This window comes from Gymnoscopelus braueri (genome assembly GCF_963280865.1).
Source record: "Gymnoscopelus braueri genome assembly, chromosome: 10".
Classification (NCBI taxonomy): domain Eukaryota; kingdom Metazoa; phylum Chordata; class Actinopteri; order Myctophiformes; family Myctophidae; genus Gymnoscopelus; species Gymnoscopelus braueri.
This window is the reverse complement of record NC_137611.1, coordinates 50,571,051-50,715,229: the sequence shown is the minus strand read 5'-3', so window position 1 is coordinate 50,715,229 and position 144,179 is coordinate 50,571,051. Positions and strand designations below refer to the sequence as shown.

At 44.9% G+C, this 144,179-nt stretch overlaps 5 protein-coding genes across 5 annotated transcripts; 3 read left to right on the top strand and 2 right to left on the bottom strand.

The window, feature by feature from the left end:
* Positions 1-39,908: 39,908 nt before the first annotated feature.
* LOC308093668 (uncharacterized protein) lies at positions 39,909-82,017 on the bottom strand (the record flags this gene model as incomplete). Its single annotated transcript, XM_080439996.1, has 7 exons — positions 81,918-82,017; positions 78,885-79,016; positions 72,311-72,499; positions 70,616-70,759; positions 51,750-51,803; positions 51,222-51,374; positions 39,909-40,006 (listed from the first exon to the last, which is right to left on the bottom strand). The coding sequence occupies exons 1-7, from the start codon at positions 81,925-81,927 to the stop codon at positions 39,909-39,911; spliced, it is 780 nt and encodes a 259-aa protein (XP_080296122.1). The 5' UTR covers positions 81,928-82,017.
* Positions 82,018-86,265: 4,248 nt separating this feature from the next.
* On the bottom strand, positions 86,266-101,373 carry LOC308093054 (uncharacterized protein). Its single transcript, XM_080439263.1, has 3 exons — positions 101,084-101,373; positions 93,331-93,510; positions 86,266-89,000 (listed from the first exon to the last, which is right to left on the bottom strand). Exons 1-3 carry the CDS (start codon positions 101,367-101,369, stop codon positions 86,698-86,700), a joined length of 2,769 nt encoding a protein of 922 aa, XP_080295389.1. The 5' UTR covers positions 101,370-101,373; the 3' UTR covers positions 86,266-86,697.
* Positions 101,374-110,390: 9,017 nt separating this feature from the next.
* Positions 110,391-112,970, top strand: LOC308093212 (DNA topoisomerase 3-beta-1-like; the record flags this gene model as incomplete). Its single annotated transcript, XM_080439468.1, has 1 exon — positions 110,391-112,970. The coding sequence occupies one exon, from the start codon at positions 110,391-110,393 to the stop codon at positions 112,968-112,970; it is 2,580 nt and encodes an 859-aa protein (XP_080295594.1).
* A 4,417-nt stretch (positions 112,971-117,387) lies between these two features.
* On the top strand, positions 117,388-123,088 carry LOC308093940 (uncharacterized protein; the record flags this gene model as incomplete). The annotated part of the gene is made up of 3 exons (XM_080440347.1): positions 117,388-117,594; positions 119,330-119,512; positions 122,088-123,088. The coding sequence occupies exons 1-3, from the start codon at positions 117,435-117,437 to the stop codon at positions 123,086-123,088; spliced, it is 1,344 nt and encodes a 447-aa protein (XP_080296473.1). The 5' UTR covers positions 117,388-117,434.
* A 4,108-nt stretch (positions 123,089-127,196) lies between these two features.
* On the top strand, positions 127,197-137,711 carry LOC308093667 (extracellular calcium-sensing receptor-like; the record flags this gene model as incomplete). The annotated part of the gene is made up of 8 exons (XM_080439995.1): positions 127,197-127,306; positions 128,320-128,377; positions 129,944-130,030; positions 131,471-131,743; positions 135,781-135,999; positions 136,268-136,495; positions 136,584-136,707; positions 136,798-137,711. The coding sequence occupies 8 exons, from the start codon at positions 127,197-127,199 to the stop codon at positions 137,709-137,711; spliced, it is 2,013 nt and encodes a 670-aa protein (XP_080296121.1).
* Between the last annotated feature and the right edge of the window lie 6,468 nt (positions 137,712-144,179).

Genomic DNA, 144,179 nt, shown 5'->3' with positions numbered 1-144,179 from the left:
AATTGGACACTGGACAGGAGACGGTGCTTGGCGCCGGAACTTCGGAGGTACGCACGCGTTCGGGGAGAGCCCCTCTACACCGCCACACTCTCCGCTAAGCGGGAGAGCTGTATTTGGAAAAGTGGCGGGCCGTCCAGTGTATACAATAGTGTATACAAATTGGACACTGGACACTGGACAGGAGACGGTGCTTGGCGCCGGAACTTCGGAGGTACGCACGCGTTCGGGGAGAGCCCCTCTACACCGCCACACTCTCCGCTAAGCGGGAGAGCTGTATTTGGAAAAGTGGCGGGCCGTCCAGTGAGGTCAGGGGTCAGAAAAGGTCCCTTTTCAGACAATAGTGTATACAAATTGGACACTGGAAACTGGACAGGAGACGGTGCTTGGCGCCGGAACTTCGGAGGTACGCACGCGTTCGGGGAGAGCCCCTCTACACCGCCACACTCTCCGCTAAGCGGGAGAGCTGTATTTGGAAAAGTGGCGGGCCGTCCAGTGTATACAATAGTGTATACAAATTGGACACTGGACACTGGACAGGAGACGGTGCTTGGCGCCGGAACTTCGGAGGTACGCACGCGTTGGGGGAGAGCCCCTCTACACCGCCACACTCTCCGCTAAGCGGGAGAGCTGTATTTGGAAAAGTGGCGGGCCGTCCAGTGAGGTCAGGGGTCAGAAAAGGTCCGTTTTCAGACAATAGTGTATACAAATTGGACACTGGACACTGGACAGGAGACAGTGCTTGGCGCCGGAACTTCGGAGGTACGCACGCGTTCGGGGAGAGCCCCTCTACACTGCCACACTCTCCGCTAAGCGGGAGAGCTGTATTTGGAAAAGTGGCGGGCCGTCCAGTGAGGTCAGGGGTCAGAAAAGGTCCGTTTTCAGACAATAGTGTATACAAATTGGACACTGGACACTGGACAGGAGACGGTGCTTGGCGCCGGAACTTCGGAGGTACGCACGCGTTCGGGGAGAGCCCCTCTACACTGCCACACTCTCCCCTAAGCGGGAGAGCTGTATTTGGAAAAGTGGCGGGCCGTCCAGTGAGGTCAGGGGTCAGAAAAGGTCCCTTTTCAGACAATAGTGTATACAAATTGGACACTGGACACTGGACAGGAGACGGTGCTTGACTCCGGAACTTCGGAGGTACGCACGCGTTCGGGGAGAGCCCCTCTACACCGCCACACTCTCCGCTAAGCGGGAGAGCTGTATTTGGAAAAGTGGCGGGCCGTCCAGTGTATACAATAGTGTATACAAATTGGACACTGGACACTGGACAGGAGACGGTGCTTGGCGCCGGAACTTCGGAGGTACGCACGCGTTCGGGGAGAGCCCCTCTACACCGCCACACTCTCCGCTAAGCGGGAGAGCTGTATTTGGAAAAGTGGCGGGCCGTCCAGTGAGGTCAGGGGTCAGAAAAGGTCCCTTTTCAGACAATAGTGTATACAAATTGGACACTGGACACTGGACAGGAGACGGTGCTTGACTCCGGAACTTCGGAGGTACGCACGCGTTCGGGGAGAGCCCCTCTACACCGCCACACTCTCCGCTAAGCGGGAGAGCTGTATTTGGAAAAGTGGCGGGCCGTCCAGTGTATACAATAGTGTATACAAATTGGACACTGGACACTGGACAGGAGACGGTGCTTGGCGCCGGAACTTCGGAGGTACGCACGCGTTCGGGGAGAGCCCCTCTACACCGCCACACTCTCCGCTAAGCGGGAGAGCTGTATTTGGAAAAGTGGCGGGCCGTCCAGTGAGGTCAGGGGTCAGAAAAGGTCCCTTTTCAGACAATAGTGTATACAAATTGGACACTGGACACTGGACAGGAGACTGTGCTTGGCGCCGGAACTTCGGAGGTACGCACGCGTTCGGGGAGAGCCCCTCTACACTGCCACACTCTCCGCTAAGCGGGAGAGCTGTATTTGGTAAAGTGGCGGGCCGTCCAGTGAGGTCAGGGGTCAGAAAAGGTCAGTTTTCAGACAATAGTGTATACAAATTGGACACTGGACACTGGACAGGAGACGGTGCTTGGCGCCGGAACTTCGGAGGTACGCACGCGTTCGGGGAGAGCCCCTCTACACCGCCACACTCTCCGCTAAGCGGGAGAGCTGTATTTGGAAAAGTGGCGGGCCGTCCAGTGAGGTCAGGGGTCAGAAAAGGTCTGTTTTCAGACAATAGTGTATACAAATTGGACACTGCAGGAGACGGTGCTTGGCGCCGGAACTTCGGAGGTACGCACGCGTTCGGGGAGAGCCCCTCTACACCGCCACACTCTCCGCTAAGCGGGAGAGCTGTATTTGGAAAAGTGGCGGGCCGTCCAGTGAGGTCAGGGGTCAGAAAAGGTCTGTTTTCAGACAATAGTGTATACAAATTGGACACTGGACAGGAGACGGTGCTTGGCGCCGGAACTTCGGAGGTACGCACGCGTTCGGGGAGAGCCCCTCTACACCGCCACACTCTCCGCTAAGCGGGAGAGCTGTATTTGGAAAAGTGGCGGGCCGTCCAGTGTATACAATAGTGTATACAAATTGGACACTGGACACTGGACAGGAGACGGTGCTTGGCGCCGGAACTTCGGAGGTACGCACGCGTTCGGGGAGAGCCCCTCTACACCGCCACACTCTTCGCTAAGCGAGAGAGCTGTATTTGGAAAAGTGGCGGGCCGTCCAGTGAGGTCAGGGGTCAGAAAAGGTCCCTTTTCAGACAATAGTGTATACAAATTGGACACTGGACACTGGACAGGAGACGGTGCTTGGCGCCGGAACTTCGGAGGTATGCACGCGTTCGGGGAGAGCCCCTCTACACCGCCACACTCTCCGCTAAGCGGGAGAGCTGTATTTGGAAAAGTGGCGGGCCGTCCAGTGAGGTCAGGGGTCAGAAAAGGTCTGTTTTCAGACAATAGTGTATACAAATTGGACACTGGACAGGAGACGGTGCTTGGCGCCGGAACTTCGGAGGTACGCACGCGTTCGGGGAGAGCCCCTCTACACCGCCACACTCTCCGCTAAGCGGGAGAGCTGTATTTGGAAAAGTGGCGGGCCGTCCAGTGAGGTCAGGGGTCAGAAAAGGTCCCTTTTCAGACAATAGTGTATACAAATTGGACACTGGACACTGGACAGGAGACGGTTCTTGGCGCCGGAACTTCGGAGGTACGCACGCGTTCGGGGAGAGCCCCTCTACACTGCCACACTCTCCGCTAAGCGGGAGAGCTGTATTTGGAAAAGTGGCGGGCCGTCCAGTGAGGTCAGGGGTCAGAAAAGGTCCGTTTTCAGACAATAGTGTATACAAATTGGACACTGGACAGGAGACGGTGCTTGGCGCCGGAACTTCGGAGGTACGCACGCGTTCGGGGAGAGCCCCTCTACACCGCCACACTCTCCTCTAAGCGGGAGAGCTGTATTTGGAAAAGTGGCGGGCCGTCCAGTGAGGTCAGGGGTCAGAAAAGGTCCGTTTTCAGACAATAGTGTATACAAATTGGACACTGGACACTGGACAGGAGACGGTGCTTGGCGCCGGAACTTCGGAGGTACGCACGCGTTCGGGGAGAGCCCCTCTACACTGCCACACTCTCCGCTAAGCGGGAGAGCTGTATTTGGAAAAGTGGCGGGCCGTCCAGTGAGGTCAGGGGTCAGAAAAGGTCCCTTTTCAGACAATAGTGTATACAAATTGGACACTGGACACTGGACAGGAGACGGTGCTTGACTCCGGAACTTCGGAGGTACGCACGCGTTCGGGGAGAGCCCCTCTACACCGCCACACTCTCCGCTAAGCGGGAGAGCTGTATTTGGAAAAGTGGCGGGCCGTCCAGTGTATACAATAGTGTATACAAATTGGACACTGGACACTGGACAGGAGACGGTGCTTGGCGCCGGAACTTCGGAGGTACGCACGCGTTCGGGGAGAGCCCCTCTACACCGCCACACTCTCCGCTAAGCGGGAGAGCTGTATTTGGAAAAGTGGCGGGCCGTCCAGTGAGGTCAGGGGTCAGAAAAGGTCCCTTTTCAGACAATAGTGTATACAAATTGGACACTGGACACTGGACAGGAGACTGTGCTTGGCGCCGGAACTTCGGAGGTACGCACGCGTTCGGGGAGAGCCCCTCTACACTGCCACACTCTCCGCTAAGCGGGAGAGCTGTATTTGGTAAAGTGGCGGGCCGTCCAGTGAGGTCAGGGGTCAGAAAAGGTCAGTTTTCAGACAATAGTGTATACAAATTGGACACTGGACACTGGACAGGAGACGGTGCTTGGCGCCGGAACTTCGGAGGTACGCACGCGTTCGGGGAGAGCCCCTCTACACCGCCACACTCTCCGCTAAGCGGGAGAGCTGTATTTGGAAAAGTGGCGGGCCGTCCAGTGAGGTCAGGGGTCAGAAAAGGTCTGTTTTCAGACAATAGTGTATACAAATTGGACACTGCAGGAGACGGTGCTTGGCGCCGGAACTTCGGAGGTACGCACGCGTTCGGGGAGAGCCCCTCTACACCGCCACACTCTCCGCTAAGCGGGTGAGCTGTATTTGGAAAAGTGGCGGGCCGTCCAGTGAGGTCAGGGGTCAGAAAAGGTCTGTTTTCAGACAATAGTGTATACAAATTGGACACTGGACAGGAGACGGTGCTTGGCGCCGGAACTTCGGAGGTACGCACGCGTTCGGGGAGAGCCCCTCTACACCGCCACACTCTCCGCTAAGCGGGAGAGCTGTATTTGGAAAAGTGGCGGGCCGTCCAGTGTATACAATAGTGTATACAAATTGGACACTGGACACTGGACAGGAGACGGTGCTTGGCGCCGGAACTTCGGAGGTACGCACGCGTTCGGGGAGAGCCCCTCTACACCGCCACACTCTTCGCTAAGCGGGAGAGCTGTATTTGGAAAAGTGGCGGGCCGTCCAGTGAGGTCAGGGGTCAGAAAAGGTCCCTTTTCAGACAATAGTGTATACAAATTGGACACTGGACACTGGACAGGAGACGGTGCTTGGCGCCGGAACTTCGGAGGTATGCACGCGTTCGGGGAGAGCCCCTCTACACCGCCACACTCTCCGCTAAGCGGGAGAGCTGTATTTGGAAAAGTGGCGGGCCGTCCAGTGAGGTCAGGGGTCAGAAAAGGTCTGTTTTCAGACAATAGTGTATACAAATTGGACACTGGACAGGAGACGGTGCTTGGCGCCGGAACTTCGGAGGTACGCACGCGTTCGGGGAGAGCCCCTCTACACCGCCACACTCTCCGCTAAGCGGGAGAGCTGTATTTGGAAAAGTGGCGGGCCGTCCAGTGAGGTCAGGGGTCAGAAAAGGTCCCTTTTCAGACAATAGTGTATACAAATTGGACACTGGACACTGGACAGGAGACGGTGCTTGGCGCCGGAACTTCGGAGGTACGCACGCGTTCGGGGAGAGCCCCTCTACACTGCCACACTCTCCGCTAAGCGGGAGAGCTGTATTTGGAAAAGTGGCGGGCCGTCCAGTGAGGTCAGGGGTCAGAAAAGGTCCGTTTTCAGACAATAGTGTATACAAATTGGACACTGGACAGGAGACGGTGCTTGGCGCCGGAACTTCGGAGGTACGCACGCGTTCGGGGAGAGCCCCTCTACACCGCCACACTCTCCTCTAAGCGGGAGAGCTGTATTTGGAAAAGTGGCGGGCCGTCCAGTGAGGTCAGGGGTCAGAAAAGGTCCGTTTTCAGACAATAGTGTATACAAATTGGACACTGGACACTGGACAGGAGACGGTGCTTGGCGCCGGAACTTCGGAGGTACGCACGCGTTCGGGGAGAGCCCCTCTACACTGCCACACTCTCCGCTAAGCGGGAGAGCTGTATTTGGAAAAGTGGCGGGCCGTCCAGTGAGGTCAGGGGTCAGAAAAGGTCCCTTTTCAGACAATAGTGTATACAAATTGGACACTGGACACTGGACAGGAGACGGTGCTTGGCGCCGGAACTTCGGAGGTACGCACGCGTTCGGGGAGAGCCCCTCTACACTGCCACACTCTCCGCTAAGCGGGAGAGCTGTATTTGGAAAAGTGGCGGGCCGTCCAGTGAGGTCAGGGGTCAGAAAAGGTCCCTTTTCAGACAATAGTGTATACAAATTGGACACTGGACACTGGACAGGAGACGGTGCTTGACTCCGGAACTTCGGAGGTACGCACGCGTTCGGGGAGAGCCCCTCTACACCGCCACACTCTCCGCTAAGCGGGAGAGCTGTATTTGGAAAAGTGGCGGGCCGTCCAGTGTATACAATAGTGTATACAAATTGGACACTGGACACTGGACAGGAGACGGTGCTTGGCGCCGGAACTTCGGAGGTACGCACGCGTTCGGGGAGAGCCCCTCTACACCGCCACACTCTCCGCTAAGCGGGAGAGCTGTATTTGGAAAAGTGGCGGGCCGTCCAGTGAGGTCAGGGGTCAGAAAAGGTCCCTTTTCAGACAATAGTGTATACAAATTGGACACTGGACACTGGACAGGAGACTGTGCTTGGCGCCGGAACTTCGGAGGTACGCACGCGTTCGGGGAGAGCCCCTCTACACTGCCACACTCTCCGCTAAGCGGGAGAGCTGTATTTGGTAAAGTGGCGGGCCGTCCAGTGAGGTCAGGGGTCAGAAAAGGTCAGTTTTCAGACAATAGTGTATACAAATTGGACACTGGACACTGGACAGGAGACGGTGCTTGGCGCCGGAACTTCGGAGGTACGCACGCGTTCGGGGAGAGCCCCTCTACACCGCCACACTCTCCGCTAAGCGGGAGAGCTGTATTTGGAAAAGTGGCGGGCCGTCCAGTGAGGTCAGGGGTCAGAAAAGGTCTGTTTTCAGACAATAGTGTATACAAATTGGACACTGCAGGAGACGGTGCTTGGCGCCGGAACTTCGGAGGTACGCACGCGTTCGGGGAGAGCCCCTCTACACCGCCACACTCTCCGCTAAGCGGGTGAGCTGTATTTGGAAAAGTGGCGGGCCGTCCAGTGAGGTCAGGGGTCAGAAAAGGTCTGTTTTCAGACAATAGTGTATACAAATTGGACACTGGACAGGAGACGGTGCTTGGCGCCGGAACTTCGGAGGTACGCACGCGTTCGGGGAGAGCCCCTCTACACCGCCACACTCTCCGCTAAGCGGGAGAGCTGTATTTGGAAAAGTGGCGGGCCGTCCAGTGTATACAATAGTGTATACAAATTGGACACTGGACACTGGACAGGAGACGGTGCTTGGCGCCGGAACTTCGGAGGTACGCACGCGTTCGGGGAGAGCCCCTCTACACCGCCACACTCTTCGCTAAGCGGGAGAGCTGTATTTGGAAAAGTGGCGGGCCGTCCAGTGAGGTCAGGGGTCAGAAAAGGTCCCTTTTCAGACAATAGTGTATACAAATTGGACACTGGACACTGGACAGGAGACGGTGCTTGGCGCCGGAACTTCGGAGGTATGCACGCGTTCGGGGAGAGCCCCTCTACACCGCCACACTCTCCGCTAAGCGGGAGAGCTGTATTTGGAAAAGTGGCGGGCCGTCCAGTGAGGTCAGGGGTCAGAAAAGGTCCCTTTTCAGACAATAGTGTATACAAATTGGACACTGGACACTGGACAGGAGACGGTGCTTGACTCCGGAACTTCGGAGGTACGCACGCGTTCGGGGAGAGCCCCTCTACACCGCCACACTCTCCGCTAAGCGGGAGAGCTGTATTTGGAAAAGTGGCGGGCCGTCCAGTGTATACAATAGTGTATACAAATTGGACACTGGACACTGGACAGGAGACGGTGCTTGGCGCCGGAACTTCGGAGGTACGCACGCGTTCGGGGAGAGCCCCTCTACACCGCCACACTCTCCGCTAAGCGGGAGAGCTGTATTTGGAAAAGTGGCGGGCCGTCCAGTGAGGTCAGGGGTCAGAAAAGGTCCCTTTTCAGACAATAGTGTATACAAATTGGACACTGGACACTGGACAGGAGACTGTGCTTGGCGCCGGAACTTCGGAGGTACGCACGCGTTCGGGGAGAGCCCCTCTACACTGCCACACTCTCCGCTAAGCGGGAGAGCTGTATTTGGTAAAGTGGCGGGCCGTCCAGTGAGGTCAGGGGTCAGAAAAGGTCAGTTTTCAGACAATAGTGTATACAAATTGGACACTGGACACTGCAGGAGACGGTGCTTGGCGCCGGAACTTCGGAGGTACGCACGCGTTCGGGGAGAGCCCCTCTACACCGCCACACTCTCCGCTAAGCGGGAGAGCTGTATTTGGAAAAGTGGCGGGCCGTCCAGTGAGGTCAGGGGTCAGAAAAGGTCTGTTTTCAGACAATAGTGTATACAAATTGGACACTGGACAGGAGACGGTGCTTGGCGCCGGAACTTCGGAGGTACGCACGCGTTCGGGGAGAGCCCCTCTACACCGCCACACTCTCCGCTAAGCGGGAGAGCTGTATTTGGAAAAGTGGCGGGCCGTCCAGTGTATACAATAGTGTATACAAATTGGACACTGGACACTGGACAGGAGACGGTGCTTGGCGCCGGAACTTCGGAGGTACGCACGCGTTCGGGGAGAGCCCCTCTACACCGCCACACTCTTCGCTAAGCGGGAGAGCTGTATTTGGAAAAGTGGCGGGCCGTCCAGTGAGGTCAGGGGTCAGAAAAGGTCCCTTTTCAGACAATAGTGTATACAAATTGGACACTGGACACTGGACAGGAGACGGTGCTTGGCGCCGGAACTTCGGAGGTATGCACGCGTTCGGGGAGAGCCCCTCTACACCGCCACACTCTCCGCTAAGCGGGAGAGCTGTATTTGGAAAAGTGGCGGGCCGTCCAGTGAGGTCAGGGGTCAGAAAAGGTCTGTTTTCAGACAATAGTGTATACAAATTGGACACTGGACAGGAGACGGTGCTTGGTGCCGGAACTTCGGAGGTACGCACGCGTTCGGGGAGAGCCCCTCTACACCGCCACACTCTCCGCTAAGCGGGAGAGCTGTATTTGGAAAAGTGGCGGGCCGTCCAGTGAGGTCAGGGGTCAGAAAAGGTCCCTTTTCAGACAATAGTGTATACAAATTGGACACTGGACACTGGACAGGAGACGGTGCTTGGCGCCGGAACTTCGGAGGTACGCACGCGTTCGGGGAGAGCCCCTCTACACTGCCACACTCTCCGCTAAGCGGGAGAGCTGTATTTGGAAAAGTGGCGGGCCGTCCAGTGAGGTCAGGGGTCAGAAAAGGTCCGTTTTCAGACAATAGTGTATACAAATTGGACACTGGACAGGAGACGGTGCTTGGCGCCGGAACTTCGGAGGTACGCACGCGTTCGGGGAGAGCCCCTCTACACCGCCACACTCTCCTCTAAGCGGGAGAGCTGTATTTGGAAAAGTGGCGGGCCGTCCAGTGAGGTCAGGGGTCAGAAAAGGTCCGTTTTCAGACAATAGTGTATACAAATTGGACACTGGACACTGGACAGGAGACGGTGCTTGGCGCCGGAACTTCGGAGGTACGCACGCGTTCGGGGAGAGCCCCTCTACACTGCCACACTCTCCGCTAAGCGGGAGAGCTGTATTTGGAAAAGTGGCGGGCCGTCCAGTGAGGTCAGGGGTCAGAAAAGGTCTGTTTTCAGACAATAGTGTATACAAATTGGACACTGCAGGAGACGGTGCTTGGCGCCGGAACTTCGGAGGTACGCACGCGTTCGGGGAGAGCCCCTCTACACCGCCACACTCTCCGCTAAGCGGGAGAGCTGTATTTGGAAAAGTGGCGGGCCGTCCAGTGAGGTCAGGGGTCAGAAAAGGTCTGTTTTCAGACAATAGTGTATACAAATTGGACACTGGACAGGAGACGGTGCTTGGCGCCGGAACTTCGGAGGTACGCACGCGTTCGGGGAGAGCCCCTCTACACCGCCACACTCTCCGCTAAGCGGGAGAGCTGTATTTGGAAAAGTGGCGGGCCGTCCAGTGTATACAATAGTGTATACAAATTGGACACTGGACACTGGACAGGAGACGGTGCTTGGCGCCGGAACTTCGGAGGTACGCACGCGTTCGGGGAGAGCCCCTCTACACCGCCACACTCTTCGCTAAGCGGGAGAGCTGTATTTGGAAAAGTGGCGGGCCGTCCAGTGAGGTCAGGGGTCAGAAAAGGTCCCTTTTCAGACAATAGTGTATACAAATTGGACACTGGAAACTGGACAGGAGACGGTGCTTGGCGCCGGAACTTCGGAGGTACGCACGCGTTCGGGGAGAGCCCCTCTACACCGCCACACTCTCCGCTAAGCGGGAGAGCTGTATTTGGAAAAGTGGCGGGCCGTCCAGTGTATACAATAGTGTATACAAATTGGACACTGGACACTGGACAGGAGACGGTGCTTGGCGCCGGAACTTCGGAGGTACGCACGCGTTCGGGGAGAGCCCCTCTACACCGCCACACTCTCCGCTAAGCGGGAGAGCTGTATTTGGAAAAGTGGCGGGCCGTCCAGTGAGGTCAGGGGTCAGAAAAGGTCCCTTTTCAGACAATAGTGTATACAAATTGGACACTGGACACTGGACAGGAGACGGTGCTTGGCGCCGGAACTTCGGAGGTATGCACGCGTTCGGGGAGAGCCCCTCTACACCGCCACACTCTCCGCTAAGCGGGAGAGCTGTATTTGGAAAAGTGGCGGGCCGTCCAGTGAGGTCAGGGGTCAGAAAAGGTCTGTTTTCAGACAATAGTGTATACAAATTGGACACTGGACAGGAGACGGTGCTTGGTGCCGGAACTTCGGAGGTACGCACGCGTTCGGGGAGAGCCCCTCTACACCGCCACACTCTCCGCTAAGCGGGAGAGCTGTATTTGGAAAAGTGGCGGGCCGTCCAGTGAGGTCAGGGGTCAGAAAAGGTCCCTTTTCAGACAATAGTGTATACAAATTGGACACTGGACACTGGACAGGAGACGGTGCTTGGCGCCGGAACTTCGGAGGTACGCACGCGTTCGGGGAGAGCCCCTCTACACTGCCACACTCTCCGCTAAGCGGGAGAGCTGTATTTGGAAAAGTGGCGGGCCGTCCAGTGAGGTCAGGGGTCAGAAAAGGTCCGTTTTCAGACAATAGTGTATACAAATTGGACACTGGACAGGAGACGGTGCTTGGCGCCGGAACTTCGGAGGTACGCACGCGTTCGGGGAGAGCCCCTCTACACCGCCACACTCTCCTCTAAGCGGGAGAGCTGTATTTGGAAAAGTGGCGGGCCGTCCAGTGAGGTCAGGGGTCAGAAAAGGTCCGTTTTCAGACAATAGTGTATACAAATTGGACACTGGACACTGGACAGGAGACGGTGCTTGGCGCCGGAACTTCGGAGGTACGCACGCGTTCGGGGAGAGCCCCTCTACACTGCCACACTCTCCGCTAAGCGGGAGAGCTGTATTTGGAAAAGTGGCGGGCCGTCCAGTGAGGTCAGGGGTCAGAAAAGGTCTGTTTTCAGACAATAGTGTATACAAATTGGACACTGCAGGAGACGGTGCTTGGCGCCGGAACTTCGGAGGTACGCACGCGTTCGGGGAGAGCCCCTCTACACCGCCACACTCTCCGCTAAGCGGGAGAGCTGTATTTGGAAAAGTGGCGGGCCGTCCAGTGAGGTCAGGGGTCAGAAAAGGTCTGTTTTCAGACAATAGTGTATACAAATTGGACACTGGACAGGAGACGGTGCTTGGCGCCGGAACTTCGGAGGTACGCACGCGTTCGGGGAGAGCCCCTCTACACCGCCACACTCTCCGCTAAGCGGGAGAGCTGTATTTGGAAAAGTGGCGGGCCGTCCAGTGTATACAATAGTGTATACAAATTGGACACTGGACACTGGACAGGAGACGGTGCTTGGCGCCGGAACTTCGGAGGTACGCACGCGTTCGGGGAGAGCCCCTCTACACCGCCACACTCTTCGCTAAGCGGGAGAGCTGTATTTGGAAAAGTGGCGGGCCGTCCAGTGAGGTCAGGGGTCAGAAAAGGTCCCTTTTCAGACAATAGTGTATACAAATTGGACACTGGAAACTGGACAGGAGACGGTGCTTGGCGCCGGAACTTCGGAGGTACGCACGCGTTCGGGGAGAGCCCCTCTACACCGCCACACTCTCCGCTAAGCGGGAGAGCTGTATTTGGAAAAGTGGCGGGCCGTCCAGTGTATACAATAGTGTATACAAATTGGACACTGGACACTGGACAGGAGACGGTGCTTGGCGCCGGAACTTCGGAGGTACGCACGCGTTCGGGGAGAGCCCCTCTACACCGCCACACTCTCCGCTAAGCGGGAGAGCTGTATTTGGAAAAGTGGCGGGCCGTCCAGTGAGGTCAGGGGTCAGAAAAGGTCCGTTTTCAGACAATAGTGTATACAAATTGGACACTGGACACTGGACAGGAGACGGTGCTTGGCGCCGGAACTTCGGAGGTACGCACGCGTTCGGGGAGAGCCCCTCTACACTGCCACACTCTCCGCTAAGCGGGAGAGCTGTATTTGGAAAAGTGGCGGGCCGTCCAGTGAGGTCAGGGGTCAGAAAAGGTCCCTTTTCAGACAATAGTGTATACAAATTGGACACTGGACACTGGACAGGAGACGGTGCTTGACTCCGGAACTTCGGAGGTACGCACGCGTTCGGGGAGAGCCCCTCTACACCGCCACACTCTCCGCTAAGCGGGAGAGCTGTATTTGGAAAAGTGGCGGGCCGTCCAGTGTATACAATAGTGTATACAAATTGGACACTGGACACTGGACAGGAGACGGTGCTTGGCGCCGGAACTTCGGAGGTACGCACGCGTTCGGGGAGAGCCCCTCTACACCGCCACACTCTCCGCTAAGCGGGAGAGCTGTATTTGGAAAAGTGGCGGGCCGTCCAGTGAGGTCAGGGGTCAGAAAAGGTCCCTTTTCAGACAATAGTGTATACAAATTGGACACTGGACACTGGACAGGAGACTGTGCTTGGCGCCGGAACTTCGGAGGTACGCACGCGTTCGGGGAGAGCCCCTCTACACTGCCACACTCTCCGCTAAGCGGGAGAGCTGTATTTGGTAAAGTGGCGGGCCGTCCAGTGAGGTCAGGGGTCAGAAAAGGTCAGTTTTCAGACAATAGTGTATACAAATTGGACACTGCAGGAGACGGTGCTTGGCGCCGGAACTTCGGAGGTACGCACGCGTTCGGGGAGAGCCCCTCTACACCGCCACACTCTCCGCTAAGCGGGAGAGCTGTATTTGGAAAAGTGGCGGGCCGTCCAGTGAGGTCAGGGGTCAGAAAAGGTCTGTTTTCAGACAATAGTGTATACAAATTGGACACTGGACAGGAGACGGTGCTTGGCGCCGGAACTTCGGAGGTACGCACGCGTTCGGGGAGAGCCCCTCTACACCGCCACACTCTCCGCTAAGCGGGAGAGCTGTATTTGGAAAAGTGGCGGGCCGTCCAGTGTATACAATAGTGTATACAAATTGGACACTGGACACTGGACAGGAGACGGTGCTTGGCGCCGGAACTTCGGAGGTACGCACGCGTTCGGGGAGAGCCCCTCTACACCGCCACACTCTCCGCTAAGCGGGAGAGCTGTATTTGGAAAAGTGGCGGGCCGTCCAGTGAGGTCAGGGGTCAGAAAAGGTCCCTTTTCAGACAATAGTGTATACAAATTGGACACTGGACACTGGACAGGAGACTGTGCTTGGCGCCGGAACTTCGGAGGTACGCACGCGTTCGGGGAGAGCCCCTCTACACTGCCACACTCTCCGCTAAGCGGGAGAGCTGTATTTGGTAAAGTGGCGGGCCGTCCAGTGAGGTCAGGGGTCAGAAAAGGTCAGTTTTCAGACAATAGTGTATACAAATTGGACACTGGACACTGGACAGGAGACGGTGCTTGGCGCCGGAACTTCGGAGGTACGCACGCGTTCGGGGAGAGCCCCTCTACACCGCCACACTCTCCGCTAAGCGGGAGAGCTGTATTTGGAAAAGTGGCGGGCCGTCCAGTGAGGTCAGGGGTCAGAAAAGGTCTGTTTTCAGACAATAGTGTATACAAATTGGACACTGCAGGAGACGGTGCTTGGCGCCGGAACTTCGGAGGTACGCACGCGTTCGGGGAGAGCCCCTCTACACCGCCACACTCTCCGCTAAGCGGGAGAGCTGTATTTGGAAAAGTGGCGGGCCGTCCAGTGAGGTCAGGGGTCAGAAAAGGTCTGTTTTCAGACAATAGTGTATACAAATTGGACACTGGACAGGAGACGGTGCTTGGCGCCGGAACTTCGGAGGTACGCACGCGTTCGGGGAGAGCCCCTCTACACCACCACACTCTCCGCTAAGCGGGAGAGCTGTATTTGGAAAAGTGGCGGGCCGTCCAGTGTATACAATAGTGTATACAAATTGGACACTGGACACTGGACAGGAGACGGTGCTTGGCGCCGGAACTTCGGAGGTACGCACGCGTTCGGGGAGAGCCCCTCTACACCGCCACACTCTTCGCTAAGCGGGAGAGCTGTATTTGGAAAAGTGGCGGGCCGTCCAGTGAGGTCAGGGGTCAGACAAGGTCCCTTTTCAGACAATAGTGTATACAAATTGGACACTGGACACTGGACAGGAGACGGTGCTTGGCGCCGGAACTTCGGAGGTATGCACGCGTTCGGGGAGAGCCCCTCTACACCGCCACACTCTCCGCTAAGCGGGAGAGCTGTATTTGGAAAAGTGGCGGGCCGTCCAGTGAGGTCAGGGGTCAGAAAAGGTCTGTTTTCAGACAATAGTGTATACAAATTGGACACTGGACAGGAGACGGTGCTTGGCGCCGGAACTTCGGAGGTACGCACGCGTTCGGGGAGAGCCCCTCTACACCGCCACACTCTCCGCTAAGCGGGAGAGCTGTATTTGGAAAAGTGGCGGGCCGTCCAGTGAGGTCAGGGGTCAGAAAAGGTCCCTTTTCAGACAATAGTGTATACAAATTGGACACTGGACACTGGACAGGAGACGGTGCTTGGCGCCGGAACTTCGGAGGTACGCACGCGTTCGGGGAGAGCCCCTCTACACTGCCACACTCTCCGCTAAGCGGGAGAGCTGTATTTGGAAAAGTGGCGGGCCGTCCAGTGAGGTCAGGGGTCAGAAAAGGTCCGTTTTCAGACAATAGTGTATACAAATTGGACACTGGACAGGAGACGGTGCTTGGCGCCGGAACTTCGGAGGTACGCACGCGTTCGGGGAGAGCCCCTCTACACCGCCACACTCTCCGCTAAGCGGGAGAGCTGTATTTGGAAAAGTGGCGGGCCGTCCAGTGAGGTCAGGGGTCAGAAAAGGTCCGTTTTCAGACAATAGTGTATACAAATTGGACACTGGACACTGGACAGGAGACGGTGCTTGGCGCCGGAACTTCGGAGGTACGCACGCGTTCGGGGAGAGCCCCTCTACACTGCCACACTCTCCGCTAAGCGGGAGAGCTGTATTTGGAAAAGTGGCGGGCCGTCCAGTGAGGTCAGGGGTCAGAAAAGGTCTGTTTTCAGACAATAGTGTATACAAATTGGACACTGGACAGGAGACGGTGCTTGGCGCCGGAACTTCGGAGGTACGCACGCGTTCGGGGAGAGCCCCTCTACACCGCCACACTCTCCGCTAAGCGGGAGAGCTGTATTTGGAAAAGTGGCGGGCCGTCCAGTGAGGTCAGGGGTCAGAAAAGGTCCCTTTTCAGACAATAGTGTATACAAATTGGACACTGGACAGGAGACGGTGCTTGGCGCCGGAACTTCGGAGGTACGCACGTGTTCGGGGAGAGCCCCTCTACACCGCCACACTCTCCGCTAAGCGGGAGAGCTGTATTTGGAAAAGTGGCGGGCCGTCCAGTGAGGTCAGGGGTCAGAAAAGGTCTGTTTTCAGACAATAGTGTATACAAATTGGACACTGGACAGGAGACGGTGCTTGGCGCCGGAACTTCGGAGGTACGCACGCGTTCGGGGAGAGTCCCTCTACACCGCCACACTCTCCGCTAAGCGGGAGAGCTGTATTTGGAAAAGTGGCGGGCCGTCCAGTGAGGTCAGGGGTCAGAAAAGGTCCCTTTTCAGACAATAGTGTATACAAATTGGACACTGGACAGGAGACGGTGCTTGGCGCCGGAACTTCGGAGGTACGCACGCGTTCGGGGAGAGCCCCTCTACACCGCCACACTCTCCGCTAAGCGGGAGAGCTGTATTTGGAAAAGTGGCGGGCCGTCCAGTGAGGTCAGGGGTCAGAAAAGGTCCCTTTTCAGACAATAGTGTATACAAATTGGACACTGGACACTGGACAGGAGACGGTGCTTGACTCCGGAACTTCGGAGGTACGCACGCGTTCGGGGAGAGCCCCTCTACACCGCCACACTCTCCGCTAAGCGGGAGAGCTGTATTTGGAAAAGTGGCGGGCCGTCCAGTGTATACAATAGTGTATACAAATTGGACACTGGACACTGGACAGGAGACGGTGCTTGGCGCCGGAACTTCGGAGGTACGCACGCGTTCGGGGAGAGCCCCTCTACACCGCCACACTCTCCGCTAAGCGGGAGAGCTGTATTTGGAAAAGTGGCGGGCCGTCCAGTGAGGTCAGGGGTCAGAAAAGGTCCCTTTTCAGACAATAGTGTATACAAATTGGACACTGGACAGGAGACGGTGCTTGGCGCCGGAACTTCGGAGGTACGCACGCGTTCGGGGAGAGCCCCTCTACACCGCCACACTCTCCGCTAAGCGGGAGAGCTGTATTTGGAAAAGTGGCGGGCCGTCCAGTGAGGTCAGGGGTCAGAAAAGGTCCCTTTTCAGACAATAGTGTATACAAATTGGACACTGGACACTGGACAGGAGACGGTGCTTGACTCCGGAACTTCGGAGGTACGCACGCGTTCGGGGAGAGCCCCTCTACACCGCCACACTCTCCGCTAAGCGGGAGAGCTGTATTTGGAAAAGTGGCGGGCCGTCCAGTGTATACAATAGTGTATACAAATTGGACACTGGACACTGGACAGGAGACGGTGCTTGGCGCCGGAACTTCGGAGGTACGCACGCGTTCGGGGAGAGCCCCTCTACACCGCCACACTCTCCTCTAAGCGGGAGAGCTGTATTTGGAAAAGTGGCGGGCCGTCCAGTGAGGTCAGGGGTCAGAAAAGGTCCGTTTTCAGACAATAGTGTATACAAATTGGACACTGGACACTGGACAGGAGACGGTGCTTGGCGCCGGAACTTCGGAGGTACGCACGCGTTCGGGGAGAGCCCCTCTACACTGCCACACTCTCCGCTAAGCGGGAGAGCTGTATTTGGAAAAGTGGCGGGCCGTCCAGTGAGGTCAGGGGTCAGAAAAGGTCCCTTTTCAGACAATAGTGTATACAAATTGGACACTGGACACTGGACAGGAGACGGTGCTTGACTCCGGAACTTCGGAGGTACGCACGCGTTCGGGGAGAGCCCCTCTACACCGCCACACTCTCCGCTAAGCGGGAGAGCTGTATTTGGAAAAGTGGCGGGCCGTCCAGTGTATACAATAGTGTATACAAATTGGACACTGGACACTGGACAGGAGACGGTGCTTGGCGCCGGAACTTCGGAGGTACGCACGCGTTCGGGGAGAGCCCCTCTACACCGCCACACTCTCCGCTAAGCGGGAGAGCTGTATTTGGAAAAGTGGCGGGCCGTCCAGTGAGGTCAGGGGTCAGAAAAGGTCCCTTTTCAGACAATAGTGTATACAAATTGGACACTGGACACTGGACAGGAGACTGTGCTTGGCGCCGGAACTTCGGAGGTACGCACGCGTTCGGGGAGAGCCCCTCTACACTGCCACACTCTCCGCTAAGCGGGAGAGCTGTATTTGGTAAAGTGGCGGGCCGTCCAGTGAGGTCAGGGGTCAGAAAAGGTCAGTTTTCAGACAATAGTGTATACAAATTGGACACTGGACACTGCAGGAGACGGTGCTTGGCGCCGGAACTTCGGAGGTACGCACGCGTTCGGGGAGAGCCCCTCTACACCGCCACACTCTCCGCTAAGCGGGAGAGCTGTATTTGGAAAAGTGGCGGGCCGTCCAGTGAGGTCAGGGGTCAGAAAAGGTCTGTTTTCAGACAATAGTGTATACAAATTGGACACTGGACAGGAGACGGTGCTTGGCGCCGGAACTTCGGAGGTACGCACGCGTTCGGGGAGAGCCCCTCTACACCGCCACACTCTCCGCTAAGCGGGAGAGCTGTATTTGGAAAAGTGGCGGGCCGTCCAGTGTATACAATAGTGTATACAAATTGGACACTGGACACTGGACAGGAGACGGTGCTTGGCGCCGGAACTTCGGAGGTACGCACGCGTTCGGGGAGAGCCCCTCTACACCGCCACACTCTTCGCTAAGCGGGAGAGCTGTATTTGGAAAAGTGGCGGGCCGTCCAGTGAGGTCAGGGGTCAGAAAAGGTCCCTTTTCAGACAATAGTGTATACAAATTGGACACTGGACACTGGACAGGAGACGGTGCTTGGCGCCGGAACTTCGGAGGTATGCACGCGTTCGGGGAGAGCCCCTCTACACCGCCACACTCTCCGCTAAGCGGGAGAGCTGTATTTGGAAAAGTGGCGGGCCGTCCAGTGAGGTCAGGGGTCAGAAAAGGTCTGTTTTCAGACAATAGTGTATACAAATTGGACACTGGACAGGAGACGGTGCTTGGTGCCGGAACTTCGGAGGTACGCACGCGTTCGGGGAGAGCCCCTCTACACCGCCACACTCTCCGCTAAGCGGGAGAGCTGTATTTGGAAAAGTGGCGGGCCGTCCAGTGAGGTCAGGGGTCAGAAAAGGTCCCTTTTCAGACAATAGTGTATACAAATTGGACACTGGACACTGGACAGGAGACGGTGCTTGGCGCCGGAACTTCGGAGGTACGCACGCGTTCGGGGAGAGCCCCTCTACACTGCCACACTCTCCGCTAAGCGGGAGAGCTGTATTTGGAAAAGTGGCGGGCCGTCCAGTGAGGTCAGGGGTCAGAAAAGGTCCGTTTTCAGACAATAGTGTATACAAATTGGACACTGGACAGGAGACGGTGCTTGGCGCCGGAACTTCGGAGGTACGCACGCGTTCGGGGAGAGCCCCTCTACACCGCCACACTCTCCTCTAAGCGGGAGAGCTGTATTTGGAAAAGTGGCGGGCCGTCCAGTGAGGTCAGGGGTCAGAAAAGGTCCGTTTTCAGACAATAGTGTATACAAATTGGACACTGGACACTGGACAGGAGACGGTGCTTGGCGCCGGAACTTCGGAGGTACGCACGCGTTCGGGGAGAGCCCCTCTACACTGCCACACTCTCCGCTAAGCGGGAGAGCTGTATTTGGAAAAGTGGCGGGCCGTCCAGTGAGGTCAGGGGTCAGAAAAGGTCTGTTTTCAGACAATAGTGTATACAAATTGGACACTGCAGGAGACGGTGCTTGGCGCCGGAACTTCGGAGGTACGCACGCGTTCGGGGAGAGCCCCTCTACACCGCCACACTCTCCGCTAAGCGGGAGAGCTGTATTTGGAAAAGTGGCGGGCCGTCCAGTGAGGTCAGGGGTCAGAAAAGGTCTGTTTTCAGACAATAGTGTATACAAATTGGACACTGGACAGGAGACGGTGCTTGGCGCCGGAACTTCGGAGGTACGCACGCGTTCGGGGAGAGCCCCTCTACACCGCCACACTCTCCGCTAAGCGGGAGAGCTGTATTTGGAAAAGTGGCGGGCCGTCCAGTGTATACAATAGTGTATACAAATTGGACACTGGACACTGGACAGGAGACGGTGCTTGGCGCCGGAACTTCGGAGGTACGCACGCGTTCGGGGAGAGCCCCTCTACACCGCCACACTCTTCGCTAAGCGGGAGAGCTGTATTTGGAAAAGTGGCGGGCCGTCCAGTGAGGTCAGGGGTCAGAAAAGGTCCCTTTTCAGACAATAGTGTATACAAATTGGACACTGGAAACTGGACAGGAGACGGTGCTTGGCGCCGGAACTTCGGAGGTACGCACGCGTTCGGGGAGAGCCCCTCTACACCGCCACACTCTCCGCTAAGCGGGAGAGCTGTATTTGGAAAAGTGGCGGGCCGTCCAGTGTATACAATAGTGTATACAAATTGGACACTGGACACTGGACAGGAGACGGTGCTTGGCGCCGGAACTTCGGAGGTACGCACGCGTTCGGGGAGAGCCCCTCTACACCGCCACACTCTCCGCTAAGCGGGAGAGCTGTATTTGGAAAAGTGGCGGGCCGTCCAGTGAGGTCAGGGGTCAGAAAAGGTCCGTTTTCAGACAATAGTGTATACAAATTGGACACTGGACACTGGACAGGAGACGGTGCTTGGCGCCGGAACTTCGGAGGTACGCACGCGTTCGGGGAGAGCCCCTCTACACTGCCACACTCTCCGCTAAGCGGGAGAGCTGTATTTGGAAAAGTGGCGGGCCGTCCAGTGAGGTCAGGGGTCAGAAAAGGTCCCTTTTCAGACAATAGTGTATACAAATTGGACACTGGACACTGGACAGGAGACGGTGCTTGACTCCGGAACTTCGGAGGTACGCACGCGTTCGGGGAGAGCCCCTCTACACCGCCACACTCTCCGCTAAGCGGGAGAGCTGTATTTGGAAAAGTGGCGGGCCGTCCAGTGTATACAATAGTGTATACAAATTGGACACTGGACACTGGACAGGAGACGGTGCTTGGCGCCGGAACTTCGGAGGTACGCACGCGTTCGGGGAGAGCCCCTCTACACCGCCACACTCTCCGCTAAGCGGGAGAGCTGTATTTGGAAAAGTGGCGGGCCGTCCAGTGAGGTCAGGGGTCAGAAAAGGTCCCTTTTCAGACAATAGTGTATACAAATTGGACACTGGACACTGGACAGGAGACTGTGCTTGGCGCCGGAACTTCGGAGGTACGCACGCGTTCGGGGAGAGCCCCTCTACACTGCCACACTCTCCGCTAAGCGGGAGAGCTGTATTTGGTAAAGTGGCGGGCCGTCCAGTGAGGTCAGGGGTCAGAAAAGGTCAGTTTTCAGACAATAGTGTATACAAATTGGACACTGCAGGAGACGGTGCTTGGCGCCGGAACTTCGGAGGTACGCACGCGTTCGGGGAGAGCCCCTCTACACCGCCACACTCTCCGCTAAGCGGGAGAGCTGTATTTGGAAAAGTGGCGGGCCGTCCAGTGAGGTCAGGGGTCAGAAAAGGTCTGTTTTCAGACAATAGTGTATACAAATTGGACACTGGACAGGAGACGGTGCTTGGCGCCGGAACTTCGGAGGTACGCACGCGTTCGGGGAGAGCCCCTCTACACCGCCACACTCTCCGCTAAGCGGGAGAGCTGTATTTGGAAAAGTGGCGGGCCGTCCAGTGTATACAATAGTGTATACAAATTGGACACTGGACACTGGACAGGAGACGGTGCTTGGCGCCGGAACTTCGGAGGTACGCACGCGTTCGGGGAGAGCCCCTCTACACCGCCACACTCTCCGCTAAGCGGGAGAGCTGTATTTGGAAAAGTGGCGGGCCGTCCAGTGAGGTCAGGGGTCAGAAAAGGTCCCTTTTCAGACAATAGTGTATACAAATTGGACACTGGACACTGGACAGGAGACTGTGCTTGGCGCCGGAACTTCGGAGGTACGCACGCGTTCGGGGAGAGCCCCTCTACACTGCCACACTCTCCGCTAAGCGGGAGAGCTGTATTTGGTAAAGTGGCGGGCCGTCCAGTGAGGTCAGGGGTCAGAAAAGGTCAGTTTTCAGACAATAGTGTATACAAATTGGACACTGGACACTGGACAGGAGACGGTGCTTGGCGCCGGAACTTCGGAGGTACGCACGCGTTCGGGGAGAGCCCCTCTACACCGCCACACTCTCCGCTAAGCGGGAGAGCTGTATTTGGAAAAGTGGCGGGCCGTCCAGTGAGGTCAGGGGTCAGAAAAGGTCTGTTTTCAGACAATAGTGTATACAAATTGGACACTGCAGGAGACGGTGCTTGGCGCCGGAACTTCGGAGGTACGCACGCGTTCGGGGAGAGCCCCTCTACACCGCCACACTCTCCGCTAAGCGGGAGAGCTGTATTTGGAAAAGTGGCGGGCCGTCCAGTGAGGTCAGGGGTCAGAAAAGGTCTGTTTTCAGACAATAGTGTATACAAATTGGACACTGGACAGGAGACGGTGCTTGGCGCCGGAACTTCGGAGGTACGCACGCGTTCGGGGAGAGCCCCTCTACACCGCCACACTCTCCGCTAAGCGGGAGAGCTGTATTTGGAAAAGTGGCGGGCCGTCCAGTGTATACAATAGTGTATACAAATTGGACACTGGACACTGGACAGGAGACGGTGCTTGGCGCCGGAACTTCGGAGGTACGCACGCGTTCGGGGAGAGCCCCTCTACACCGCCACACTCTTCGCTAAGCGGGAGAGCTGTATTTGGAAAAGTGGCGGGCCGTCCAGTGAGGTCAGGGGTCAGACAAGGTCCCTTTTCAGACAATAGTGTATACAAATTGGACACTGGACACTGGACAGGAGACGGTGCTTGGCGCCGGAACTTCGGAGGTATGCACGCGTTCGGGGAGAGCCCCTCTACACCGCCACACTCTCCGCTAAGCGGGAGAGCTGTATTTGGAAAAGTGGCGGGCCGTCCAGTGAGGTCAGGGGTCAGAAAAGGTCTGTTTTCAGACAATAGTGTATACAAATTGGACACTGGACAGGAGACGGTGCTTGGCGCCGGAACTTCGGAGGTACGCACGCGTTCGGGGAGAGCCCCTCTACACCGCCACACTCTCCGCTAAGCGGGAGAGCTGTATTTGGAAAAGTGGCGGGCCGTCCAGTGAGGTCAGGGGTCAGAAAAGGTCCCTTTTCAGACAATAGTGTATACAAATTGGACACTGGACACTGGACAGGAGACGGTGCTTGGCGCCGGAACTTCGGAGGTACGCACGCGTTCGGGGAGAGCCCCTCTACACTGCCACACTCTCCGCTAAGCGGGAGAGCTGTATTTGGAAAAGTGGCGGGCCGTCCAGTGAGGTCAGGGGTCAGAAAAGGTCCGTTTTCAGACAATAGTGTATACAAATTGGACACTGGACAGGAGACGGTGCTTGGCGCCGGAACTTCGGAGGTACGCACGCGTTCGGGGAGAGCCCCTCTACACCGCCACACTCTCCGCTAAGCGGGAGAGCTGTATTTGGAAAAGTGGCGGGCCGTCCAGTGAGGTCAGGGGTCAGAAAAGGTCCGTTTTCAGACAATAGTGTATACAAATTGGACACTGGACACTGGACAGGAGACGGTGCTTGGCGCCGGAACTTCGGAGGTACGCACGCGTTCGGGGAGAGCCCCTCTACACTGCCACACTCTCCGCTAAGCGGGAGAGCTGTATTTGGAAAAGTGGCGGGCCGTCCAGTGAGGTCAGGGGTCAGAAAAGGTCTGTTTTCAGACAATAGTGTATACAAATTGGACACTGGACAGGAGACGGTGCTTGGCGCCGGAACTTCGGAGGTACGCACGCGTTCGGGGAGAGCCCCTCTACACCGCCACACTCTCCGCTAAGCGGGAGAGCTGTATTTGGAAAAGTGGCGGGCCGTCCAGTGAGGTCAGGGGTCAGAAAAGGTCCCTTTTCAGACAATAGTGTATACAAATTGGACACTGGACAGGAGACGGTGCTTGGCGCCGGAACTTCGGAGGTACGCACGTGTTCGGGGAGAGCCCCTCTACACCGCCACACTCTCCGCTAAGCGGGAGAGCTGTATTTGGAAAAGTGGCGGGCCGTCCAGTGAGGTCAGGGGTCAGAAAAGGTCTGTTTTCAGACAATAGTGTATACAAATTGGACACTGGACAGGAGACGGTGCTTGGCGCCGGAACTTCGGAGGTACGCACGCGTTCGGGGAGAGTCCCTCTACACCGCCACACTCTCCGCTAAGCGGGAGAGCTGTATTTGGAAAAGTGGCGGGCCGTCCAGTGAGGTCAGGGGTCAGAAAAGGTCCCTTTTCAGACAATAGTGTATACAAATTGGACACTGGACAGGAGACGGTGCTTGGCGCCGGAACTTCGGAGGTACGCACGCGTTCGGGGAGAGCCCCTCTACACCGCCACACTCTCCGCTAAGCGGGAGAGCTGTATTTGGAAAAGTGGCGGGCCGTCCAGTGAGGTCAGGGGTCAGAAAAGGTCCCTTTTCAGACAATAGTGTATACAAATTGGACACTGGACACTGGACAGGAGACGGTGCTTGACTCCGGAACTTCGGAGGTACGCACGCGTTCGGGGAGAGCCCCTCTACACCGCCACACTCTCCGCTAAGCGGGAGAGCTGTATTTGGAAAAGTGGCGGGCCGTCCAGTGTATACAATAGTGTATACAAATTGGACACTGGACACTGGACAGGAGACGGTGCTTGGCGCCGGAACTTCGGAGGTACGCACGCGTTCGGGGAGAGCCCCTCTACACCGCCACACTCTCCGCTAAGCGGGAGAGCTGTATTTGGAAAAGTGGCGGGCCGTCCAGTGAGGTCAGGGGTCAGAAAAGGTCCCTTTTCAGACAATAGTGTATACAAATTGGACACTGGACACTGGACAGGAGACTGTGCTTGGCGCCGGAACTTCGGAGGTACGCACGCGTTCGGGGAGAGCCCCTCTACACTGCCACACTCTCCGCTAAGCGGGAGAGCTGTATTTGGTAAAGTGGCGGGCCGTCCAGTGAGGTCAGGGGTCAGAAAAGGTCAGTTTTCAGACAATAGTGTATACAAATTGGACACTGGACACTGCAGGAGACGGTGCTTGGCGCCGGAACTTCGGAGGTACGCACGCGTTCGGGGAGAGCCCCTCTACACCGCCACACTCTCCGCTAAGCGGGAGAGCTGTATTTGGAAAAGTGGCGGGCCGTCCAGTGAGGTCAGGGGTCAGAAAAGGTCCCTTTTCAGACAATAGTGTATACAAATTGGACACTGGACACTGGACAGGAGACGGTGCTTGACTCCGGAACTTCGGAGGTACGCACGCGTTCGGGGAGAGCCCCTCTACACCGCCACACTCTCCGCTAAGCGGGAGAGCTGTATTTGGAAAAGTGGCGGGCCGTCCAGTGTATACAATAGTGTATACAAATTGGACACTGGACACTGGACAGGAGACGGTGCTTGGCGCCGGAACTTCGGAGGTACGCACGCGTTCGGGGAGAGCCCCTCTACACCGCCACACTCTCCGCTAAGCGGGAGAGCTGTATTTGGAAAAGTGGCGGGCCGTCCAGTGAGGTCAGGGGTCAGAAAAGGTCCCTTTTCAGACAATAGTGTATACAAATTGGACACTGGACACTGGACAGGAGACTGTGCTTGGCGCCGGAACTTCGGAGGTACGCACGCGTTCGGGGAGAGCCCCTCTACACTGCCACACTCTCCGCTAAGCGGGAGAGCTGTATTTGGTAAAGTGGCGGGCCGTCCAGTGAGGTCAGGGGTCAGAAAAGGTCAGTTTTCAGACAATAGTGTATACAAATTGGACACTGGACACTGCAGGAGACGGTGCTTGGCGCCGGAACTTCGGAGGTACGCACGCGTTCGGGGAGAGCCCCTCTACACCGCCACACTCTCCGCTAAGCGGGAGAGCTGTATTTGGAAAAGTGGCGGGCCGTCCAGTGAGGTCAGGGGTCAGAAAAGGTCTGTTTTCAGACAATAGTGTATACAAATTGGACACTGGACAGGAGACGGTGCTTGGCGCCGGAACTTCGGAGGTACGCACGCGTTCGGGGAGAGCCCCTCTACACCGCCACACTCTCCGCTAAGCGGGAGAGCTGTATTTGGAAAAGTGGCGGGCCGTCCAGTGTATACAATAGTGTATACAAATTGGACACTGGACACTGGACAGGAGACGGTGCTTGGCGCCGGAACTTCGGAGGTACGCACGCGTTCGGGGAGAGCCCCTCTACACCGCCACACTCTTCGCTAAGCGGGAGAGCTGTATTTGGAAAAGTGGCGGGCCGTCCAGTGAGGTCAGGGGTCAGAAAAGGTCCCTTTTCAGACAATAGTGTATACAAATTGGACACTGGACACTGGACAGGAGACGGTGCTTGGCGCCGGAACTTCGGAGGTATGCACGCGTTCGGGGAGAGCCCCTCTACACCGCCACACTCTCCGCTAAGCGGGAGAGCTGTATTTGGAAAAGTGGCGGGCCGTCCAGTGAGGTCAGGGGTCAGAAAAGGTCTGTTTTCAGACAATAGTGTATACAAATTGGACACTGGACAGGAGACGGTGCTTGGCGCCGGAACTTCGGAGGTACGCACGCGTTCGGGGAGAGCCCCTCTACACCGCCACACTCTCCGCTAAGCGGGAGAGCTGTATTTGGAAAAGTGGCGGGCCGTCCAGTGAGGTCAGGGGTCAGAAAAGGTCCCTTTTCAGACAATAGTGTATACAAATTGGACACTGGACACTGGACAGGAGACGGTGCTTGGCGCCGGAACTTCGGAGGTACGCACGCGTTCGGGGAGAGCCCCTCTACACTGCCACACTCTCCGCTAAGCGGGAGAGCTGTATTTGGAAAAGTGGCGGGCCGTCCAGTGAGGTCAGGGGTCAGAAAAGGTCCGTTTTCAGACAATAGTGTATACAAATTGGACACTGGACAGGAGACGGTGCTTGGCGCCGGAACTTCGGAGGTACGCACGCGTTCGGGGAGAGCCCCTCTACACCGCCACACTCTCCTCTAAGCGGGAGAGCTGTATTTGGAAAAGTGGCGGGCCGTCCAGTGAGGTCAGGGGTCAGAAAAGGTCCGTTTTCAGACAATAGTGTATACAAATTGGACACTGGACACTGGACAGGAGACGGTGCTTGGCGCCGGAACTTCGGAGGTACGCACGCGTTCGGGGAGAGCCCCTCTACACTGCCACACTCTCCGCTAAGCGGGAGAGCTGTATTTGGAAAAGTGGCGGGCCGTCCAGTGAGGTCAGGGGTCAGAAAAGGTCTGTTTTCAGACAATAGTGTATACAAATTGGACACTGCAGGAGACGGTGCTTGGCGCCGGAACTTCGGAGGTACGCACGCGTTCGGGGAGAGCCCCTCTACACCGCCACACTCTCCGCTAAGCGGGAGAGCTGTATTTGGAAAAGTGGCGGGCCGTCCAGTGTATACAATAGTGTATACAAATTGGACACTGGACACTGGACAGGAGACGGTGCTTGGCGCCGGAACTTCGGAGGTACGCACGCGTTCGGGGAGAGCCCCTCTACACCGCCACACTCTTCGCTAAGCGGGAGAGCTGTATTTGGAAAAGTGGCGGGCCGTCCAGTGAGGTCAGGGGTCAGAAAAGGTCCCTTTTCAGACAATAGTGTATACAAATTGGACACTGGAAACTGGACAGGAGACGGTGCTTGGCGCCGGAACTTCGGAGGTACGCACGCGTTCGGGGAGAGCCCCTCTACACCGCCACACTCTCCGCTAAGCGGGAGAGCTGTATTTGGAAAAGTGGCGGGCCGTCCAGTGTATACAATAGTGTATACAAATTGGACACTGGACACTGGACAGGAGACGGTGCTTGGCGCCGGAACTTCGGAGGTACGCACGCGTTCGGGGAGAGCCCCTCTACACCGCCACACTCTCCGCTAAGCGGGAGAGCTGTATTTGGAAAAGTGGCGGGCCGTCCAGTGAGGTCAGGGGTCAGAAAAGGTCCGTTTTCAGACAATAGTGTATACAAATTGGACACTGGACACTGGACAGGAGACGGTGCTTGGCGCCGGAACTTCGGAGGTACGCACGCGTTCGGGGAGAGCCCCTCTACACTGCCACACTCTCCGCTAAGCGGGAGAGCTGTATTTGGAAAAGTGGCGGGCCGTCCAGTGAGGTCAGGGGTCAGAAAAGGTCCCTTTTCAGACAATAGTGTATACAAATTGGACACTGGACACTGGACAGGAGACGGTGCTTGACTCCGGAACTTCGGAGGTACGCACGCGTTCGGGGAGAGCCCCTCTACACCGCCACACTCTCCGCTAAGCGGGAGAGCTGTATTTGGAAAAGTGGCGGGCCGTCCAGTGTATACAATAGTGTATACAAATTGGACACTGGACACTGGACAGGAGACGGTGCTTGGCGCCGGAACTTCGGAGGTACGCACGCGTTCGGGGAGAGCCCCTCTACACCGCCACACTCTCCGCTAAGCGGGAGAGCTGTATTTGGAAAAGTGGCGGGCCGTCCAGTGAGGTCAGGGGTCAGAAAAGGTCCCTTTTCAGACAATAGTGTATACAAATTGGACACTGGACACTGGACAGGAGACTGTGCTTGGCGCCGGAACTTCGGAGGTACGCACGCGTTCGGGGAGAGCCCCTCTACACTGCCACACTCTCCGCTAAGCGGGAGAGCTGTATTTGGTAAAGTGGCGGGCCGTCCAGTGAGGTCAGGGGTCAGAAAAGGTCAGTTTTCAGACAATAGTGTATACAAATTGGACACTGCAGGAGACGGTGCTTGGCGCCGGAACTTCGGAGGTACGCACGCGTTCGGGGAGAGCCCCTCTACACCGCCACACTCTCCGCTAAGCGGGAGAGCTGTATTTGGAAAAGTGGCGGGCCGTCCAGTGAGGTCAGGGGTCAGAAAAGGTCTGTTTTCAGACAATAGTGTATACAAATTGGACACTGGACAGGAGACGGTGCTTGGCGCCGGAACTTCGGAGGTACGCACGCGTTCGGGGAGAGCCCCTCTACACCGCCACACTCTCCGCTAAGCGGGAGAGCTGTATTTGGAAAAGTGGCGGGCCGTCCAGTGTATACAATAGTGTATACAAATTGGACACTGGACACTGGACAGGAGACGGTGCTTGGCGCCGGAACTTCGGAGGTACGCACGCGTTCGGGGAGAGCCCCTCTACACCGCCACACTCTCCGCTAAGCGGGAGAGCTGTATTTGGAAAAGTGGCGGGCCGTCCAGTGAGGTCAGGGGTCAGAAAAGGTCCCTTTTCAGACAATAGTGTATACAAATTGGACACTGGACACTGGACAGGAGACTGTGCTTGGCGCCGGAACTTCGGAGGTACGCACGCGTTCGGGGAGAGCCCCTCTACACTGCCACACTCTCCGCTAAGCGGGAGAGCTGTATTTGGTAAAGTGGCGGGCCGTCCAGTGAGGTCAGGGGTCAGAAAAGGTCAGTTTTCAGACAATAGTGTATACAAATTGGACACTGGACACTGGACAGGAGACGGTGCTTGGCGCCGGAACTTCGGAGGTACGCACGCGTTCGGGGAGAGCCCCTCTACACCGCCACACTCTCCGCTAAGCGGGAGAGCTGTATTTGGAAAAGTGGCGGGCCGTCCAGTGAGGTCAGGGGTCAGAAAAGGTCTGTTTTCAGACAATAGTGTATACAAATTGGACACTGCAGGAGACGGTGCTTGGCGCCGGAACTTCGGAGGTACGCACGCGTTCGGGGAGAGCCCCTCTACACCGCCACACTCTCCGCTAAGCGGGAGAGCTGTATTTGGAAAAGTGGCGGGCCGTCCAGTGAGGTCAGGGGTCAGAAAAGGTCTGTTTTCAGACAATAGTGTATACAAATTGGACACTGGACAGGAGACGGTGCTTGGCGCCGGAACTTCGGAGGTACGCACGCGTTCGGGGAGAGCCCCTCTACACCGCCACACTCTCCGCTAAGCGGGAGAGCTGTATTTGGAAAAGTGGCGGGCCGTCCAGTGTATACAATAGTGTATACAAATTGGACACTGGACACTGGACAGGAGACGGTGCTTGGCGCCGGAACTTCGGAGGTACGCACGCGTTCGGGGAGAGCCCCTCTACACCGCCACACTCTTCGCTAAGCGGGAGAGCTGTATTTGGAAAAGTGGCGGGCCGTCCAGTGAGGTCAGGGGTCAGACAAGGTCCCTTTTCAGACAATAGTGTATACAAATTGGACACTGGACACTGGACAGGAGACGGTGCTTGGCGCCGGAACTTCGGAGGTATGCACGCGTTCGGGGAGAGCCCCTCTACACCGCCACACTCTCCGCTAAGCGGGAGAGCTGTATTTGGAAAAGTGGCGGGCCGTCCAGTGAGGTCAGGGGTCAGAAAAGGTCTGTTTTCAGACAATAGTGTATACAAATTGGACACTGGACAGGAGACGGTGCTTGGCGCCGGAACTTCGGAGGTACGCACGCGTTCGGGGAGAGCCCCTCTACACCGCCACACTCTCCGCTAAGCGGGAGAGCTGTATTTGGAAAAGTGGCGGGCCGTCCAGTGAGGTCAGGGGTCAGAAAAGGTCCCTTTTCAGACAATAGTGTATACAAATTGGACACTGGACACTGGACAGGAGACGGTGCTTGGCGCCGGAACTTCGGAGGTACGCACGCGTTCGGGGAGAGCCCCTCTACACTGCCACACTCTCCGCTAAGCGGGAGAGCTGTATTTGGAAAAGTGGCGGGCCGTCCAGTGAGGTCAGGGGTCAGAAAAGGTCCGTTTTCAGACAATAGTGTATACAAATTGGACACTGGACAGGAGACGGTGCTTGGCGCCGGAACTTCGGAGGTACGCACGCGTTCGGGGAGAGCCCCTCTACACCGCCACACTCTCCGCTAAGCGGGAGAGCTGTATTTGGAAAAGTGGCGGGCCGTCCAGTGAGGTCAGGGGTCAGAAAAGGTCCGTTTTCAGACAATAGTGTATACAAATTGGACACTGGACACTGGACAGGAGACGGTGCTTGGCGCCGGAACTTCGGAGGTACGCACGCGTTCGGGGAGAGCCCCTCTACACTGCCACACTCTCCGCTAAGCGGGAGAGCTGTATTTGGAAAAGTGGCGGGCCGTCCAGTGAGGTCAGGGGTCAGAAAAGGTCTGTTTTCAGACAATAGTGTATACAAATTGGACACTGGACAGGAGACGGTGCTTGGCGCCGGAACTTCGGAGGTACGCACGCGTTCGGGGAGAGCCCCTCTACACCGCCACACTCTCCGCTAAGCGGGAGAGCTGTATTTGGAAAAGTGGCGGGCCGTCCAGTGAGGTCAGGGGTCAGAAAAGGTCCCTTTTCAGACAATAGTGTATACAAATTGGACACTGGACAGGAGACGGTGCTTGGCGCCGGAACTTCGGAGGTACGCACGTGTTCGGGGAGAGCCCCTCTACACCGCCACACTCTCCGCTAAGCGGGAGAGCTGTATTTGGAAAAGTGGCGGGCCGTCCAGTGAGGTCAGGGGTCAGAAAAGGTCTGTTTTCAGACAATAGTGTATACAAATTGGACACTGGACAGGAGACGGTGCTTGGCGCCGGAACTTCGGAGGTACGCACGCGTTCGGGGAGAGCCCCTCTACACCGCCACACTCTCCGCTAAGCGGGAGAGCTGTATTTGGAAAAGTGGCGGGCCGTCCAGTGAGGTCAGGGGTCAGAAAAGGTCCCTTTTCAGACAATAGTGTATACAAATTGGACACTGGACAGGAGACGGTGCTTGGCGCCGGAACTTCGGAGGTACGCACGCGTTCGGGGAGAGCCCCTCTACACCGCCACACTCTCCGCTAAGCGGGAGAGCTGTATTTGGAAAAGTGGAGGGCCGTCCAGTGAGGTCAGGGGTCAGAAAAGGTCCTTTTTCAGACAATAGTGTATACAAATTGGACACTGGACAGGAGACGGTGCTTGGCGCCGGAACTTCGGAGGTACGCACGTGTTCGGGGAGAGCCCCTCTACACCGCCACACTCTCCGCTAAGCGGGAGAGCTGTATTTGGAAAAGTGGCGGGCCGTCCAGTGAGGTCAGGGGTCAGAAAAGGTCTGTTTTCAGACAATAGTGTATACAAATTGGACACTGGACAGGAGACGGTGCTTGGCGCCGGAACTTCGGAGGTACGCACGCGTTCGGGGAGAGCCCCTCTACACCGCCACACTCTCCGCTAAGCGGGAGAGCTGTATCTGGAAAAGTGGCGGGCCGTCCAGTGAGGTCAGGGGTCAGAAAAGGTCCCTTTTCAGACAATAGTGTATACAAATTGGACACTGGACACTGGACAGGAGACGGTGCTTGGCGCCGGAACTTCGGAGGTACGCACGCGTTCGGGGAGAGCCCCTCTACACTGCCACACTCTCCGCTAAGCGGGAGAGCTGTATTTGGAAAAGTGGCGGGCCGTCCAGTGAGGTCAGGGGTCAGAAAAGGTCTGTTTTCAGACAATAGTGTATACAAATTGGACACTGGACAGGAGACGGTGCTTGGCGCCGGAACTTCGGAGGTACGCACGCGTTCGGGGAGAGCCCCTCTCCACCGCCACACTCTCCGCTAAGCGGGAGAGCTGTATTTGGAAAAGTGGCGGGCCGTCCAGTGAGGTCAGGGGTCAGAAAAGGTCTGTTTTCAGACAATAGTGTATACAAATTGGACACTGGACAGGAGACGGTGCTTGGCGCCGGAACTTCGGAGGTACGCACGCGTTCGGGGAGAGCCCCTCTCCACCGCCACACTCTCCGCTAAGCGGGAGAGCTGTATTTGGAAAAGTGGCGGGCCGTCCAGTGAGGTCAGGGGTCAGAAAAGGTCCCATTTCAGACAATAGTGTATACAAATTGGACACTGGACACTGGACAGGAGACGGTGCTTGGCGCCGGAACTTCGGAGGTACGCACGCGTTCGGGGAGAGCCCCTCTACACTGCCACACTCTCCGCTAAGCGGGAGAGCTGTATTTGGAAAAGTGGCGGGCCGTCCAGTGAGGTCAGGGGTCAGAAAAGGTCTGTTTTCAGACAATAGTGTATACAAATTGGACACTGGACAGGAGACGGTGCTTGGCGCCGGAACTTCGGAGGTACGCACGCGTTCGGGGAGAGCCCCTCTACACCGCCACACTCTCCGCTAAGCGGGAGAGCTGTATTTGGAAAAGTGGCGGGCCGTCCAGTGAGGTCAGGGGTCAGAAAAGGTCCCTTTTCAGACAATAGTGTATACAAATTGGACACTGGACACTGGACAGGAGACGGTGCTTGGCGCCGGAACTTCGGAGGTACGCACGCGTTCGGGGAGAGCCCCTCTACACTGCCACACTCTCCGCTAAGCGGGAGAGCTGTATTTGGAAAAGTGGCGGGCCGTCCAGTGAGGTCAGGGGTCAGAAAAGGTCTGTTTTCAGACAATAGTGTATACAAATTGGACACTGGACAGGAGACGGTGCTTGGCGCCGGAACTTCGGAGGTACGCACGCGTTCGGGGAGAGCCCCTCTCCACCGCCACACTCTCCGCTAAGCGGGAGAGCTGTATTTGGAAAAGTGGCGGGCCGTCCAGTGAGGTCAGGGGTCAGAAAAGGTCCCATTTCAGACAATAGTGTATACAAATTGGACACTGGACACTGGACAGGAGACGGTGCTTGGCGCCGGAACTTCGGAGGTACGCACGCGTTCGGGGAGAGCCCCTCTACACTGCCACACTCTCCGCTAAGCGGGAGAGCTGTATTTGGAAAAGTGGCGGGCCGTCCAGTGAGGTCAGGGGTCAGAAAAGGTCTGTTTTCAGACAATAGTGTATACAAATTGGACACTGGACAGGAGACGGTGCTTGGCGCCGGAACTTCGGAGGTACGCACGCGTTCGGGGAGAGCCCCTCTACACCGCCACACTCTCCGCTAAGCGGGAGAGCTGTATTTGGAAAAGTGGCGGGCCGTCCAGTGAGGTCAGGGGTCAGAAAAGGTCCCTTTTCAGACAATAGTGTATACAAATTGGACACTGGACACTGGACAGGAGACGGTGCTTGGCGCCGGAACTTCGGAGGTACGCACGCGTTCGGGGAGAGCCCCTCTACACTGCCACACTCTCCGCTAAGCGGGAGAGCTGTATTTGGAAAAGTGGCGGGCCGTCCAGTGAGGTCAGGGGTCAGAAAAGGTCTCTTTTCAGACAATAGTGTATACAAATTGGACACTGGACACTGGACAGGAGACGGTGCTTGGCGCCGGAACTTCGGAGGTATGCACGCGTTCGGGGAGAGCCCCTCTACACCGCCACACTCTCCGCTAAGCGGGAGAGCTGTATTTGGAAAAGTGGCGGGCCGTCCAGTGAGGTCAGGGGTCAGAAAAGGTCTGTTTTCAGACAATAGTGTATACAAATTGGACACTGGACAGGAGACGGTGCTTGGCGCCGGAACTTCGGAGGTACGCACGCGTTCGGGGAGAGCCCCTCTACACCGCCACACTCTCTGCTAAGCGGGAGAGCTGTATTTGGAAAAGTGGCGGGCCGTCCAGTGAGGTCAGGGGTCAGAAAAGGTCCCTTTTCAGACAATAGTGTATACAAATTGGACACTGGACACTGGACATGAGACGGTGCTTGGCGCCAGAACTTCGGAGGTACGCACGCGTTCGGGGAGAGCCCCTCTACACTGCCACACTCTCCGCTAAGCGGGAGAGCTGTATTTGGAAAAGTGGCGGGCCGTCCAGTGAGGTCAGGGGTCAGAAAAGGTCCGTTTTCAGACAATAGTGTATACAAATTGGACACTGGACAGGAGACGGTGCTTGGCGCCGGAACTTCGGAGGTACGCACGCGTTCGGGGAGAGCCCCTCTACACCGCCACACTCTCCGCTAAGCGGGAGAGCTGTATTTGGAAAAGTGGCGGGCCGTCCAGTGAGGTCAGGGGTCAGAAAAGGTCCGTTTTCAGACAATAGTGTATACAAATTGGACACTGGACACTGGACAGGAGACGGTGCTTGGCGCCGGAACTACGGAGGTACGCACGCGTTCGGGGAGAGCCCCTCTACACTGCCACACTCTCCGCTAAGCGGGAGAGCTGTATTTGGAAAAGTGGCGGGCCGTCCAGTGAGGTCAGGGGTCAGAAAAGGTCCCTTTTCAGACAATAGTGTATACAAATTGGACACTGGACAGGAGACGGTGCTTGGCGCCGGAACTTCGGAGGTACGCACGCGTTCGGGGAGAGCCCCTCTACACCGCCACACTCTCCGCTAATTAAATGCCATGCTCTTACTTTGAAGGCAACCGGAAACCTTATATTTGCTAGCTCAAAAACCGGATGTGTTATATTTGCTACCGGAACGGAGCTGTGTAGCTAAACAAAGCCATGTACTTTCCGGTCGAGGGTCAACGTGCATGACGCATGCGCACTAAACGACCCAGGCACCGTTCTCTTAAAGGGATAGTTCACCCCCAAAATGAGTTTTCTTTCCATCGATTAGTCACCCCATGGAGACTAGAATTCATGGATATTCTTTAGTTTTTGTCACATTCCTAAGCCAATAATATGATGACCGGCAGCGGTTCCGGGAGGAGACACAAATAGTCTCCATAGTGTCTCCTGCCGCCAGTAGAAGACACACCTCAAGTAAAAGTCTGTAATTCAAAATGTACTTGCGTAAAAAGTACAAAAGTAATGGTATCAAAATGTACTTAGAGTACTAGAAGTAAAAGTACTCATTATGCAGAATGTCCCATTTCACAAGTTTTCAAATTTATACAAATCTTTTGAAAATAGCAGATCTATAAGCTCACAGCGTGGATCGGCTACTTCAAATGCAGAAATGAATATAGGGAAGTGGTTATATGTTTTGTAATAATAATCAAAATCTACAAATTAACTAGTAACTAAAGTTTTATAATAATTGTAGTGGAGTAAAAGTACAATATTTGCCTTCAAAATGTAGTGGAGTAGTAGTAAAAATATTGGAAATTGGAAATACAAAGTACAAATACCTCAACATTGTACTTAAGTACAGTACTTGAATAAATGTACTTAGTTACTTTACAACACTGGACATCAGTCGGTTCAATACAAAACCTTTCATGGCTGGTTTTACATTACCTGAATTCAGAGTTGTAAGAAAAGGTGCTTAGTTTTTTTTTTTTATCTCTTGTTTTCTTTTGGATGTGGTCACAGTCTAAAAGGTCACAACATACATGTTTGTCTGCTTAATACTTGTGGATGTCCATAGAGAGCAGAAGCCAGATGTGGAAGTCAAGAAAGCAATCCATGCAAGTTTAAAGTCAGCAAACTAGATTGTGGGTTTCTGTTACTACAGGATAATATTGCTCTTTTCTTTATCTCAGTATAAAAAAGTAAAGACAACGCATGTCGTAGTTATAGGCTACTCTTTCTTTACCATCTAAAACAGACAAACTCAGCTCATGTGACATATTTTTTTATTAAATTAAAGTTTGATTTCCCAGTAGGCATACCTGCACCATCGATCTTGTAAAAAAATTAAAATGGGACCACCAAATATTCTAAACTTTCCACGATTCTGCCAATAAACACATTATTTCAGACACATCCAAGTTTTTGCCGGGTCAAACAAGGAATCACGTGAAGTTGATCCCCTTCCCCTATTCGCCCATACTAGGACATGACATACTGTATGTGTAGGCAGAAGAATAGTCCGGGTGGGCCATAGTCCTATAGGTGGTTGGTTTTACGTGGGGGAGTAGGCTTGTCTCTAGGGTTTTGCATGTAAATGTTTGCTGTGCCTGCACGCTTACGGCTGTTTGAGTGAATAATATGGTCTTGTGTGCATTTTAACAATTACAGTGTGTTGTGCTAGAGTGTGTGTGCTCTTTTGGTGGCAGTGAAACCCTTTCAGATTTCCCCTCACATCCCTCACTCACTGCCTTCCTCCTGTGTGTGACTGTGGACTCCACTGGCAACACCTGGCTTTAGAGTACTGGTAATATTATGGAACTACAGTGTGACAAATGCAATTTGAACCTTTTGGCTGATATTTTGTAGTCATTCGATTTTAAACCTTATGTAGTCCAAGCCATTGCGATAAACCATTATATCGTCAGTGTCCAGCCGGGACCAGCTAACTCCATTTTCAGTTTTTTTTTCTTTTTTTCATAAATCAACGCTATTGAACCCCCTCTACATCTGTGTAATTTTTTTTTAAATAATAACATATGAAAAGTATTAAAAAGCGCCTCTGACGAAAACTCCTAACTCCATTGGACCCTCAAACTGTCCGTCAAAAACAAACAACTCCCCCCTCCTCTTAGGCTCTCAGAGAAGCTCTGCTCTGTATGAGGCAGACAGGGAGAAGATTTTTCAATGCTTTTGGGAGAACATAAACTGGGAAGAGAAGAGAATGTATGTGCAAGGTTTGATAGATGTCACCCCAGTAAAGAGGAGAAGGGTGTCTTCACAAAGGTCATCTGCTCGTGTTTTCTTTTTAAATGTTAATGGACAGAGAATGAGTGTGTGCAGGAGTTTGTTTCAAACATCTCCAAGAGCTCAAGGAGATGCCAAAAGACTTTCACAGCTTTTATGACAATCTAAAGCACTAAGAAACACCCACCACACACACGCAACACACAACACACAACAGTGTGATAATAAAATGTTGATAGGTATATGATAGGTACATTCAACTGTGGTTGTTATTGTTAGTGCAGTAGGCTACAGATTTGATAGGCTACAGATTATATTTTTCATGAATGTATTTTGTATTTATATGCCATTTATTTATTGTTGATGTGCCATGATTGCTTTTGTTAAATACATGATTGAGTATTGAAGCAGAATTGTTTGTTGCACTCAACTGTAGAAGAACAACAGTGGTAACAGTTAGATCCATAGTTGTTTACAATGCATGTTAAAATAAAAGTTGTTTAAGTACAGAATTCAGATTGATCTATACTTAGTATATGAGGATGGCGCTCACCATAAATAGCTGATCTCCAAGCTCACAATGCGTTGTGATGTGTTGTGAGCTTTGAGATCCATTGCCAGCTGTTCTTATCAATGATGGACAAAACCTCCTAACTCCACTTGCGCTGGATTTGTGTTTGGACAAAACTCCTAACTCCACTTGAGCTGGATTTGGGTAAAGTGGTGATAATATAATGACACATGCAAGTATCTGATAATATATAAAGTCACAATACCAAGTTTGATGAGGCAGTATTGCTTTGTTTTAAAAATATAAGGTTTTCTTCATTTTCAGAAAAAAATATATTTTGTTTTTCATTTCCTGATCAATTACCATTTTGGATTTAGCTGGTTCCGGCCGGACAGCAGAGATATATTTCCTAACCTGTCTTCCCTTTACAGTTATAAATAATTCAAGTATTAAGTGTCTGGCCTGAGCCTAAATAAATTAAGTATATTGTTGTACTGGAAACACGTCTCTGCTCCTCTCTCCTTATTAAATTGTTGGGTATTTTGAACTGTGAATTTATGTGGTATTCTCTGGGTGAAACTCCCAGGGTGAAGTAGTCTGGTATTCTGTTTCCGGGCCTAAGTGTCCTGGTTACAATTTACAATTCACAATTTACAATTTATTTAGGCATTTAGCAGACACTCTTAATCCAGAGCGATTTACAGTAAGCAAGGACAATACAAGGTAATACATCAAATGCATAGCAATAGTAATTGACTAATAAACTAATACATATGTAAACCAAGAACCTATCATCAATCTAAGAGAGAGCAGCTGGGAGAGCAGCAGAGAGCAGCGAGCAGCAGAAGCTGCTTTAGAGAGCAGCAGTTTTGTGGAAACAATCTACCAAATATCTGGGCAATCCTTGTAATTTATTTCTATTTTCAAGTGGAATTTAATTACTGAATTTGGATTGAGCCTCTGCTCCAGCTATCTTCTGGGTGAGGCCCAGGCTCTGTGTTAGCCTGCTGCCACCAGGCTCCACCAAGCCATTATTAGACATCAAACTCCAGGCTCTACCTGCCTAGCATCAGCCAACAAACACCAGGCTTCAATAGGCCAGCAGCAGCCAGGCACAACCAGGCCTGTAGAAGCCAGGTACCACCAGGCCAGCAGCAGCTAGGCACCACCAGGCCTGCAGAAGCCAGGCACCACAAGGCCAGCAGCAGCCAGGCACCACCAGGCCAATAGAAGCCAGGCACTACCAGGCCAGCAGCAGCTAGGCACCACCAGGCCTGCAGAAGCCAGGCATCACCTGGCCAGCAGCAGCTAGGCACCACCAGGCCAGCAGCAGCTAGGCACCACCAGGCCTGCAGAAGCCAGTTACCACCAGGCCTGCAGAAGCCAGACACCACCAGGCCAGCAGCAGCTAGGCACCACTAGGCCAGCAGCAGCTGGGCACCACCATGCCAGCAGAAGCCAGGCACCACCAGGCCAGCAGCAGCCAGGCACCACCAGGCCTGCAGAAGCCAGGCACCACCTGGTCAGCAGCAGCCAGGAACCACCAGGCCAGCAGCAGCTGGATACCACCAGGCCAGCAGAAGCCAGGCACCACCAGGCCAGCAGCAGCCAGGCACCACCAGGCCTGCAGAAGCCAGGCACCACCAGGCCTGCAGAAGCCAGGCACCACCTGGTCAGCAGCAGCCAGGAACCACCAACCATCAGGCTGTGCCCTCAGCAGTGGCTATCAGACGGTGGGGCTCGTCTTTAGCGATCCGTCTGTATAAGATCATTGTGTGTTTGTTTGGTGAGACCGCTTGTTATCTGTGTTGGTGAGTTAGCATATAGGGGCAGTGTAGTGTGATTTATTTTTAAATCAAGCTGCAGCTGGAAACTAGCCTGGTAAACCCTCCCTCCGGAAATTCTATTTGATTCCAGGAGTGAGTCTGGCATGATCCGCCTGTCTGCAATATTGGCTGTGCTGGAGTTGGGCGGGAGTAATACCGTTGACTGACAACCCCTTCAGCCAATGATAATTTTTCCCCTTCAGCCAATCAGCAGTTCACCAGTCTTAATGTGACGCGACGGGACTTTTGAGACAGCCATACCCAAAATGGGTTGCCTTTTTCGGGTACAATGGTGTCACTGCCCGCCCCTACCGGTTCTCTAATTATTTTTTTTTAAATAGGCTTTGTCATGATTAATTGACCACATATATGAAGTTAAACAACTCAATTCTATCCAAACGATATCTTATAAGTAAATTCCGTGCCTCAAAATAGAAGTTAGAGAGCTTTTTGAAGTCAAAAAATAGCGGAGAATTGGCCGCACAAGAAAAAGATGGCTGCCGTTTGTGTTTTGGGCTCACTCGAACTCGCCACCTGATTGGCCAACGTAAGCTGTCAATCACAGAACAATGAGCGACGACGCTGATAGGCGCGGCCGTTTGGCATACACAGCCAATATTGCAGAGAGGCGGTTCATGCCAGACTCACTCCAGGAATCAAATAGAATTGAGATTTCCGGAGGGAGGGTTTACCAGGCTAGCTGGAAACATGGCCATGAAAATCCTTCAGAAGGACGTGGAGGAGTTAAAGGAGTCATTGAACATGATGTCTTCTGAAATGGCAACTTTGACAAAGCAAAACTCCATCATAACAGGACTGCTGACTGAAATCAAGCAGTTGAAATTGAAGAATATTGAACAAGAGAAAACAATCATACTATCGGAAAACAGTGTCAGATCTGGAGCAGTATTCGAGAATCAACGATGTCATAATCTCCGGTCTTGTGATTAGACCAAGGACCTATCTTCATGCTGTGAAAGGTACAGCATCTGGGGAAGGTCCTACAGGTCATGAGGAGACCACGGAGGAGCAGGTAACTGCATTTTTTCAGAGCAAGAACATAACTATTGATAATGGCAACATTGAGGCTTGCCACACACTGCCAGTTAGAGAGGGGAAAGGCAAGCCTACTACACCTGCCATTATCATTCGTTTTGTAAATAGAAAGCACAAAGTTGACCTTCTGAAACAGGGAAGGAAACTGAAAGGGTCTAATGTTTACATTAATGAGCACATCACTAAGAAAAATGCAGACATCTCTTGGAAGGCAAGGCAACTAAGGAAACAGGGCAATATTCAATCTGGACTGTGAATTGCAAGGTTTTCATCAAACCAGTTGATGTACCAGAGAATTCAAGGGGACTTTGCATAAAGAGCATTGACCAACTTGATAGGTTTGATTGAGGCTAAAGATTTTTTTTGCTGTGTGGGCATGTATGTGTATATGTATGTGTATATGTATATGTATATGTATATGTATATATATATGTGTATGTGTATGTGTATGTGTATGTATTTATATGGATATGGATATAACAGTTACAAATGACTAACTACCTAAAGGTTTAATCTTTGCACATATTAATATATGTAGCCTGAGGTACAAAACTATGTTATTGCGGTCTCTAGGAGAACAAAGCTACCCAAGGCCTGTCCCAAAATTGTAATTAAGAGAAATTTTAAGAAATTGAATGAAGAGAATTTTCTTAAACACTTAAACATTAATTGGGAAGAGATATGTAATTTTGATGATGCTGAAATTGCTCTCAATATATTCATGGATTACTTTATGGGAATTGCTAACAATGCCCCTTTAAAGAAATGTACAGTCAAAGCCAAAAGTGCACCCTGGATTGACATCACTTTGAAACATCTGATGTCACAAAGGGAAGAGGCCAAAAAGCAGGCTGTTCTTTCTGGTTCTCCTAATGACAGAAAACACTACTGTGCATTAAGAAACCATGTGACAAAAATGAATAGATTAAATAAGAGAAGTTATTATCAAAAGAAAATCCATGAGAGTGGTAATGATGGGAAAACAATATGGAGCGTACTTAATAAAAAATGGGTAAAAAGTCAAACTGCAATGCTTTTATCGAAAAGCAAACGGTGTATATTTGACTAAGCCACTTGAAATTGCAAATTATTTTAATGATTATTTTGTTAACAAGGTTTCAACACTTAGAGAGAATATGGATATAAATGTTTCCAACTCTGATTAATTGATAAAAAAAAGTTCATAATGAAAGTTATGTACTTTTGAATTTAATCAGGTGGATGCTGTGTTGGTGGAAAGGTTACTGAGCACGTTCCCTGTTGGTGGGTCTGTTGGTACGGACAACCTGTAATATCAGCTGTACATATTTCCAAATCTCTTTGTCACATTTTCAATCGATGTCTGATTAGTGGTGTATGTCCAAAGCTGTGGAAGGAAGGAAAGATCATTCCACTACCCAAAGACACAAAGTCAACATTCTGTGGTCCCAACAGTAGGCCAATCAGCATTTTGCCAGTATTAAGTAAACTATTAGAAAAAATTGTGTTTAAACAAGTTGAAGATTACTTTTTTGACAATAAGTGAACTACTATGTACCAACATGCTTATAGGTCGGGACATTCCACCTGCACTGCTTTAACTCAAATGTCAGATAACTGGTTCAAGTCAATTGATAGCTCAATGCTTGTGGGTACAGTGTTGCTTGATTTTAGTGCTGCTTTTGATGTGATTGATCATGACATTTTAATTTCAAAACTTACTAGTTACGGTTTTAAGTCTTCTGCTATCCTATGGTTTAGAAGTTATCTTTCTGCTAGGTCACAGAGAGTATATTTTAACAGAGCCTTATCAAATAGTAAGGCCCTGTACGGTGGAGTTCCACAAGGAAGCTGCCTAAGACCCCTTTTATTTTCAGTTTTTACCAATGATATGCCGTATGTAATAAGTAAGGCCAATTTAACAATGTATGCTGATGATTCAACTCTGTATTACGCAGCCCCCACATGTTCGGAGCTCAATCAAGTTTTGTCCAGGGAGCTAAGCATAGTATATGAGTGGATAAAAATGACAAACTTATTCTTAATATTTCAAAAACAATTAGTATCATTTTTGGATCTAATTATAGGTTATCAGATAATCCTAAAAATAAATCTACAAATAGAAGGTCAAACAATACAACAAGTAAGAACTGTGAAGCTTCTTGGACTCTGGCTTGACTGCACATTGTCATGGTCTGAACATGTTGACAAGGTGGTTACCAAAATGGGGAGAGCTATGGCAATAACTAGAAAGTGTTTAACGTTTTTAACTTCAAAACTGTTTCGTCAAGTTGTGTGCTCACTGGTTTTATGTCATTTAGATTACTGCTCAGTAGCATGGTCATCTGCATGTAATGGTATGCTTCAAAAATTACAAGTTGCACAAAATAAGGCTGCCAGACTAGTTCTGGGTTGTTCTTATAGAACAAGTGTGAAAGATATGCATGAAAGTCTTGCTTGGCCAAGTGTCAAAGAAAGACTTTCTGCTAGTTTACTCAGTCATTAATACCCAGACTCCAATCTGTTTTTATAATAATATAACTTGCTGCTCAGAGATTCACACATACTCCACTCGTGGAGCGTGTGATGGACAGATAACTTTACCTCTACCAAACTCCAATTCCATGAAGAGAGCTGCATTTTATAGGTCAATTGTACTTTGGAAAAGTGAGATAAGAAACACAAGAGAAAAAGCCAGTTTTAAAAGGAAACTTCGAATTCATATAATGTATACTCAAAACATACAATAACATCTATTCTTACATACCAGATTGATAGTGCTACTTTTTAAATCTGTTGTATCCCTGTCGGTATCTCTTTTTATGTGATTATCGACTTTTGTAATGTATTATTATTATTTTTATTTTTTTTTGTATTTCTTTGTAATACACTGTGATATGAATGTTTTTGTTAATGTATTTTAATGTCTTGGACCCCAGGAAGACTAGCTGATGTTAAGGCGTCAGCTAATGGGGATCCGTTTAAATAAACAAAAAATAACCATAGAATAACCAAAAATACATGGAGTGTTAACCCATTAAGACCTGATGTATGTTTTAATGATGTCCTATGTTCTGGTATTTATAATGACATTGTGTGATCACTCAGGTTGATTCACTGATGTCATGTGCCGAGTTGCATTTATGATGCAAGAGGGTATACGAACACACGGACGATGTAAGGTACACAAACATCTTGTTGAAATAATTAATGTATTGTTTGTATAGTGTACTAAGTGTTTGTTTATATTCCTCCCTTAGATCTTGGCACTGCTGCTTTGATACTTTGCTTGAGCTATTTTGTACTAATGTTTGTTCTTTCCCCCTACATATACTGAGTCCTGTGTGTGCAGTTCACCTAGAGTCTGAGTGAGCGGAGTGGTGCAAACAGCCTACTACAGGGGGTTTCACTAGCCAAATTCCATTCCCCAAAGCTCGGTCACTCGCTCACTCTCCTCGCTTCCTCCACTCGCGCCTAAGCCCCGCCCCTGCGAGGAGCCTAGGATTATTTGCGAGGACGGAGTGGTCGAGCGGTTGCCATCAAAGGATCGGACTACACTTTTAGCGTCATTTCAAAGCGACGGAAAATTCCGCGATCACTTATGACGTCTCAAACAGCTGGACCAGAGCCGTGGATGAAAATATACATGCATAGAATAATATGCAGGTATAGAATAATACAGAATATAAGAATAGACAATTCATCAATGTGGATGGCCACATTGTTATCTTTATAGTTAACATTTTGTGCAAAAAATGTATTCCTGAAATAGTGAACGAAGCGCCAGGATGAGCAAACTTACATTTATGAATTAAATCCTGACCCGTCCCTCTTTTTGCTCGTACAGTCCCCAGACCCCCCACCCCCCGCAGCAGTCCCGCACGGCACTGCTGCTTATAACAGCCACCGTATATTACAGAGTATGTCTGACTCTGAATTACATCATTCATGCAGGGTGGGCATACGTCCTCTTTTACCCGGACATATCCTCTTTTGGGGGGCTGTCTGGGGGGTTTTATAAAATCCTTCAAATGTCCGGGGTTTTGAGAGTTTGGGTGATATCCCCCCCACTTCTGGGACGAAGAAAAAAGAAAAAAACTCAGACGATTTTGTGATTTTGCTTGATATTGTTTGATAGCGAAATAAATCATGACTGATAGACATGAAAGAAGACCCTTCACAGCTAATAGAGAATTAACATTTTTAAGAATCGGTTCAGAATTGAATGAGTAAAGTGTCCTCTCCTATATTCAGTCTATATATAAATACAATACATTATTTTAAACATAATCTTTGTCACAGTAATTTATAGTAGTCCATGCACTGCATTGAGGCATGCAAGGAGAGAAATGAACTATCAGCTTTTGAGACAGAATAAGTGTGCACAATATATTACAATGTAATATTACAAAGCTGTAGGGGGTGCTATGGGGGTCGGCGACCCCTTAGTTCTGGCGCTATGGGGGGGGCTGGGGGCCTGGGAGCTCCACATGCACGCGCGAGCACGCACCGTCAGCTGCGGTCTTTAACACCTTAAAGTTTAAACAATAGCCTCTCAAGGTTCGCGCCGTCAGCGGCGAGCCGTTCTCAATAGCGTCTACCTGGCTGCTTTGCATAACATTAGGCTACTCGAGAAAAGCCATGGACTTGAATTGAATGTGTTACATTCCTCTCACAATGAGAGACAACAGTCTCTGCACTGCAGAGTGTGAAGGGGATCGCTTAGAAGAGGACCCAGTTCCCAGACAAAGACAAGTTGTCTGATTATTTTAAGTACTTATGTGTGGGTGAGTCTATGTAAAGGGCTTTTATATAAAACTAAAAGGAAAATAAAATAATTAATTAATTGAAACAAAAATAAAAACAACAAATTAACAATGCAACTAAATAATAAGATATAATTACATTAAAAATCACATGTTGAATACAGTATTTCAACTAGCACTGAGCTGATTGGCTATGTGCACATGCGTGCGCGTGCACGTGACGTCAGAAAATATAGCCCCCCTAGTTCAAAAATCCACAGCTCATCACCGTATATAATTGTATTATGCTTTATATCATACAACGCCATAAAGCCAGTGGCTTGTTGCGTCTTTTCTGTTAATTTACACAAGCGTACACTTGATGTACACTCGCTAAATGCGAAAGTGGAGAGCCTCCTCGGCTCCTCCTCGGCTCCTCCACTCGACTCCACTCGCCTCCTCCAAGAAGCAACTGAATAATGAACTGACTACTTCCGGTTTGAAGTCGGAGTGACCGAGTGGGAGTGACCGAGTGGGAGTGAGCGAGTGGCCGAGATTTTCGGGTTTGGAATTTGGCTTAGGTCTCACTCAGCCCTAAGGGTTTGTTTGGTGTGATCGTGTGCACCCCTTCTCACCGACCTTTGCTGCGTGTTACTCCCTGTCTCTCTGTCCCTGTTTCCTGTCTATCTCCACTGTATCAATAAAGGGATAAAAGCCCCCCAAATATCATTACAAAATTAAAAGTCATCCATTTGAATCCATTGAAAGAAAGTTAGCATGCTATAATGGAAGCCAATGTTCTGGCATTAGAAAAAAAATCTCGATTGAAAAAATTATTATATATATATATATATATATATATATATATATATATATATATATATATATATATATATATATATATATATATATATATATATATATATATATAGACGTACTCAGCTTTCTTGCTTAACTTTATTTAATAATAATAAAGGTAATAACAATAACATCAATAATAATATGGTCCCCACTCCCCACTATTTTTGTCACAATACATTTGCACAAACATGAAATATGTCCTCTTACCCATCCAAACAATTTGTAGCATGAGGGTGCCATTAATAAGGAGCCCGGAGAGCAGTTTGGGGCTAAATATCTTTCTCAGAGACACTTCAACACACAATATTCCTCTGCTTTAGTATCAAGGACTTGTCATTGTCATCCTGGATTAGATTGAATCATCATAAATGTTGCCTATCTGTCTGTGATATCTCAACTAAGATGGCTTCTTTGAAAAAAATAGGTTGTTCATCTATCAGCTTCTCCCATTAACACATGTCAGTATAAGCCTAAATGTTAAGGCTAATTTATATGAACCTGAAACTAAGGATTATTTCCCCCAGTATGACTCCTCCTGTGTTTATTTAGAATACCCTTTTCACCAAAGCCTTTGCTTTGTACAAGCTGTACATGTGAAGGGTTTTTCTCCTGTATGTTTCCTCATGTGTCTATTAACACATTGAGTGCCAAAAACGGTCCGGACCGTTTTTGAGAAGCTATGCGTTATGTGTCATAAACAGTCCGGACCGTTTTTGGACCGTTTTTTCTTTTTTATATATTTTTCCCACGTGGGGTGCTCTAACGAAACTTTGGGATCATCCAAAGAGTCTCTAAGAAGGAGAGGCCGGATGTGGATCCATGTCAAAAATGCTTCCGGTCGTCCGCTCCAATGTTAACTCCTTGACTAAAAGCTTAATATCTCCTATTTCTTCTTAAAGGGGAACTTCGCCGTCAAATGACGTTTTCCGCGGGTTCTCACCTATGTCCGCACTACATGGTGTCTCAGTGAGACCAACCCCACACACACCCCAAGGGGTGTCTCCCAAAGAGTGGGATCAGCCTTCTTTCTCCCTGCTCGCGTCGGTAAACACTCCGTGGGAGGAATACTAACACAACAGATATTTATTGGAACCATAAAACACAGAAGAGCAGCTCCACCGCAGAGGAATTCAACAGGCTGTATGCTGAAATCATGCTGGACACAGCTTGGATTAATTACTTTATAGAGTAAGTAATGATTGCTGTAAACGTTATGCCAATTTGACATAATAATCCAAGTGTAATTGTACTTGATTGCTTTAATGTTAGAGATTAATAAAGTTAGGGTAGTAGTATACAATGTGTAGTTGACTTCTGATAGACGCATGCACGCAGAGCAGTGTTGTTTACATTGTCGTTCCATAGCTAGCCAAATGCAAAGCTAAACCACTTGTGTGACAAGCCAAATTTATGCTTTGTCTCTTGTCAGATTTCAAATATAAAGTGCTTATGCCATGGCCACGGATGTTACAATTTGAATCGGCTGGGTGCAAGTACCCGTATCTTCCGTATTGTTTAAATAAAAGCATTTTAATCTGATCGGTGGTCATTTTCTCATAAACCTCCCAACCGATCGCATAAGGGTCGCATAATAAATGGCCACTGATCGGATTAAAATGCTTTTTTATTAAACAATACGGAAGATACTGGTACTTAGACCCACCCGATTCAAATTGTAACATCCGTGGTCATGGGATAAGCACTTTTTATTTGAAATCCGAACGTTTATGTAGATGTACGGATTGTACATGTAGAAAGTGCAAACACCAGGTTGAAGTTCCCCCATGACAGTCATGTTTCAGGGCTACGTCGCCGGGTCCCGAAAATAGCAGATCTCCAAGCTCACAACGCGTCAGACTCGACACTTTGTGAGCTTGTAGGTCTGCTATTTGCGGCTTGCATGCAATATTAGTATAGATTAGGCTTCACGTGGGATGATATCTATTTAATCTACAAGTGTAATCTAATGTGTTCTTTTCAACAGGACAGAATGTTGTTTCGCCTGCCTGCGGAAATGGAGTAACGTTCGGCTGATGAAGACCCCTGGGACTCGCCTTTTGAGATACAACCATATTCTTTTTCTAAATAAAACGATTACATTTACACCCTGCTTGCTCTACTCATTGATCACGGTACATTCTACATTGTATAAGCATTCATAATGACAAAATGTGAACCCCAATTCTATAAGGGTTCTTTTGAACTGTTTCATGATAGGAGATGGTCTTTCATTTGGCAGAATGGTACATAATTGCATTACAGATATAATAGTGAAAAACTCTTGTACATTCTGTTAGTATTTACTTCTACATGTAATCATAATTTTTCTGGGGACCCCAGCACATTGGATTCAACTTTACTGGTCTTAGATACAATAGGCTATAGTAAAACCTAATATTATCCATATACACCAATTGAAAGCATGAAACGGTCTCATTTGAAAAAAGAGAAAAAAAACGATTAGGCTGTGTGTATGACAAGAGTATTTGAACATTAGCATGTCATTCTAAAGTAATGCCCATGTTTTCTATAAGTTTAGTCCAAAGAATATAACTGGAAATGACAGTGAAACATTATGCTCTCAGAAATAAGGAGTCACACATGACATGAGTATGAAACGTTTTGTTTTATTATTATATTGTTGACTACTATGCTGCATCTCCATGGATGTCCCGACTCCCAAGTAGAAGATGGACGTCACGTCACCAGCACCGGACTGTCTACATGGTGGGATGGAATATAGAAAAAAAATTGATGCACGTGCGCGCGCGCACACAGACACACACGTTTAGTGTTACTATGCTAATTTATACATGATATATTTAGTTTACTATAAGATACAATCAAATCAATACAGAACACAATACAACAGCAGCCAAGACTAATAGTTTCACCTTGGCTTGCTGGCGCAACAAAGACACAGTGATGATGGGACTGACATCCTGGTATAGATATAGCAAACTTGCAATGGGTATTTCACGTGATCCCAGAAAGAACATGGCTTCGATGTCGTGTTTTGTGATCCAAAGGTAGACAAAAAAGTCGGAAAAGTTGGAACGTAACATTCAGTGTTGCCAGATCTTGTGAGAGAAATAAGCAACCAGGTATATGAAAACAAGCCCAAAAGAAAATACCTGTGCCAAGAGCACTTGAAACCTAGACATGGGTTATTTGAAAATTGCCGATCTACAAGCTCACAACGCGTAACGATGTGACGCAGTGTGAGCTTGTAGATCTGCTATTTTCCAAAAAATCTTGAGGGGAAAAAAGTGCAAAATGTGGAATATTTTTTAAACATTTTAACAACACATTTTTGGTAGGGTCTCCCTGGCAAATATGTTGGCGCGCAGTGCACAGATGAGGGTCCGTGGAAAAGTACATGAACATGTTTGAGAACCACTGGTTTAAACAACAATCAAAACATTTGGAAACGAGCCCAAATATCAACTACATTTTAGAAACCAGCCGCTTATAATAATCATACATGGCAACACTGGCCAATGCAATGTGCTGTATGTGTTTGTTGATGTTGTTGTAGTGAGAACTGGGAGGGGAAAGTTACAACGTAGACCACGCCCCCACGCAGCCTCCTCCCCACAAGGAAGTGCAGTGCCCCAAAGCATTGTGGTCATTGTAGTAATGCAGCCAAACCCCAGTCATCCAGTCAAAGTCAAGACTTCTATATTTTTCTGGCCATAGGGTGCAAATTAGAAATTTTGCTACTGTTATCTACTATATTATAATAGATCATTAATATATATATGATTAACATTGAGTGACTGCAAGTTCTTCCAGGGGTGTAATGCTCCTTTAACGTGGTGGAAATGAGCCGTTTTCGATCCTTGACTAAAAGCTTAATATCTCCTATTTCTTCTTAACGTGGTGGAAATGAGCCGTTTTCGATCTGCGATCACTCTGCAATGGAGGATCGCGTTAGAAATATTATTGTTCCAGGCTCTCGCACGCAGGCTTTGTTTACATGCGCGTCCTCGTCGGGGCTTCTACAGCACTTAACATATCAGCGTAAGTGGATGGAAGATATGCTGGCACTAGATGTACCCTATTTTAATAAACCTCTGGCACACGATGTGTTAAGATCACCCTTTTGACAAAACCAAACAAACAAAGCGGTTTTCCCCTGTATGAGACCTTATGCGTATGTTCAAAGCACCCCTTTGATTAAAGCTTTTACCACAAATTGCACAGGTAAAGGCCTTTTCTCCCGTATGAGTAGTCATGTGTAATGTTAGATGACTCTTTTGAATAAAGCCTTTTCCATAAACTGCACAAGTAAATGTTTTTTCTTCTTTCTGAGTTCTCATGTGTATTAAGTATTGTTGTTGTTTCATTACATATCATTTAAGGGCACCACTTTAAAAATAGCATTTACCACAAACTGTACAAGCAATGTTTTTTCCACTATATGAGTCCTCATGTGTTTTTTCAGATTACCCGTTTCAGTTTTTCACCTGAATGTGTCTTCATGTGTCGTTCAAGGATACCAATATGATTAAAGCATGTACCAAAAACTGTACAAACAAACAGCTTCTCCACTGTATGAGTCCTCATGTGTGCTTTCAAAGCACCACTGTGAATAAAGCCTTTGCCACAAACTTTACAAGTAAATGGTTTTTCCCCTGTATGAGTCCTCATGTGTATGTTCAATGCACCCCTTTGAACAACACCTTTTCCACAAACTTCACAGTAATTGGTTTTCCTTCATTGTGAGATCTCATGTGTACTTTTAGATTTTCCTTTTGACTAAAGCCTTTGCCACAAACTTCACAGACAAAAGGTTTTTCCCCCGTATGAGTCCTCATGTGTTTCTTCAGATTACCCGAATCGCCAAAGCCTTTGCCACAAACTGTACATGTGAAGGGTTTTTCTCCTTTGTGTCATTGTGTGTCGTTTAAGGGAACCACTATGATTAAAGCCTGTACCACAAACTGTACAAACAAAGGGCTTCTCCCCTGTATGAGTCCTCATGTGTGTTGTCAACCCATCACTGCGAGTAAAGCCTTTGCCACAAACTTTACAAGTAAAGGTCTTTTGCCCTGTATGAGTCCTCATGTGTATGTTAAAGTGACCGCTATGAAGAAAGCCTTTGCCACAAACTTTACAAGTAAAGAGTTTTTCACCTGTATGTGTCATCGTGTGTCGTTTAAAGGAACTACTATGATTAAAGCCTGTACCACAAACTGAACAAAGAAAGGGCTTTTCCCCTGTATGAATCCTCAAGTGTTCTTTCAACGCACCCCTTTGAATAAAGCCCTTTTCACAAACTCCACAAGTAAAGGGCTTTTCCCCTGTATGAGTTGTTTTGTGCCTCTCCAGATTTAGCTTTTCAGTAAACATTTTGCCACACTGTACAACTAAACATTTTCTTCACTGCCTGACTCTTTATGGAGTGGGCTTGTTTTGATGTTTTCAGGTCCTGAGACAGCTTGTTGCTCAAAGACAGTCTTTGTCCATCCACATGTTGTGTCTTGCGTGATTTCAGGGTGTTTAAAGCCAACTGGCCTTCCCTCGTCTCCTCCCAGTCATCACGGTCTTCAGTGTGAGATTCAAAACAGTGTGAAGAGTCACTGTCTTCAGTGTCAGATTCAGAACAGTGTGAAGAGAGGAGCTGGTCATCACTAGTTGGTTGTGATATTCCACAGTCCTCTACATCAGCTTGTGTTTTCACGTGTGCAGTTGAGGTGCTGACTACAGGCTCTGTCACTCTGATTTCATCATCTTCACTTGTCACTGCTAGTAACGTCAACGTTGACCCATCAGCCTCTTCTGGTCTTTGAAATGGCTGATCCTGTTCCTCTCGAATTTGTGGAGGTTCTGGTCCCTCCTGGACCAGACTGGAGCTCCCTTCCTCCTGTTCCTCTTTAATTTGTGGAGGTTGTGGTTCCTCCTGGACCAGATTGTAGCTACTCTCCTGTTGATAGGCGGAAACCTCCTCTTTATACACAGGGAGGTGCAGGAAGTCTGGGGAAAAGATAAAACAAAAGAAAAACATAATGTTTGAACTTCAACATTTTCATGCAGTGTTTGCTCTGTTTTATAGCTTCGGTAGTTGTAGGAACTTCGGTTGTAAATCAATTTTCCATTTCCAAACCATGAGTCTATCCTCATTATCAAAGACATTTGTCTGGGCTTGACATTAACTTTTTAAGGCACTTGTCAAGGACATGTACCATTCACTTTTCACTTACCCGGGTAAAGAATTAGTAATTTCACGTTTATTTACCCTTGTTTGCATCTTTTGGTTGCATTTTATTTGTTACAAATGGCACGTTTACACATGTGGCTGTGAAGTTTTTTTGCACTGCTAGTACCGGAACAGTTTCAGATATTCAGTTAGAAGCGATCGCGCTGTTTAATATTTTTTTGTCCTAAAGATTCTACATACAGGATCACAGTTACCATTCCAAGTTAAACATTCACGTTCCCAGTTAGCCTATATATTATTATGTTTCTGTAGTAGTCACTATAGCCAACATGTGAGCTTTGAGTGGGATTGAAATGTTAATCGATATTTAAAAGACAATGGCATCCCCCGATGTGCCCCGCTGTGCGGGGGAGAAGGTGTCAGAACGTCTGGAGCGCAGAGGGGAGAGAGTGGCCAATGGAATAGCGGTCAATTTGATCTGAAGTCCATCTGTGTGGTAGTTGGTCTTACTGCCGTCATGCAAGTGTTAAAAAATCTATACAATTAACTAATCTGTGAAATTTAGGTTCAGTGTACTGTGAATGTGTGTCTCACGCTTTTTTCATGTCAAGGACCCCCAAATTGAGGGGGAGGGTCTCGTCTATCCACCGGAACAAAACCATTTTTACCACAATCGTCCATTCTGTTGTAATCGGCAGTTGAATATGGCTCATTTTCAAAAAAAAAAAAAAATCCAAGCTAGATGTGTTTTTCTACATCTCATAAAATGGGAGTCGATGGAGTGACTTTTTTTGGGATAACGTCATTTCTGCTTCAATGATTCTCTCACAGTCAAGGGATCATTTATAGGTTGGGAACGAGCACCCTCTAGCGTAATTTAAAAAAAATTATTTATTTATTTATATTTTTTCCTTCCATTTGACGACACTTCCGGTCGGGTGCCGGAAGTGTCTTCAAAGCGCGGCTTACGCCCGAGCACATTCAAGAACAACAGGTTGCACATTGTTCTCTTCCTGCAAACATCACATCTCTCCAGAAAAAGAAAAGAAAAAGCTATTAAAATACGCAATGTAAAGCAAGGACCAGGGTTTTTAACTGTGGCGGATCCGTTATGCAATTTCTAATCTCTCAAGAACAATTTCAGAGCTACGCTACTGAATCTGTCGAGAGCCCCGTTCAGAACGTGTGCGCATTAGCTTACAAGTGGGTGTGCCTTCAGATCAGGAAGCAGGCCGTGCATTACCCAATCAAATGTAGTGGGCGGGATTTACTGTCTGTGCTCTCCCTTCCCAATCAATCCCACTGAAAACAGGCCGAAACTCATTTAACAATAGCGTCCTTGAAGCAGACAAAACCACGAAAAGATATTCACATTTTAACTTGCTCTTTCATCATAGAAACAAGTGGGCTTATAACCAAAACGATCCATGTTCTCTGGGAGAAGTGGTGTTAGTGTTCCGTGTAGAAATATTGTTATTGGGAATGAAATCATAAGCGCACCACCGGCAGTGGAGCGCTGAGGGTAGACCAAAACCCCGGTTTCCTTGCGCACAGGTGCTACATTGAGCTCGGCCCAGAGCCAAGTGAGGTAGTAAAAAACAGCAGAGGGCGCTGTTTTTAATTTTCATTTGGCGATGGGTTCCCAGATCGTGGAATTTCTGTACTGTACCACTTGTACTAGGATATCATAACATCATAATAAAGGTAAGAATAACGTCGGGCAAAATTCTCCTTTAAAGTAAAAAAGAGAGAGACACCTGTAGCCTTCAGTAGTCATTTGAACCATTATGCACCTTGCATGAGGGAAGAGGAAAGGTTGAAAGTGAGAACAAAATTACAAGAGAGACAGTTACCCATTGGTTTGGCAGCTAAAATTGGATACAGAATAATTTTGTACAAAGTGGTAAAAAAAAAAATATATATATATATAGATTGAATAATGGTGTCAAAATGATCGTGTTAAAGGCGGTAATGAATTTTTGGAATTAATTGCGTTAAAATATTTGATGCATTTGACGCAGTTAACGCATGCGCAGAACGGCCCGCCCCTAGCTCTGGCCCATAGAGTTAGAAGGAGTTCTCCTTAACGCTATGTTACTTTCCAGCCGTTTCCGGCACACCCGCGGTAGCGCAGGCTGCACAGCCTCTCGTCTTTAGTAAAAATAAAAAATATACGTACTTTCGCTACTCACCAAAACAAAGACGGTTTTAAGATGTTGAAAGCCTACTCTACTTAGTGGGAACACTCTGAGTCCCCCACCTCACGTCTAAAATACACTTTTTAGCCAGAAAAGAAAATATTCCACCGGAAAGAAAAGATGTTGTCAATAGAAAAGTTGACCGGATCTGTAGGGGGTGCAGTGAGGTAACTAAAATATTGTTGTTATTACTTTATTTAGAGCAGTGGTTTTCAACCCTTTTCATATCAAGGTCCAGGGGGTGAGAGACATGCGAGGCGGGTGGTGCTATTAGCCTATGGAACACACACTGACTGCAACAGTGTATTAAGGCTGCAACTAATAATCGGTTAATCAGGCGATTATTTAAACGATTAATCGGATTATTGCACTTGTTTAGAATTTACCTTACCAAGACAATACAGACGAATAATGTATTAAAAAGTACATGTTAGGGGGCACGGTGGCGCAGTCGGTAGCGCTGTCGCCTCACAGCTAGAAGGTCCTGGGTTCGATTCCCGCAGGGGACGCTGTGGGCGCTGGGGGCGTGTTCTCTCCTCCGCGTCATCAGTGCCCACACCCTCGGTGGGGTTGGCGAAAGGGCCTTTCTGTGTGGAGTTTAAATGTTCTCCCCGTGTCTCCTAGGGTAGGTACCCTCACAAAAAACATGCAGTAATCCTGGTCACTATACTGCCTCCCCCTGGCTAGCCGGGGCGCCTGATGGAGGGGAAGGGAACTGGTTGGAATAACGTGTTCCTTCCACGCGCTACGGCCAACCAGGGAAACTCTCCCCTGTCAGGTGATAAGAAGGTCAGACGGCTCTCATGCATTGAAGGAGGCATGAGCTCGGCCCTGGCCTCCCTAGGTTGGCAGAGGGAAGGTAGTGCCCAGGATTACACGCTTAGGCATTGACACCTTATGAACAAGCGGCACTTGTTGGACCGCTGTTCCTTTTCCCTTTGATTTATGTTTGATTTACTTTTTTTGTACCAGTCTTTTCCCATTATATTTGTTCCAACACTTTTAACCATTCCATAGATTCAAATAAATGAAAGTACCATTTTGTAAACTTTTCTATAATAAAATAATTGCTATTTTTATAACCTACACTTTGGTCTGCCTTCCATTTATTTAGCGGGGTAACACCATGGAGACTTGAATTCATGGATATTCCGATATTCTTAAGTTTTTGTCAAATTCCTAAGCCAATAATTTGATGACCGGCAGCGGTTCTTAGGAGACACAAAGAGTCTCCTTTGTGTCTCCTACCTACCGCCCGCGCCGGTAGAAGACACAGTAAAAGTCCGTAATTCAAAATGTACTTGTGTAAAAAGTACAAAAGTAATGGTATCAAAATGTACTTAAAGTACCAGAAGTAAAAGTACTCATTATGCAGAATGTCCCATTTCACAAGTTTTATTTATTTATACAAATCTTTTGAAAATACCAGATCTATAAGCTCACGTGTCACAGCGCATTGTGAGCTTGTAGATCGCCTATTTCAAATGCCGAAATGAATATAGGGAAGTGGTTAATATATGTTTTGTAATAATAATCAAAATCTACAAATTAACTAGTAACTAAAGTTTTATAATAATTGTAGTGGAGTAAAAGTACAATATTTGCCTTCAAAATGTAGTGGAGTATAAGAAAAAGTATTGGAAATTGGAAATACAAAGTACAAATACCTCAACATTCATTGTACTTAAGTACAGTACTTGAGTAAATGTACTTAGTTACTTTACAACACTGGACAGCAGTCGGTTCAATACAAAACCTCTCATTGCTGGTTTTACATTACCTTAATTCGGAGTTGTAGGAAAAGGTGCTTCGGTTTAAAAAAAAACATCTCTTGTTTTCTTTTGGATGTGGTCACAGTTTCCCTATTATGGCGATCAATAGTCTGACGAATGTCCTGGGCCAGTGGTTATAATGGTGTAAAATCCACACATTTCCCTTAATGTGTATCCTGTAATGAACCTAATAATGTAATATGTCTCTCTGAAACCTATCAAATATGTGCTATGATCATTTAGGTCTAATTTAGAAAAAGTGCTCCTTGGAGCACAGGTCTCCGCCAGGTCAGGTAGGTTATTGTGGGTGGCCTCCTGGTGGTGCTATAATAGGCCAATGTGAAAATAGTCCAGGCGTTTCGGGCCATATTTTGATGGAATCGTGCACTTTACGATACAAGCATGACATTTGGCACACAGTTAGAGCATGACATAAGGAACATTTTTGGCTATAGGGCCATCGCAGATTTGTCCTGTGGTAACCATGGCAGCCATTTTCCAAAATGGCCTCCATCTGCTGTTATTTTACCAAATAACTCAGGTGCTAGACCACCTAGGATCTTGATTCTGATCTTGATCTGCAGTTCGGTTTTCGCTCCAACCATTCAACAGAAACCGCTAACTGCTACTTTTTGGAAAGTGTCAAGTCAAGTTTGGATAAAGCTGGTACAGTGGGTGCAGTATTCCTGGATCTTAAACAGGCTTTTGACACTGTGACCATCCGGTACTCTTGTCAAAACTCTCTTTCTTTAACTTTTCTACTGAGGCAGTCAGATGGTTTGATTCATATTTAACAAATAGGAAGCAAAGGGTTCGTATTGGTAACAAACAGTCAACATATCTTAACAGTAACATTGGAGTTCCTCAGGGATCAATACTGGGCCCTATCTTGTTCAGTTTGTATATTAGTGATCTGCCTTCTGTCTGTCCATCTGTCTCCATACAAATGTATGCTGATGACACAGTTCTCTATATACATGCTGAAAACAAACAACTCGCAGCAGAGAAACTAACTGCAGCCATGGTCCATGTATCTGATTGGTTGAGGAACTCATGTTTACATCTGAACACAAACAAAACTGTTTGTATGTTTTTTTCACGCAACTCCACAGACAATGTTTATCCTGACATTATCGTCAATGGAAACATTATTAAGGTAGTATCTGAATTTAAATATCTTGGAATCACACTAGACTCAAACTTGACATTTAAAAAACATATTAAAAATGTAGCCAACACAATTAAATTCAATCTGTCTAATTTCAGGCACATAAGACCATATCTAACAACAGACGCAGCCAAACTCTTCATGCATGCTATGATTTTCTCACACATCACATACTGCTTCACAACCTGGTCACAGACAAATCTAACAACTCTCAAACCCATAGAATCACTTTACAAACAGACATTAAAAACACTTGATCAAAAACCCAACCGTTACCACCATTGCCGTATAGTTCAAAAGTATAATTTATTTAATTTTGATGCCTTTAAACATTTTGCAGATGCTTGTCTCATTTTTAAGGTTTTAAATGGGCTTGCACCTCCACCACTAAAACAGTTCATAGAGCGAAGAGAAAGTGGTGACAGAACAAGGGCAACTACCAGAGGAGACTGTGAGGTACCATTCAGACAGAGTGTGTTTGGTAAAACAGTCTTCTCTGTTAGAGCCTCCCATCACTGGAACAGTCTTCCTACCGAAGTAAGAGAGACCACCAACTATCTAACTTTCAAATTCAACCTTAAAAGATGGCTTAAAGCTAACCAAATTTGTAATCATGAGTAAATTTCGGCTCCATTAATCACTGCCTTCTCATATTTTACTGTATTTGTTTTGTCTTCTGTACTATGTCTACTTGTTTTGTATTGTTGACGATGTCTCTTTTTGTATGGATAACTATACCACTTTTTTAATAGCCTGCTCAGGGACTACAGATGAAAATTAGCCAACTCTGGCTAACTCTGGCTCACTTACATGGACGTGAATAACTGACATGTTGATCAATGTGCATTGTCCCTGTTAAATAAATAAATAAATAAATAAATTCTGGTGACTAATCCTACATGTTCAAGTATGAGGAATACAGTGGTACTATTTAGAATTGTGCTGTGGTAACCATGGCAGCCATCTTTCAAAATGGCCACCACCTGCTGTCATTTTACCAATAACTCAGGTGCTAGACCACCTAGGATCTTGATTCAATTATTTGTTTACCAACATTGAGACTGGACGCACAGGTGATTGTTTCACGCAATCAATTCTCAACCTGTTCTTTTGGGGTGCGCTGATTTCAGCACACCCCAACCCCCTCTTGTGTGTTGGCTAGTGAGGCGCGTCCTAGCGAGACCTGATAGAATGGGTTTCATTGCGCGCATACTGGTTCCGCGCAGACTGGTTCTTATCAGTGTGACGTCGTCTGTTAAGGGGTCTATTCAATAAGATAATCTACACAATGTTAGTTGCACAGTCCACCACAGTAGCAAAGGGCAGTACACTGAAGTGCTGCCTTAACACATCTGCATTGTCCACTGCATCCCTTTTTGCAACCACAGTGGAGGAGTTCCCGAAAGGCCAGGTTCGCTTCTGTGTGGTCCAGTGCACTTCCCATCCTCCTGTCAAAATTAGTATCAGCTTTATTGTCAGATCACAGGTTTACAAGTGTAAAGAAGTGGATTAAATTATTTGTATTCTCCTGTCTCCTTCCTCTTCCACCCCCATTCACCTGGGGATGGGAGTTCAGGGGCTGCAACCATCGCCTGTCCCCAACAGTGGCCAGCTTGGTAGGCTGCCCTCTTTGTATGTTGAATCAGTGCAGCTCGTGTTGGGGGGAGTCCAATTGTTCTGCCCTTCTGGGTGAATAGCTGCTTTCGTGCCCGTTCACTGATGCCTGGCCGCTAGTGCGGTCATAGAGCAATACCACAAATCGCTCCAGAGGCTCCATCCAGTCATCTATTTTGTCTGGGATGGCAGCTAAGGAACTGAAGGCACGTGTGACGTCACCATAGGTTTTCCAGGTCTCCCATGCAGTCTTCTTGCCTCTGCCTTCAAAAGATGACACTGTGTCACATCCAGTAAAGGCATGGAACATGGGTAAGGCTAAGCATCGATCTGGGCCTAATGCCCTTGCCATCTCATGAGCTGCTAAGTTACGGAAACTTTTCCCAGTTCCAAAAGCAACCCACAGCTCAGTCAAGTGGAGGCGTTGGGCTGACGTTACTGCCAGGACCAGCACATCCGTGTCTACTGTGCGTATTGTCACCTTGCTATACCCTTCCTTCACAGCATCTTCTAGGTGTAATATGACACGAGTATCAGCCTCTTCATGTACTGTAGTTAGTTAGGTAGTTATTAGCATGTTGAGAATAGTACCACTGTATTCCTCTTCCTTGAAAATGTAGGATTAGTCACCAGAATCAAGATCCTAGGTGGTCTAGCACCTGAGTTATTGGTAAAATGACAGCAGGTGGTGGCCATTTTGAAAGATGGCTGCCATGGTTACCACAGGACAATTCTAAATAGTACCACTGTATTCCTCATACTTGAAAATGTAGGATTAGTCACCAGAATCAAGATCCTAGGTGGTCTAGCACCTGAGTTGTTGGTAAAATAACAGCAGATGGAGGCCATTTTGGAAAATGGCTGCCATGGTTACCACAGGACAAATCTGCGATGGCCCTATAGCCAAAAATGTTCCTTATGGCATGCTCTAACTGTGTGCCAAATTTCATGCTTGTATCGTAAAGTGCACGATTCCATAAAAATATGGCCCAAAACGCCTGGACTAAAAGGGTGCCATTTCGTCTTAGGCCTTTCACGGCAATCAGACACTGCATTCATGATTTAAGGCATTTTGTTCCAACATTTTTTTTGCTAAATTAGACCTGCTGGTGGCGCTATAACAGGCCAATGTGAAAAGGGTGGCATTTCTTCCTCGGCCTAGTGGGAATGTGGCGTGCAGAATTTCACGGAAATTGCACGAGGCGTTCATTATTTGAGGCATTTTGTTCCAAACGGACTTCTCCAGCAAACTTTGGAAGCAAATGTTAGCTAATTAGGATGGAATATTAAATATCGAACCCATCCGTCTTGATCACATGGTTATAGAGATAGGCTACTGTGTACCAATGTGCGTGATTTTGGGACAGAATCTGTAGGAGTAATATCAAAACATTTGTTTTGCACAAATCAGTGCATTTGTTTTGCACAAAAAGTTTGGGAAACAGTGGTCTAGAGGGTTTAATTGGTTAACAACCTGTATCATATTCATATCAATGATGTGTGTCATCGAATTGGTTCCCAAAAATAAGTAACAAAGTGAGTGTCAGTTCAATAAGCGATACGCCTTTCATTTCATACATTTATTGTAATGGTATGTCATTGTATTTGGTGGTGTAGACTTTCCCAAACAGTGGGTCGCAAGTAAAAATAAAAAAATTTCATTTCCTTTTTTTTTTACTTACATTTTTATCCCACGATTTTTGTAACCCCTATTTTTTCACCCTAGTGCCAATGCCTAAGCGTGTAATCCTGGGCACTACCTTCCCTCTGCCAACCTAGGGAGGCCAGGGCCGAGCTCACGCCTCCTTCAATGCATGAGAGCCGTCTGACCTTCTTATCACCTGACAGGTAGGGGAGAGTTTCCCTGGTTGGACGTAGCGCGTGGAACGTTATTCCAACCAGTTCCCTTCCCCTCCATCAGGCGCCCCGGCTGGCCAGGGGGAGGCAGTATAGTGACCAGGATTACTGCATGTTTTTTGTGAGGGTACTTACTCTAGGAGACACGGGGAGAACATGCAAACTCCACACAGAAAGGCCCTTTCGCCAACCCCACCGAGGGTGTGGGCACTGATGACGCGGAGGAGAGAACACGCCCCCAGCGCCCACAGCGTCCCCTGCGGGAATCGAACCCAGGACCTTCTAGCTGTGAGGCGACAGCGCTACCGACAGCGCTACCGACTGCGCCACCGTGCCCCCCAATTTTTTTCATTTCCTACATAAAACAAATATATACTATTTCAAAATATTTTAATAAGTTGAAACAAAACAAATCTCAACTTTTCATCAATTAAGAACAATGCCAACATTGAATATAAATCAAATTAAAATAAAATAAAATACATTTCCAAAAAAATAAAAAAACATTAAAGGACGACTTCACCCATTTTCAACCTATCTTCATATAATTGGTCCTCACTAATACTCATGATAAAATGGTACCATTTTTTCTACTCAGTCTGTGTCCCAGAGGAGGGCTGTGGACAGTTTAGAAACCTGTCTACCAGCGACATCATCGATGGGGAATCCAAGCTAATAGAAACTACAGGATTTCTATTCCTGGAAAGTTAGCATGCTATAATGGAAGCCATTGTTCTCACGTTAATACAAATAAAATAAGAAATAATATAGAAGAAAAAAAAAACTTCCTAACGATGATGTCACTGGTAGACGGGTTTCTGAAGTGTCCACAGCCCTCCTATGAGACACAGACTGAGTAAAAAAAGTAAACCATTTTATCAGGAGCATTAGTGAGGATCAATTATATGAAGATATATGAAGAGAAAATGGGTGAAGTTGTCCTTTAATTTCATGGAAGCCTTGTTTTAATGAGAGTCAAACCCTTTAGAGTGTTCCAATGTGCAATGCCAAAATCATTATTAAAATCCCTAATTGCAATTATTTGTAATACAATTGATCCTTCAAGAACATGTCATGATCGTGACAATCCTACAGATAACAAGAAATGACAAAGTCATAATATACCAGCTTGCGGCAGGCTTTTTTTGCCCCAATCTGCAGCACAAAATGTAAAAGTTGTCTTTAAAATAAAATCTCAGCCATTCCAATGCAAAATAAATAACTCCACAGAGAGGTTCATTGGTTGGCTACCAATATAACAAATGTGTGTGTGTGTGTGTGTGTGTGTGTGTGTGTGTGTGTGTGTGTGTGTGTGTGTGTGTGTGTGTGTGTGTGTGCCTCAACTGGTTAATTATAAAAAAATAATTGATCTACAATCTCACAGATCTGCTATTTTCACCAGCTGAAATAGTTACTTCATAATGTAGCCTACCCTTGCCCAAGTCAAAACTACAGTGTTTCACGTAGAAATGTATGAACAACAAAAATAAACACCCACACACACACACACACCCAGGAGGACGGGTTGATAGTGTTGTATTCATTGTTCCTGGACAAAAGACCGGTGGTGACCAGTTAGTACACATTTATGTATGAAAGAAATAAACTAAATATGCGTGGAGTCCATTGAATTTATTTCAATGGACAGGTAGCCTAATGGTCGTCAATAGCACAACATTTAACTATAAAGAAATGAAGATGACAAAAGACAGCTAATTGCGAACGCGGAAGGAGGCGCGGCGAAGCCGCGCCTCCGACCAAGTGGAGCTTACTATGTAACCCTGCTCGGGTTGTGTGTGTGTGTCTGTCTGTCTGTGTGTCTGTGTTCATGCTCTCATTGGCTCTCACCCCCATGTGACTCACATGCGTGCACTGCCTGTAAGCAGCCACCCGAGTGCGCCAGAGTGCAGGAATTTAGACAATGCTCTGATTACAATGCACAACAGCCACACACACTCACACACACACACACACACACACACACACACACACACACACACACACACACACACACACACACACACACACACACACACACACACACACACACACACACACACACACACACACACACACACACACACAGTCAATGTTCTCTCCCCATCACGGTGAAATAACACGGATTACAAGTCCGTAAATACACAATATTTCCGAGCTGCGTTCGCTTCCAGCGTTCGCGCGTCTTACTTGTGATTGTCAAGGTGATGGACAATTAACACGTTTCAGAATGAAAGAAAGACACTATCAGAGTGACGCACAGCCAGCCCACATAGTATAGCCAAAATAATAATAGTATTCAAATAGTAGCTTTAAGGCTACTAATCATTTACAACACTAAGTTACCTTACAATACACTGAATACAGGCACGCTTGTAAAACTCCCCATGTTCCCTAGTAAGAGAGGGGTAAATAAAAATATACTGCCTCCAAAGCTATTTCTGTCATACCTAAATTAATTTAGCCTAAGCCTAATAATCAGTGGTGGAAAAAGTACTCAAATGTTTTATTTAAGTAAAGTATAAATATGTTAAGTATGAACATGTTCATGGACCCCCAGATTAATATGTATTTGTCCACAGACCCCCCCCCATCTAAGCCCCAACACAGAGGAGGTGTGAAGTAACTAAGTACATTTGCTCAAGTACTGTACAATGATTGTGAGCTTGTAGATCGGCTATTTTCAGAGTATTCAGTATGCTCGTCTGTTAGAGGTGTAAAGTAACTAAGTACATTTACTCAAGTACTGTACAATGATTGTTAGCTTGTAGTACGGCTGTTTTCAGAGTATTTCAGTATGCTCGTCTGTTAGAGGAGTAAAGTAACTAAGTACATTTACTCAAGTACTGTACAATGATTGTGAGCTTGTAGATCGGCTGTTTTCAGAGTATTTCAGTATGCTCGTCTGTTAGAAGTATAAAGTAACTAAGTACATTTACTCAAGTACTGTACAATGATTGTGAGCTTGTAGGTCGGCTATTTTCAGAGTATTTCAGTATGCTCGTCTGTTAGAGGTGTAAAGTAACTAAGTCAATTTACTCAAGTACTGTACAATGATTGTGAGCTTGTAGATCGGCTGTTTTCAGAGTGTTTCAGTATGCGCGTGTGTGAGTACTTAACAGGTAATTGAAACCGACAGTCAGTCATTCAGACCAACTTGACTGTAGCCTTTTCATAGGTTTCCTTTATCCTCATCTTGCGCTAATGCACGCAACTGTTGCGCCAGGTTGTATTTTTGTTGTTTCGCATAAGCCTGCATCTGTTGTCCGTCAACAACACAGCCAGGCTCTCTCCCCAAACGCCGTTCGCGTCTCTACTGGGTTGGGTGCCTCGGAGGCGAAAGGAAAACGCCGTTTGCGTGCTCAAACATGTTCATGGACCCCCAGATTAATATGTATTTGTCCACAGCCCCCCCCCCCCCCATCTATTTTGTGCCAGGGACCCCCCTTCCCTGCGGGGACAGGCGATGTGAAGTCGGCAAAAATGTTCTGTCTGTCTGCCCACAACACAGAAGAGGTGTAAAGTAACTAAGTACATTTACTCAAGTACTGTATAAGCGTGCATCCGTTCTCCGTCAACAACACAGTCGGCGAAATAGGGGAACGCCGTTCGCGTAAAGTAAGTAAGTACATTGACTCAAGTACTTTTCTTATATTTTGTCCTATATATTACTCTGTGTCACGGTGATTGGAACCGACAGCAGGCGTGCCGTGTCTAGTAGGCATAGAGGCGAGAGGCGTGTCTAGGCATAGAGGCGAGAGGCGTGTCTAGTCCCATAGCTTGGGAGGACGAGGCCCCCCGTTCAGAGTATGGGAAAGTATCCCCATTGGCTTAAAGGACAGCCAATCACGTAAATCTGTCGAATACATGTCGAACGCAAATCTGTCGAACGATGACTAGTAGGTCTGCCTCTTCTTAGACCAGCATGCTTTGCAAGCTGGTAAAAACAAGCACGGCCCCCTCACACATTAAAACAATACACACATAGCCACAGGTCTCGACAATATCCCCTCCAAATTTCTAAAAGAGTCAGCCGCCTCCATTGCTCCAATCATTACTCACATAATAAACCTCTCCATCAAACTAATGACTTAAAAAAATCAAGGGTGACCCCTCTGTACAAAAAAAGAAACCAATTAGACCCTGGCAACTACCGCCCCATTTCTATTCTTAGCTCCATCTCGAAAGTCATGGAAAAATTGTCTATAAACAGGTCGATAAGTATCTTGCGGAGAAAAATCTAATTTACAAATTCCAATCTGGTTTCAGGAGTTTTTGCCTTCTCTATTTGAACGACTTTATCAGACAAGAGGTCGACAATGGCAAATTGTGCGGCATGGTCATGCTGGACCTCCAGAAGGCCTTTGACACCGTTAATTGCCCAATTATGATCGATAAGCTCAAAGCAATAGGTTTCGATGATACGGTGAGCTGGATGAGATCCTATCTGGAAGGGAGGGAACAGGTGGTGGATGTAAACGGCACCCAGTCCCCTCCCCTCCCAGTGACCGTTCCTGTTCGCAGATGACACGGCTCTGCTGGTCTCGGACAGGGACAGGCTGCAGGTTGAGAAAACTCTCAGCTCTGAACTCGACACGATCCGTATCTGGCTCTCCGACAACAAACTATCATTACACCTTGGTAAAACTGAATCCATCCTCTTTGAGTCCAGTACTAACCTTAGCAAGGCTGAGGGTTTCCCAATCAAAGCGGGTGATGATGTTATCACAAGAAAGGAGGAAATTACCTACCTGGGTTCCATCTTGCGGAGGCAAACCTCTCCGGTGATAAAATGGCCGAAAGAGTGATCAAAAAGGTCAACCAAAGAACACACTTTTTGTATAGGATTGGCCGTCTAGTCAGTAAGAATACTCTGAAGATTCTTGCAGGGGCCCTCATACAAGGTTATTACGATTATGCATACTCCTCATGGTATCACAACACCACCAAAGCCTTAAAAACAAGGCTCAAAACACAGTGAGAATACTCTGAAGATTATTGCAGGGGCCCTCATACAAGGTTATTACGATTATGCATACTCCTCATGGTATCACAACACCACCAAGGCCTTAAAAACAAGGCTCCAAACAACCCAAAACAAACTAGTAAGGCTACTTCTTGGCCTCAATCACAAAACCCATCTAACACCTGCTCATTTTGCTAGGATTGGATGGCTTAGGGTTGAGGACAGAGTACAGCAACTTACAATGGGCCTGGTCTTCAAGATACACCACAACATTGGGATCCCCCTGTATTTGTCAAAATACTCAAAACACCAGAGGCAGCTCCACGAATCATGTTCAACCCAGATTTGGCTCAACAAGGGATGTTCGTTCTCATGCTATTCAACAAAAATGTGGAATGCCCTACCAAAGGAGTAAAGGAGTGTAAAACCCTACTCACTTTCAAAACTGCCCTAAAGATGGCCCCTGTCAAAGTCTTAACCTACCCCCCCAACCCCCCTCCTTGAACTATTCTTCTCTTGTACATATGTTTAACTTATCATATCAGTAACCTGTAAGCTGATTGTATGATGTTCTGTATAGTAGTGTGTATATCTGTCTGTCTCTTATATGTCATCATGATTTGTGTGCATGGGGATCTCTTAAACAAGCTTAGTGCTTAATGAGACTCCCAGTTTAATAGACCTTGCATTGTGAATGTGTACTTCCATGTACTGTTATTCTCATGTCTTGCTAAATAAAGTACATCAATCAATGTCCATTGACCAGAACCAAGGTCATGTATTTACTACAATTTATTGTATTGTTATTTTAGTTTAAGCTGTAAGACATTACATGTGGTCATTTTCCTTGTTGATCCCCCCCCCCCCCAGGGACACCAACCACGCGACGCAACAAAATCACATACACAAAAACATAAGTGGAGAAAAAAAATTAAAAGAGAAATGTGTTTTCAATTAATTTAAACTGGAGTTTGTAGTCACTATAGTATAGGAAGGGGGTAAGTAATAATAATAATACATTGAATTTATAAAGCACTTTTCTAATATCTCAAAATCACTTTACAGTAACAAAATAAAGACACACTTATTAGGGAAAATGTGTTGAAAGGTTAAAAACTATAGATACAAAGTAGAACAAGGGGATTAGAATTAGGTAGGAAATGAGTCTGAAAAGGTGGATTTGTAGTGTGGTTTTAAACATGGCAAGGGTGGGGGCAGCTTTGATGTGAGCTGGGAGTGAGAATCTATATGTGCTATAATTTATCAACTAAGGCTGGTTCTTTTCAAATATATAACAAATATTGTTACATTGTCAGCTGTATGAATCTTCATATCCTCAGATGTGCATTTTGACCAAATAATTTGCCACAAACTGAAACTAACAGGTTGTACCTCCCTCTGTATGAGTCATCATGTGTGGTTTAAGGTGTTGCTTGTTACCAAATGTACCACAAACTGTACAAGTAAAGGGCTTTTCTCCTGTGTGAGTTCTCATGTATTCTTTCAGAATACCCATTCTACCACAAACTGTACATGTAAAGGGCTTTTCTCCTGTGTTCTTTCAGAATACCCATTCTACCACAAACTGTATAAGTAAAGGGCTTTTCTCATGTATGAGTTATCATGTGTTGTTTCAGATTACCAATTGTAGAAAAGCCTTTGCCACAAACTTTACAAGTACAGGGCTTTTCTCCTGTATGAGTTATCATGTGTCGTATCAGATGTCCCTTTCGACCAAAGCCTTTGCCACACACTGTACAAGTACACAATTTTTCACCAGTGTGAATCCTCATGTGTTTTCTTAGATTACTCCTGCAACTGGAGCCTTTTCCACAAACTTCACAGGTAAAGGGCTTTTCTCCTGTATGAGTTATCATGTGACCTTTCAGAAGAAACATTGTACCACAGCCTTTGCCACAAACTCTACACAGATGGGGTCTTTCCCCTGTATGAGTCACCATATGTAATTTCAGTCCTCCCTTGGAACTTAATACTTTCCCACAAACATTACAAGTAAAGGGCTTTTCTCCTGTATGAGTTCTCATGTGTTTTTTCAGATTACCAATTGCAGAAAAGCCTTTGCCACAAACTTCACAAGTACAGGGCTTTTCTCTTGTATGAGTTATCATGTGTTGTTTCAGATTTCCCTTTCGACCAAAGCCTTTACCACACACTGTACAAATACATGACTTTTCTCCAGTATGAACACTCATAATGTGTTTGTTTAGATTACCCCTGCAACTGGACCCTTTTCCACAAACTTCACAAGTAAAGGGCCTCTCTCCTGTATGAGTTCTCATGTGTTCTTTCAGACAACTCATTGTACTACAGCCTTTTTCACAAACTGTACAAGTAAAGGGTTTTTCTCCTGTATGAGTCATCATGTGTCTTTTTAGATGACCCCCATCCACACAGCCTTTGCCACAAACTGTGCACTTAAAACGTAGAGTTCTCATGTGATTTTTCAGATTACCAATTGCAGAAAAGCCTTTTTCACAATCTTCACAAGTACAGGGCTTTTCTCCTGTATGAGTTATCATGTGTTGTTTCAGATGTCCCTTTCGACCAAAGCCTTTACCACACACTGTACAAATACATGACTTTTCGCCAGTATGAACACTCATGTGTTTGTTTAGATTACCCCTGCAACTGGAGCCTTTTCCACAAACTTCACACGTAAAGGGCCTCTCTCCTGTATGAGTTCTCATGTGTTCTTTCAGACAACTCATTGTACTACAGCCTTTTTCACAAACTGTACAAGTAAAGGGTTTTTCTCCTGTATGAGTCATCATGTGTCTTTTTAGATGACCCCCATCCACACAGCCTTTGCCACAAACTGTGCACTTAACACTTATATTCCCTGTGTTCCTTCTTATGGAGTGAGTTTGTTTTGATGTCAGGTCCTGGGACATATTGTTGCTTAAAGACAATCTTTGCCCTTTCACCTTTTGTGTCTTGGGTGATTTCAGTGTGGTTAAAGCTGACTGACCTTCCCTAGTTTCCTCCCAATCATCATCACTGTCTTCGGTGTCAGATTCAGAACAGTGTGAAGAGAGAAGCTTGTCATCACTAGTTGGTTGTGATGTTCCAATGTCCTCTATATCAGCTTGTGTTTTCATGTGTTCAGTTGAGGTGCTGGCTATAGCTTCTGTCTCTCTGTTTTCACCATCATTGTCATCTTGACTTTTCACCCTTAGTAACGTCAACGTTGACCCAGCAGCCTCCTCTGGTCTTTGAAGTAGCTCCTCTTTAATCTGTGGAGGCTCTGGTGTCTCCTGGACCAGACTGTGACTCCTCTCCTGCTGTTCAGTGGAAAACTCCTCTTTACACACAAGGAGCTGCAGGAAGTCTAGGCAAAAGATGAAATGAGAGTAAAGCATTGAATGTTTAAATTTTACATTTATTGAATGTTCACCTTTCCCGTTTCTCTTTCCAAGTTGTTTGCCTTCCATTGTGTTGCCACTGACTTAACCAGCTGTGAAGTCATTATTTTGCGTCAGGCAGTATCTGGTATTTAAGTCATAGCACGAGCATGCAATCAGCAAATACTATTTCGCGAATCACGATGAACGTGAACATTCACAAGCCGATTTAGCGCTTGGAGGTAGACAATTACAGAATGCTTAAAGGGGCATTTCACCACTGGAAGAAGCTGCAGTCACTCAATGTTAATAGTATTTGTAGTAGATAACAGTAGCAACATTTGAAATGTTCACCCTATGGCCAGAACAATAATGTAGTCTGTGTGTTTGACTAGGGTTTGACTGGACTGCTACATTACAACAATGACCATAATGCTTTGGTGCACTGCCCCTCCTTGTGGGGAGGGGGAGGCTGCATGGTGGGGGGTTGACCTACATCCTCCCAGTTTCCACAACAACATACAGCATGCTGACCAGTGTTCTGCAGTGTTGCCATGTTGTTTGTTGTCACTTATTTTTTTGCTTATAATCTTTATCCCACGATTTTGTAACCCATATTATTTCACCCAGTGCCAATTGCCTATGTAATTATGGGCGCTACTCTCCCTCTGCCAGCCTAGGGAGAGCCCAAGCTGAAGCTCATGCCTCCTTCAATGCATGAGGAGCAAGCAGACCGCTTCTTATAACCCGACAAGGTAATAAAATGTTACCCACCCGCATTTAGTTCAGTACCGCCCGTCCCCGTAACCGTGAACTTATTAAAGTATATTTTTCACCCGTCAAGGTATCCGCGGGTACAACGCCCGTTGCAGGACACAAAATTAGGGGGAAGCGGCAGGCCCCGATGATATACCAGGTGGTGTCCTTAAAGTCTGTGCACACAGGATGTATCCTCGGGTAAATGACAGTGTTTTGCGGAGTGTAACTGTTGTTGTGTATTATCGTTACTTGAGTAAAGCAGCTGATTGTCACAACTTCATATCTGTCTCGAAATCAAATGTAACACTGATTATATGCGCAGTGTTTAACATTGATGTTGTTCAATAATCATTTAGATTCTAAATGATGTGGTTGAGATTCATTTTTTTTTAATCTCAACCACAGACAACTGGTGTCTAAAACCATATTGACAGGAAATTAGCACGGCAAAAACTGTGAAATCAGGCCATGCACCATTTTAGGATGAAGCATGAATCAGGCTTTATGAAACGCAGGAATAGCCTAACAAGTAGGAGCACAAGCTCAAGTTTACAGTATAATCATATACTGTACGTGTCATCATGCAAAGGGAAATGGGAGTTTGTCTACAATTTAAGCAAGTGCCTTCATGTTTATAATATTATGTTATCTAGTGCACTAATGATGAAGATAATTAACTGTTACATGTCTAGCTCTGTGACTGGCTAGTCCATTGCTAGGCCAACCTGGCGACCATAACTAACACTATTCTCAAAATATTCTCCCAGTTTGTGATGTCCCCCCCCCCCCCCCTCACTTTTTGTATTAATAAAGTATAATAAAATACTTGCCACCAACAAAGCATATTTATTTGATAATAACTTTGAACATATGAGTCTGCCTGTTAGCATGGACATCGCTCTGCAGTAGTCACCAGTAAATAAAACAGTACATACCCATCCTGTACAGCTTTAGTACAGGTTGCATTCTTGGATCAGACAGTCCATGTCCCTGGTCCATCTCTCGGTGTTCCTCTGACAACTTTGAGTATCTTTTGGAGGCCATCTCTCTAGAAACTGCAGAACTCTCCCTGTGTTGCTCTGTGGAAATCACCAGTAGAAATAACATTTAGTTATCCTTCAGCAAACCTTAGTTACATACATACAATATAATTAACACGTGCCCGCCAACAATAGTAGTAAGCCTTGCAGAGCCATTTGGCCCATAGGGAAGGAGACTATCTCCTGTTTCTGTAGTAGATCCCCTACCACAATGCACAAGTACACTCCCTGGATATGACCCAGGTACTCAGCATCAAGATTTGGATTGAGGGTAACCCCAATCCAAATCTTGATGCCGAGTGCCAACCAGGAAGTCATTGGGTCACATTTTTATAGTCTTTGGTACAACCCGGCCGAGGATCAAACTCCAACCTTAATCTCAGGGCGGACACTAACCACAAAGCCACTGAGCTGGACAACCATCAATTGCGTGTAGCTTTTCTCTTTGGATGGGAAATTAGGTAGACTAACCAGCAACTCTGCCATGTGAAATAATTAGGAGCCAACTCCTGCTTTAACTCAGATTCCAGATATTAACACAGTTTTAAGTGTGCAGTGGCTGCCTTTTATTGTTCATTTGGTTTCCTTTTGCCTCCAGCCCCTCACCCAAGTCTACTGGCAGACTTTGTTTTTCACTACTCTGTGTCAATGTATAATGTGGCTTCTGTTGTCTGCTTAGGATTTCGCCTAAAGTGCAACTTGTTGCAGTGCAGCCACTTACATACATGGGGTGTGTGTGCGCGATCTCATCGGGAGTCATTAAATGGGTGCATCCAGAAACAATCATGGAAAAGAAGCAGCCAATTCAGTAGAAATAGCTGTTGTGGTACCGTTGTGCATTGAGAGGGGGTCACGGGCCACAAACTGATCTGCAAATTAACACTTCACAATGTGAAATAGTTTTAGCTTGTAGATCAGTTATTGTTGTACAGTGACAGAGAGCAGCTCTCACTGATAACGCCGTTTAAAGATGATAAGTGTTTAACTCTGATGGGCTACTGCTTTACATTTACCAGGGTAGATTATCAAGCCATGATGCCCCAGTACCACCAACAGGGGTTTGATTTCACAATTTAGCCTTCATTCAGTTTATATTCTTTTTTATGTATCTACTAGTTACCACTGGTAAGCCAAAATGTTAAATTTGTTCCCTGCTCTAAAAGTAAAGAAACGGCTGCACACGAATGGCCATGATGCAGGATTTATTAAAGGGAAACTCCCTGAAGAAGACCTTACCAGCTCGAAACATTGGTTTCCCTTTAATAAATCCTGCATTGTGGCTATGAGTGTGCAGCCTTTTCTTTACTTTTAGACTTATTTACCAAGGTCAGCAGCACCTCATCAATACTGGTGTGTGCCCTTCTCCTGTTTCTTTGCAAGTTTGTTCCCTGCTAACATACCAACCATGTAATCAAATCAAACTATTGCAGAGTGCTTTTATCATTATCCAAAAATCGATATTTTCCCATCCCTAATAGAGACGTATAAAGCTGCAGTCTGCAGAATTCATGTACAACAAGCATCAGTCATGAGTTTGTCCGGTTTTAGAAAACAACTTGCATCAAATGTTTTTTTGTTGTTGTTTTTTACCTGCTAGAGTGTCACATCTCATCTTCCTACGTAGTAAAGTCAATGTTTGTGTCAAGGTTGTACAAGCCTCTTCGTCCTGTTCCACTTTAATCTGTGGAGGTGGTGGTTCCTCCTGGACCAGACTGGGGCTCCTCTCCTCATGTTGTGGTTCCTCCTGGAGGCTCCTCTCCTCATGTTTAGGGGAAACCTCTTTACACACAGACAGAAGGAGGAGAGAAGAGACAGCGTCAACACAACACCTTAAAGTGCTTTTCTCACTGGATGAGATTTATTCTCCTATCTGTTGTTTTGTTTTGTCACAATCACCAATGTTTGTATATTGTGTCTCTTGTATGACATGTTTCTGGAAGGGGCAAGCCGTCTAGAAGAGGTTGTGTGAGTGCATGCGCGAGGGGCTAATCTCACAAATCAATTTGTGTGCGTGCTCCCCGTAAAGACATGGGTTTTCACATGCGCCAGGGGTGAGGACGGCCCTACGCTCATTATTACACCTAGCACAGTCCAATACGTTTATAAGAGAACGTAGAGGCCTATATATCTATTCATTCACTAGATGGCAGTTGCGAGAGTATATAGCACGGGACAGTGTTGCCATGTCCGGTGATTATAAGCGGTTTGTTTTTCTGGAAAGTTGCTTGTAAATATTGGTAGTTGCGGGTTGTGTTTTTTTTTTTGGCTCGTTCATTTGGCCTAGTCGCTTCTTTTGGACTTGTTTTCATAGCTGGTTGCTAATTTCTCTCACAATATCTGGCCATGGTTCTATGTGGGAGATGCTATGTAGGCTAGCTGGCTAACGTACAGTAAAAGCACATCGGGTTGAGTTCAGTCCGCAGCCGGACAGACAGAAAATTCGAGGAAAGTTCGACGGACAAAACATGACAAATATGTCTCCCCCTCCAGTCCCTATGTCAGCCCACGGTTCTTCTTACGGAGAGTATGAATGTGATTTAAGCCGAGTAAGTAAATACCATGACATTTGTTTTTCACATATTGTGAATATTTACCAGGGTGAATCATCAGATCATACCCCAGAACACCCAACAGTAGCCTGATTTCACAACGTGTTACCTTTTCCAGCCCTCATGAGTTTGCAGGTCTACCTTCAGTCCACTCACAATTATGCTAATATTCCTTAGTTGTTCATGATAGTCATTGAGCTTTTAGATCAGCTATTTTCAAATACAAATAGAATGCAACGAGACAGTGTAGTGCCATCAGAGTGAACTAGGATCACAGGAAAACCAATCAGTCTAATCAATATACTGTCAAAATAACACTCTGTACATTGAAACTATATGATACAAGGAAAACAATGAACCTAAACATCTATTTAAATGACATGCCATCTAAATTACATTCTTAACATTGTGGTTGAAAGAAAAAACAACAACAAGAAGTAACAAAAACTCATGAGGATGAATGACTGAGATATGTCTGCATGGCAACAGGGTTTCCGGCAGTCCATTTCAGGCCCGGCGCCCCGCCGGGCCTGAAAAAAAATTCTGGTGAAAAATAAAATGATGCAATGTTGCAATGCAAGGCTCAGGAATGTGCCGCGCTGCGCCACAGGACAAATCCAATGTAAAGCACATTAACACCAGATAGATTTGTTTAATGCAGTTGTTATTGTGGCTACCCCTGTGCAAAATATGTTTTTTATCGGATCAGAGCAGCGTGCGCGTTGACGCTGTCCAGAGCGCTTGTAGTCACCGTGTCATAACAAACCATGTCGGCTTATTTCACGCAAGATTTGACTTGTTTTTAGAGGTAACTTTGCTTATTTCTCTCGAGACTTGGCAACGCTGGCTACACAAACCAGAGGAAGAGGATAATAATGAGCGTGTGTCTTTACAAACTAGAAGTTTGGCTTGCTGCGCGGGTGGGTTGTCTCTCTCTCTCTTGCTCTCTCGCTCCGTCCCCCCCGTCCCCCTGCCAGTGGAGCGTGATTGTCGCACCTGATTTGCAGGTTTGGGAAGTAACGGATTACATGTAACGCCGTTACGTAATCAGAGTAAAGAAAAACGGTAACGGTAACGTCTTAGAGTACATTTTAAAATGTGTAATCTGGATTACAGTAACAGGGTGTTGTAACGGAATTTCAAATGGTGAAAAAAGCCAATCTACAAGCTATAATTATTAAAAATTAAGAAATACTATATTTTAAATAGTGAAAAATACAGAAAATAGGGGAAAATACATAAAATCTCTAATCTGTGATTCTAATGTGATTAATGTGACCCCTAACAGTCAGTTAAGTCCAGTGCTGAATGTGACAAATATTGAGACAAATAGGATATAACCCAATACATAATTTTATGAAATAAATGAGTTATATTTTACAGATAGTTACACTATTCTTGTACTATATTAAAATTAAATCATCCTTAACCTTCAAGTTAAATTCATTATTTCCGTGGACTTAAAAATCATTATTTTTGATTGGCCTTTTACAGGCCCTACTAGCCTGTAGGGGGAGGTAGAGAGTAACATATTATAATACCAGCCTGTAAGGGGAGGTAGAGAGTAACATATTATAATACCAGCCTGTAGGGGGAGGTAGAGAGTCACATTATAATACCAGCCTGTAGGGGGAGGTAGAGAGTCACATTATAATACTTGCCTGAAGTGGGAGGTAAAGAGTCACATTATAATACCAGCCTGTAGGGGGAGGTAGAGAGTAACATTATAATACCAGCCTGTAGGGGGAGGTAGAGAGTAACATATTTTAATACCAGCCTGTAGGGGGAGGTCGAGAGTAACATATTATAATACCAGCCTGTAGGGGGTGGTAGAGAGTAACATATTATAATACCAGCCTGTAGGGGGAGGTAGAGAGTAACATATTATAATACCAGCCTGTAGGGGGAGGTAGAGAGTAGCATATTATAATACCAGCCTGTAGGGGGAGTTAAGAGTCACATATTATAATACCAGCCTGTAGGGGGAGGTAGAGAGTAACATATTATAATACCTTTGCTCTAAGTGAAACCTGTGTCCAAACCCAATGTTGAATAAATGTGACTAACAATAGCATAATGTAGTCGTGTTTTTCATCAGAATTAATGAATAAATGCAAAAAAAAAATCATTAGTCTCCCCTGGCCTAGCACCGGGCCTAACTTTTTTCCTGCAGGAAACCCTGGGCAACTCTGTCTTGGTCAGTCGCTACACGCCAGCATCAATCCAGGTAGAAGGTGGCTGGATGGGTTGGTCAAAATAAATGACCATTGACCAGATCTGTAGAGGGCGCAGTTGAGTAAATAAAATCATTTCCGTCTGGCGGACATCTTTTATTTTCTGCCCAAAAAGTGTAGTATACAGAGAAGGTGTGGTTCTGAGACGTTTCTCACCGTGAAGAATAGTCCTTCAACAACACAAAAACAAAAAGCCTTAGTTTCGGTGAGTAACACAATAGTTTTCTTTACTTTTACTACAGTTGGAGACCTCGCACAGTAGTGGAGGTTTCAGTCCATGGGAATAGCAGCGCTCCTAACAGAGCGTCAGAGAGAACTCACTAACACTCTGGACCAGAGCTAGTAGGGTACAGGGAGAGTGAAGTGCTAGGCGTTCCCTGGACCACTGGGGGTCCCATTGACGGGGGGTCCCAGCAAAATGTAATAATATATAAAAAAAATCAATTGAACCACTAACCCTATATACATTGGATCTACAACCTCACGATGTGGAGCGTTGTGAGCTTGTAGATCTGCTATTGTCAAAATATTGAATACCTTTGAAACATTTTGACAACAACAATTGTATGTGGGCCCTGACAAAAAAATATATTTAGCTGGGGGTCCGTGGCCAAAAATACTTATCAGTTTGGGGGTCCTTGACATGAAAAAGTTTGAGGACCACTGCTTTAGGAGACCAGGAGTAGGTTGTGAGGTCTATTAATTCCAAATAATATTGGACCCGTTCTTCACAAGCCACATCTTCCTAACACTCTGACACTAAAGTAACATTTTCAGCGACAAAACAGGAGAAAATCTACTTTGTTATCGACCTGTCTCTGTCCCAACAACACACTCTCACGACATCTAGCATCAGTAATCATAGGACATTCTCCATATTAGAGGCTGGGACCATTATGTACCATTTAGCGATAGCATATCTAAATTAATCCATTAGGACCGGGAAAGCATCTGTGTATTTTTTTTTAAATATCTTTGGCTATTCAAAAATAGCAGATATACAAGCTCATAGCGTGGCACTACCTTGTAGACCTGCTATTTTTGAAAAAAAAATCAGTTAGATGTGCAAATCTTTGAATATGCATATTTTTAAAGCGCACATTTGCTACATTCGCTTCTGGGGGGGGGGGGGGGGGGGGGGTCCCTGGAACAAAATATTTTACAAATGTTTGTTTTAAAAAATATGTATTCAAAGATTTGCACAAATGTTCAAAAATCTTCTAAAAATAGCAGATCTACAAGCTCATGGTGTGGCACTCGATGCAGCGCTATGAGCTTGTATATCTGCTAGTTTTTAATAGCCAAAGACATCTTTAGCCTAGCTATAGCCCCGTTTGGAACCTCACTCTCCACGATAGCTCAGAGTGAGGTTCCGAACGGGGCTGGTCTAGCTATAGCCTTAGGACTCTCGTAGATGTATTTTATCGATTCTGACATTTTCAATCTAAGAGAGTCTTAGCTTTCACCCCTCCAGTTTCCACTGGATTGTCACCTCCAAAGTCTGTTCTTCTCCAAATATGTACAAATGCAAAACATAAGGTGCTTACCCGCTTGCCCCAAATGTTAACTCACTCTACAGAGTATTTGTGCAACGTAATAGTTCATATAGTTCAATACAGAAGTGTTTTAATCCCGTCTGTCTTTTTCCCTCCTCGTTTACTTCCTGTTTACATTGAGTGTAATTATGGATGCGCCCCGTCACTACCACCCATTGGGAATTTTCGACAGAATCGGCCACAGACGGGATTAAAACAATGGACTATTACATTGCACAACTACTCTGTAGGGCGAGTTAACATTTGGGGCACGCGGGTAAGCACCGTATAGTTTGCATTTGTACATGTTACAGGTGACAATCCAGTGGAAAAGGGGGGTCGGGGGGAGCTAAGACTCTCGTAGATTGAAAATGTCAGAATCGATAAAATACATACGAGAGTCTTAATCTAAAGCTAGTCTAGCTAATGAAAACGATGCCAAACGGTGGAAAAGCAAAGACACAGTGAATCTACACACAAGCTACAGGGCAATGTAGTTCAGTTCAGCTAGTAGCTTAGCCACTTGTAGCTAAGAAGCTAAGCTACGTGTAGCTCGTGTTCAACACAATGTAACAATGTGTTTACCAACCTACAGTGGCAACATCAATGTCCAGAGTTTCTAGTGTCTCTATCTCTCTCTGGAAGAGGTTGCACATGAACTCTGCAGCCACACTCAGGCCCTCAAACACAAACACTCTGACATTAAGCTTCACACAATAAGCATCAGCACCACGCTGCTGTTTGTCTAAAACACACAATATCTCATCTCCCACCTATGTCATGTGTTCATTTATCTACCGCCAAACAGACTCTATTTGACTAATTTCACTTCCTGGTTAACTTATTACTTAAAAATCCTGTATCTCGGCTCCTGTGTACTTTTAACAACGTGTCCCCTGTTTAAACAACAACTTATCTTGTGTTTGACATTATTATAGTATCTTTAATATCACAATCCAAATCAAATCCATAACGTTAACTACTCTTTATGGAGCACAGCAATGTTTTGGTGAACGCCACAGAGATCCTGTGATCTGAGGAGGATGACTTGTACTGTAGGCAGTAACTTTTATTAATCATTATATAAACATGACATGTTCCATGTGTCTCGTGCAGTGGTCTGGTCTCGTCTTCCCAGTGGGGTCATCCATATGTTCCCCGGGTTCTACGTTCCCCCACTAAAGTTAGGGTTAGGGTTAGGTTTAGGTTAGGGAGTTTGACGTCCCCGGGACGTCAAACTCCCTTAGTCTCGAGCCCTGACTGGCTCGCCTTCTTCATTCACTTAAAATACAAAATATCACCAGATTTCTACAATTTGGGGCGTTACACGAGTGTTGCACACGGCGATCCTCATAGAATCTCAAAACCAGATAGGAAAATTGACCGCTACTTCGGTTTTTACACGTTATTTCGAGCTGGCTGAGCTCCACTATGCACTGCTCCGCACTGTGTAACACAGAGTTAGCACTGTGGCTAACAGCTGTTTCCTGATAGCTTACGTCACTAGCACAATTTCACAGCGATCGTTGTTCTTAAAGAGACAGATCCTTATTCACCAGATCACAGCCATTTGCGGTAAAACAAATAACAAAATAAATCACGCCACCATGCCACCCATGTGCTCTCTTTTCTTTCCGCATGCACTCTACCCAACAGGTCGACATTCAAGCAAAAAGCTTAGAGCCGTGCATTGAGAAACGCGTCAACAGGTTTTGACGTGTGCACTTGATGCCTTCAGTGTGGATGCAGCCGTTGTGAACAATGGGTGTGTTTGATTTCACGGTCGTCTAACGCTTTGTATCTGTCAGGGCATTTAGTCTCGTTATAAAGTGAAAATTATTTTTACCTGACTCCTCTTCAATCTGTGGAGGTCGTGATTTCTCCTGGACCAGACTGAGGCTCATCTCCTCATGTTGTGGAGGTTGTGGTTCCTCCTGGACCAGACTGGGGCTCCTCTCCTCATGTTCAGGGCAAAACTCTTCACACACAAACAGAAGGAGCAGATGAGATGTAGCATCAGCACAACAACTGAAAGTGCTTTCTTCATTGGTCCTACTTATTGATTTGTTTTGACACAATCGCCAGTGTTTTATAGTATCTTTTCTGACAGGCTGCTATGGGGTGGGCCGTCTGTCTGTCTATCGGTCGGTCGGTCAGACGGACGGTCGGAGGACAATCTTGTAAACCACCGGACCAATCAATGTCAAATTCCTTGCACTGCCAGTAGGCCATAGAATTTAATCCCAGATCATCTCGGTAACCATGGTTTCTCATACATACCTACAATCTATTCTGGCAGCCTGGCAGGTGGTAAATGGATAGAATTCATAAAAGGACGGTACATGAATTGAATGTATAAATGGAAATTATTAAATAAAAAGGCAAAAAAATATCTTTAAAAAAACTATATATATAATTTTTTTTCACAGATCTACAAGCTCATAGTGCGGCACTCGGTGCCGCGCTATGAGCTTGTATAGCTGCTATTTTTGAATAGCCAAAAAAAACTAATATGACATATTCCCGGTTTGAATGGGTTAACTAAATAAAGGAGTTACTCAATTATATTTAAAAAGATAATGTAATAAGACAATCTATTAGTAGCCTAATCCTATTTTGGCCAGGTCATTCTAGACGGAATGTATAAATGGATAGCACATGAACAGCCTTTATATAGCTTTACAATGTATGTCGCATTCACCCATTCACACGCATTTACACACCGATGGCAGAGGAAACCAACCTGCTCATCGGGAGCAGTTAGGGGATACAGGAAGACACAGGAAGTATATTGCTCAAGGACACTTCGACAAGCAGTCAGGAGGAGCCACTGCCGCCCCATACCGTCCCAGTCATACTGTACATATGACAGTAAAAGCTACAATTGGAATGGAGATGGAGAATTCCAGGGGTGCAACAGTTAACCCTTTTAGACCGGGAACGCATCCGTGTCATTTTTAGATTCCTTTGGCTATTCAAAAATAGTAAATACATACAAGCTCATAGCGTGGCATGAGCTTGTATATCTGCTATTTTTTAAAAGAAAACTGTGAAAATATGTGCAAATCTTTGAGTATATATATATGTAGAGTAGGCAGAGTAGTTCGGGACAAGCGGATTGAGTGGCACTGTCTTTCCCTAAGAGGACTGACCGTGGGTAGCTACCTGGGACGTAAGTCGGGGCTTGATCAATCCCGGCCGGGTCACCTGGGCGAGGGTGTATGTTGCGAGACACGAAACACCTGTTGACCCCAGGCTACAACACAGATGATACATCCCAGGTGCATCCATGTGATGTTTTTTTTTCCCGATGTATATATTTTTTTAATATCAAACTCAAATCTTTGCTTCTGGGGGAAAAAACTTATGTTGCCATAATCAGTTGTTCTCAAACTTTTTCATGTCAAGGGCCCCTAAAATTATATGTATTTCGGCGCGGACCCCCATCTCAAAATATATTGTTACAGGGACCCCACAGAAGCAAAGATTTGAGTTAAAATATTTCGCCTTTGGCCAGGGCCGCAGCGCGACGGTCCATGCATCCTAGGCTGCAATGCGTGTCGCGGGTTCGACTCCCGATCCCGACGACCTTTGCTGCGTGTCACCCCCTATCTCTATCAATAAAAAGGCAAAAAAATATCTTTGAAAAAACGATATATATATATATTTTTGCAGATCTACAAGCTCATAGTGCGGCACTCGGTGCCATCACTTAGATACTTGACATCTACAAAATGATGAAAGTAGTCAAGCTACTCACAAGCTAGTAGCTTAGCTCAGTGGTTCGGGGACCCCGAGGGGTCCTGAGGGGGACGGGGGTCCCCAGCAAAATGAGGAACAGTTTAACCACCATAAGCACTATTTCAGAAATAACTGAAGTGCTTGTCGCTGCACGATGCGTTGTGAGCTTGTATATGGCTATTAAAAATAAGAACGTTATCTCAAATAATTGCGATTATCTCAAACAATTGCGATTAGATGATTATGTAATAATTGTGACAGGCCTATCTGTGCCATCCGCACAAATGCATGTGCACGCGAGGTCATTACAATAGCGTCCCCCCCAGATAAAATATATATATAAATCACACCAGTGTTGCCATGTCTGCTTATTATAAGCAGCTTTAGGCTTGTTTTTCTATAAAGTTGCTTGTAAATGTTGGTAGTTTGCGGGTTGCTTATTTTGGGCTTGCTTCCTAATGTTGTTTAAACCAGTGGTTTTCAAACATTTTAAAGTCGAAGACCCCCAAATTAATATGCATTTGTCTGCTGGCTGAAAAATATTTTGTGCCAGGGACCCGTGTACCAGATTTGTGTCGTTAAAATATTCCAATTTTGGGGTCCTTGTTTGAACAACCTAATACCAGTGGTGGAAAGTAACTAAGTACATTTACTCAAGTACTGTACTTCAGTTCAATTATGAGGTATTTGTACTTTACTTGAGTATTTCCAATTCCCAATACTTTTACTTCTACTCCACTACATCTCAGAGGCAAATATTGTACTTTAACTCCACTACACTTATTTGAAAACTTTAGTTACTAGTTACTTTGCAGATATAAATTAATTAATGAATTAATTAATATATTATAAAACATACATTAACCAAAACAGCCGATCGACAAGCTCACAACACGTTGTGAGCTTGTTGATCTGCTATTTGTGAGCTCTGCTATTTTCAAACATTTCAGTAGGCTACTTGTTTTACTTCTCCTACTTTAAGTATATTTTTACGCCAATACTTTCGTACTTTTACTCAAGTAACATTTTGAACCCAGGCCTTTTACGTGTAATAGAGTATTTTTATATTGTGGTATTGCTACTTTGACTTAAGTCAAATATCTGAGTATTGAGTAACATATTAGTATCTATTACAAACCGTCCATCATGTTGTAGTGTTGCTCCTCCACAGCTTCTAGTTTAAAGAGACGTTTTTCTCCGTCGATGCTCTTTGTTCCACCATGATGGAAACAACCACACGTTCTTGCTTCCGTTTCCGGTCGGGGGTCAACGTGCTTGACGCATGCGCACTAAACGACCCAGGCGCCGTTCCCTTAAAGGGATAGTTGATTGATTGATTGATTGATGTAGTTTATTTAGAAAGACATGAGAATAGTACATGACAGTACATAACAGTACATGGAAGTACAAATTCACAATACAAGGTCTACTAAACTGGAAACCCTCATTAAGCATTACGCTTGTTTAAGATGAGGACCCCATGCACACAAATCATGATGAAATATAAGAGGCAGGCAGATATACACACTACTATACAGAAGTTCACCCAAAGATTGTTAATATAGAAAGATACACATTCTCCATTGGAGCCACTAGAGGCGAAGTAGCACACAAATCCTACAAATGGTCTCCTAAGTAGGCGTAGTTGTCTTCTCCCCCGACCATCCCACCACCCTCCCCCTCCCCTCTCCCTGGCTGACAACTCATATTGATGTGTATTTGTGTATTTTCTTAATTAAAGAAAATAAATGCTTTACATGTTTGAAAGTGCACTGTTATTGGCAAAGATGATTTTAAAGAAACCCCAAAAAATCCCACCACAAACTCACACGTATTATTCAGTCTTACTCTTATCTTCTGCTAGATATACTCCTAATTCTGCTCAACATTGTAACAGGTCCTTTTATTTATAAGGTATACATTTTACCACTATAGACTATAATGTGTTTAGCATGAATGTTATGTTTAGCAAAATGTCATGATTCCCAAATCATACCCATCAACCAAGACAGTTAATAATGGAAAATGATATTATTGAGCATTGGAACACACATTTTATTTAATTTTTGAAATGTCCATAATGATTTCACGTAGGCCTACCAAATTCACATATAGAATCTCAGTTTATTAGTTTTTAGAACATCTTATGGGGGCAGAGCATAGAGTTCAAATCTAATATAATAATACAATATAATATAAGGGACAGACAGAGCCCTCTATGTCTCGTCCGTCAGACTGCAGATGGACTCTTCAGATATCTTCCCAGATCTCGCGAGAGTGTGTTGCTAGGATAGAGAAAGGTGGATAACAAAGTAGATTTTCTCCTAATTTGTGTCACCAAAAAAAAGCCATTTTAGTATGAAAATCGTGCATATTTTGTGTCTTGTGACGATCGGGTCCAATATTTAGTTCAGTGACCATGGAGCTAAAGAATGGTTCAGAAGCTGTGTTCACGTTGACTCTTCCATTGGAATCAAATAGACTCCAACTTGCTTCCTGTCTCCTAAAAAGGTGTCCACCTACGTCACGCAGAAAATAGGAGAAACGGGAAGTAAACCGGAGAATGCGCCTCTTGCTATTTTCCTCTTGGGTTCACCCCCAAAATGACTTTTTTTCTACAGAGACACAAGGGAAATACAAATGTCATGCCCACTTTTGAGACAGCGCCTCCACTCGAGGTCCGTTAGAACGATGTACTGCAGCTGCCAATGCATTCCCTATGAGAGGATATGAGAGTTAGCCTACTTTTAAAAATATCCTACATTAACTGGAGACGATATTGATTTAAATGAAAATATGTTTCCAAATGTATGGGGGTCTTTGTAAACATATCTTCTTGTTTTCTCAATAGATGGTGTGTTTCACATTTAATTTGCCAATCGGATGGATTACCCATAATGTTAACAGAGTGGAGCGGAGCTGACAGACAGACAACCTGTCGCTCTTCCGTGACGTGACTGTCGTTACAAGCGGCGCTGGTTTTGAATAGACAATTCTCCGCGTATATGGTGTGAACATGCTGGCGTATATAAATTCTCTACCTGGCGCGGAGCTCCGACGGTACAAAGAAAATGTAAAACTAGTTGTTTTAGCGTGTTGTCCATACGACTTGCCTAAATGGAGCTGGGGAAATGACCCAACTAAATGGCCAGAAGTGACATCCAGACATCGTCAACTATCTAGTGGATTCTCCAGGTCTGTAGTATAGCCTATTGGAAGACTGCCATAGATCAAATATAATAAGTGCTGACCTTGCCACGGATGTTCACTCACCATTCGGAACCTGTGAGCACTGTATTAGTCCGTACTTCTCAATTAATAAGTGTTTTAATACAGTCTGTGCCTGAACCCTGTTGAATTTCCTCATATGCATTGAGTGTAATACCGGCTTTCACCTGATGCGCTCCGCCAGTACACTCATTACGGAATACAGGGGACTTCCGACACAGACGGGATGAAAACACATATGTATTGAGAAATACAGATTAATACAGTGCACACAGGTTCCGAATGGTGAGTGAACATCCGTGGCTACAAGGTTGGAACTTTATATTTTGCATTTGTCCATGTGCGGAGAAGTACAGGCTTTAGAGGCGGATTTTCAGTGACTATAGGGAGATTGAGACCAATACTGTCATGTGATGAATGTATTTTAGTAGAAAAAAAGATACATACTAGGCACTGTGCATGGATATTCACATATCATGTTCCACCCCTTGTGGAGTTCACAAACCTCTTCTGAATGGTTTCAGGGGTCTATACGACCCACACAATGAAGAACCACAGATCCCTGGAAGCTCACATCTTCTTCTCTAGTGGATGGGTGCAGCCAATCCTTCATTTCCAACCAGAGGGATTTAAACACATAATTTTTAAGGCCAAGGTTAAGCCTTCCTGGAGGGTATCTGAGGCATATCATAATGCCTGGGTTGCTGTCAGCATGGATGGACCCCTGTGAACTCCCCCCCCGCCCCCAATCATTCTCCCCCCTACACTCCGCTCACTCTTTGGCTCTGAGAATCCTATACCACATGTTCCAGCAGTAACCGAAGAACAGATCGCTTTAGTGGAGGAAGCAACTCTTGACCAGGCTTCTACCGATACCTGGCATATGCAGAGGGCAGGCCGCATCACTGGCTCAACTGCACATTCGGTTTAACACACAAACCTTGTCAAACCAGCACAATATGTCATCGTCAAAATGTGCAAGCCTACTTCTACACAGCTCCGCAATGTATATCTGCAATGGGGAAGAAAACATTAGCAGAGATAAAATAATACACCTTAAAAGTTTAGTACAAAGAGAAATATAGATGTGATAATTGTGATTTGAACATTTTCTGCTAGTTTTTGGCTGTTTATGTCCTGAAATAGTCAAGATGTGCTTGAATAAAAAAAAAAACACTTTAATGAATTCCTTGGGTCAAAATTATATAGAAAAATGTGTTCATTTGTCACTGTATGTTGTTTACTGCCAAGAGTTATGGTATTCAGTGTTATCTCCATGTTATGGTTTGGGTTGGGGGTAGGTGTCAGAAAGGGTTAAAAATAAACCCCATGGGACATTAGTTGACAACGGCAACAAGAAGAAATCAAAACTACACATCTTTAGGGTCCTAAAAAAACAGGTTGCAGAGATGTGTTTTTGGGGTGCTCACGGAGCCTCTAAACTCCCCTACTATAACCAATGCGCACGGGTTGTCAACACGGCTACCGACAGATTCAAACGCAGAGCAGAATCTGTTCTTGAGAGATTAGGGGATGATTGAATGATTTCTTATCTGTTGTGTTGTTGCAACAGGGACAGTTACCACATCTATACATTCCAGTTGTTGTTAGCCATGTGGTCTTCTTTTGAACCATATTTTTGTACATGACTATACCTTTGATTGTGGGTGCTCTTTTGAATGCAACAAGGGGTGGGGATTTGCAGAGGTCCTTCACAGATGGCTCTGTTTGGAGCACATGCCTGCGTCTGTTGAGTATCTTTTTGATTTGTGAAGCACAGTGGTTATATTCAGTACAGAAACAAGCCCGACTTGGATTTGTTGTTTTCGGTACATTAGATAAGAGATCAGAGCGGGAGGTGTTATTGGCACATTGTATGGCTTTCTGAACAGAATAGTAAGAATAGCCCACACACATTGTGTTACACACATTATGTATCTGTATCTGTCTACTTATTATTTTAGGTATAATGGCAATTATTATAAATACCTCAAATTAATAACATGTATTAATCATTTTAGGTCAAATGGAAAATAATTGTACATGCCTAATAATAACAAAATATAATCCAAACAAGTTATCAAACTAAGTAATTATGCCATCTGTCTCTCTGGCACAAATCAAATATGTGCTGTGATAATGTGACGGTCCAAACAACACACATGTCAATACACAGTGAACAGCTACAGAATCCAGTTAGCTTGTTGGCACTTTATTGCATTTACTAATATTCATATTACTCTACAAGTAACCTATGAGCTGCTGGTAATAATACAAGATGGAAATCAATATAAAAAACTGTCAAAAAAGCGAAAAATAATTAAAACTCACAAGCAATTATTAGTCAAAAGAATATAATGAAAACAGAGAAGCAAATTGCATTCATTGTCAAGTTTATACTGTCAGATTATGTGATTCCACTGCTTAACCACAGGCTCTATACTAGTGTGTTTTCCGTTAACTGTTATTGTGGGGAAAGCGTCCACTGAAAATAGCCGATTGACAAGCTCACAACACGTCGATGCTGCGGTTTGAGTGGTTAAGTATCTATGACCTGACATTGTCATTCTGGAATAGAGTGAATGATCATACATTTATCTGAGTGTGATATATGTCAACTAAGATGCCTTCTCTGAGAAAAGTATATTAAATTAAGTTAAGTAAATATACTGTTCACTTAACAGCTTCTTTCACATATGCATCATCATCACTTCAGGTGTTCTTTCCCCAGTATGACTTTCTATGTGTCTTGTCAGATGAAACCTGCGAGCAAAGGATTTACCACAAACTGTACACCTAAAGGGTCTTTCCCCTAAATCAGTCTTCATCACGTCAGATGTTCTTTCCCCAGTATGACTTTCTATGTGTCTTGTCAGATGAAACCTGCGAGCAAAGCATTTGCCACAAACTGTACACCTAAAGGGTCTATCCCCTAGATGAGTCTTCATGTGTATTTTCAGATGAACCATTCGACTACATCCTTCGGCACAAATTAAACATCCTTTGCCACAAACTGTACAAACAAATGGGGTTTCCCCAGTATGAGTCTTCATGTGTTTTTTCAGATCAGACATTTCCCTACATCCTAGGCCACAAACTGTACAAGTAAAGGGCTTTTCCGCTGTATGAGTTCTCATGTGTTTTTTTAGAGTACGCATTTCACGACAGCCTCTGCCACAAACTTTGCAAGTAATGGGTTTTTCACCCGAATGAATCATCATGTGGGTTTTTAACGTACTACTTTGACTAAAGCTTTTGCCACAAACTCTACAAGAATACGGCTTTTCCCCTGTATGTACTCTCATGTGTGATTTTAGGTTATTACAGCCTTTGCCACAAACTCTACAAGTAAATGTTTTTTCCCCTGTATGAGTTTGCATGTGTATTTTTAGATGACTCGTTGTACTACAACCTTTGCCACATACTGTACAAGTACAGGGCTTTTCTCCTGTGTGAGTCCTCATATGTTTATTTAGATCATTAAGGTGAATAAAGCAATTGCCACAAACTGCACAAGTCAAGGGCTTTTCCCCTGTGTGAATCATTGTATGCTGCTTCAAATTTCCCAAATGACTAAACATTTTGCCACAAACTGCACAAGTAAATGGCTTTTCCCCTGTATGAATCCTCATGTGTGATGTTAGAACATCCTTTCGGACACAGCCTTTGCCACAAACTAAACAGGTAAAGGGTTTTTCCCCTGTATGGGTCCTCATGTGTACATCTAGATGACCTTTTTGCCTGCAACTTTTACCGCAAACTGAACACATATAGCTTTTCTTCCCTGTGTGACTCGTGGAGTGAGTTTGTTTTGATGATGCCCTGTGCTCCCACTCATTACCGTCAGTATCAGATTCAGAATAGTGTGAAGAGAGGAGCTGATCATCACTAGTTAGCTGTGATGTACGGAAGTCCTTTGTATGAGCTTGTGTTTTCATGAGTTCAGCTGAGGTGTTGGCTACAAGCTCTGTCTCTCCGTTTTCACCGTCTACACTAGTCAGCTGTGATGTTCCACGATCCTCTACACCAGCTTGTGTTTTTATGTGTTCAGTTGAGGTGCTGGCCACAGGCTCTGTATGTCCGTTTTCACAACTCAAGGGCTTTCCCCCTGTGTGAATCATGTGAATCATTGTATGCTTCTTCATATTTCCCAATAGACTGAACATTTTACCACAAACTGTACAAGTAAATGGCTTTTCCCCTGTATGAATCCTCATGTGTAATTTTAGAACATCCTTTCGGACACAGCCTTTGCCACAAACTTTACAAGTAAAGGGCCTTTCTCCTGTATGGGTCCTCATGTGTGCTTCTAGATGACCCTTTTGACGGCAGCTTTTACCACAAACTGAACAAGTATAGCTTCTCTTCCCTGTGTGACTCGTTGAGGAGTGAGTTTGTTTTGATGATTCCTTGGGCTTCCACTCATCACTGTCAGTATCAGATTCAGAACAGTGTGAAGAGAGGAGCTGATCACCACTAGTTGGCTGTGATGTATGATTGTCACTAGTTGGCTGTGATGTACGAAAGTTCTTTGTTTGAGCTCGTGTTTTCATGTGTTCAGTTGAGGTGCTGGCTACAGGCTCTGTGTCTCTGTTTTCATTGTCTTCACTAGTTGGCTGTGATGTTCCACAGTCCTCTACATCTTGCGTGTCCATTTGTTCAGTTGAGGTGCTGGCTACAGGCTCTGTCTCTCCGTTTTCATCGTCTTCACTAGATGGCTGTGATGTTCCACAGTCCTCTACATCAGCTTGCGTGTTCATGTGATCAGTTGAGGTGCTGGGTACAGGCTCTGTCTCTCCGTTTTCATCGTCTTCACTTACAATGTCTAGCAATGTCATCGTCGGTCCATCAGCCTCCACTGTTCTTTGAAGTAGCTCCTCCTGTTCCTGTTCCTCTTTGATCTGTGGAAGCTCTGGTTTCTCCTGGACCAGACAGGGCCTCCTCTCCAGCTGTTCGGGGGAAACATCTTTGCACGCAGAACGGTGCAGGAAGTCTAGATGAAAGATACAATGCGAGAAAACCATTAAATGTATAGTTACATATATCTCTGCTGTCCGGCAGGAACCAGCTAACTCCAAAATGTAAAATTTTCAGGAAATGAAAAAAAGTGGAGTTAGGCGGTTTTGTTCATCATTGATAAGAACAGCTGAATGGACCTCCAAGCTCACAATGAGGTTGGAAGTCAAAAGGGGGTTGGAGCCTGGAGTCAGCAAAACCAGTTAACTCCGGTGGACTTTGCTGGTTTAGCTGAAAATGTGATTTAGCTGGTTTTGTCAGAAGCGCTTTTTAATGCTTTTCATTGGTTACATTTTTTTTTTTACCAACACACAGACGTAAAGGGTGTTCAATGGCCCTGATTTATGGAAAAAATGTAAAAGCGTCAAAAGTTTTCTGCCGGACAGCAATGATATGAAATATTAGATTTTTTCCATGCAGTGTTTTCATAGCTGTGCAGTTCAAGGAAGTTGTAAATGTACTGTAAGTAAATGCTCCATGTCAAAACCTTAATTCTATCCTAATGTGTGGAAGTTGAAAACATTCTCAGTTTTGTAATGTAACTAGAGGTCCGGCCGCCCTACGGGCGGACGACCCGCTAGCCGCGCACGGGGCTCTAGCCAGGGCGTGCTTATTTTGGGGTACCAAAATCGTGGGATAAACATTTCCAAAAGAAAAGTGTGGGGGGGGGGTCCGCGGACCCCCTGGGAGTGTTGGGACCCCCACGGACCCCCGTGAAACATGGCGGACCCCTTCGGCTGTTTTTTATTTTTCATGAAGGTGGTTGCTTGTTTCTGGCCTACATCTGGCAACACTGCTTGTCTTTTGGCAACGTGGCAACGCAGATGGCTAAAGTGAAAGCAACGGCGCGGGTTTAAGCGAAGTGGTCACGTGTGTTGTTGTTCTCTCTCTCGCCCTCCCTCCCCCTCTCTCTCTCCCCCTCCCTCCCCCCTCTCTCTCTCTCCCGTCTTGAAATGGAATGTGGAAATACGACACCGGTGAAAGAGTGCATGTTCGCTCTCTCTCCCCCTCTCTCTCTCTCTCCCCCTCCCTCGCTCTCTCTCTCACCCGTCTTGAAATGGAATGTGGAAATACGACACCGGTGAAAGAGAAGTGCTAGTCCACGCATGCGCAGTGCGCAGTTTTTTATTTTTTACCTATTACCAATGACCAATTACCAATTACTCGCACATGCGCCTGCATCCCAATTGTATATATAGATTAAGCATGTAAAGCATTGTCACCCAAAATGTCACAATATTATATAGTGGGTGAGTGAATTATCTACGGTGTATAACATGTTATGTTATTTTTTTGATTGACCAGCTATGGAGGGAGCTATGGGAGTCTTTGAGGCGGTGCCTCTCGTGGCTCAAGTCCGCTTCAGACGGCACGTCTCTTACGTCTCAGCTCCTACAAATACAATATTAGCCCCCTGTATACCTGCCTTCCACTTCAGTTTTGTAAAGTATACATTTCCATCACGGCTATCACTGCTGTCGGGCAGAAACCAGCAAACTCTAAAATGTTCATTTTTCAGGAAATGAAAAAACTAAACAAAAAGTTGAGTTAGGAGGTTTTGTCTCTCCACCCCCCTTTGGTGGAGTTAGCTGGTTTAGCAGAAAGTTTGAGGATCCAATGGAGTTAGCTGGTTTTGTCCGAATTGCTTTTTAATAAATTTCATTGGTTCAATATAGTTTTAACCAACACACAGACGTAAAGGGTGTTCAATAGCCCTGATGTATGAAAAAAAAATTAAAGCAGAAAACTTGAGTTGGCTGGTTTCTGCCCGACAGGAACGCTATGCCAAACTATAGCCTGCATACATACATGTATATTCTTGTAATATGGATCTTTCTGGGTCTGGGGTCTGAATTGAATACATATTAATTCTGAATCACTTGATTTGTACTTCATTACGTATCTTATGTCAAGAGTGGCGGATCTGCAAGCCATGTCAGTGTCACTTATTAGTCAAAAGAATATAATGAAATCAACAGAGAAGCAACGCGTTGTGAACTTGTCGATTGGCTTTTTAAAACGGAAAAGACACTAGTATAGAGCCTGTGGTTAAGCAGTGGAATCACATAATCTGACAGTATAAACTTTACAATAAATTCAATTTGCTTCCCTGTTGATTTCATTATATTCTTTGGAGTAATAAGTGACACTGGCATGGCACGCAATGAAGTTTAAATCAGGTGTTAGTCGAAGTTTTACTTTGTATCAATAGAGACCAAAACCCTGTTTATGTAAGATACACGACCAGAGCTGTGAAATCAAGGCATTTATCCAGCAGCTTTGTCACAGCTGAGAAAAGGAGCTCCTTGGACGCCATTCTAACCATGAGGGCATCTCACTCAGGAAACCTTCTTCCTGACCCTCAAAGTCTGTTTGTCTGCAACAAATACTATGTTGATAAGAGAGGCATATTTGCCATTTGCTCGTTCTTCTGAGAAAAGCTTCAGCAGAGTCTTTACCCTCTAAAGAGAATCATGTTTGACAGAAGGTGCTTCAGTGTGGTGAAAAGATTGTCTGCCAGGAAAGGCTTACAGGGTGTTCCACTAGTCTAGACAATGTCCAGCTGGGTCAAAAAAAGTAGCCAGCCGAGTGCGTGCGCACGTGCATGCAGGGTTTTTATGACTCTATTGTTAACATTACATCCAGGGCAAATGCAATTTGATTTTATAAAATTTGAAGGGTGAAAATGTATATTAAGTAAACAAAATGTGAATATGAACGTACTTTATTTTTTAATCATTTTGTATAAAGTGACCAATAACTGTGTTCTTAACGAAATAACTTATAAGACAGACTCCTGAGATGGATGTGGTGCCGTTTTCCTTTTCTGTGGTGTATTCTGTAGATGTTGTCCCCAACAATTTTTTTGTTCAAAAGTAAAAATTCTACTTTAATCATACATACGTGTTGTGATCTTGTAGATCTGCTATTTTCAAAATAGTCTTGGAAAAGGTTGGAATATTTTTTTAAACATTTTAACACACATCTTGCATGGCGTCCCTGGCACAAAATATTTTCAGATGGAGGTCAGTGGTCAAATACATTAATTAATTAATTAATTACATTAATTTAGGGGTCCTTGACATGAAAAAGTTTGAGAACCACTGGTATACCTAATCAAAAAAGCAATTTCTTATTACTTCCTATAGCAAGCATACCAGAGAAACAAGCATACTACATCTTAGAAAGTGCTGGGAATGTTTTTTTCATCTTTTTGTTTTTTTAACATGAATCAATCATGGCTAAAATGTTCCCGAGTCAAAAGTGTCAAAAATAAAATAAATTATTTCAAAGTGAGTCAGCTATGTAAAACAGACATCATATTATTGTCTCCCTTTCATTATTTTAAAGGCAAAACAATTACCTTATGTCACTGCTAAGTGAACAGCTATTCACCTGTTTCCTAGGCTGTGTGTTTTCCACTTCCTGTCGATTTGATCCAATGAAACTGGTCAGATGACCAATGATATCCAATGAAATCGACAGGAAGTGGAAAACACACAGCCTAGGAAACAGGTGAATAGAGCACAGAAGTCTGACATCACTGCCGCCAGAGGGCGCTGTCCCCCTGGGTTGTAGCTTTATATTTTGTGTTGAAACCCCCATAGGGCAATCTTATCATGTCATATAAGAACTGTGTTCCAAAAATAAACACACCACCCCGGCGATTCTGTCAGGGGGTGGCTCTGCATCGTTTGATATTCATTCATATTTGATACAGCCTGTTTCTAGAGAGAATTGAATTTATTCTGCCTTAAAAGTCCGGAACTACACTTCCGGGGTCTGATATCACTGTCCCTACTGCAGCCGCGTTCATGGCAAATGTAGTCTTTGGGTCGTTTGACTCGTTTCTAGTGTTTAATGTGTTACTCTTTGGGTAAATTTGTACATAAAATAAAATGTGTTTATTTTTCAAACACAGTTCTTATATGAGGCGATCTAAAATTCCCCAATGGGGATTTCAACACAAAAAAATAAAGCCACAACCCAGGGGAACAGCGCCCTCTAGTGGTAGTGACGTCAGGACTTCGGTGCTCTATACTAAACCACTTTAGGTGGTTTTATACTCTCTTAAGGGTTTTAAAATGTTATGTGTATATAAGTGTTGTCCCGTTCTGCTTCCATGGAATACTTTTGTCTGAGATCGTTGTCTGGATACCTTTTTTAACATGGAAACATCGCAAGCAAAGTTTACAAGGAGTGCAATGGACGTCGCATCAAGTAGGATTCACTGTAAATTGTCATTCTGAAAGTTTCTTGAATTTTGACGGAGCAGGATCATCTATGCATTTTACATTCACACTCACGTGTCGGGATATTGGGGATAACAATGAAGGCATTCTGACAAGGCAGTGTGACGGGTTCCTCTTTAATCTGTGGAGGTCGTTGTTCCTCCTGGACCAGACTGGGGCTCCTCTCCTCATGTTGTGGAGGTTGTGGTTCCTCCTGGACCAAACTGGGGTTCCTCTCCTGTTCACGGGAAACCTCTTTACACACAGACAGGAGGAGAGAAGAGGTAACATTAGCACAACTCATGTACTGTATATAAATTAGAATAACGGAACATGGAGTGCCCATTTCTCAGGGCCCCCCGAGGGAGACAAAAGGGCCCCCTGGCCGTCGGCGCGAAGCATATCCCCGGGACCGGCGTGGCAATTGCCGGGTCCAGTTGGCCCGGTGGCCTCCCGTTCTCCCAGGCGTTGTCCCTCCCTATTCCGCACGCCTCCCCCCCTCCCCCCCTTTGTTTTCCTTTGAGTTACCAGTTCTGTGGGAAGCTGCTGGAGATGATTGGCTGGCCAAAGAAAAGGTAACAAGCTGCTCCATATCTGCAGCTGATGGGGACAATTGCACTGCACCACAGTCTCTCTGCGACATGGGAAGGGGTTATGTGTTTGATTTTGTTATTAGGTTTCGGACAAATGTGTTTTATTGCATTAGTTAATCTTAGTTAGTGTTGAATGGTTTTAGGTTGCAGTTTTTCCCATTTGAGGGTGCCATAATATGTATAACATATGTTATACAGAATGTGATGATATCTGAGAAATTTTTATTTTGTCCGGTCCTGAATATTGACTCGACTGTTTGGAGTCTGTGTGCTTGGTGTGCTAAGTGTACAGACTTCGGCCCCGTTTAGACGTCAACGGTCTCTAGAGAAAACGGCAACAAAATAAAAAGGTGTGAAGATGTGAATTCCTTTTAAACGGCAACAGTGTTTTCGCAGCGTTTAAAATGCGAAAAAGTTTAACCCCCTTCCAGAGTAGAAATCTTTGAATAGGCTCTGCTTAGCGTCTCCATGTAGACGGGCATAACGGGAAAACCGTTAAAAATACGCTATTTATTACGTAACAGGCATGCGCCAGTAGGAAACAAACAACAACATACATGTCGGACCTTTGAGTCACGCTCTCATTGAACTGTCAGGAGCTCAATTTCAACCTATACCGAATCCTCACAGATGATATTGCTCAGCAAAGAAGGCGCATTAATTACTTGCACCAAATCATTGATGTACCGATATGTCGGCGGTGGGGAACCTTCGGACGAGACCCGGGAGGACAAGCCAATGGTGGGACAACTTTGTGAATGGCATTATTGACGACCGTGCATGGATAGAAAACTTTCGTATGTCCGAAGACTCTCTTGTCGCCCTGAGCGAAGAACTTCGCCCTTACATCGAGGGTGACTTACGAACATGAAAAATTGCTAATGCCTTCGGCATATCACGACCAAAATAGTCAGGCAAACGTGCAAAGCCATCACTGTCCACCTAGGTCCGAAGTACATTAAGCTGCCTTTCACTGTGCCCGAGGCAGAGGAGCTAGTATCCGGATTTCTGCGGAATCATGGAATGGAAAGCAGTGGTTCTCTAACTTTTTCATGTCAAGGACCCCCAAATTGACACTTATTAGCCCGCGGACCCCCATTTGAAAAGATAAGCCAGGGACCCCCATAAGAGAAGATTTTTACAGCTCTAGCAGTGATTCTCAACCATTTTGATTTCAAGGACCCCCAGTTTGACATGCATTAGGCTGCGGACCCCATTTAATGGCATCTCTATCTCCCCAATTCCATTTGGTTCCTATCCATCATTTAGCTGGGGATCCCCTGGAACCCCCTCAAGTACACCTGGGGGTCCCCGGACCCCACTTTGAGAACCAATGGTATAGAGACTATTATGTGCCGTATCGGATCGGAATTAATCGGATCCGTTTTGATGCTGCCTGATCGGAATCGCATCGGATCGCAAAAACCTTGATCGCAGCACCTCTATTTGGCTCCTACACTATCTATCATTTAGCTAAATGATAGATAGTACTAGGTTCACCTAGGTCCGAAGTACATTAAGCTGCCTTTCACTGTGCCCGAGGCAGAGGAGCTAGTATCCGGATTTCTGCGGAATCATGGAATGCCTCAGTGTTTGGGAGCAGTAGACCGGACACACAGAGATACAGGTTATTAAGTGTGGTGACTATACATTCGGTCACAAGTTCTCTTTAAAGTTTACTTTTTTTATTTTGTGAGACCCACAATCTCACAAAATCTCTCTCCCCTTTCTCTCTTTTAATATTTAGAATGCCTTTCTGTTGCCTATGTTACAAAGTGTACACGGTGGGCTCCCTGTCGGGCCACCTGACCAAAGTGCACACAATATTAAAGAGCGTAAGCTATTGCTTAACCTCTCCAATAAGCGCACAAACGTCAGATGTTGCCCCTGTCCTGTCCCGGGGTGTGGCATGACGGGCAAGCTTCTGGACAGGCACTTGCTGGTCCATAAACTCACGTCAGAGGAGATGGAGACCTATAAGGACATCGCTATAAGGAAGGAGACGGATAGGCTCCTCCTGAAGCTCAGGGGGACCAACCCTAAGATCCCCTTAATGTCCACCTGGGATGACGTATGTACAATATATTTTGTACTATGTTCATTTTAAATGAATATTTATTAATATTATAATTTTTTCTGTGAAACGTCATTTAATTATATTTTATGATGTGTATTTCTATATGGATATGGTGGAATCACTAATAAAAGAAACTTGACCAGTTGACCCTTGGCTGAAATTAACACAAATGTAATTGTATGATAAGTAGTGATACAATGTGTTATGTTTTATACCGCTCTGAATCCGAGTCTGACCCATAGCCACTGTTGCCAGATTTTGTCCGTCTTATTAAAAAAGACAATGCCTACATAAAAGGGAAACTGAGATGGCGTCTTTTGCAACATAGTAGGCCTAGCTGTCCATCGAGGCTCTTTACACTGATTGGGGACGCATTTGGGATAAAAGAAAAAATGATTCAGACATGCAGCAGAATACTTTTCTTTTTTCTGAGCGGTGTGTGGAGCGAGAGGTGTGCGGGGGGGGGGGTTGTCAACATTATATAGACAGTGTAGAGCAGTGGTTCTCTAACTTTTTCATGTCAAGGACCCCCAAATTGACACTTATTAGCCCGCGGACCCCCATTTGAAAAGATAAGCCAGGGACCCCCATAAGAGAAGATTTTTACAGCTCTAGCAGTGATTCTCAACAATTTTGATTTCAAGGACCCCCAGTTTGACATGCATTAGGCTGCGGACCCCATTTAATGGCATCTCTATCTCCCCAATTCCATTTGGTTCCTATCCATCATTTAGCTGGGGATCCCCTGGAACCCCCTCAAGTACACCTGGGGGTCCCCGGACCCCACTTTGAGAACCAATGGTATAGAGACTATTATGTGCCGTATTGGATCGGAATTAATCGGATCGGATCCGTTTTGAGGCTGCCTGATCGGAATCGCTTCGGATCGCAAAAACCTTGATCGCAGCACCTCTATTTGGTTCCTACACTATCTATCATTTAGCTAAATGATAGATAGTATAGGAACCAAATGGACCCTTATGGGTCTATAACTCGGTGTACAAAAATGGACCCTAACTGGTCCATTTGGTTCCTATACTATCTATCATTTAGCTGGGGACCCAAAATAAGAGCACAGACAGCTGACCTAAAATATGCTGTTTTTGAAGAATGACAAGTTTTCACTGTTGCTACACTTAAAAAATATAAAATAACAAGTGTGTGAACCATAGTCATATTGTATAGCTATTGAGATATTTGGCATAAGTATTGAGGTATGACATTTTGTTTATCGTGCAGCCCCAGAATTTGCAAGTAGAAAGTAAAGTGTTAAAATTGTACCCATCATTTTATAATGCCAATTTACTTTTCGGGCAATTAGAACATGACCTTTAATTGCCCGACGACAATAACAATCATTAAATATATAAATACTGCTACAGTAACACAATAAATAGAAGGATTTATGGATTTGACGCTGTGATCGGTAATATCATTATCAGCAGATACTGATTCCAGGGATCGGTAATCGGAGCATCTCTAGCGTACATTAACGGACAGTGTAACGCGGTTCATCGCCAAGGAAATGCAGCCGCTCAATACGGTAGAAAAACCAGCGTTTAAAGAAATGCTGCACAAGTTTGATAAGCAGTACGACCTACCAGGCAAAACGTACATCTCCAAGACGGCAATCCCGAAATTGTACAACAATGTGAAGGATGACAATCTTAGGAGTTGAACAAAGTAGATTTTTACTCACTCACTACAGACATGTGGTCAAGCTCTAATATACATGAGCCTAACAGTGCACTACCTCACAGCTGATGTTTTTGCATAATCCCCTCAGACTGGGCATTAGATGAGAAGAAAATGTCCTGCATTACCACTGATAATGGTTCTAACATAAAAGCTGCAGTGAGTAAACTCAAATGGCCCTGGTTGAATTGTTTTGATCAAAACCTACATTTGGACAGAGAGACCTGAGGAAGCAGACCAAACTCTGGCTGTCATTTTCATTTTTTTGTACAGCATAGCTATTGACTAATAGCTGAATATTTAAGTTGTTTTTATTTATGTCGTGTTATCTGTCCTGTGCCATTTGTATTTATAGAGAAAGTCAAAGAGACATTTTGTCTGACCTCTGACCTGTGCACTTTGTTTATCGACTAAGAAAGACAAAGAGATGTTTTGTCTGACATGTGCAATTTGTTAACAGAGCTTAAGCCTAAAAGGCAAAGAGATATTGTTTGTTTGCCCTGTGTATTTTCTTTTTACAGTTTACACTAACAGCCAGGGAGAGAAATTGTATGTTTACTTGCCCCCATGTGATGTTTTTGTTTACAGTTTTCAAAGCCTAAAAGGCAAAGAGATTGCTTTGTCTGCAGTGCAGACTTTGTTTATTATTTAAGACCATTTCAAAAGTCAGACATTTTGTCTGACCTGACCTCTGACCTATGCACTTTGTTTATTGACTAAGTAAGTCAAAGAGACATTTTCTCTGACCTGTGCAATGTTTTTCTAACAGTTTTAGCCTAACAGGCAGAAATCATTTTAGCTTGTTGCAGCAAATAGTTATGTCTGTCTATTTCTGATGTTCAAAAATACAATAAATTGCTCTTCTTCTTCATTAAGGTAAACAGTTAAGGTGAACAGTATGTGTATTATCAAAGCTTATACTATGATACAGGGCATTCACAGAATAGTCGAATATTCGAATATTCGAATATCAAACCGACTATTCGACTATCAAACCACTATTCGACTATTCGGAAAAAAAAAAAAAAAAAGCATTTTCTTTTTTTTTTAAAGATTTTTTTTTTAGTGGCTTTTCTAGAGCAGACATGCAGCTGTGAGCTCTGGTGTGACGTCAACTCGCATTCCTTGAGTCGAGTCATCAATGCAATTGAAAAAAAAAAAAAAAAAAAAACTTTTTTTTAATTTTTTATAATCAAATCGAATAATCGAATATTCGAATACTTTTGGGTCGAATAATTCGAATACCATAAATCACTATTCGTTAATGCCCTAGTGTCATAAAATGAAGAGAAAGAAAAAATAATTGTGCTAGACAATATATTCGTCAATCGCAATTATTTGTATGACAATTAATCGTCTCCAGAAATTCATAATCGTGACAGCCCTACAACTGACAGGTGCCACCCCAGCCCGTAGGTGTACATGCAATGACCAATATCACCCTCCCCGTCCGGCAATACATTTCCTTCCCCAAACACGGGCCAATTGTGCATAGACGCCCGACAAAGCCGGTTGCACCTCGGTGGATTTGAACCCACAACCTCCTGGTGGAAGGCTGGGACTTTACCTACCGTATTTGTTTTCATTAATGTTTTGGCCGGATGTTTACTCAAACCATCTCCGAAAGACAAATAGTTGCATTTATAAAAATATATTGTTAGAGATAGAAAATTTGCATTTTTAAAACGCATAAAATGTGTTGTAAGAGATACAATAGTTGCATTTATAAAAAAAGTAAAATGTTGTGTAAGAGATAAACTGTCATGGAAAGACATGGAAGACAGGGCTCTCAATGTACAGCATTGAGAGCCCTGATGTCACAATCTTTGGAGCGACGCCCACTGCACTCTGGTTGGTTGGGGAAATGAAACGCTTACTATTTCAGGAACGTCAGCAGGCTGGTCCAGGCTCTTATTTTTGAGCAAAACTAAAAAATAAAACCTGGAGATCGAGGCTAGTGTTGAAGTGTCCTTGAGCAAGACACTGACACCCGGGTTACGAGCTCAGTCCTTTCCCTCCTGCCCGCTTTGAAGCCAGAAATGTATTCCGCAGGCTGATAAACCACAACTAGCGCATGCGACCTGTGATCATGCAAGTGATGCAATCCTAGATTCTGTACCAGAAACAGAGCATTGCGTTCTTGATGGAGGTTCACTCCTTCACCGAATACCATGAAAGCACAGAGAAAGCTATGGTAAAACTGCACTTGCATATGCAGACTTCACCAGCCAGCATTATGGCTCAGCTACGACCATTGTGTTCGATATGACGACGGGACACCAATTAAAGACAACACACATCAAGGAAGAGGAAACAATATTCATCCCATTGTCAAATTCACTGCTGAGACAAAGTTCTCAGGTAAGAAGGAGGAGTTCCTGTCAAGAGATATGAATATACAGAGACTGATCCGAATGATAAGTGATGAAATGAAAGAAAGGGATAGCACTGTGGTCAATGCACCTGGATTATGCTTACACCACTACGGTGATTGGAGAAGATACTGATCTCCTTGTCTTACTCATTTACTGTTAGTCTAGGCAAACTAGCGTTTCACATCAAAGTAATTGTAACAGCATTTCTTTCACCATGTATAATTTCGATGGGGTGTCCAGAACAACATACTACCAGCATTGAAAACCCTTTTGAATCAATTTGTTTGGGGTTAAACCATATATTGACTAACCTAGTCAGACATTTAGGCTAAAGGGTTTACACAAAAAAAGTCCAAGGGGCTTGTTTCCATTATGGTCCTATGCATTCAATGAATCAACAAACAAATAACACAAAAATACCTATATAAATACCAATATAAAACACTATATGTACCATCTATGATGTCACTGATAGGTGGGTTTCTGAGCTGAACACAGCCGTCCTCTGAGACACAGACCAAGTAGACAAAAACGGAACCATATTATAATGAGCATTTTGGGGACCAATTATATGACGATAGGTTGAATCGGCCTCTATTTATAGGTTAGTTGAAAATAGCTGATCTACAAGCCAACTGTAGGCTGTTGCCATGCGTTATGAGCATAGACTTGTGAGCTTGTAGATCTGCTATTTATTTGTTTTAGCAAAACATGCTTTTGGCAAACTTTGTGAAATGGGACATAGGCCACTGCAGAATGCCAATGAGTGCTTTTACTTTCTGTACTTTAAGTATATGTTGATGCCAATACCGTTGCACTTTTACTCAAGTAAATGTCTTATAATGGACTTTTACTTGTAACAGAGTATTTCTACATTGTGGTATTGATATTTGTGTATCATTTATCATAAATGACATAAAATTATGTGATTAACTTCCATCACTGCATAACAGATGCAGTCGCAAAACGGTCGCCAGTTAATCTGGATTCTGGTCACTAGACAAAGCATTCAGCTAGTAGCTTAGCTTCTAGCTGCGCTCCTGTTTAACTTAATGTAAACATGTGATTTAAAATGCAGCTCAACCCACCTGTTCTGTGTAGTCTGATGCGTGGCTGTAAAATGTCGTCCAGCAGTTTGTTTCGTCTCTCCAGCAGAGTTTCTAGTGTCTCTATCTCTCTCTGGAAGAGGTTGAACATCAACTCTGCAGCCAAACTGAGACGCTCGCTGACAAACACTCTGACATTAAGCTTCACACAAACATCACGCTGTTTTTCCAAAACACACAATATCTCCTCTCGCACCGACGTCATGTGTTCATTTATAGACAGCCGTACAGACTCTATATGACACATTTTACCTCCATTAGCAGACATTTTCACCGCTTTGTTACTCACGCGCGCATTTGATATGAAATTTGCATGAAAACAACACCCAGCAACGCACTTAGTTACTTCCGGGTCAAACATCCGTTGCGCGTGCGCAATAAACGATCCAGACACTGTTGCCTTAATGCATTTCGCCCCCTGGCGGAAGACGTGTGTAACTGTTATAGATAGACAGACAGTGATAGACAGATAGTAGGGGGTACTAAGTGAAAAATCGTTACGCGGCGGATAAAAGCATGAAATTTGATACAGATGTCCCTTGGGTCATCCTAAAACATCCTAGAAGGGGTGCCCAAAAAAATCTTAAACAGGAAGTGAGTTATGGACAAAATCCAAAATGGCCACCTAAACTGTTGACCGTTGACTCAAAAGACACCAAAATAATCTCCAAAAAGCATAAAATGTGGCACACATCAGAATCAGAATCAGAATCAGTTTTATTGTCACATCACAGGTTTACACATGTCCTTTGGGTCATCCTAAGACATCCTAGAAGGGGAGCCCAAAAAAATCTGAAACAGGAAGTGAGTTATTGACCAAATTGAAAATGGCCGCCTAGTGTTGTCGATTGACTCAAAAGACAACTAAAGAATCTCCAAAAAGTATAAAATGTGTCACACATGTCCCTTGGGTCATCCTAAGACATCCTAGAAGGGGTGCCCAAAAAAGTCTTCAACAGGAAGTGAGTTATTGACTAAATTGAAAATGGCCGCCTACAGTGTTGGCGATTGACTCAAAAAGCCTATAGAATCTCCAAAAAGTATACAATTTGGCACATATGTCCCTTGGGTCATCCTAACACATCCTAGAAGGGGTGCCAAAAATAATCTGAAACAGGAAGTGAGTTATTGACTAAATTGAAAATGGCCGCCTACAGTGTTGAAAGATGATGCAAGATACCTACAGAATCTCATAAAAGCATGAAATGTGGTACAAATGTCCCTTGGGTGATCTGAACGCATCCTACAAGGGGTGCCCAAAAAGGTTTTAAACAGGAAGTGACCGCCTAAAAGCAGTTGACACAAAAGAAAACATAAGGGGACGTCATAAAAGTGTATAATTTGGTACGTACATTGAGTGCTTCTTAATATATCCTAGAAGGGGTTATTTATTTGTTTGCTTGTTTATTAAACTTTTTAGGAAGGGACCATGTTGAAGAAATTCTAAATGGCTGTTTAAACAGTTGACCATGGCAGTCTGCATATTATGCAGACTCAATACGACAGGTTATGCAGTGCATAATTTGCCGTATTTTGTAGTCTACCTTCTGTTTTCATTTCTACATCACTTATTTATTTTACTTTCTGCATATTTTTTTTATTGTACTCTTTGAATCTTCTTTATTTATCTAACTCTCTGCATATTCTCATTTATTTTACTCTGCATCTTATCTTACTCTGCATATTCTTATTTTACTCTCTGCATCTTATTTATTTTGCACTCTACATCTTCTTGCTTGTTTTACACTCTATCTTCTCATGTATTTTCTTCTTGATCATTACTGTTTTTTTGTGATTAGTGTTTAGTAACTACATGTATTCATGTGTGCCATTTCGCAATTACCAGCACATTGGCATAGCCTAATGCTCTGCAAGGTAACCCAGCATCCCGGCATCTACACTTTCTCGAACAGAAGGGCTCAGCTTTGCAGCCACACTTGAGTTCTCTACAAACTTAAGCAGCCTCTGGCAAGAGTGTCCATAAAGGTGTCCACGAATCAGCGACTTTAATTTATTTGTCAGGAGATGGTAGAGATTGCATAGCTTTCAGGCTTCTGGACCAAATGCTAGATTGGCTGCTCGATTTGAATATTGTAGCAGTGCAGCCCGTGTGGGAGGAGTGTTTTCCATTGAGAGACTATTCAAACTTTTTTTGGCACCCCTTAGGATGCATTCAGATCACCCAAGGGACATTTGTACCAAATTTCATGCTTTTATGAGATTATTTTTTATGAGTGTCTTTTGCATCATCTGTCAAGACTGTACACAGCCATTTTCAATTTAGTCAATAACTCACTTCCTGTTTCAGATAATTTCAGGCACCCCTTCTAGGATGTCTTAGGATGACCCAAGGGACATGTATGCCATTATGATATTCTTTAGTTGTCTTTTGAGTCAATCGACAACACTGTAGGCGGTCATTTTCAATTTTGTCAATGACTCACTTCCTGTTTAAGATTTTTTTGGGCACCCCTTCTGGGATGTCTTGGGATGACCCAAGGGACATGTATGCCAAATTGTATGCTTTTATGAGATTCTTTAGTTGTCTTTTGAGTCAATAGATAACACTGTAGGCGGCCATTTTCAATTTTGTCAATAACTCAGTTCCTGCTTAAGATTTCTTTGGGCACCCCTTCTAGGATGTCTTAGGATGACCAAAAAGACATGTGTGCCAAATTGTATGCTTTTATGAGATTCTTTAGTTGTCTTTTGAGTCAATCGACAACACTAGGCGGCCATTTTCAATTTAGTCAATAACTCACTTCCTGTTTCAGATTCCTTTGGGCACCCCTTCTAGGATGTCTTAGGATGACCCAAGGGACATATGTGCCAAATTTTATGCTTTTTGGAGATTCTTTTGGTGTCTTTTGAGTCAACGGTCAACAGTTTAGGTGGCCATTTTGAATTTTGTCCATAAGTCACTTCCTGTTTAAGATTTTTTTGGGCACCCCTTCTAGGATGTTTTAGGATGACCCAAGGGACATCTGTATCAAATTTCATGCTTTTATCCGCCGCGTAACGATTTGGCCATTTTTTGTGCTTAGTACCCCCTACTATGCATAACTTGCCGTATTTTGTAGTCTACCTTCTGTTTTCATTTCTACATCACTTATTTATTTTACTTTCTGCATATTTTTTTTATTGTACTCTTTGAATCTTCTTTATTTATCTAACTCTCTGCATATTCTCATTTATTTTACTCTGCATCTTATCTTACTCTGCATATTCTTATTTTACTCTCTGCATCTTATTTATTTTGCACTCTACATCTTCTTGCTTGTTTTACACTCTATCTTCTCATGTATTTTCTTCTTGATCATTACTGTTTTTTTGTGATTAGTGTTTAGTAACTACATGTATTCATGTGTGCCATTTCGCAATTACCAGCACATTGGCATAGCCTAATGCTCTGCAAGGTAACCCAGCATCCCGGCATCTACACTTTCTCGAACAGAAGGGCTCAGCTTTGCAGCCACACTTGAGTTCTCTACAAACTTAAGCAGCCTCTGGCAAGAGTGTCCATAAAGGTGTCCACGAATCAGCGACTTTAATTTATTTGTCAGGAGATGGTAGAGATTGCATAGCTTTCAGGCTTCTGGACCAAATGCTAGATTGGCTGCTCGATTTGAATATTGTAGCAGTGCAGCCCGTGTGGGAGGAGTGTTTTCCATTGAGAGACTATTCAAACTTTTTTTGGCACCCCTTAGGATGCATTCAGATCACCCAAGGGACATTTGTACCAAATTTCATGCTTTTATGAGATTATTTTTTATGAGTGTCTTTTGCATCATCTGTCAAGACTGTACACAGCCATTTTCAATTTAGTCAATAACTCACTTCCTGTTTCAGATAATTTCAGGCACCCCTTCTAGGATGTCTTAGGATGACCCAAGGGACATGTATGCCATTATGATATTCTTTAGTTGTCTTTTGAGTCAATCGACAACACTGTAGGCGGTCATTTTCAATTTTGTCAATGACTCACTTCCTGTTTAAGATTTTTTTGGGCACCCCTTCTGGGATGTCTTGGGATGACCCAAGGGACATGTATGCCAAATTGTATGCTTTTATGAGATTCTTTAGTTGTCTTTTGAGTCATTAGATAACACTGTAGGCGGCCATTTTCAATTTTGTCAATAACTCAGTTCCTGCTTAAGATTTCTTTGGGCACCCCTTCTAGGATGTCTTAGGATGACCAAAAAGACATGTGTGCCAAATTGTATGCTTTTATGAGATTCTTTAGTTGTCTTTTGAGTCAATCGACAACACTAGGCGGCCATTTTCAATTTAGTCAATAACTCACTTCCTGTTTCAGATTCCTTTGGGCACCCCTTCTAGGATGTCTTAGGATGACCCAAGGGACATATGTGCCAAATTTTATGCTTTTTGGAGATTCTTTTGGTGTCTTTTGAGTCAACGGTCAACAGTTTAGGTGGCCATTTTGAATTTTGTCCATAAGTCACTTCCTGTTTAAGATTTTTTTGGGCACCCCTTCTAGGATGTTTTAGGATGACCCAAGGGACATCTGTATCAAATTTCATGCTTTTATCCGCCGCGTAACGATTTGGCCATTTTTTGTGCTTAGTACCCCCTACTAAGACAGACAGACAGGTCCGTGTGGGTCGGTCTACTCCACATATATTTTTTTGGGGGGGGTCCCCAGATGACAGTATGAGTGACAAATTAAGGACTTTTAAGACCTTTTTAATACTTAAAAAAAAAGAAGAAATGAAAAAAGACCATTACTACATTACTACAACAAACTATACTATAAAAACTGGTCAAACATTGGCCAAATAATATAAGAAAAATACTAAACTCATACTCATACCTACGTCGCACCGCCGATCCGACTGATATGGAGATATATGCCCTGTGCAAGGGCATGCTGCTATGCCCATATATGGAGATCTCTGTATATGTCAGTCATTGTCCCTTTTATACACTCAATGATGATGGCCATGCTTGATGTTTATTAGTCCAGACATCAAGCAGGCGGTCTTAATGGACATTATTCACGCCCACAAAGTGTATAAATCCACATGACCACAAAATATCCAATAAAGGAGTACCTGTCTACCTTTTTCCTATGGTTTCTATGCACTCATTATTTGACCCGGCAACATCATAACGGATGATCGATAAGTAACGGGTGACGTCACTATAGTCAAAAGAAAAAGAGAAACATGCAGACATGCAAGCACACTGTATCTATAGAGCGTCGCAGTTCCCGCCCACTTCCTGTTTTTTTTTGGTGCCGGAAGAAAAAACTCAATGCATTTTTCCATTGACATTTCCAATTATATTTATATCTATTAATTTAAGCCTCGAATCAAGCCATCACGAGATGACATGAATCATGACCATAAAACGTTTTTTTCTGTGATTTTTTTTTATTTTATATTTAATTATATGATATACTATATTTAATAAATACCCTTTGTTTTGCCGTTTTCAACAAAAAAAAATCACAGAATCAAACGTTTATGGTCATGATTCATGTCATGTCATGATGGCTTGATTTGAGGCTTAAATTAATAGATATAAATATTTTTGGAAATGTCAATGGAAAAATGCATTGAGTTTTTTCTTCCGGCACCAAAAAAAACAGGAAGTGGGCGGGAACTGCGACGCTCTATAGTACTGGTCTCTGTCTGTCTGTCTGTCTGTCTGTCTGTCTGTCTGTGCCCCTATTATACCCATATATGTAGATGTGCTGTCTGTCTGCCTGTTTCCGGCCTATGCCCATATATGGAGATCTCTGTATCTGTCTGTCCATTCCCCTTTTATGCCGACTCAACCATGTTGTCTGTGCCTCTCAACCAGGTTGCTCAATGCCATTTAACCTTTTGAACGGGTGGGCGGTGCCAGGCGTGACGTCACCACATTGTTTGACCCTCGAATCTGGAAGCACTTTTCCTGTTTCAATATTTTTATGAGACAAAAAGGTAGACAATACACCACGAGCATGCCAAGACATAGGGCACAGCATAACCCAACATAACAATACAATAAAGACATAAGAACAAAAGAAAAAGACACATCATAAAAGACTTTCACACCAAATAGGCCTACAGTATATGATAATCATCACAATATTGCTGCCAACAATCTCTCCCATATAGAGCTCAGCCATTTGTATCCATCCTCTGCCTCCCAATTAATATGGCAACTAACTGACATCCTCCGTCACCCCGATACACAAGACATTTAGCCACTCATTCCCAATATATGGCGCTAGTGGCAGACATGCTTCTACAAATTCGGACAAGGTACCCTGTAGAATTTATGAGAATCTCTCCAATGCCATTAAGCTTAACACTTTTTCAAACCATAGTAGGACACTTAGAGGACTGTCATCAATCCATTTATTAAGGATTATCAACCGAGCAGCATAGAGCAAAGCTCTTACTAGATGTTGATTTCCTTTTGTTAATGTGATATCTTCCCCTAGAACTAAGTAAAGTGGATTTAAGGGTATTTTAATTCCAATCAGTTTAAGAATAACATTTTGGATGGATACCCAGAAGGGTCTGATTTGTGGTCCAAGTCCAAATCATAGACTATGGGTACCTTGTTCACTTGTACACCTAGGACATAGGAGAGAGCATAGAGGTTCATATCTACACGTTTGTGGATTCCCCTACCAGCTACAGCAACATAAAAACAGCATTCATTGCCATTCCCAAACCACAATTTGGAAAATCTGACCACCTGGCAATCTTGTTAAGGCCCACATACATCTCTAAGCTAAAAGCAAACCCAGTCACAGTTAAGACCACTAGGATGTGGACTGACAGTGCACTGGCAGGCCTACAGGGCTGCCTTGAGGCCACAGACATGAACGTTTTTAAAGAGGCCACGGACAATATTCATGATAACACAGAGACTGTTAGTGGTTATGTTGAATGGTGCACTTCCATCTGCATCCCCTCCCGTACCATTCAAGTCTTCCCTAACCAAAAGTCCTGGTTCAATGCGGAAGCACGCATGAAAATCAGGAACCGGTGTGTAGCTTTTAACACAAGCACAATGAATGATTTCAGACCAGTGGCACTGACTTCAGTGGCAATGAAGTGCATGGAAAAGCTGGTTCTTCTGTCCATGAACTCCTGTTATTCCTGACTCATTGGACCCCTTACAGTTTGCCTACCGCAAAAATAGATCTGTGGATGATGCGGTGGCACTGGCGCTTCATTCTACATTGGAACATTTGGAGAAAAGCAAAACATATGCACTTATGCTCTTTCTGGATTACAGCTCGGCTTTCAACACAATTCGGCCTATATGAGGCTAACTGTGAAACTGGCAAACCTTGGAGTACCTACACCCACCTGAAACTGGATATTGGACTTACAAACAAAGGAAGTCATTCTGAATTTTAAGAGGGGACCTCCCACACTTCGACCCCTCACCATCAAGAGGACAGAGGTGGAGCAGGCAGACAGCTTTAAGTTTCTTGGCCTTCATGTGTCAAAAAACTGAGCTGGACTGAAAACACTGTTGCTACAGTGAAAAAAGCCCAGCAGCGGCGGTACTTCATTAGGATGCTGAAGAAGGCCGGAACTCAGGCCCCGGCCCCTCAGTCTGGCCTACAGAGGACTCATTGAAAGTATCATCACCAGCGGTATCACAGTGTGGTTTGGAAACACTACCCAAGCTGAGAGGAAGTCGCTCCAACGAGTCATCAAAACTGCAGAGAGGATTATTGTATCAGATCTCCCTGCCATGGACACAATCTATACACAGCGCTGTAGGAGGAGAGCACAGAGCATCCTTAATGATCTACATCATCCGGCTCACCCTCTGTTCATGTGAAGGGACACAGGACACAACCTGAGACACCACAGGCCAGAGAGCATCCCCACCCACACGACATACTTTTTTAACAGTTTTTTTCCTGCCACTGTGCGCTTAGTAGCCGATCACATTAAGGATGGTAGTCTATATGCCATATGAACTGAATCAGAGCAGATTAACTAAATCATGATAGATCATGATAAGATGAATTGCACTATTATTTGCACTGTTTTTTAGACTGTGACATGCTTATTTATAATATTTAATATTTGCCTTTTAGGGAATGTGGTAGGATATATGTAGGATTGTAGGATGTACTGTATGTTTTCTCTGTCTTGTCTGTACATTCTGCCTTTTAAAATGCTGACCCTGGGAGCTGGGCTCCAAAATTTGGGGGGACATGCAGCTTGTGTATTATTTTATATTGGGTTTCATAAGACTTGTTAGAGCACGTTATTTTCTTTGCGTTGTGTACCTCCTCATCTATTTGTAGTTGAAAACGATTTTCCCAGAATAAAATGTACTGTTATTAGTTGATGCTTTTTCCACCTGGAATAGACTCTCATAAAGAAAGCTGACCATTTTTGGGGGGAGAGTTGATGCCTTTATTAGGATAGATTCTACATGGTTTGGGCACGTGCTCAAACCAGTCCTATATTCTGAGACTGAAATAATGTATCTCCTGAATTGCAAATAACGAAACAAATTGAGATTGTTGTAAGTGTAATGATTTTTGCACACCATCTTTATACAATTCTTGGATAGTCAAAATACCTACATCTTTCCACAACCCAAAACCTACATCTAGACATGATTGTGCAAAATCTGGGTTTTTTGCTATCGGTGCCAAGCATTAACTATGATTTGTTATTCCAAAATGTTTACGCACCCGATCCCATGTTTTCAGTGTTTTTAACAATAAGATTGTCTTTTAGCCCAGGAAGTACATCAACATTGTTTACAAATATCAAATCAGAAATAGAAACAGGATCACAACCATAAGCCTCCAAGTCTAAGGTAGAATTTGAATCATTTTTTATCCAGTCTACTATATATCTTACTTGGGACGCCATATGATAGTATAAGACATTTGGTAATGCTAAACCCAGTTTTAGGATGGGCTGTAGTTTCTGGAGTTAAAATCTGGCAAGTTTTTTCTGCCATATAAATTTAGAAAATGGCCGTTTTAGTGTTGTTGTCTGTGTCACGGTTCCACCCCTGTGAGCTTGTGATGTCAGAGTGTGACATCATCAGTGACATCACCAGAACCTGTGAGCTTATTTAACTGTTCCCTCACCAGTTCTCAGAATCGGTTTGTTAACCATCTTTCTGGTGGGGGTAACGATATTCTTTTACATTTCCCAGTGGCTCCTTATTCTCCTGTTCTGAGGTCCCGTTACTTGTTCTTTGGATTCTTCAGTAAAGACTCCCATTGTCTTCTTTTGGATCCTTCCAACTACCCTTGTGTTATGTTGCTTCATTGTTGACCATGAGGACGGTTCTGATGGTGGCGGAGAAGCCGTCTTTGGCTCACTCCATTGCCAAGATCCTCTCCAAAGGAACCTGTTCAAGTCGCAAAGGGCTCAACGGAGCATGCTCCGTGCACGACTACACCAGCACCTTCCAAGGCCAAACGGTGCGCTTCAAGATGACTTCTGTTTGTGGGCACGTGATGAGCTTGGACTTCATTGGGAAGTACAATAACTGGGACAAGGTGGACCCAGCTGAGCTCTTCAGTAAAGCCCCCACAGAGAAGAAGGAAGCCAATCCCAAACTCAATATGGTTAAGTTCCTCCAGGTTGAAGCTAAAGGATGTGACTGTGTGGTTTTGTGGTTGGACTGTGACAAAGAGGGAGAGAACATATGTTTTGAGGTCTTAGATGCCATCCAGCCGGTCATGAACAAGGTCTATGGCAGCAAGCAAACCGTGTACCGTGCCAAGTTCAGCTCCATCACTGACACAGATATCTGGAATGCCATGAATCGTCTGGGAGAGCCCAACCGCAACGAGGCTCTGTCGGTGGACGCCCGCCAGGAACTTGACTTGCGAATCGGCTGTGCATTCACTCGGTTCCAGACCAGGTATTTCCAGGGTAAATACGGTAACCTGGACTCTTCCTTAATCTCATTCGGACCCTGCCAGACCCCGACGCTTGGCTTCTGTGTGGAGCGCCATGACAAGATCCAATCCTTCAAGCCAGAGACCTACTGGGTCCTGCAGGCAAAAGTGTTCAAAGGGAAGGAAAGCCCTCTTACACTGGACTGGGACAGGATGAGAGTCTTCGACAGAGAAGTGGCTCAGATGTTTGTCAACCTGGCCAAGGCCTCCAGAGAGGCCCAGGTGGAGTCGGTGAGTAAGAAGGAGAAGGCAAAGCAGCGACCACAGGCCTTGAACACGGTGGAGATGCTACGTGTGGCAAGCTCTGCCCTCGGCATGGGTCCTCAGCATACCATGCAGATAGCAGAACACCTATACACCCAGGGCTACATCAGCTATCCCCGTACGGAGACCACCCACTACCCAGAAAACTTTGATCTGAAGGGGACCCTCGGACAGCAGGCCACCAATCCCCTGTGGGGACAGGAGGTGAGGTCTCTGCTCTCTGACGGACTGAACCGACCCAGGAAGGGGGCGGATGCTGGGGATCATCCTCCCATCACCCCCATGAGAGCCGCTTCAGAGGGAGAGCTGGGAAGTGACGGCTGGCAGCTGTATGACTACATCACGCGCCACTTCATTGCCACCGTTAGCCAGGACTGCAAGTACCTGCAGACGGTCATCGACTTCAGTATCGGGACTGAGGGCTTTTCCTGCACCGGCAAAACCCTCATATCCCCAGGGTTCACGGTGGTGATGCCGCGGCAGGGGATTCCCCCGGAGGAGGCTTTGCCGGCATGCGAGCGCGGCAAGGTCTTCACCGTGGACGAGATCAAACTGGTGGAGAAGCAGACCAGCCCCCCCGACTACCTAACGGAGGCGGAGCTCATCACGCTGATGGAGAAGCATGGGATCGGTACGGATGCCAGCATCTCTGTCCACATCAACAACATCTGCCAGAGGAACTATGTGACGGTGGAGAGCGGGCGCAAGCTCAAACCCACCAACCTGGGCATCGTGCTGGTCCATGGCTATTACAAGACAGACGCGGAGCTTGTGCTGCCTACCATCCGCAGTGCGGTGGAAAAGCAGCTGAACCTCATAGCAATGGGCAAGGCCAACTACCAGCAGGTCCTTCAACACACGCTGGACATCTTCAAGAGGAAGTTCCACTACTTTGTCGACTCCGTCAGCAGCATGGACGAGCTTATGGAAGTGTCCTTCTCCCCCATTGCTGCCTCCGGCAAGCCCATGTCCCGCTGCGGAAAGTGCCGTCGCTTCATGAAGTACATCCAGGCCAAGCCCAGCCGGCTGCACTGCTCCCACTGTGACGAGACGTACAGTCTGCCGCAGAATGGAGCCATCAAGCTGTACAAGGAGCTGCGCTGTCCGCTGGATGACTTTGAACTGCTGCTGTGGACGTCTGGTGCCCGGGGAAAGAGTTACCCGCTCTGTCCTTACTGCTTCAGCAACAGCCCCTTCCAGGACATGAAGAAAGGCATGGGATGTAACGAGTGCACCCACCCATCCTGTCAGCATTCCCTCATCTCTCTGGGGATCGGTCAGTGTATTGAGTGCGACAGCGGCGTCCTGGTGCTCGACACCACCTCTGGCCCCAAATGGAAGATGGCCTGTAATAAATGCAACGTAGTCGTGCACTTCTTCGAACGTGCGTACAGGGTACAGGTGGCGCGGGAGAGCTGTGATTCCTGCGATGCGTCCCTGTTGGCGGTGGACTTCAACAAGAACCACAACCCGCTGCCGGGCAGCGAGACGCAGCACACAGGCTGCGTGTTCTGCGACCCGGTCTTCCAGGACCTGGTGGAGCTCAAGCACGCCACCATGAGGCACCCCATGCACCGGGGAGGAGGGTCCAGGCGGGGCGGCCACGGCAGGGGCCGAGGAGGACGCCGGGGCAACCCCAAAACGCCAAGGGACAGAATGGCCGCCCTGGCAGCTTACTTTGTCTAACATATCTGCTTTGTTGTTCAACATGAGTGTGTGTTTTCCAGTCTTAATGCACTATGTCATCAATTCTCAACCTGTGGGCCAGGGACCACTAGTGGGCCATGAGGATATTACAAGTGGGCCCCCAAATAATTGGCAAAACAGATTTTACAATAATATAAAACATTAAAAAAAAAATGTAAAAAAAATACTAATAAGACATAGGAACTTTAAAAGTATTTTGATCCAAGCTGGAACACAATCAATTGATCATTAAAACAGCATGGTGTAATAATGCACGTGGTCCACCCAAGTGACCACTCAACTGTTAAAAGGATCCCTGGCTAATAAGCCAAATATGCCTTAATACATTATAATTGTCCTCTATAACTAAAATGTACAATTAAAAACACCTTAAATATTTTATTTATTTGCGATGGTATTGACCCATCGCAAGTTGATGATGTAATTTGCCCATGTGTGGTCTAGTCCTATGGAATTTATGGAATGCATGTGAAAATAAAAAACAACTTAATACTTCCTACGGTATGTGATGTGGTTAATAATATGATATTTCAAATAAATGTTTTTTGCACTATTGAGTGGAAGATGAACCCATTCTAAAATAAATTTAAGTAAGCCGTTAAATATATATTTTAGTTATAGAGGCCAATTATAATGTACTATGGCATATTTGGCTTATCAGCCAGGGATCTTTTTAAGTGGTCAGATGGGTTTAATCGTGTTTAAGTAGATGGAAATTTGTATATAAATGCGGGTGGGACAACTTAAAAGTACAAAAGTATTGGTATCAAAATGTACTTAAAGTAACAAAAGTAAAAGTACTAAAATGTTTGAAAATAGCAGATCTACAAGCTCACAACGCGTTGCGGGTCTTCGGGGTCTTCGATGTTTTTCAGGCCAGGGGACGCCTTAGCTGAGAGAGAGATGAAGCAAAGATCTCCACTACGTATTGTATAAAATTGTGTTGCAGATTAAACTTTTGCATAGAGTTCATAGACAGATTCAAACCATTGTTGCACAGCTCTATGATCAGGGCTGTGTAGCATGTTGGATTCATGTTAATGTGTAGCCTATTATATTTTCTGACATTTAACCACTTAAACTCTCAATACTTAGAAAACTTGACTCTTGGCTCTGTACTGTATGTATGAATGAATTAATGGAATTTTATGAATTAAATGAATTTTAGTCTCATGCCACCTCGTGGCCCATTCCTCATGGGATTATATGAAACCTTTTCAAACATAACAATATTCAAAAGTAAATGATTTGATACAAACAATGGTTTGCATCAAATTGTTGATCATACAACATAGATACCTACAGAACAAATAAAAACAAACATTATATCCACTACTGGCTGTACAAGGCAGTTTTCTCAGGTCTCAGGCTTTCTCCAATTATTTTGTCAGTTTCACTTTTTTTTCTTTTTTCTCCAAATAAACAGTTAATACATTGTGAGTCATTGATATCCAACATATTAGCATAGCTAATATTATCAATTAAAAAGGACAATACAAAACAAAATTATATTAATGGTACCACCCACCCATAAAACAAACAAGCAAATTCTCCTACAGCACGGTCACCAAGGTATGGAATAGTCTAACCCCATCCCTCAAAAAATGCAGTTCGCTGGGCTCATTTATACAGCCCTAAAAACTCATCTTTCTGGAGGCCATAAGAGGAGGTAGTACCAGTTTCCCGGTAGACAGACGACCCCCCTCCCCTTTGTTTGTATATATTTTTAATTTTTCATGCCTCTTGTTTTTGTTGTACATAGTGGTATTTTTTCTCTGTATTTTATGTTGATTTGAACTGTTTGGTTGCTACTATATATGTCTATGAAATTAATTCAAGGACCCCAATGGAAACAAGTCCGCAAGGACTTTTTCAATCAATTCAATCAATCAATTTTCTAGTTCACTGAGATCACACATTTGGTACTGTAGATTCGATCTTATTCATCCAACCCGAAATAATGACCTGTTTAAATATAAAGTGGCAGTAGTCCTCTAGTAGTCTGAGCACAGAGTGATCTTTTCTTTGGCGGATATTATAAAACACAAGTTCTATTGTAATATTAAATCACATTTAATTTCTCGATATGTACGTCATTTTGGTTTACTCTTCTGCCCAAGTAGCCTACATTTGATCTTATCAAAGAGCATCTCCTTTAGTGTAACAATATTAACTTTTCCTAATCTGAAGAATACATCTTCAACTCAATACGTCATGCATGTCCTCCATCCAAGGTCCATTCTGTTGTTTGTCCCAGTTAAATACTTTCTCCGTAACTGTGTTAGTATTATCATTCATGTTGACTAATCAGACCTTCCACCGGACCTCAGCGAAACATGATCTTCAGCGAAAATAGCCGATCTAAGCTCACAATGCATTGCACAGCGAAGCCGAATATCAATAGAGATGCAAGGGTTCAATATAAAAATAAATATCTGATTTGGCAGCCCCCCTGTAGTGACTCTGAGGACCCCCTGTTGAAGGCCCATGCTGTAGATTAGAACATGGGAGGCCACGCCCCCAGGGGTCTAGGCCGTAGACCCCGGGGGCCGGGGCCACAAGACACACAGTCTGAGTCACCAGTGGTGTAAAGTAACTAAGTACATTTACTCAAATACTGTACTTAAGTACAATTTTGAGGTACTTTGACTTTACTGGAGTATTTCCAATTGTCTATACTTTTACTTCTACTCCACTACATCTCAGAGGCAAATATTGTACTTTTACTCCACTACAATTATTTGAAAACTTTATTTACTACTTAGCAGATAGCAAATATATTACATTATAAAACATACATTAACCACTTTAGCCCTATTTTATACCTAGGGTATTTGAAAATAGCCGATCTACATGCGACGCGTTGTGAGCTTGTAGATCTGCTATTTTCAAACATTTTAGTACTTTTACTTTTGGTACTTTAAGTACATTTTTATACCAATACTTTTGTACTTTTACTCGAGTAAATTTTGAATTCCGGACTTTTACTTGTAACAGAGTACTTCTACATTGCAGTATTGATACTTTTACTTAAGTAAAACATTTAAAGGGATACTTCACTCTCGGGCCGGGGACACATTTAAAAAAAATATTAAAAATAAATGAAAAAAGTTATGGAAAATTCATGGCCCCCTCACACATTAGTAGGACACTGCGTGTCGTGAGGGGGCCATGAATTTTCCATAACTTTTTTCATTTATTTTTAATATTTTTTTTAAATGTGTCCCCGGCCCGAGAGTGAAGTATCCCTTTAAGTAGCCTACTTTTTCCACCACTGACATAAGACATGAGACACACACGGAGGAAGAGCAGGAGAGAGCGCCCTGATGAAAGCTAATTCTATTTTTAACACAACACTGCTCTCTGCTGGTCAAATTGGGAACTACTTCAAACTGCACTACAGTTAAAGATGAATTAGGATACAATTTTTTTTTACATTATTTTTTTTTGTTGAAAAATCGTGGAAGAAATCTTTGAATATATGTATATTTTTAGTGAACATTTGTAACTCAAATCTTTGCTTCTGGGGATTCTTTTGTTGCATAGCAGGAGAACGAGTTCAACCCCTTGTTTGTGCCAAATCTGGGTTGGACATGATCAGTGGAGCTACCTTTGTTGTTGTGATTGTGGACTTCATTTACGTTTTTGAAGTACTTTGACAACCCTGAGCCATCCCACCCTAGCAAAATGAGCAGGGGTTAATCATAGTCGACATTGAGAGCAGCGACAAACATCATTAACCACGTATAAACCCCAGCATCCATACTCGGCGAAAAAACCTTCACAGAAAAATATATAATGTAGAGCAAAAACAGAAAATACACTAACATAGAGCCCTGAGGGAGCTGTACACACATTCACCAGCAGGTAGAGGTAAACCTCAAATTACCACCAGCAGGATCAGTCTATGACCAGTGTTGCCATGTTTGCTTATTATAAGCGACTTTGAGCTTGTTTATGTGTAAAGTTGTGAATCGTGGTAGTTGTTGCTTATTTTTGGGCTTGTTTCCTAATGTTGTGGACATTTTCATGTCAAGGAAAGAAAAATCGCCAGGGACCCCCCATCATAGACATACAAGATTTGCGTTAAAGGAGACTCTGCCGGTCATCAAATTATTGGCTCAGGAATAAACATACATTCAAGGCTTCATGGGGTGTGTAATTGATTGAAAAAAGATTCCACTTTTCTTTTTTAAATAGCCGATGTTATATGATGTGATGAGTCGCTTCTCTTTGGGCTTGTTTTCAAAGACCTGGCTGCTTGTTTCTCTCGCAAAATCTGGCAACGCTGTCGGTGACCTAACCCGGATGTTTTTATTTATTCATTGCAGATTTTCGTGGTGCTGATCGTAGTGATATAAATATTATAACTCTTGTGTGCTGCCCATGGTTAGCTAACGTTAGCTTTAAATTCGTTTTCGCATTATACTTAGTTGTGTTAATATGACGTTGCTACAAACACTGAAGTCCTTGATCAAGCAGCGACTCTCTGTAGCTGCTGAAGAGATATTCGTGGTGGTGGAGAGAATCCTAACGGAGTATGATGAGGACCAGGCGTTCTGCTCCAAACGACACGTTGAAAACCAACTACTACACATAGCAGGTTGGTACAATCACTGCACTGTAGCTTCAGTTCTAGGCTAGCCTTAGATCAAGACTATCGTAGATGTATTCATTCGAGTCTTGACTTTTACTTTCGTATCTACGAGAGTCTTAGTGACCCCCCCCCCCCCCCCCAGTTTGCCCTGGAATGTCACCAGTAATGCCCGTATTTCATGTACCAATGCTAAATATGCGAATATAAGGTGCTTACCCGCTTGCACCAAATGTTAACCCGGTCTCCGGAGTAGTTGTGCAATGTAATAATCCATATTTTTCAACAAAGAAGTGTTTTAATCCCGTCTGTGGCCGATTTTGAAAGTTCCCAATGGGCGGTAGTGACGGGGCGCATCCGGCGAAAGCCGGAATGACACTGTAATGGAAGTAAACGAGGGGGGGGTGAATGGCGTTTGGCCAAGGACGGGATTAAAACACTTCTTTATTGAAAAAATGGACCAATACATTGCACAAATACTCCGGACATCTAGTTAACATTTGTGACAAGCGGGTAAGCACCTTATAATTTGCAATTGTACATTTTTGGAGAGATACGGGCTTTACTGGTGACATTCCAGGGCAAACGGGGGTGGGGGGGGGGGGGGGGGGGCACGAAGACTCTCGTAGATATAAAAATGTCAAAATCGATAAAATACATCTAAGAGAGTCTTGATCTAAGGCTACTTCAGTCCCTACACTGTAGCTTCAAGTAATTTTAGTGTGTGTGTGTGTGTGTGTGTGTGTGTGTGTGTGTGTGTGGCGAGTGAATATCTTCACAATACCAACATTTTTCAAAAATATTTCATGAATGAAAGAAAAAAGAAAAAAAATCTAGTTTCCATAAATAATAATAATACAAAAACATTCAAGAAGTGTTCTATCTACAAGCTCAACGCGGCACAAAGCGACAGGTTGTGAGCTTGTACACGTAGATCTGCTATTTTCACTAGTTTGGGTTCATTTCTGCTTTGGGTCTTGAGCTAAAAAGTTTGGGAACCACTGCTATAGGCTTTGTGGACATGTGGCACTATGTGTGAACCCTAGCATCCCTTTTATGGGCCGAACATTAGCTGAAATGAGCCGATCTACAATCTCACAACACATTATGTTGTGACGCATTGTGAGCTTGTGTGAATGTTTCCGGTCATACAGTCTGGGACTCGGAACCTCTGATAATGATTAAAATATAAACCGGATGTGATGCCTCCACCCTGTCTCGCGTCTGGCTACGCGAGACTAATCTTTGTGGGACTCAGGTCAATGCAGTGGTTTAAGTGGTCAAACACACATTAAATCATTGAATAGGACCTACAAATATTATTCAGTATATATCAGCTATTTGCTGCAATACAGTATATCAGACGCATGCTAAACTAATTACCAGGCTATGTCACTGTCATGTTGTCAGCAAACCTGACCACTTTAGTTGGGGCTATGCATTGCCACACAGTCATGGGTGTACAGGGATTAGAGAAGGGGGCTCGGGAATATAAGTATCAGTATTGATAAGCAGTATTGGTATCGATTACAATTCTAACAAATAACCATCCCTATATAGTATATCCTTATTTAGTCATTTGACTTTTCTTTTTATGTCTAAGAGTTATTATACTGTGGAAATGTAAAAACACTAGCGCCTATCATTACAAAACAAATCTATAAGTAGAACAATCAATCGTATGCAGTCAGAAAGCACATTCAGTTTATCTCTGCTGATGTTGTCTCCTCTCTCCTCCTGCTAGATCTACCTCTCCTGGACGTTTCCACTGAACGTGAGGAGAGCAGCCCCAGTCGGGTCCAGGAGGAACCAGAGCCTCCACAGATTGAAGAGGGACAGGAGGAGCTACTTCAAAGTCCAGAGGAGGCTGATGATGGATCAACGTTGACATTACCACATAGGAGGGCGAGAAGCAACACTCTCTCAGGTGAACAACTAAAGAATGGTGCATTTATATTGCACCTTTATCCAAAGCGTCTGTCTGTCTGTCTGTCAGCATGACCCAGCAAGCTTTGTTGTGCTAGGTCGAGGGTTTCCAAACTTTTCAGGCCGCGACCCCCCAAAATAATCATAATTATGCTAGGTGAAGTGTACCAGAGCATGGAAGATAGACAGGGAACCTCTCTCTTCTCTCATTTATTTGTTTTTTGAAACACAAAAGAGAAACTCAGCTTCCAAAGCACTTGCCGAACAGCAGGGCGTCTAGTTCAGGGCTTGGTTGTAGAATGGTAGATGCTGTAAGTGGCGTTAGGCAGATCATGACCCATGTGCAGTTCTTAGTCACTGTAATTGCGGTCGCTGCCCAGCCTCCTATCCCCGGCTGCAAGAATAAACGTAATTCAGCTCTTTCATAATGGTGTCCAGGAGGTCTCTCACAGTGGCACCATTTGGCGAGACAGACACATTAAATCCTACCGCTCCCCCTGCCCTTTCTATAACCGGATTAAGGACCGGCGTTGTGGTGTTGTACTCCAGATGGCACTTTCAGGGTGGCTAAACTTAGCCTGGTGGGGTGTGGAAGGTGTGGTGTCAGCAGCCTTCTATTAGCTTGGATTCCCCATCGATGATGTCACTGGTAGGCAGGTTTCTGAAGTGCCCACAGCCCTCCTCTGATACACAGAGTAGAAACAATTGTACCATATTATCATGAGCATTAGTGAGGACCAATTATTTGAAGATGGTTGAAAATGGGTGAAGATGTCCTTTAAGGTCATGGATCCACCACAATGCTCTCTTTAATTTGATTGAGATTGTCAATGTTAGCCCCTTTGTCTCTGCATTTCTGTGTCCATACAGTATATCTAATGTGAAGACATTGGGATGTGCATCTTTCAAATGTTGAACTACTGGATTTGTTTTTCTTAATTTCTTATTGTACATAATACGTATGTGTTCTGCAACATGCGTTGTCATTGTCCATGGTGTCTTCCTAACATAAGCCTGTTTCCAATTAGTGGGTGATAAAAAAAAGGTCCATATTAGTGGGGAAAAGGTAAATTTTGTTGTAAAATGACATTGGCTGTAGTTGATATGCTATTCTACTCGCTTCTATCGAGCATGCTACAGCCTATGACAGGGTTCCCCAATAGGCGGCCCGCGGGCCATTTGCGACCCGCGAGAGGCAACTGTCCGGCCCGCGACGACTCCTGTCATAAAAATAAATAAATCAATAATATCTGATATAATATTTTTAATAATATCTGTATCACTGTTCAAGCAGACTAACAAACACATCTGTAAGTAAACTGTTGATTCTGGACTTATTTTGATTTTCAGTATGTACAGCTGGCTGCTGTTAATCTGTATTACTTTTCAAGCAGACTTATTTTGTTTCCAGAGTGCATTTTTTCCTTGTGTGACCCAGATTTAAGAATCCCAGGCCTAAAATAACACAGTGTCAAATTAGCTCGATTAGGCACAATGGCCCTCGGCATTTTACCCGAGACAAGTAATTGGGGAACCCTGGCCTATGATATTTTCTTCTCATAGAAAATAATTGGCACTCAAGCAGCTCGGACAATTAAAGCTTTTTTTTATGCTTTTAGGTGCTGGTACAAATCCATTTTGTACCAGCACCATAACACATTCCCTGCCATTGACGGAGATCTCCGTCATTTCAAATCCACCTGTTCACCGCCATTGATTGAGATCTCCGTCATTTAAAACATAATAATAATAATTGAAAATATGTATATATATTTTTCCCCCCATTTCTTTTTCTCACACAGAACCAGGAGATAACGTGATCCAAAGATTTACTGCGCCATTGACTTTTAAAGTATTTGGAAAATCACCTGTATCTTGGCTCCTGTGTTTTACTATGTATTTTTGGCGAGACATGCTATTTTCAACGGCGTATAACAAGCGAACGGGAGGTTGCAATGACATTTTTTTTCTTTTTTTCACGGAAGCACAGTGAAACCCTCCGTGATTAGCAACCATCAGGGGATCGATCATACTGGAGATAAATACTCTGTGACTTAAAAAGGTTAGAAAAATCGCAGCCAGAAATAAGTCTGTCAGTGAATGCGTTAATAAAACAGCCTTTAATTGTCCGAGCTGCTCTAGTGTCAATTCTCTTCTACAACTGCTGTTTTCCTGCTCCTGTGACGCACCGGGATTGCCTTGTTTGGCTGAGGCGTGGCAGTAGACTCCCTTTCTTCGCATGTTATTCTTATAATGTGATTTGTCACAATAATCCCCATGCAAACTTCAACCAAAACGAGCATGTCACTAATACACATCTGTATGGGGTGGGGGCTACCAAGAGTGAGTGAAAAGATGGCAGCCAGGAGAATAAGGCTGGCTAGTCACTGCCACACACACCGGGAGCTCCCTGCCGGCAAGCTAGTGCTAAGGCGAACCAACACATGGGCATTAATCATGAGGGCATCCCACACTTTACCCCAGCTATCCCAGCTATAAAACAGACATGATGCGTAAAACAATTTAATGTTAAAACATTTAGCTAATGATTTTCTCTCATTTTATCGTTTGCCTAGACTACTTGCAGCTCCCTGTGTGTAAAGAGGAGGTTTCCCCGGAACAACAGGAGAGGAGCCCCAATCTGGTCCAGGAGGAACCGGAGCCTCCACAGATTAAAGAGGAACAGGAGGAGCTACTTCAGAGACCAGAGGAGGCTGTTGGGTCGACGTTGACATTAATACTAATGAAAAGAGAAGAAGATGATGACAACATCAGAGAGACAGATCCTGTAGCCTGCACCTCAACTGAACACACGAGAACACAAACTGATGTAGAGGACTGTGGAACATCACTACCAACTAGTGATGTCCAGCTTCTCCTTTCACACTGTTCTGAATTTGACACTGATAGTGATGAGTGGGAGGAGACCAGGGAATATCAGTCAGCTTTAATCACACTGAAATCACACAAGACACAAAAGGCGGAAGGACAAAGATTGCCTTTGAGCCAGGACCTGAAATCATCAGAACAAGCTTACTCCATGAGGAGTCACACAGTGCAGAAGCACTTCACTTGTATAGTTTGTGGCAAAACCTTTAATCGTAAGGGAAATCTGAAAACACACATGATTATCCATACCGGGGAAAAGCTGTTGTGTTGTATAGTTTGCGGCAAAGCCTGCGTTCATAATTCGCAGCTGGAGAAACACATGAGGACTCACACAGGAGAAAGACCCTTTAGTTGTGTTATTTGTGGCAAAAGCTTTAATCGCAAAGAATATCTGAAGACACACATGCGGATTCACACAGGGGAAAAGCCCTTTTGTTGTACAGTTTGTTGCAAAAGTTTTAACCGTAAGGAAAATCTCATCGCACACATGAGGACTCATACTGGGGAAAAGCCTGTTAGTTGCACAGTTTGTAGCAGAGGCTTTGGTAATAATTCGCAGCTGGAAAAACACATGAGGACGCATACTGGGGAAAAACCCTTTAGTTGTATAGTTTGTGAACAAAGATTTGGCCGGAATGATAGTCTGAGAAGACACATGAGGATTCATATAGGGGATGAAACATTTTAGTATCACAAGTTTTACTCAGGATATCACACAGACAAATGTATGCACATTCATTTTAATCCAGGATAACAAAGACAAGTCGTAGATACTAAAGCAGAGGAACCACATAATCTGAAAATATCAGCATTATGTAACTACATACATTTAACATTAATATTTTCTTTGTTGATTATCATTTGTTTCTGCATGAAAACTGTTTTTTTTTGTTTAAGTCAGTGTAGGTTTGAACACATTCACCACTGTCAGATGCTTAATTGTATTGCTTTTCATCTGTCATCACCTGCAACTCATAGGTTACTGGTAGAATAATATATCTCTGCTGTTAGGAGGTTTTGTTCATCATTGATGTATCCCTGATGTATCCCTGCCTCTCCATCGACTGGTGCTAATGGTTGATTTGTTTTTTATTTGCACTTAATTTTTGTTTGCTACATCTGCTTACTTTGCATTGTTTGCTCTTTGTTGTGTGTTTTTACCTGTACAGCACTTTGTTTGATTCTGTCATGTGAAATGTGCTATATAAATAAACCTTGATTGATTGATTGATTGATTGATTGATAAGAACAGCTGAATGGACTTCCATGCTCACAATGAGGTTGGAGGTCAAAAGGGGTGGAGCCTGGAGTCAGCTAAACCAGCTAACTCCACCCCCCTTTGGTGAACTTGCTGGTTTAGCAAAACGTTTGAGGATCTAATGGAGTTAGCTGGTTTTGTCAGAAGCGCTTTTTAATACTTTTAATTGGTTCAATAATTTTTTAATCAACACACAGACGTAAAGCTGGTTCCTGCCGGACAGCAACGATATCAACATCTGTCCAGCGTTCAGTAAATATGTATCATTAAAGTGAAAAATATATATTATAGAACCACACAATTATACCCTGTAATTATTTTATGAACAATTAGCAGGCTGTAATCTAAAGCATTTATTTATTTATAGGAGTTCCTATTATGCCTCTAGAGCGAGCTTTGAAAAGTGTTAAAAAATGTATCACTTGGTTAAGAGGATTTTGGTACTGGAGATTACAAATTTAAAGAAAGCTGTTGCCTAATATAATGATAGTAATAATAATGATAGTAATAATGATAGCATTTAGTTGAATACAAGTATGCCATAACTTTTAGTTAGAAACAATGTCTTGTGAGTTGTGACTGAGGAAGTTATGTGGATAATGTTTTGTAAAACTCATGGATTAAAGTAATCATGGATGGATATGATATGGGGGAAAAGGTGTTATAATGCGTTATAACCACATTTATAATGTAAACTTATACATTTGTATTATAACATGTGTTTTAAATAACTTTAACAAGGTTTATGAAGTATTATAACATAATATAATGTATGTGCTGGTCATACTGCATTATAGACTCAGTGGAACAGCACATTATAACTTTTATAGTGTGGCTCTATAATGCATTTTAATCACATTTATAGTGCATTATAATGCATCATAATGCACTTATAATGCTTCATAACACTTGTTATAAATGTTTACAATTATGTATAACAACTTATAACAAAGACACTATAACTAGGTTAAGGTAGTTACAATTAGCTTTTCCACTGAAAACGAATCTTACAGCGAATAGAATGAAGCAGACCTTGGCAGAAATCTGTCTAACTCAGAGGGAGGTTACTCCCGATGCGTAGTAGACCAAGTGTTACATCATTAACCATACAAAATAAGTAGCATCGTACTTATAAATTAAAATCATAGATTAAAACCATACTCCATATTATACCCGGTCATGCTGGTGCACACTCTACTAGCCCGTGCCATTCTGTCAAAAATCCACTGTTGCAGAAAAAAATGATTGGCTTCTGCCAATCAACCTGCATTCAATGACAACCCATCAATTGGTACGCGGGACGCATGATTTGGGTTGCATTTTTTTTTAAGTGATCTGACTGCGTGGTATAACATACAGCAAGGCCCACCTATTTATCTTTCAAGCATGCGTGATTCAGCCAATAGAGACGGTCACGGGCGTGGTTTGCCCCAAAGCTCCGGTTGCAACCCAAATCACGTGAAACACACCCACACACACACGACAGGGGGAACAAGACATAACATTAACTCCACCCGGTTACATCCACCCCAACTTTTACAAAGCAATATTATAAATTGTGCTAATATTTCAGCAATAGTTACATGATGTGCATTTTTGCTTTGACAGTCTTGGGAAGATTAAAATTGATTCCCAAATGATTGCATCACATCATATACTTTAAAAGCCCTCACAAATCAATTCAAAAATAGATATATTGAATACATTGATTAAATTGGTGTAATCTAGGCCAAACCAAGGTCAAACTAATTAAGCTCTGCAGTGTGCTCATACACACATGCATACACACATTCATACAGGAGAGAGATAGACACATTCATGCAAGAGAGAGAGAGAGAGAGAGAGAGAGAGAGAGAGAGAGAAAAAAAAAAAAAACATTGCACGGAAATGGTACTTGCCCGGGCAGGTTTGGACAGGGTTTAATTGCCCGCAGGTTTTCTTTCTTAACATGCCCGGGGCAGTCCTTATTGTCGGACCCTGCTTAAATGTCTGGGTTCATTCATTTAGTTTGTGTGTTTGTGGAGCTGCCTGTTAGACTATTACACTCAGCTAAGGGACTGTCATTTGGTCATATGGGAGTGGAGCTGGGGAGATGAAGATGCCTTAGGCTTCACACTTGTTTTCCCCCCACACCTCAGCCACTTTTAACTAGCTAACAACAACCCTAATGCTCCACTCTTGCATGTTTTCCTCCTCAGTTCCCACTGGAACTGGTCTGTTACATCATGGGCCTAAGACAGTGTTTCTACAACATTTTCATGTTAAGTTTTCTTTCCATTTTTCTTTTTCGTCTTAATTTCTTTTTTTTGCCCATCTCACAAACACATTGCATTGTGTGGTGAGCTTGAACATCGGCTATTTTTGAATAGCCAAAATATGAAACTATTGGACATAAGAGTTTAAACTATTCCTTGTTTTGCTGGGCCCTCAAAGTCCCCCAGGGGTCCCCGGACCCCAATTTGAGACCCACTGTCTGACATTGAGGCTATACTTGAGAAGTTGGGGCCTGTGCCCGAGACTGTCACTCAGATACTGCTATCCCGCTATACTGTCATTAACCCTGACCTTATCTCCTCCATGCCTGTCTGCACAAGGCCACTGAGCTGGTCCAGAAGACAAAAGGAGTGTTGTTAAAGACGGACCTCCAACCCTGGTTAGATAGTGTGATTGACACATTACCCAGTGGTGTAAAGTAACTAAGTAGCCTACTGTACTTGAGTACAATGTTGAGGTATTTTTTACTTTACTTGACTATTTCCAATTTCCAATACTTTCACTTCTACTCCACTACATCTCGGAGGCAAATATTGTACTTTTACTCCACTACTATTGTTTGAAAACTTTAGTTAGTAGTTTTGTAGATTTTGATTATTATTACAAAACATACATTAACCACTTCAGCCCTATACATTTCGGCCATTTGAAAATAGCCGATCTACAAGCTCACAATGCGTTGCGATGTGACGCATTGTGAGCTTGTAGATCTGCTATTTTTCAAAATATTGTTATACATTTGAAAACATGTGAAACATAATGAGTACTTTCTACTTTCAGTACATTTTGACACCAATACTTTTGTACTTTTACTCAAGTAATGTTTTTATTCTGGACTTTTACTTTAAAAGAGTATTTCTACGTTGCAGTATTGATACTCTTACTTAAGTAAAAAAAATAGCACTTTTTCCACCACTGCACATTACAGAACACACAACATTATTTTGATATGAAAAGATTGCTCATGTACGTTAAGCCCTGCCTCTTACAGCCTCTGCCCAGATGGGTGCTGTGAAAGATTACGTAGTGGCATAAGGTGGCACAGGGGACGGCATGGCACTGTGTATAAAATATAGCAGCTGGACAATGGATTTAGAAAGGTGGGGAGTGTGTAAGACAGAGGAGGACAGTCATGAGGGTTTCACTAGACACACACCTGCTTTCATACATGTACTTGACCTTGATATTGTTCCCTTCATTCTCTGCTTTGTCTTCCTCACCTTCCTCTACTTGCGAGTTACAGGAACAGTTTAATCTCAGCAGAATGCACAAGGCTGGGGACTTGGTTCTGGGTGGCCTGTTCTATGTCCACTACTACTCTGTGCACCCTGAAATGTCTTTCACCTCCAAGCCACAGGAGCCCACTTGCTACGGGTGAGTATCTGAAATGCAGTGGTGGAAAAAGTACTCAGACATTTTACTTAAGTAAAAATATCAATACTGCAATGTAGAAATACTCCGTTACAAGTAAAAGTCCGGAATTCTATATTTACTTGATTAAAAGTACCAAAGTATTGGCATCAAAATGTACTTAAAGCAACAAAAGTTCCAAAATGTTTGAAAATAGCAGATCTACACGCTCACAACGCATCGCGATGCGACACGTTGTGAGCTTGTAGATCGGCTATTTTCAAATAGCCTACATATAAAATAGGGCTTAAAGGGATACTTCACTTTCGGGCCGGGGACACATTTAAAAAAAATATTAAAAATAAATGAAAAAAGTTATGGAAAATTCATGGCCCCCTCACACATTAGTAGGACACTGCGTGTCGTGAGGGGGCCATGAATTTTCCATAACTTTTTTCATTTATTTTTAATATTTTTTTTAAATGTGTCCCCGGCCCGAAAGTGAAGTATCCCTTTAAGTGGTTAATGTATTTTCATCAATTCAATGTGTTTCATAATATCATAATTTATATCTGAAAAGTAACCAGTAACTAAAGTTTTCAAATAATTGTAGTGGAGTAAAAGTACAATATTTGCCTCTGAGATGTAGCGGAGTAGAAGTGAAATTATTGGAAATTGGAAATACTCAAGTAAAGTACAAATACCTCAAAATTGCACTTAAGTACAGTACTTAAGTAAATGCACTTAGTTACTTTCCACCACTGCTCAAATGCGATGGCAACCAAGACCATAAGTAACTTGTTTTGATACAGTAGCACCAGGATTAGTCGATGTTGTGTATCTCTACAAAGATAAAATATGCAAGGTTTACAGTGGCATTTTGTGTGTCAGATTTCACATTAGAGCGTTCAGGTTTGCACAGACCATGGCGTTTGCCATTAACGAGATCAACAGAAACCCCAGCCTGCTGCCCAATGTGACTCTGGGATATAGCATCTATGATAACTGTCTCACGCTTGGAGTTGCGTTCCGTGCAGCGTTGTCATTGATCAGTGGGAGAGAGAAGAGGTTTCAATTGGACGAGAGCTGTGTCGGGTCCCCTCCAGTGCTCGGAATTGTGGGTGGTAGCACCTCAACAAATGCTATAGCTATCTCTAGAATATTAGGTTTGAACAGAGTGCCCATGGTAAGTTTCCTACTCGAATCCCCTTTTACCATGACCTATTTTAGAAATGGTATGTGTTAATTCTGGTTATTTACCCATTTAAAATGTGATAAATGATGTATTTGGTCCTTCACAGCTTGAGACATAGAACATATTTACTTGTTGGAGAGCATGGAGATTTTGAATGGAGCTTGAATCAGGTTTCCAAAAGGTTGGAGCGCAATGCATCTGTGTTAGAGGTTTGATTCTTTGCCCGGGCCTGAGAGTAGGAATCTACTCAAGGGTATGGCCGGTCTCATGATCAGATGTAATTTTTTTTTTTACCCATTAAGACCTGAGGCTGATTCTACAAAATGTCTTCTAAATCCTAACAGTTTTCTGAAAAATCTTATGTTGCTATAACAGTGGTGCTCAAACTTTTTTATATATGTATTTGGCCCCCGACCCCATCTAAAAATATTTTGTTCCATGAACCCCCAGAAGCAAAGATGTGAGTTAAAGGTAGGGTAAGTGATATATATATATATATATATATATATATATATATATATATATATATATATATATATATATATATATATATATATATATATATATTTTGTTAAAAAGGTTAAAGTACTTTATTCTGATAGTAATCATTGCTACAGAGCGTTTGTTCGGTCACAGGGGTCTCTCCAGCTCTTTAGTAAACAGAATATAGTACATTTTCAGGTAGGTGACAAAATGTAAGCCAATCAGGAGAGAGCACTGGAAATGCATTTTCTGTTTAATAAAGAGCTGGAGAGACATGGGAGACTCCTATTACTGAACAAACACTCTATAGCAATGAATACTATCAGAATATAGAGCTATTTAACACTTATTTTAACAAAAGCAAATCACTTACCCTACCTTTAAAGATAGCAAAAATAGCAGATCTACAAGGTTATAGCACGGCACCAAGTGACACGGTATGAGCTTGTATATCTGCTATTTTTGAATAGCCAAAGTATAAAATAATGGTTTAAGTGGTTAATGTGGACACAGATGCTTTCCCGGTTTTAATAGGTTGATATAAAGTGGTGAGGAGTAAAATATTTGTTCTGGTGTGCTATTTGTCCCTAAGATTTTATGCCAAGTAAAAACATTGATATATGCCCTACTGTACGTGTCAAAAAGTCAATGTCCACATCTCTTAGTAAAACAGGGGGGTTAAAACTGTTTTGCGACGCTGTTGCTGTCCATGGTGCTTATGCATAGGTGTATTCAATATACAGTGTGATTATTGTATGGCGAGTGTTTGTGTTAAAAGAGCACATTGCACTCCAATTGGTTTCTGAAATAGGATTCCAAATGCCACTGCTTGTTTGAAGCTAAATGTGACTCAGGTTTTTGATTTGTTTATTGTATCAAATTGTATTTATTCTTTCTTCCTCCAGCTCACATGCTCTGCCTGTTAAAGTTGCCCCCACAAAATGTAGTGTATTACAGAACAGATGTGTTGTGCCCTTTTTCAGATAAGCTACTATGCCACCTGCTCCTGTCTGAGTGACCGGAATCAGTACCCGTCCTTCTTTAGAACAGTTCCAAGTGGTGCCTTCCAGGTGAACTGCTGCACACAATAGATGTGTTGGTATCAAGTAGTACATGTTCCACACACTTGTCAAACACCTCCCTCTAGTGAGTGTAATAAGGTATTGCATATCACCTCTGGATTGCTTGTTAGTGTTACTGCTGAATGTCTTTATTGATATATATATATATATATATATATATATATATATATATATATATATATATATATATATATATTTTTTTTTTTTTTTTTTAACTAAAAGTAGCAAGTAAAAGGCCTGTATTCAAATTTGAAAATTGTACTTGAGTAAAAGTACACAATTATTTCCATTCTGTTGCTAGACAAATGGAGTGTTCCTGTGAGCTGCCTGTAAGTAGTGTTTACATTTTAAAAGTGTATGCAACGCTAATCAATATGTACTCAAATACAATGGTAACCCCACTGGTATTCCGCTGTGTGGGGGAGAAAGTGTGAAACCCAGAGGGAACACATGCAGCAAATCAAATTGCAGGGGAAAAAAGTATATTAGGTAGAGAAACTGCAATGTACTGTAAATCAGCAACATTTTCAAATAATTTAAATGGAGTAAGAAGTGCAATATTTGCATCTGAGATGTAGTGGAGTAGAAGCATAAAATGTTGAAAAATACTCAAGAAAGGTAACAGCACTTCAAAACTACAGTTAACTACTTTAGTAAATGTACTTAGTTACCAGTGGTGGAAAAAGTACTCAAATGTTTTACTTAAGTAAAGGTATCAATACTGCCATGTAGAAGTACTTTGTTACAAGTAAAAGTCCGGAATTCAATATTTACTTGAGTAAAAGTACAAAAGCATTGGTATCAAAATGTACTTAATATTAAAGTACCAAAAGTAAAAGTACTAAAATGTTTGAAAATAGCAGATGTACAAGATCACATTGCGACGCGTTGTGAGCTTGTAGATCGGCTTTTTTCAAATAGCCTAGGTATAAAATAGGGCTGAAGTGGTTAATGTATGTTTTATAACGTAATAACTTATATCTGCAAAGTAACTAGTAACGCAAAGTAAGTTTTCAAATAATTGTAGTGGAGCAAAAGTACCTCAAAATTGTACTTAACTCATTGAGTACCTGAATTATTTCTGGCTATTTCTGGCCAGTACGATTTTAATTTCTTTGTTTTTTCAAAGTAAAAAAAAAGTGCTTAGGAAGCGAGATACAGCCTTTTTCAGTTATAAGTTAAACAAGGAGTGGATGGAGCTGCAAATCTTCAGATAATGATATCTTGGGTTCTGAAAAAAAACAAAAAACAAAACACGTGGCACGTTGCACCATAGCAGTAAAACACGTGAAACAAGTTAATGGCACTCAATGAGTTAAGTACAGTACTTGAGTAAATGCAGTTACTTTCCACCGCTGTTAGTTACTTTCCACCACTGCATTTGAATAACCTAGCCCTAAGCACTTATCCCTCCGCTCTTTACTCAAGGTGAAAGCTATCTTCCAGATCATGAGGCGGTTTGAGTGGAATTGGGTAGGACTGGTGTTTTGCGATAATGCCTATTGTCGCGACGCGGCCCAAAACTTCCTGTCTGAGCTGACCCTGCGGTCCGGTCTGGCCTGTCTGGCCTATTCGGAGGTTCTGCCCTGGGACCACGACGCGGCTGAAATACAGAGGATCGTCACCGCCATGAAGACGTCCACATCTCACGTGGTCATCGCCTTTGCATATGGGAGCTTTATGGTCAATCTGATGGAGGAGGTTTGTGTGTGTGTGTGTGTGTGTGTGTGTGTGTGTGTGTATGTGTGTATATGTATATGTATACATAAATGTATATATGCAACGGTGGAAAAAGTACTAATTTTTTTTTACTTAAGTAAAAGTATCAATACTGCAGTGTAGAATACTCTGTTACAAGTAAAAGTCCGATAATCAAAATTTACTTGAGTAAAAGTACAAAAGTATTGGTATCACAATATACTTAAAGTACCAAAAGTAGAAACTACTCATTATGCAGAACGTCCCATTTCACAAGTTCAAAATGTATAAAAATCATTTGAAAATAGCCGATCAGGTATTTTCAAATGGCCGAAATGTACATAGGGCTGAAGTGGTTAATGTAGGTTTTGTGATAATAATCTAAATCTACAAAGTAGCTAGTAACTAAAGTAGAAGTATTGGAAAATGGGAAATACTCCAGTAAAGTACAAATTCCTCAAAAGTGTACTCAAGTATAGTACTTTAGTAAATGTACTTAGTTACTAGTATATATATATATATATATATATATATATATATATATATATATATATATATATATATATATATATATATATATATATCTCTCTCAACAGGTGGTAAAGCAGAATATGACAGGTCTGCAATGGTTAGCTGGTGTGGGCTGGACAACAGATCCTATCCTCCCCTCTCCTCGCTACATGCCGTACCTGAGAGGCACGCTGGGTGTTGACATCCATCATGGAGAGATACCGGGTCTCAAGGACTTCTTGTTAAAAATACATCCGGACAATGATCCGGACAGCATCCACGGAAATACCATAGTATGTCCTTTGTTTAATTTTGTATTTAAATTGAAATTTCAAAGTGATAATTCATATTATGCTTACATTAGTAAGTAAGCACCTTAAAAAATCTGTGGCATTTTTAAGGAAGAATTAAGAGACATATTGGGTGCGTTCGGAAATATAGCATTGAGCGGCCAATACAAACTAATAGGCGAGTGCACTCCGGTGCGCAATTTCCGAACGCACCCATTATGGAGATGCAGTTGTCCAGAATTGCCGATCCCATCGATATGCCCACATATGTGCAATTATTTGGGTCATATACTGATGACTTCAGGGATTTCCATATGGACATAAAAGGGGCACAGACAGACAGACAGACAGATAGACAGACAGACAGACAGACAGACAGACAGACAGACAGACAGACAGACAGACAGACAGACAAGACAGACACAGAGATCTCCATATATGGGCATGAAAGAGACACAGACAGACAGACAGACAGACAGTACGGGTACTCTGACAATGGGTACAACAGGTATTGCATATCCGGGTGGGGCATGTATTCCCAACTTGCGTCGTTCCCAAGTAGACCAGTATTTAACACATTGAGGCCCCTATTCCAGGTTTAATTTGAACAAACCACTAATTAGGGATTTCGGACTAGGCAAGAGGCGTTTCCCCGCAAAATTCGGTATTCTATGGCACCCCCCTCACCCGCCAAACACCTGAGCTACCCGTTACATTATGCATAGGTGTGGTTTGGGCGTTACAATGATAAAACCAATCACCGTGCCAGAAGCCATTGCCTTTAAGAGAAGACTGCGCTAGCCGTCATCCCGATCCAATATATGCTCTAGCCTATCTACCTGTCTGCACTGTTGCCTGGTCTGATTATTATAAGCCACATTGGGCTTGTTTTCCTTCTTTTTTTTTTTTTTATCCAAATACATTTTTATATTAATTTGTAGCCTATTGTGTTCACAATAAGCTTGTCATATTAGTCAGATCCGGAATAGTATATGAAAGCCATTTAAAATATGTATACTATTGGTACACACCGGCTGCTCCCAAATAATTAATTACATCATGTTGCGACAACGCTCCTACGTGGTACACAGACAAACATGTAGCACATGGGTATAATAAATTGGACAGTTTTAGGAAAGGTCTATAGCCTATGTACTCACGTTGGCTGTTATCGTTCTATTTCCACCATTCTAATGGGTTCCAGGGGTGTGTAAACATCTCTGAAGTTGCTCCATAGTTTCCTCTGAAGTGACGCAGTTAAAGTTAACTTACATCCATATTGTCCCCGTTATCTTTCATCATCCACCTTTGTTCAGTAATCCCGAACAGAGCTAAACTTTAAGTTTACATCAATCAAAGCCTCTCAAACCCAGACACATTGCTGCGATGCGTATGTGCGTCGACTACCTACCCAAAATAACAGACATACAAGCTATCAACGGCGCTGCGTCATGTCGTGTCGACAGCTTACAGATCTGTTATTTTGGACAGCATACAATGAGGCGTGCGCGCGCCACGGAGTAGCCTATCACTAAACCAAAAACATTACATTACGTGGTCAACAACATACTAGACATGTAACTTGCTTGGAGCTTTTAATGCAGTGGTTCTCAACCTGTGGGTCGAGACCACAATGGAGCACCCAACGCCTGGCGAGCTTGTAGATCTGCTATTTTCACAATATTTATCTGTGGAACCGAGTCAAACAAAATGGGGGGGGGTCCCCAGTTCAAATATGGTTATTTTGGGGGGTCATGAACGTAGCGTTTACACGGGGAATATAATAATAATATAATTAAGATTTTAGCCCAAACCCAACGGGACCCGACCCGGCCCGTCGGCACCGGCTGAGCTGGGTCTACGTTTTTTTTACATCCAAATAAATTCACATATTAATTAATTTGTAGCGTAGGCTATTGTGTTCACAATAAGCAACTTGTCATATTAGTCAGATCCCCAAGAGTATATGAAAGCCATTTAAAATAGTTATATATTCCTACACAGCTGATGCCAAATAATTAATCAACAGGGCAGCGCAACGCTAAAGTAGCCTAGGTCAAATCAATCACTGTCTTGTCATGACGCAGCAGTAGAGAGCTCCCTTTAAAGTTTAAACCATAACATGACATAAATAATGGATCTTCAGAGCTTTCTTCATGTCTTTTTCACCTCAAAGTAAATGTTGGATTATTTCTTCAAATGAAAGCACAGGCAGCGGCCAGAAGGTAACATTGGATGTGATTTCTCCATTGCAAAAATGATTACGGTTATTCTATGAAACATATATTTCATAGAATAACCATAATCATTTTTAAAATGGTTATGGGGAAGTGTATATATTTATATAGCCCTATTTGCTCCAAGCTGTTTTTTAAATAAAATATAGACTGTTAGGGTAGAATGACTCCTGTTCTTAACGAATTACCAAGATTTAATGAGAAATAAGGCTTCTTTAGAAAAATGACTGACGGGCTGGGCTGGGTCTAATTTGTCAATTATTAGTCGAGCCAGGCTGAAATATTTAGGGGATATGAAAGCTCTAGTTAGTAGTTTGAAGTGCTCAAGTGGCCTTATAGTTGCTTAATTCTTTTTGTTTTCATAGACCTGCGGACTGCGGTTGCTTATTTCTCTCCAAGGCTGGCAACACGGCTCATGGTCCAACGCACAAAGCCATTGTAGTGTCTGTGTGCACTTGACGGGTGATTTTATAAACCAGCGGGTGCTTCTAGAATCCACTATCCCCCCTCCCCAAGCCGTACCCATGTGTGTCTGTAGAATTGCAATGTGGGGGATATAGCAACAACACGCCCACGGGCACACCTCCATGCGCAAATAACGGTGTCGGCATAATGGTGACGGGTAGAGCAGGTGCTAGAATAACCTATTGGGGCGGCGCAGGTCCATTATCCCGATTTAACGGGGAATCTTTTGCCACAGAATGGGGCCCTGAGTGCCAAAACCGTAATATTACGTTTTTGCAAATACACCCGTGGAGTGCCAAAAAGCCCCAAAAAAACGTAAATATACCTTTTTATTACCTTTTTATTTTTTTCTTTTTTTTCCACAAGGGAGGGGGGGGGGGGGGCTAGTGCAGCCCTGGAATCACCCATGAACACTCTAAGAAGTAAGGGACAGATGGATCACCACATATATCACATATATATATATCTTGTGTTTCTTCAGGTGAGGCAGTTTTGGGAGCACACATTTGAGTGTAAATTTGCACCGCTTCCGTCAGAGTGGGTGGATGCTGGTGGAGGGGTGTGTACTGGACAAGAGGACCTAGAAACAGCAGAAACTGAACTTTTAGATGTGTCTGACCTCAGGGGAGAGTATAATGTGTACAAGGCTGTGTATGCTCTGGCCCATGCCCTCAATGACATGTTGCAATGTGTGCCAGGAAGAGGGCCTTTCATGGGACACAGCTGTGCCAGTTTGCAGACAATACAGCCATGGCAGGTGGGATATTAATTCACAGTTTACCTGTTAATGTTTCTAGTTGGATTTTGATTTAGAAAAATAATAAATATATGACGTTGGTAAAATAAATGGTAAATTGATAGAGTAGGAAGGGAAAAAAACATGATTATTATTATTATTATTATTATTATTGTTGTTGTTGTTGTTGTTGTTGTGTTACTACTGTGCATATTGTATGTAGTAGTAGTTGTTGTTGCTTATATTTATTTCAAGTCTCAATCATCATAATTTTACTCACTGTTTCTAGCTTGTGTATTACCTGGAAAAGGTCAACTTCACCACATCAAATGGTGATGATGTATCATTTGATGAGAATGGTGATGCTTCACCAATCTATGATGTCTTGAACTGGGTGTGGCTCCCTGATGGAAGCTCAAAGGTTCAGACTGTAGGTGTGGTCAAGAAAACTGCCTCTGCAGGTGTAGAACTCATCCTTGATGAAGACAAAATCTTCTGGAACTTTGAATCTACAAAGGTCACTTTGGCTTACCAAAATGCTTATGGCAAGCTCACGATTTGAATGTAATTTAGTTTAAACTGAGATTGATTAATTTCTGCTGTAGCCTCCTCGGTCAGTGTGCAGTGAGAGCTGTCCCCCTGGAAGCCGTGTGGCCAGAAGGAAAGGAGAACCTGTCTGCTGCTTTGACTGCATTGCTTGCTCTGAGGGGGAGATCAGCAATGAGACTGGTAGGTTTACATTATGTAGCTATGTACAGTAGGTTATCTTTAGATTGATAATGTACTTGTCTGCCCCTTTTATCTTGCCCTCGTTTTTAGACTCTACAGAGTGCACCAGTTGTCCAGAGGACTTCTGGTCCAGTCCCCAGCGTGACCACTGCGTCCCTAAGAGCCTGGAGTTCCTCTCCTTCCATGAGGCCCTGGGTATCTCCTTGACAACCATCTCATTGCTCGGCACACTTATCTGTGCCATTGTCCTGGGCGTCTTCGTCTATCATCGTGACACACCCATGGTACGCGCCAACAACTCAGAACTCAGCTTCCAACTTTTGATTTCACTCAAACTATGTTTCTTGTGCTCACTTCTGTTCATTGGACATCCCAGACTCTGGACTTGTCAGCTGAGGCATGCAGTATTTGGGATCAGCTTTGTGTTGTGTGTCTCATGTATCCTGGTTAAGACTATGGTGGTATTGGCTGTGTTCAAGGCCTCCAAGCCTGGGGGTGCAGACATTATGAAGTGGTTCGGTTCTATGCAGCAGAGAGGAATTGTTCTGGTTCTCACTTCCATCCAGGCAATAATCTGCACAGCCTGGCTTGTGTCAGCCTCACCAACTCCTTATAAAAACACACAATACCACAGTGATAAGATAGTCTATGAGTGTGAAGTGGGGTCAACAGTTGGTTTTGCAGTGTTACTAGGTTATATTGGTTTACTGGCACTCCTCAGCTTCGTCCTAGCATTCTTGGCAAGGAATCTTCCAGACAACTTCAATGAAGCCAAGTTAATCACTTTTAGCATGTTGATCTTCTGTTCAGTGTGGATAGCCTTCATCCCAGCATATATCAGCTCTCCAGGCAAATATGCAGATGTAGTGGAGGTATTTGCTATTCTAGCATCTAGTTTTGGTCTTTTGTTGGCACTGTTTGGACCAAAGTGTTATATAATTCTTTTAAAACCTGAGAGAAATACTAAGAAGTCCATCATGGGTCACGGTGCCACCAAGACATAGAAGCATAAATGCAATAATAATACAATTTCTGGGTATTTTATAGCGATAATATATGGATATATTTGATTGATGTTAACTTGTAAGCAGCATTATTTTGTATTTGTATTTATTTATTTTATTTCACCTTTATTTATTCAGCAAGGTCAATTGAGAGCAAGCTCTATTTTCCCTGATTACAGTAAACATAGCATAGAATTAAACAGAACAAATTACAAGACAAGATAACACACATTTTGTGCAAACAGATCTCAGAGTATTTTTCACAAACTGTTTAAAGCGAAGTGAAAATAAATTCTCCAATTTTAAAACTGATTGTAGTTCCACATAATGGGACAGAGTAGTTAAAGGCAGTCTTACCCATTTCAGATTTAACAGTGGGAATGTTTAAAACCAAGTAATGATTGCAAACCAAAAAAAAAAAGGCAATTTGTAGACACAAACGTGCTGTGATTTGCTAAATGTACTTAGTAATATGAGTACTTTTGTGTCCACCTTAATACTTATAAAGGTTCACTAAAACATAAATTGCTTATAAAGGTTCACTAAAACATAATTTCAAAAAGAAAAACATTAACACTAAATGACGGACCTCATACTGGATTATACATTCCAATACTAGCATTAGCACACATTTGAAAGTAACTGAAGACGTATTTGGTAAATGTATAGGTCCTAATGAGATGTAATGATACGGTAACATCTACAATGACAATGGCAATCCACACATCACATACCAGCAACACATAATGAGCATCTTTGCGGACGGTGATATGGGACCTCCATGGCCTCCAACTGGCCCCTTACGGTTGTATAACTCTGAGAGTGTACAAATGGAACCAAATGCACCCATAAGGTTCAGTTTGGTTCCATTTGTGCACTCTCAGAGTTATGGGGGTCCTTGAAATTAAAATGTTTGATAACCACTGTGCTACACTAAATGGAACAGAGCCTTAATTAGTATAATTGGTAACTGTGAAGGAACTAAGGAAGAGGCCCAGTTTCTTTCCAATACGGCTGCTGTGCATAAATGAGCCTATTAGGCCTGAACAATGAATGGGGTTTCTATCTGTGGCACCACAAAATGGCCGCCACTGCAATGCCCTATTGAGGAATCTTCACTTCCACAGACTGAGGTGGTAGTAGGTTTGCTGTCAACTATCACCTATGGTGGATGTTGCCATGGTTATTGCTCCAGCACGTGACTGGTAAGTATGTCCATTGAACATTTCAACCCCATCATTGTGTGTTTTAACTCACTGAAATTTGTCATCAGAGAAGCTGTGTAGATTAGAAACAGATGTTCAATAATAATAAATAATACAACAGTCATTCATGTGTATGATCTTACACAAACACTTGAGAGGAAGGAAACAGAGCTTTTATTCCACTTCTAACGTACAAGTACACAGTAAAATCCTGTGTGTGTGTGTGTGTGTGTGAGAGAGCGAGAGAGAGAGAGAGAGAGGCATGCACGCAGGCAATTAACAAACCCATTATTCCCCCTACACATAAGTGTGCCATTGAACAATGTGTATAAATGTGAATGTCTGTAAAAAGTAACACATTTAAGTCAAAGCACTTGAAAGTTACTAAATTGAGTAAAAATACTTGCGCACGCACATTCGCGCGCACGCACACACACACACTAAAACGACCGATCTACAATTTAAAATATTTAAAAGATGTTTCTGCCAATATAAAGTTATTTTAAAGCAGTCTTAGGCTAATAATAGCTTAATGAAATGAACTCATGAAAGGCACCACTAGCGCTCTCTTCACACTGGGTGTGATATTTCCTTTTTATTTGGTGATGGGTTCCCAGATTGTGTAATTAGAGCCTTGAGGTTAACATGTCATGCTTCTTGTCCATTGGGTATGAATTATCTATAGTACACTGGTTCTCAACATCGGGTTCGGGGACCGCCAGGGGTCCACATGCACCCTTATGGTTCTGTAACTCTGAGAGTGTACAAAATGAAACCAGATGGACAGGAGTCCATTTGGTTCCATCCGTACACTCTGAGGTACAGTGTAATCTGGGGTATGCATTAGGCCAGTGGTTCTCAACCTTTCCAGGCCGTGACCCCCCAAAATAATCATATTTGAACTGGGGACCCCCTTCTACCTAGCCATCCCGACCATCCGTCATGGAGAAAATGGCCGAAACGTCCAGTCGGCGGCCGTGGTTTTTACCCAATTCTGATTTTCACTAATTGTGTGTGTGTCCTCCCCATATCTCAGGCTTCGAAAGTCCCTCAGGCACGGCATTGATATGTGAGATTTTTCAGGTTGTCTAAAACACAACGCATACCTTGGTTTTGTTTGGGGGCTCATGGATCGTCCACACCGAGCATTTTTCCCGCAAGTGACATTTTTCAAAAGTTATTATTATTATTACTTTTTTAATTAAATTCTCCACCCCCCCGCCCCTCTTATTTTGATGATGCCGGATGGAATGGCATTTTTACCTTCTACGACCTTGGGAAAGTGGTTAAATCGAGCGTTGAAGTTGTAAAAATCATATTTCGGCCATTTTGTAAATTTTAAATTATTATTTTTCCTTTTTTCACCACTCCCCCCGCCTATTTGGAGGACGCTGAGTCGAATGGTGTAGGTCTCGATTTTCATAAATGCTGGGAAAGTTAAATCAAGCATCAGACTTGTAGAAATAGCAGATCTCCAAGCTGCAAAGTTACTTTTGCTCAAGACTGTGGTTCCCCAGTAATTTGATGACGCTGATTCCGAATATATTGGTGCCATCATCGTCAGATACATGGATGTGCCTCAAGGTAAATAGTTTGAGGCTTAACGTAATCATTAATCATATACTTGGTGTGTGTGTGTGTGTGTGTGTGTGTGTGTGTGTGTGTGTGTGTGTGTGTGTGTGTGTGTGTGTGTTAAAAGTCACCCAGATCCAAAAAGATAGAGGCAACATTGCTAATATATATGTTTTTTTGTGGACTTTTTAGTCTGGCCTCTGTGCGTCACATCACAGACTGTGATGGGACTCATAGAGGCACACAAGCCCCCACGCTACGTCAAGGCAGAGTCCATGTGTTTTTTTATTTTTATTTTTTAACACACACACATACAAACACAAACACATAACAAACGGAAATAAAAAAGGGCCTGCCTCAGGCAACTACAGACACATAACAAACGAAAATAAATAAAATAGCCTGCCTCAGGCGACTAAACACACAAAAAAAACAAAATAAATGAAACGGCCTGCATCACTTTTGCATCACTATAGCGGCGTAGCGTCATGCCCCCAAAAGGTTCTTACTGCCAGCTTAAGTTTCATGCAGCGTTATTTGTACACCCTGTACGCCGTCTCAGGGTTGCCGACCAGAGGGATGAGCTCCTCCTCCTCCTGCGTCCATCTCTTGAGGCTCCCTGCTGGGAGGCAAAATGGCTCGTCCCGCGGGTGGGTCACCTCCTCGGTGTCATCGACCTACTGAGGGTGCTCCCCAGCCTCTCGCTCCTCGCCCACCTCCCCCTCCGCCATCTGCCTCTCCTCCTCCCTCTGTCTCCTCCTGCTCTCCTCCGCCACCTGGACCTCTGCCACCTTCCATGGGATCCCTTTCGCCAAGCAATAGAGTGGCTGGCCTCTAACTAAATTGCGAATAGGGATTCTCCCCAGAATGTTTTGTTCCTGTAACCATTGCTGGGTGCATGGCATCTCCTTCATCAGCTTCGTCACATCAGCATATTCCACAAACATGTTGTTGTGGTAGAAGGCCAAACACGACACCAGGGTCAGGTGTCCACCAATGCCCTAATTTTTTTATTGTCACTCTCAGCATCTGCCTTCAAGGCTGTCGGAAGACGCCGAAGGACCTCGTTGAGCCAGGGGAAGGGTCCTGTGCTCCCAAATCTTGACAGCTTGTCTGCGAAGACAAGGTTGCTTAGATTCAGCACATTATGCCGCACCCGGGTGTCGTAGGTGGTGACCATAGACTGTATAAAATGAATGGACAGCGTTACACCCCTAGACTCTACAGACCGTAAATGAAGCCAATTGTTTAGCTGTGTGCAATCCGCCATCTTTCAATATCGCGTCATATCCTGCAGAATGACACCAGACCATTATTGTTTGGGTAGCTTGTCAATCAAAAGCGGGGGCAGGGAATGAATGCTATTGGTTGTGTAGCTTGTCAATCAAATCATCCCGCCCCTCCCAGAGCATAACCTACTTTATTGTGCCCAGGGCGGCACTGTACTGTACGTCCCCTGGGCACCTCGGCTGCCCGTGGAACAGTTCCTCCAGAGCTAGCTCATATTGACTACCATGTTGTGTCGTACCCCCCCAGCTGCCGGTGGGATTCCAGCAGGAGGCCGAAGGTGTCCACCAGGTGCCCCCCCACCAGCCTGCAGAGGGACGACAGGCCCTCCTCCTCCACATTTTGGAATGGGACCAGCATGAGCTCCTGGGCGAGGAGGGCCATCAGGCTCTCCTCGTCCAGGAAGTCCGCTACCTCAAGGCTGTCGGGGATGCTGCCACTGTCCATACGGACCACCGACTCCAGCCATGCGGCCAGCTGGACTCCCATTTTGTTCACCAGGTCCCTGAAATGGGAAAGGTACCGGTGTGCCTTGCCCACCATGGCCGTCTCCACCTGTGCCTTCAGCAGCCCCAAGCAGATGATCACCCCCGACACCGGATGCTTGTAGAACGGCCTTTGATGTCGGTGGGGACCGTCTGCGTAGAGCTGCAGAAAGTTAAGGGTTCTCCGGGTGATCTTGATCACAGCCTGGAGGGCCGCGGCATGGACTCCTACATGGACGGACACGCCCACCACACTGTCCATGAGGGCAGCATGCAGGAGGTTCGTGAGCACGACGGGAGCCGCCGACTTTTGCCCCATCTTGCTCATGATGACATCATAGCATAACCCTGGTGGTGCCCCGTGGGGTCTCAACCGTGGCGATGGCCTGATCCAATAGGGCGAGAAGAAATTGTTGGTCTTCTCCCACCAGGTTGAATTTTGCCAGGTCCCTTAGGTTGTTGGCCTGCAAGCATTTTGTTTGACTCAGTTCCACGGCTAAACATTGTGAAAATAGCCAATCTACAAGCTCACAACGCTGCGTTGTGAGCTTGTAGATCAGCTATTTTCAAATGTTTTGCCTCTTTCTTATATTATAAGCCAATTTGGCCAATGTTTGACCAGTTTTTATAGCATAGTTTGTTGATTACGTTTAATGCAGTAATGGTCTTTTTGGTTTCTTTTCTTTCTTTCTTTCTGTCTTTCTTTCTTTCTTTCTTTCAGTTTTTTTTAGGTATTAAAAAGGTCCTAAAAGTCCTTAAATTGTCACTTTACTGTCACCTGGGGACCCACCAAAACAAGGTGGGGACCCCGACCCACAGGTTGAGAACCACTGCATTAGGCCACGGACCCCCATTTGATACCATTTTTATCTCTGACTGGGACCCAAATCTACTCTGAGAGTTTACAATGTAACCATACATTTGGTGTGTGTGTGTGTGTGTGTGTGTGTGTGTGCGTGTGTGTGTGTGCGTGTGTGAGTGTGTGACTGCGCGCGTGTGTGCACACTTGCGTGCGTGTGTGTGGGGAGAGCGCATGCGTGTTTAACTCCAGGTATTGTCAATCATCTGATTCCTGGCTGCCAATCACCAGACTCTCCTGTGATTGGTTGGGTGGACTATTTAAGAGTTCCACACACTTGTGGTACCTAGTAGCATTTGGCATGCTGTCCATAAGTTTGTCATGTTCTGAGTCCCTTAGTGTTGTGCCATTTAGATTCTTATTATGAGTCCTCGAATGTAGAGGGTTCATGAATGGTTCATGTTCAGATTTTTCCAAACAGCTGTGTGAGGTTGAATGAACAGGTCTTTTGTACACGGCAGAAAACTAGGTGGTTTAAAATATGGATTCCACCTGGTGTATTTTGATTTGCAGTCTATTGTGGGGTAGTTGGGTAAGGATTAGGCTTTTGTTGACTTAGTTTTTTTTTGTGTTGGTTAGATTGTATATTCAAGAATATGAGAAATTGGGTTGATTTTATTTATTTGATTCGGCTCTATGCCATATTGTTCACAAATAAAAAATGGTTTCATCACAATGTTATGTTGCCTTCCTCCTCCCCCTAGACAGGGACCCAACACATGAATAAAAAAGAAAAACCCATCAAAACATCACCATATGCCAAAACATTGAGCAGCATGGAGTTTGGAAGTGCTCGTTGGAAATCACTCAATGGTCCTGCGTACCACCTGTTTCTAATTTGCTCATAATGCAGGAAGCAGCAGGACGTTGCGTTTGAAAACGAGCGCTTCCAAACTCTGACACTTAGAAAATAGAAAAATAATCACCTGCACTGAATTTATTGACAGAAAGTAGCTCATAACATAAATACGGTGATTTTTTTTATGAAACAAAAACTTTGCAAATAGAAAGAGGATAATTCAAGCTTTCTGTACAGCTGCCATGTTGGTGAGTATAACAT

Coding starts and splice junctions, on each gene's coding strand:
- LOC308093054 (XM_080439263.1), bottom strand. CDS start 101,369: ATGTCTGCTAATGGAGGTAAAATGTGTCATATAGAGTCTGTACGGCTG. Junction 93,511..101,083: donor CATCAGACTACACAGAACAG/GTGGGTTGAGCT, acceptor CTGTGTGTAAAG/AGGTTTCCCGTGAACAGGAG. Junction 89,001..93,330: donor TATCCCCAATATCCCGACAC/GTGAGTGTGAAT, acceptor TCTTTCATCTAG/ACTTCCTGCACCGTTCTGCG.